At 34.9% G+C, this 144,179-nt stretch overlaps 5 protein-coding genes across 6 annotated transcripts; 2 read left to right on the top strand and 3 right to left on the bottom strand.

Moving 5' to 3' along the window:
- The first annotated feature begins 17,825 nt into the window (after positions 1-17,825).
- LOC138332808 (fibrinogen-like protein 1) lies at positions 17,826-34,062 on the top strand. Its single transcript, XM_069280765.1, has 2 exons — positions 17,826-18,888; positions 32,606-34,062. The coding sequence occupies exons 1-2, from the start codon at positions 17,931-17,933 to the stop codon at positions 33,250-33,252; spliced, it is 1,605 nt and encodes a 534-aa protein (XP_069136866.1). The 5' UTR covers positions 17,826-17,930; the 3' UTR covers positions 33,253-34,062.
- A 13,679-nt stretch (positions 34,063-47,741) lies between these two features.
- LOC138332668 (ski-like protein) lies at positions 47,742-49,094 on the bottom strand. Its single transcript, XM_069280662.1, has one exon. The coding sequence runs from the start codon at positions 49,092-49,094 to the stop codon at positions 47,742-47,744; it is 1,353 nt and encodes a 450-aa protein (XP_069136763.1).
- A 17,636-nt stretch (positions 49,095-66,730) lies between these two features.
- Positions 66,731-77,933, bottom strand: LOC138333724 (arrestin domain-containing protein 4-like). Its single transcript, XM_069282281.1, has 7 exons — positions 77,665-77,933; positions 75,694-75,813; positions 74,718-74,938; positions 73,392-73,574; positions 70,205-70,390; positions 69,022-69,112; positions 66,731-68,569 (listed from the first exon to the last, which is right to left on the bottom strand). Exons 1-7 carry the CDS (start codon positions 77,813-77,815, stop codon positions 68,553-68,555), a joined length of 969 nt encoding a protein of 322 aa, XP_069138382.1. The 5' UTR covers positions 77,816-77,933; the 3' UTR covers positions 66,731-68,552.
- Positions 77,934-80,801: 2,868 nt separating this feature from the next.
- LOC138333723 (arrestin domain-containing protein 17-like) lies at positions 80,802-89,913 on the bottom strand. Its single transcript, XM_069282280.1, has 6 exons — positions 89,185-89,913; positions 88,601-88,723; positions 87,555-87,781; positions 85,035-85,217; positions 83,607-83,792; positions 80,802-83,294 (listed from the first exon to the last, which is right to left on the bottom strand). The coding sequence occupies exons 1-6, from the start codon at positions 89,423-89,425 to the stop codon at positions 83,133-83,135; spliced, it is 1,122 nt and encodes a 373-aa protein (XP_069138381.1). The 5' UTR covers positions 89,426-89,913; the 3' UTR covers positions 80,802-83,132.
- A 12,275-nt stretch (positions 89,914-102,188) lies between these two features.
- Positions 102,189-141,267, top strand: LOC138333722 (uncharacterized). 2 transcript variants are annotated; one of them, XM_069282279.1, is made up of 10 exons: positions 102,189-102,349; positions 102,438-102,536; positions 121,563-121,658; positions 121,952-121,995; positions 123,961-124,031; positions 124,137-124,251; positions 133,158-133,328; positions 137,365-137,465; positions 139,131-139,207; positions 141,108-141,267. In XM_069282279.1, exons 2-10 carry the CDS (start codon positions 102,523-102,525, stop codon positions 141,250-141,252), a joined length of 834 nt encoding a protein of 277 aa, XP_069138380.1. In that variant the 5' UTR covers positions 102,189-102,349; positions 102,438-102,522; the 3' UTR covers positions 141,253-141,267. The 2 variants fall into 2 exon arrangements, with proteins under 2 accessions (XP_069138380.1, XP_069138379.1); XM_069282278.1 differs by having other exon boundaries at positions 141,066-141,267.
- The last annotated feature ends 2,912 nt before the right edge of the window (positions 141,268-144,179 follow it).

Raw genomic sequence — 144,179 nt, 5'->3', positions numbered from 1 at the left:
CCACTTAACTAATGTGACCAGTTGAATGGTGTGCCCACTTAACTAATGTGAACCAGTTGAATGGTGTGCCACTTAAACTAATGTGACCAGTTGAATGGTGTGCCCACTTTCACTAATGTGACCAGTTGAATGGTGTGCCCACATTAACTAATGTGACCAGTTGAATGAATGGTGTACCCACTAATAACTAATGTGACCAGTTGAATGGTGTGCCCACTTAACTAATGTGACCAGTTGAATGGTGTGCCCACTTAACTAATGTGGACCAGTTGAATGGTGTGCAAACACTTAAATAATTATGTGACCAGTTGAATGGTGTGCCCACTTAACTAATGTGAGACCAGTTTGAATGGTGTGCCACTTAACTAATGTGAAGTCTGAATGCGTGCCCACTTAACTAATGAGACCAGTTTTGAATGGTGTGCCCACTTAACTAATGTGACCAGTTGAATGGTGTGCCCACTTAACTAATGTGACCAGTTGAATGGTGTGCCCACTTAACTAATGTGACCAGTTGAATGGTGTGCCCACTTAACTAATGTGACCAGTTGAATGGTGTGCCCACTTAACTAATGTGACCAGTTGAATGGTGTGCCCACTTAACTAATGTGACCAGATGAATGGTGTGCCCACTTAACTAATGAGACCAGTTGAATGGTGTGCCCACTTAACTAATGTGACCAGTTGAATGGTGTGCCCACTTAACTAATGTGACCAGTTGAATGGTGTGCCCACTTAACTAATGTGACCAGTTGAATGGTGTGCCCACTTAACTAATGTGACCAGTTGAATGGTGTGCCCACTTAACTAATGTGACCAGTTGAATGGTGTGCCCACTTAACTAATGTGACCAGTTGAATGGTGTGCCCACTTAACTAATGTGACCAGTTGAATGGTGTGCCCACTTAACTAATGTGACCAGTTGATGGTGTGCCCACTTAACTAATGTGACCAGTTGATGGTGTGCCCACTTAACTAATAGACCATTTGAATGGTGTGCCCACTTAACTAATGTGACCAGTTGAATGGTGTGTCCCACTTAACTAATGTGACCAGTTGAATGGTGTGCCCACTTAACTAATGTGACCAGTTGAATGGTGTGCCCACTTAACTAATGTGACCAGTTGAATGGTGTGCCCACTTAACTAATGTGACCAGTTGAATGGTGTGCCCACTTCACTAATGTGACCAGTTGAATGGTGTACCCACTTAACTAATGTGACCAGTTGAATGGTGGCCCACTTAACTAATGTGTTGAATGGTGTGCCCACTTAACTAATGTGACCAGATGAATGGTGTGCAAGTTACTTATACTATTGGACCAGTATGAATGGTGTGCCCATTTAACTAATGGACCAGTTGAATGCTGGTGTGCACTTAACTAATGAAGACCAGTTTGAATGGTGTGCCCACTTAAATAATAAGACCAGTTGAATGGTGTACCCACTTAACTAATGTGACCAGTTGAATGGTGTGCCCACTTAACTAATGTGACCAGTTGAATGGTGTGCCCACTTAACTAATGTGACCAGTTGAATGGTGTGCCCACTTAACTAATGTGACCAGTTGAATGGTGTGCCCACTTAACTAATGTGACCAGTTGAATGGTGTGCCCACTTTAACTAATGTGACCAGTTGAATGGTGTGCCCACTTAACTAATGTGACCAGTGTGACCTATGACCATTGAATGGTGTGCCCACTTAACTAATGTGACCAGTTGAATGGTGTGCCCACTTAACTAATGTGACCAGATGAATGGTGTGCCCACTTTACTAATGTGACCAGTTGAATGGTGTGCCCACTTAACTAATGTGAACAGTTGATGGTGTGCCCACTTAACTAATGTGACCAGTTGAATGGTGTGCCCACTTAACTAATGTGAACAGTTGATGGTGTGCCCACTTAACTAATTTGTGAACAGTTGAATGGTGTGCCCACTTAACTAAGTGAACAGTTGAATGGTGTGCCCACTTAACTAATGTGACCAGTTGAATGGTGTGCCCACTTAACTTATGTGACCAGTTGAATGGTGTGCCACACTTAACTAATGTGAACCAGTTGAATGGTGTGCCCACTTAACTAATGTGACCAGTTGAATGGTGTGCCCACTTTACTAATGTGACCAGTTGAATGGTGTGCCCACTTAACTAATGAGACCCAGTTGAATGGTGTGCCCACTTTACTAATGTGACCACTTGAATGGTGTGCCCACTTAACTATGTGACCAGTTGAATGGTATGCCCACTTAACTAATGTGACCAGTTGAATGGTGTGCCCACTTAACTAATGTGAACAGTTGATGGTGTGCCCACTTAACTAATGTGACCAGTTGATGGTGTGCCCACTTAACTAATGTGTGAACAGTTGATGGTGTGCCCACTTAACTAATGAGACCAGTTGAATGGTGTGCCCACTAAACTAATGTGAACAATTGAATGGTGTGCCCACTTAACTAATGTGAAACAGTTGATGGTGTGCCCACTTAACTAATGAGACAGTTGAATGGTGTGCCCACTTAACTAATGTGACCAGTTGAATGGTGTGCCCACTTAACTAATGTGAATAGTTGATGGTGTGCCCACTAAACTAATGTGAACAGTTGAATGGTGTGCCCACTTAAACTATAATGTGACCAGTTGAATGGTGTGCCCACTTAACTAATGTGACCAGTTGAATGGTGTGCCCACTTAACTAATGTGAACAGTTGATGGTGTGCCCACTTAACTAATGTGACCAGATGAATGGTGTGCCCACTTTACTAATGTGACCAGATGAATGGTGTGCCCACTTTAACTAATGTGACCAGTGATGAATGGTGTGCCCACTTAACTAATGTGACCAGTTGAATGGTGTGCCCACTTAACTAATGTTACCAGTTGATGGTTGTGCCCACTTAACTAATGTGACCAGTTGAATGGTGTGCCCACTTAACTAATGTGACCAGTTGAATGGTGTGCCCACTAAACTAATGTGAACAGTTGAATGGTTGTGCCCACTAAACTAATGTGAACAGTTGAATGGTGTGCCCACTTAACTAATAATGTGAACAGTTGATGGTGTGCCCACTTAACTAATGAGACCAGTTGAATGGTGTGCCCACTAAACTAATGTGACCAGTTGAATGGTGTGCCCACTTAACTAATGTGAACAGTTGATGGTGTGCCCACTAAACTAATGTGAACAGTTGAATGGTGTGCCCACTTAACTAATGTGACCAGTTGAATGGTGTGCCCACTTAACTTATGTGACTTGATGAATGGTTTGTTCACTTTACCTTTACTGATGTGACTTGATGAATTGTGTGCCCACTTGACTAATGTGACCAGATGAATGGTGTGCCCACTTTACTAATGTGACCAGATGGAATGGTGTGTCCACTTGATTAATGTGACTTGATGAATGGTGTGCCCACTTAACTAATGTGACCAGTTGAATGGTGTGCCCACTTTACTAATGTGACCAGTTAAATGGTGTGCCCACCTAGCTAGTGTGACCAGTTGAATGGGGGTGCTCTCTTAGCTAGTCTAATTAGTTGAATGGGATGTCCACCTAACTAATATGACCAGTTGAATGGTGTACCCACCTAGCTAGTGTGACCAGTTGAATGGGGGTGCTCTCTTAGCTAGTCTAATTAGTTGAATGGGGATGTCAGTCCACTTAACTAATATGACCAGTTGAATGGTGTACCCACCTAGCTAGCTTGACCAGTTGAATGGGGGTGCTCTCTTAGCTAGTCTAATTAGTTGAATGGGATGTCCACTTAGCTAGTGTGATCAGTTGAACAGACTATCTATTTAGCTAGTGAGACATGTTGAATGGTGTACCCATGCACTACCCATAGCTAGTCTAACCAATGAATAGCTTGCCTGTTTAGCTATTTCGACGAGTGAATGGCGTGCCTACTTAGCTAGTTTGATCTGTTGAATTGAGTGCCCACTTGGCTAATCTGATCAGTTTAATGACGTGCTGCTTATATTTAGCTTATTTGACCAGTTGAATGGTGTACCCACCTAAGCTAGTGTGATCAGTTGAATCCGACAAATTGAATTGCATGACCGAAAATGTCACCAGATTGGTGGCGCGCCCACAAAATAGTCTGGTTAAGTTGAAAATCATGGTCTTCATATTTTTGTTGTCAAGTGGCGTATTCATTTTGTATATTAGCTGAATAAACTTTGAATGCCATTCACATTACATCACAGTAACCTTGACCTCTTTCTACTCGTCATGCCGTCTATGATTTCAGTTTAATGGTATGCATGTTGTATAAACACAAAACAGCATTTTTTCAACTCAGTCTCGGCAAACGTATTTATGTGATACTTCCCATCTTCTGAAATCAATTCTAAGAAACATTAATTAAACACATTTGTTTCTAAAAGCACTTATATTTTTAAACCGCCTAATGACAGTTTACACGTTCACATGCTATAGATTCACGACGTGTTCTGATTTTTTTTAAAGTTGAAAATGGCGATATACATCTAGTTGGCGTGATTAGTCTCATCTAAAAGAACCTTTAAGGGTACATAGTGCCTTATTTGGGCACTCACTTTGTCATCAGGTTAATTTGCGAAGATTACCGGAAATTACCGGAGATTTCCGGATATTACAGACATTACCTCACAATGGCTATTTCTAAATTCTGAGTAAGTTTACTTCAGCCTTGTCAACTTAATACACAACTATATATACTTTCAATAATTTTTTTTTATTTGTTTATGTTTTCGAGTGACACAAAAGCGTCACAGTTCTATGAAAGTATGCATATGTGCTCACTAAAAACTTTGATTTTGACATAAATCGCATCCATAATGTTGGACATTTATTCTTTTACATTTGTATTTCAGTTTTCAATCTGACAAATCTTTCATAGTGACGATCATAAAGACAATATTTATCTCGTAGTTCCTTTCTAAATGGACCCGTCTCGTGAAGTTGGATGCCGCACCTATATATAATGGTTCGCAATAAAGACACATTCGTCTGCGAAGATACGAGCTGATTGTGAATTATACACATTAGTCTGTGATTAATGTTTCTGGGGTGTGCAGAACTTCCGGAACATCGATACATTCTCTCAATGTCGTACATCTGTAACAATGCTACACTGTTCACGAAACAGTTCTAGGAAATATCGAACCACAAGTTTCCTAATCAGTTTCAAAAACGTCTTCATAATCATTCACACGGATTCTGTGTATGTCTCCACAGTGTAGGGTCGAAATTATATAGTAATGGCGAAATGGTCAATTATCAGAGCGAAATATAGGTTTCCGGTCAAGCAAGTGAGATTGGAATGACTACTGGTCAGAATTTGACCATCCTTTGTCAAAATTAAAAGACCTCAATTGGGGTTTTCATAAAACCTTAGCTATTTGTATATGATTAGTAATACATACATTTTGATTTTGACGCGAATATTATGATATATATGTCATTACGTTCAATAACAAAGATGTTTACAAAACAATAAAAATGAATGCTAAGATAATGCTTTGTTTTGGCTTGGTTCACCACAAAATAATAAAAAAAGAAAATCACCTACTAGATAAACATTACCAATGCACACCTCGGTCAAAGCAATCTAATTCAAAGGATTGGATGCCTTCAGAATAATTTCAACAAGCTAATTTTAGCCAAATTATTAGCGAATCATTTTACCACCACTTATTTTAGGTATGAAGATGCCGAAAAAATAAAATTGCCGTTTTCCTGAAGAATTCATGTTTAGAATATTTAAATGGGGTAAGTGTAACCATTTGAATGGGGTGCGCATTTTGCTTAAACTGAGTTTTACCATTGGATTAAAGAAGATTAAAGAAATGAAGAAGCCGTTTGTAACGTCGCATCTGATTGGCTGACGATATCGCATACCTGAAATCTTGTTTAAATTTACTGACGCCTCTCTGATTCCTCATATGAATGTCTAGTGATAAATCAGAAAGCAGAGCCCCACAAGAAACTAGTAATTTTACTGAATAAGATTGAAAAAAAACCTATAAAAGATTGAATTATAATGTTGGATGATCGAGCTGTTATACAAAAATATGTAAAGCACAATAGCGATACTGTAGAGAGTATTGTTATATCGTGGATTGTTAACTATTTATTATATTGGTTAACTCTCAATATGACTGAAAAACTGAAGATAATGACGAAAAAAATTGCTAGAAAAGAGAACACTTGCCATAGTTTGTGGTATAATTATAGCTAGATGAACATTACCTACATAGGCTAACACTAGAAAATTGTTTCAGGTTCAGAAAACAAATATAATTGAGATAAATAAGGCGAGCTATCAAGTTTCAATCTTCATAATGTAACAAGACCTTAACGCATTTCAGGCTATGGATTAAGTGTTCTACTTTCGTTTTCCCTACCAGTGTCATAGCCTGGAGGCCCTACCCATAATTCCCAGCGGTGGGTTACAGCTTGGAATTATAGGTAGGGCCGCCAGGCTACCAGTGTCAATGAACCTCATTCAGTTTTCCACATGCTGTTATCAGCTGTATACTGTAAACCAAATTTCTTTCACGAATGTTAAATTTCGCGGATTTTATTTAATTGTGTAATAATTCTCCAAGAAATCAATTCGCGGAGATAAACTTTCGCGAATTTACCTTGAATCGCGAAATTCGCGAAATTACGCAAACAAATTATTAACATGCAGAATATTTGGCAATTGTGTAGCATAATTCTCCAGCGCGCATACGGAGCATAGAAATCAAAATTTGTCGCGGAAATAACAATAGACTCAGTATAGCAACGACTCCGTCCGAGTACTTTCGCGAATTTACCTTGATCGCGAAATTCGCGAAAATAAATCGCACGCTAAAGAAAAGATGGTTTACAGTATCGCGAAGTCTCTTGGCATAAGATTTCAGGAGCATCATTTCCGAAACATGTTAAACAATTGAATTTTAACAAAGATATCCACAGTAATAAAGAGAGAGAGGGAGGGAGGACAGAGGGAGGGAGAGAGAGGGGGGAGAGAGGGAGGGAGACAGAGAGTGGGTTGGGGAGAGAAGCAAGAGAGAGAGAAAGGGGTGCGGGGGTGGGGGAAAGGAACGAGGGAGAGAGAGAGAGGAATACCAAACTAAGACTTTTCCTCATCTTGTTTTGGTGTATTGTAGAGGCTCTTGGTATCAGATTTTAGGAGCACCATTTCCATAACATGTAAAACAATTGATATTTTAACAATATACACGGTTTATTGACAATGTCCATATGCTTTGCACTGAAGTATAGGCATATTATTACATATGAGATAACGCTATCATCATCCTTAAATTATAAAGTGACTTTAGATTCTCTAAGTTAGCAAATACTATTAGGTTAGTGTCTAATGTACTGAAACATAGGCGAATAATGTTTTAAGGCTAGATTATATAAGCATCACATTGTTCCATTGAAAAGTACAATGAATGGGAATAATCTTGTCAACCCACAGAACTCTCAGAATCTGAACAGAAAAAATAGAAAGGAAATTGCTTGAATTATCTAATCTCGTTATCACATTCTGTTACGTACAATCTGCTCTGTGTTGTGTGCATGATTCCTGTTGCTGAAATGTAATATACATGCCAAATGAGCTACTAATGGTTGGCAAATGTTTTAAATTATTAAAATAGCGAACTTTTGTTTTAAAAAATACATGAACAGTAATGTTTGCGTCATACACCTCATGAAAAATACAGTTTAAGCTAAAATAATAGGTTTCATCGTAGTATGTAGAACATTATCTGATAATTGGCAATTGAAAACAGATCTAAAAAGATTTAAATATGCACATGTTACGCCCACTCCTAGGTTCGGTGTTTTTTCTCCCTTTATTTAATTTCTTTTGAAAAAAAAATCAATTGTTTGACATGTTTTAGGGATGCTGCTCTTTAAGTCTGATGCCTATAGTCTCTGAAACACCAATTACAACATGAAAAAAGCTCTTAGTTTGGTGTTCCTTTCTCTTTCTAACTACATACACTGTATATGATTTTAAATATTTTTTATGAAAACGGATGCTACTGAAGCATCTTCACTCCTTCGATGGCTTCAATCAATTCTTTATAGATTAAAACCATTAAGGTCAGTACACCGCAGTAAGCCAAAGTAGAAAAACACAACAACAACAACACCCCCCCCCCCCCCCCAAAAAAAAAAAAACCCAAAAAACCCCAACAACTAAAAAAAAAAAAAAAAAAAAAAAAAAAAACCCAGCTTGAGCAATACAAATCTCTTAGACGTCGGTTACTCAATTCCTTCCAGCTCTTTTTCTGGAGACCGAAGTTTATATTCCAAATAATTATACCGAATTTTAAATAATTACATTCTTTGACTGAAAGAACCATAATACACGCATTGAAATGGCAAAAATACGCTGTAGCTGATTACATTTACATATGTGGCTCTATTTGGTCCGTATTTCACGTATTCAACCAACGATGTCTCAACATCTGCCCGTAATTAAATTTCCCTTTCCGACTACATTTACCGAACGGTCGATTTCATTGACTCTGTTTTGTTCTTTAAGTATTTCATGTAACGACATTTTGGAATAATCATGTCACTGATGATCTAGAATCGATTTTGGATTAAACTTGATGACGTCATAACCGTGTATTCTACTTTAAAGAAAGTAAGAAAACCAATTTCTGAACCATGTGTAGTAATTTCATTGAACACTACAATATATGAATCGGCTTTTAAATGGTAGCTTTCATTTGCTTCTTTGTTGGTTTGGTGCCAATTCTAAAAAAGCCACTGTCATTTAATTAGACACGTTTTTTTCTGTATTTATTTCTGCTGAAATTTTCTTCTAACTTCTCAAATATTTATTGTCGTTGTACACGGGATATGTTTTCAGAAATGCTCTACACTCATGAACAAACCTTCGATAGGTTACGACTTTGATAGTATATCACATAAACCGCATGATATCCCGAGATTTTACTAAGGTTTACAAGAAATAAAACATTTCTAAAGACTCGTTTTATAACATCTCATATGAAATGAACACTCATTAAGATCCTATATATAAATGCATCAGTTCTCATATACTGCAAACTAACTTTCTTTCGCGTGAGAATTATTTTATTTTTAATTTTTTTATCAGTTAATACGTGAACGTTTATCTCCGCTAATTGGTATCTTCCACAATTCTCGCACCACTAAATTCAAAGATATTTCCATTCTATTTTAAATCTGCAAAACTCGGTCTCCGCAAAAATGGTTTGAAACGAAAATCTTGAAAGCCGCGAAAGAAGGTTGGTCTACAGTAGGTTTTTATTGTAGACACCCTTGATTCTCCAGGAGTTACCATTCACTCTTGAGTGAAAAAAAAACCCAAACACAAACATTTTTTTCCGAACTGGCAATAAAACCCAAAGTATGGTTTGAAGCTCTGGCGTCACTCTCTATTGATATATCAACAGTGGTTGTATTCAAGGCGTAGAATATATGAGCGTTTTTTTATAATAGCAAGTTATGTGAATGAAAACCTGATGTAGTTATACTATATCATAAATATTATTTTAACAAAATCTGCGCAGCGGATTCTCACAACAGTTTGCAAACAATTTTTTTTTTCATACCCCCGATAAAATTTAAAAATAATGACATCAATACTTGTAATTAATTTTATACTCTATTTGATAAAATCAAGTATGTTTTAAAATGTACTATTATAATGGTTTTTCAGGGATTCTTTTTTTCCGAATCAATTACGTTAACGTCAATGTCTCTATTGTGACACGTCACGATAACGTCGGGGTTTCGCGCCATTCTCGGATTTTTTTTTTTTTTTGTCATAGTGGTATGCAAAAAAAATATTGGCCAATCAGAAAGCCAGATTTGGTATGAAATCAAAGTATATCTTCTCGCTCCTGTTAAGGCGTAATTAGGCCATAGTTGTGTCTTTTTCTGTTTTTCTTCCGCGTGCTGGTAGGTTTTAGGTCTCTTGAGTGAAAAAAAACCCCAAACACAAACATTTTTTTCCGAACTGGCAATAAAAGAGGTGTGAAAACAGGGTAAGTAATGTTACCTACAATTTCCATAGATATAAAATCTATAAAAAGAAAACTCTTTTCTAAATTTGATCAGTTGAAATGAAAAACTTATTTTTGTAGAAAAATGCACAAAATCAGTATCAATTTGAACCCCAAAAAAACTTTAATTCCATAGCAAAACATTGTGTTTATTTTCAAAATGACGCAAAAACAGCAAAAAAAAAAAAAAAAAAAAAAAACCCAACTATGGCCTTAGTTCAAAGGTGCTACACCACTGACAAATGATATTGAAAAAAAAAAAAAAAAAACGGAAGCAGAAGACTTACTATTTTCTCCAGTTAAAAAGTTACTTACTTTACATCATTACTAGAGCTTCTTATTTTATTTTAAGATAAAAAGATATTAAAAATAATTAATTCCGTTCCGAAAAAAGTCCTTGGCACTATGTCCTATATGGAATTAGGCACTGAAAAGCAAAATAAATAATTTCATATGCATTTTGTTGTTAATTACACACATATTAACATGATTATACACAAGTTTTTGTTTAATCAATTAATTATCAATAGGCTAGTGTAGTGTTAATTTTCACCTACTTCAAAACGTCGACCGGCTTTCCGTGACAATCGGCAAAAGGAAACTTAAGACTACGATGGATATTGGTCACAAAAACTGCTAGTATACTTTAAAATCAATTCAATTTTGCGTGTGATTTAATTTTGAGCATTTCGCAGTCGGTTAAAAAACCACAAAGATAAATCGACGCGAAAAAGTACTAAGCACAGGTTATTTTGAACCATAAGACTCCATATCGCATTTTTAATTTTTTAATTGCCGTTTGCAGTTTGTCAAAATATTTTTTTTTCTAGATTTCCATATGATAAATTTGAAATATGAAATGTGAGTTCCTGGGATGATGAAATATTTGAATTTTGTTTCTCTATAATTTTTATGTGCAGTATAAAAATATTTCTAGAAAAAGACAATACTATACCAGAGCTCAGGTTTGCCTATCTCTTTAAAGTTTCGAATTTCCTCCACAACTATCGACATTTTGATTACAAGGTTTGGTGTCATGGAATGTAAACGCAATGGGGTAAGAAAGAATACTTGGTGTTTACTTCCCGTGCCTAAACCTCTCTGTGTAACCCTAGTAATTGTACTGAATGGCGCGGTAGAGGAAATATACCTATACGACTCTATGTATAATTCATCAGGAAAGAGTTTCAGCTACAATGTCGCAAAGAATTAGTCGATAACACATCTGGTACATCAGCCCCTTCATCAACTATCTTAACGATGAACATGAAGACCGGCAAGCTTAATATCTCTGAATTCTTGTTGAATTACGTAACATACATAGAAATTCATCAATTAAATATTCATGCTTTTGTAAATATATACATAAATAATTTCAAAACATTAGTACTGAACTGGAATATATTGACTTATTGTATGTTTCAAGTCAGTTAAATTGGAGTGACATGTCGTCGATAAGATGGTGAGATGTATTGGATCGATGGTACTAATTATCATGGGTCATGCGTAGGTTTATTGTGATTATTCGCGTTTCTCACAATTATTTCCTAATTAAATGGTAATTTAAGTGTAAAAAGGTAGCATTAACGAGCAGATCACCCACTGAACTTTCGAGTTCTTTAAGGAAAAAAGTGTTTCCCTTTCTTATGACCTTACTACCATTGTGTTAATTGTGTTGTCTTCAACGAAGAAGAGAAACTCTCCTCCGAACAACCTTGTACTATTTCTATTGTCGTTTGATGTTGTTTTTTGTTCTTTTTTATTTTTTTTATCTAATTTCACCATCTATCATATATATCTTTGAATGCTATTTTCCATTTTACTTGCATCCAAGATATTCCAGGAATTACTATCACTGTTTTCCATATATATCCCTTTAATATTTCATAGTTAACCTGAAAGCAGCTGAGAAAAAAAAATAAACCAAAAAAGAATTATAGGCCTGCAGTGGTTTCTTTTGAAGATTAAAGAGAGGGCGTCGCCCAACTGCAAAACCAATCACAATGTACCATTATCAATTTTTTTTATGTCGATTCAAGGACCAAACTACACTGCTACTATCTCATCTGTGACCGCACTCAGTTTTGTTATGAACTGTTCAAGAGTGGCTGTGACGGAAGTGATAGTAACCACTGTAATATCTAGGATGCTTAAGTTGAAGCATCAGGTCGGCATCAATACATTACATCCATTGGTTATTTTTTATATAATTTGTTGATGATGATAAAGCGAAAGTCTACTGTGTAACTATTGCCACGAGTATTCATTATTACAGCTCACTTGTTGCGAGACATGTACATGTAAAAATGAAATAGTGAATAAAAATATTAGAAGCTATAACTTGTTCATCTCTGTTTAGGTAAACAGAATTCAGTCGTATCTCCGTGCAATTACGTAAATAGGCCAGCTCCATTTAGAAAATTGATTCATTAATTCTTGTCCACTTTCGGTGATGATACATTTACAGTTATGATTTCCACTAGTCTCAGATTGATTTTTGTTATCTTGTGCTAATCAGCGACTATATTATCTTATTACTTGATTAAAAGCATTGGTGCATATCGGTTTATTCATAGATAGAGGGTGCGACTGTATGATTGTTAATATTAGCGGGGTCTTCATTTTGCTAAATTTGCGGGTTCATCAAGATTCAGACGCAACTGGCAGTCATTGTACCTTGTGATTCGACGATGTCCCACTTGGTACCAGAATCACCTTTTGGAAAATAAACCTTACTAGTGCAACTCCGAAAGTTTAAATTTCAACACTAGCTATTTTAAAATGTCCCAACTGATCATTCGACCACCTGCATATAGCACACTGACATATTATCGTCTTCAAGACCAGGATATGACAATACATTTGCATTAATGGCAGAATCTGACATAATACTGACATTTACGGGTAATATGATAAATATTGATATCACAAAAATTGCAATATTTTAAAGTATAAACATTGTATTTATATTCATGACACTTTCAAACGTATTAAACGGGACTGGAAATAGAATGACATTGACAATTGTGACAGGAAATATCAACCTAGTTTGAATAAACATCACCATCTCAATGGTTTATTTGTACATTTTATCAAAATTCTGAAGCGGTCATTTCCTCAATTGACATTTTCTCGTGATTTCGTTGGAAAATTATACGCCTGTGATTATTTCAAGAATATATGATATTTCGTTAATACAATTTTCAACACAAATTAATTTGAAAAAAAGGTTTAATTTTGGAAATTGTTAGAAGTTAACGTAAATATCACCTTCTCTTAAATTTCCATGTTCACTGAAAAAGAGCAGGGAGTAATCACATAGACATATTATTGATTTTTGAGATGGTTATGTATCGAACTGCTTTATTCTGTATTGTTTACTCAAATGAATTAATTAATTAGATACATAGAAAACGGAATTAATTGGAATGTAAATGTTGACTTTATGGTCTATTACACAAATAAGCGATATCTATTCTAATTCTAAAATTGCTCATAGTTTTCGCTTCCATATGTATGTCTACATTAGTAAAAGAAATCATTATGAATTATATGTGTATATAAAAATTTGGTTATACTTTATTACTATATTGACACGTATGAGACATTTTAAAACATTCATGGTGGAATAAAGAATTCTGACTTTCAAGAAAATCAGTATCTTTTTATAACTAATATGTTTTTTTGAAACTATGCACAGAAATATAAATTCTCGAAGTTGCTATGGAAAATGAATAACATTTTATTTTGAGAAAGAAAAACCACGCACTGCAATGCTCCTCAATCTATAACGACGTCGTCATTCACCTTGCGTCGCAACTTAATCATAGATAAAGGTTTGTCTTTCAGTCTAATTCTTGTACGTGGATCGACATCTCTATTTCCATAGAGCAGAGTCATGCTTCTTTCATTTACTTGCCCTTTCCAGCAATATACAAAGGTTGAGGTATATCTTTTCAGAGAACTGATCTGTATTTGATTATTCGTCACTTAACCTTAATAAAATATTCGTTTCTTGAAATGCATTGTTTTGCATTCCACTGCACTTTAGGAAATACACAAAGAAATTGATATTACTCATTGAAAACATAATTCTAGTTCAGATGTAAATATTTTTCGTCCCTGCCCTATTTGAGTATTGTTTTCTTTATCAACAACGGAGATCCTTTGAAATCGCCTTCCATGGAATAGACCACAGAAAGATTATATTAATCCATTTTAAACCCTACACATCAACGTAATAATGTAAGAATTTTATTGCCGAAAGACTATTAACTGAAGAACAGAAAGAGTTCTGAAACGCAATTCATGAATCTTATTTCTGGTAAGCTATTTTGTTTACCAAGAGAGTAAAACTCAAGCAGACAAATAAACTTGGCACACTGCAAGAATCCCCCATTATTTCTAAGATGAATACACACTTGTCGATTTCCCATGGTGCAGCTGTCAATTTTCTGGGCCATCCTTTATGTCTTCTCCGCTCACTATAAAGCAAACCACTAAACACTTTGTTAATGTTCGCTCCTTGTTCTTCTACCGCAAATGACACAATCATTTTGATAATGGCACAACACACTCTGTTCTCACCGATCTTGTCAAATACGAAATGTCTTAGGCGAAAATAGGATATCACTGAAGTCGCGTTGATTGATTTTGTGATGTTCTAAGGGTAACACATTTCTAATTAAGCCCCATTGATTCCTTCCAAATTCCGTCAGCGACGTATGAAACAAGCAAGTACCAATTATGTTTGGTTCAGATAGCAGGTTAGGTCTAAAGGGGAGGGTGTTTTGTAACATTAGCTGTGATGAATAATTGCTTTGTCCTGTGTTTAGGCATCATTATCCGATGTTACTCTACACAAGTCATAACAATTTGATGTGGAACACTCCCTCTAGGAAAAAATATTTTGCTCTGTATTTGATGTTTGTGTCTTAAGACATTTTGTTGTTCAAATAAGGGTACTTTCTTTATTTATAAGAACGTAACATTGGCCAACTATCAAATGATAGTTCAAACAAATTTTCCTTGCAGCGACGCCGTTAACAATGTAACGCATAATCATTCTATTGGATAAACCTTAGAATACGAATCATAAATCAACAGCGCCCTTGTATTCCGTAGCTTACACGAAGTATGTTTAGTGGCACATGTTCAATACCTTTTGCTACGGTTGCAGAACAGCAGTGGTAAGTCCGATTACCAAGCTATACAACGTGTCTGTTTACGGCTTAACTACTTGTTTATGCGGTTTAAGAGTCTGCGTAAATTGATAAGGAAACAATACGGTTTGGTTGCGGACATTGTAACGACCACAAAACACGATACTAGTTTTCGCCTCTGCTTATCAGGCATAGGTATGAATAATACTAGGAAAATCCGTGAAATTAAATCCGTAGTGGCGCCGTCGAGATGATCCGTGAATGTGTGACCGGGGTTAGCAGTAACAGGCACCAAGTATAGCTCTAAAGACGACACGATTTTCTGTCTTAAAATCTTTTGAGCTACAATATTGCAGCTTACTGCGTACACGTTAGACATTTTGTGGATAATTGTCGTTATGTCTTCTGATGAATTTGGAAACCGTTGGTTTCTTCTAATACTTCACTAAAACATACAGGCAAAGACAACTTACAAATCATGTTTCTTTCTTTTTACACAGGAACTGTACCATTGCCATCAATCGCAACATCTCGGAGAAAGTTCCGCAAATCATCGGAAATAGATTTCCAAAGACTGCCAAAAATTCCTCCGAAATGTTGCGATTTGGATTGGCATGCCGTACTGCTTTCAGTATACAAATTAATACAGCTACACACAAAAGGAATTATATTTAAATACCACTTTATATCAGCTGTCAATTGTAATTTCAATTTATTTCCAACAAATATAGCACAAATAAATCTAGAATATACTAGACTGTATGTTTTATTTGTATGCATTTTTCCTCTATGTGTGCTGTTTTATATTAAACCTCTGACAAATTTTCTAGCATAAAAAGTAACCGTTTACTTATCATGCAGTGGCGTAGGAAGATGAAACGTCATGGGGGGGGGGGGGGGGGGGGGGGCAAAGGTCCTCAATATCTTGTAAACCCCCCCCCCCCCCCCCCGCCACACACCTACAGGAGGAGATTAATTCAACTCCCAACCATATAATATATGCTTTATGTACATTTTTCATATATCACTAAATTTAATCCTTGTACACATTTATAGACAGTGGGGTCGCTAAAAGGAAATTAACGAATGCGCAAATTGGCCTAATTAGCGTGTGAGCGTCGAAGGCGCAAGATTTTGGTGTTTTATTAGGGGTCTGAGGGTGACCCCTGGGATGAGTTTTATGTATTTTGATGATTTTGCGATCGCCCGAAAGCGCGAGAAATTTCGTGTTTAGGGGGTCTGGGGGTCTCCCCCGGGAAAAAATTACAAGTAAGAATGGCTTAGATGAGTTTTACGATGCATTTTGATGAATTTGCAAGAGCGCTAGGCGCGAGAATTTGGTGTTAGGGGGGTCCGGGGGGTTTCCCCCGGGAAAAAAAATTACGATTTAGAATGGCTGAGATGAGTTTTACGATAAAGTTTAATGATTATAAAGCGTTCTTAACATGGTAATTTTTCGATTTAAAGCTACCTGCATTTAGAAATGATAATTGTGTCGTCATAACATTATGGAACCCTACTCGATCTGAATATACCGGCTTCACACCATCGGCACATTGTTGTGTAACAGAAAAAAATGAATTAATTGTCTCGCTAAGACATATAAACAAATTGATCTTTTAGAGACATTTTTTAAATAGTACATAGAATCCCTTGATGGACATTTTAGTCTAGTTTGTGTATATTGAATTTTTACAATTTAAGGTTTGACATTATGTGCTTGAACCTTTTAGGAAATGCGCCGCGCAGCGGAAAATTTTCTAGAATGAAGTACGAACAATGTGCAGGAGGACCCTTTTTTCTTTCAAATAAACTTTTTTAGAAAATTTCAGTCGGCGAAAATGGGGGGGCAAAAAGACATGTTTGCCCCCCCGTCCTGGGGAACAGGGGGGGGGGGGGGGGGCCCCCCCCCGCTTCCTACGCCCCTGATCATGAAACAAAAACAATCCGTATATTTAAATTGAACCAATTCTATGTAATATTATAGATATTCAACGCCAAAATTATTAAAGCGCAAACAGTTCCAAAGCTGACTTAGCTAAAATGTCAACACACAAAAATATCCACGCCTGCAGTATGTTTGCAGATAGAGTCCCTTGGTTGTGATAACACACTGTAGCTCCACGCCATAGAGAGTAGTGATTATACAGAACGCCAGACTTGATTGGTTAACACTGACGAACTCTATGCGGATTGCTCATTACAGTATGGGTTAAACCATTGTTTTCCCTCTAACTCCTAGACCGGTAATTGGGAGTTCCTTCTATCGAATCAAAAAATTCGTTTGAGACTGTGTGTGGCTACAGGCACTGCCGGCGTCGAATGTACGTTGTGGGACAATCCATATAGTTAATGGTACATATGCCAGCGGGGATTACACGCCAATGTTTTACATATAATCGAAAAACTCTTCCAGAGATCGTGGAGACTTAAATACTTGCTGCAATTGTGTATCTTTCTTGAGGGATATAACACGTTACAACCGGGCAAATTAAGTCTTGAAAGAAATCCCCCGAGCACATTGTGCACCTGAATATGTTAGCTCTTAAGATGTTATCATATGCAGTCTACAGCAGTCAATTTCTACACTACATTTGACGTGACTCTGCTTAGGAATGAATAGCCGTGTTTCATAGGGTTTTATATATTTTTTTCTTACTTCAAAACGACTCTATGTTTTTTCTTAAAATTTATTTTTGTATTTGATGTAGCCTCTGCTAAGAAATGGGGCGATTTATCGTGTTTTGTGGTATTTGTATATATATGATGAGTTATTATTCGGTACAAGTCAGTTCTCATGACCTGACTTCGGATACTTGTTCTTACACGTTTCAAGTTTGGAGACCAGATGAAAACATTGAACATAAGGTGAGGTATTTAGAATTAGAATTTTCAAACATGTCTTCATTCTTGGACAAAACATTGTTGCAATTCCGACACGAAATGTATACAGAGATGAGCTTATGTCACAAGAACAGAACATCCAGAGGGGGCAGACGATCGGGGCCAAAGGTCAAAGAACGCGCTTTAAATTCTGGATATTCTGGTTTCCGAAGGGAATTGAATGAAATGGAAAGACGCCTTGACCATCTTACAACTGACTATGTTGGATTAAAGAACAGACTTGCTACGTCACCAGCTCCCCAAAGAGCTGGACAAATGTATCCAAATAATGTGCAAACAGAACAAGTCTCGACTTCAGCTTTAGAAAACGGCGTCAATGACTTAAAAGCGGAATGGATTCTTATGAAACGAGAACTTATAGATTTATCATCAGAAAATTCCCACATCAAACATGCTCAGAACCGCATCCAAAAAGAGGCAGTTTCGCTCAACAAATCTATAAATTCGTTAGGTACAAAACTTAAAGTCTTGGAAGTGGAAATGAACGCTGGATTACCTAACCTGAGAAGTCGGCATGATCAAGCAGATTCCGGGTTATTAGATACCAGTAGCCTTGATATCCATAGAAGAATGGAGATGGACATTGCAAATCTTAACGACGGGCTTCAAGATTTACGTACATCGCTCAAGAAAGTCAAGAATGGCATGAATCTTCTAAGAAATGATAACGTCAATCTTAAACGAATGATAGTGGACGCAGTCAAAGGAAAGAAGTTAAATGGCGGCAGAACTAACGTCGCTGAACTCATGGATCGTACTTTAGGATCAATCCCCACAGGTAAGAGCTATAGTAGAATATTCTGTATTTGCTTTTTACATCGTATAAAAAAGTTATCTACCCTTGCGCTTGGGCGTTGATTGTGACGTAATTTGTTTGTAAGCGGAACGTCATACTTTTCAGAGAAAATGGCGTGAATTTCAGTCAAAAAATAATGACATCATAATCTGTAATGCGCAAACCGGAATAGACCAGAAAAAATATTATACTTGATATAGTGAAATTTGCATTATGATGTACTGTAAAAACAATACCTGTTAAATAAGACCACTTCATTAGCTGCCAGACAGACGATTTCCACACAATATGAATTAAGGATAAAGATCGCTAGACTATATTTGCGTATTCACCGCAAACTTACAATCTAACCTTTTCCAAAGACAGTTGGCGTCCACCATTGTATGAACTGCCACCAGCATATTTTAATGTCATTTTTATTGTGACGTCACAATTGTCGTGCCAGCGATCACAGAAAAGGCTAATGTTGAAATGGCTGCTTCATTCTTAACGATAATGCTATTTCTTTCTTATAGACGTAAAATATTTTGAAATTTTATCAAAATTTTGTTATCTAATGTAAATATAAACACTGAACTTAATTTAATGATTATTTGCGCATACCACGTTGGTATTCATCATAGTCAGGTTTGGCTATATTACGATGTAATGTCACATGTATACATAGATCGGTCGTATGTAGGTTGCAGACGAGAACATCCCCAAGAACATTCACGCAACTAACTAACTAAACTACGTTTATAAGCGGTAACAAAGTCAAGTTTGCTGTAATCCATTCCTTTTAAACGTATGATTCTCTCTTTTGTGATAACATTCACATTAACAATCAATATTGGTCGGTTTTAACGAACACTAGGCATACATGCGGTGCACTAATGTAAAAAACGACTTTCGATCGATTAAATCCGGATCGTGATGATCGGTATTCGGTTCACTTCTCCAAACCGAACCCTCTCTAAACCGACCGAAATTATATGCACCGACCATGATCGGTTTCGGGAGGTTCCACTGTAGTAAAGGCAAACCAGGATACAGAGTTCATAAGAGGATCAGGCTAATTGCAGCTTCACAACAATTCTTAAATCAAGATGAATTCATATCTGTTAATTTTTTTAAGGAAATCAATTCAGTACATCTTTAGAAAAGATATAATTACAGGTTTTGCGACATAACCGTATAATTAAGCTAATCGCTTAATGGAACAAACAGGTCCAGGTTGCACCAAAAAAGTATGTCTTCATACAAAAATATATGCTGAAGAATTGCTTGTATCTTTCTGTTCATGCTTAGGCTTTTCATAGAACCAGCTACAGTCACCTCAAGTTAGCAATGTTTTGACCAGTTCTTGAAGGTTGTTTGGGTTGCGTTGCTTACTTCCTCTCAACAACTAGGATCATGTAAGGATGTGCCAGGTTTGATGGTGGCAACTGCCCCACATGGGATTCGAACTCGTGTCCCAGAGGTGGGATATACTTGTTTTGTGTCTCTGGACAAGTTCCAGTATAACATAGAGACACAACACGAACGTACGGCAGTCTCCCAAAACACGCATTCACTTTACATAAGCATCTCACTGCATACACGGAAGGCCGTCCTTAAACAACTACATGTATGGCTGTTAATAGGACTTAAATATGATCAAACAGTCAATAGTCTTATCAAGACATTTTCTTCTTTGTTTTTTTTCCAGACAGACATACTCCAAAAATGCAAATTAAAATGTTTTACATAAATATAAGAAAACTATGTCAACTAATCACAACCATTACCAATACAACTACCACTGATAAACATATTTGAGCAATCGTTCAATGCTATTGACATTTGCGATCAGGATGGCGCTAGTTGATAACCAAAGGGCGACCGCTTGATGAATCTTTAAGATTACATAAGGAAAAAAACAGGAATCTCAAAGGACATCCTGTGGGAATCAATGTAATTACCAAAAGAAAGGCTGATGACACAACAAAAAGGAAACATCTGTCTCTATCAGTAGTTTACTTTCAGTGTCACATCGACGTTTCACTCTGTCAGTCGTTTTTATGTAGATAATTCGGCCCTTCGTTTTAACCTAATCCATTTATATTAAAAATCCATTGCATGTTTCGGATCGCGCTCTATGTACTTGAGTTAATTAAATTTCGAAAGGTTCCAGCATTACTGGTATCTCTCGGTAGTACATTGTCTGAGTTTATTGCATTTCGATTTAATCTCATTTTATCCTAAGAAACGTTAGATTCTTTTTAATGAAAGACCATTGGTAGTTAGAAAAGTGTAATTTTACATCTAAGGAGAGCAGATTTAATCATGAGATTGGATTAAAAGACCAAAACGTCTAAGTCATGCAAAAGAATTTCTTTTTTTGTTCTGTTTCGATTTAACAGTTCGATAGTAACCAAAACCCTGTACAACATACTAGAATATTACTCCTTTCTTGGTCTTTCCTCATTTACATATAACACAATTTTCAACCGAGTATTTTTGTTCTAAATTGCTCATGTCTTAATTATGCTCCACATACCCATGTCCTTTATACTGTAAATTGACCCTTGTTCCCCTTAACCCTTCCCTTTACAATATGAATATTGACCGCTGTTATTCATACCTACTTTCTTCATAATATGAATATTGACCGCTGTTATTCATACCTGTTTCCTTAAATATGTGAATATTGACCGCTGTAATTCATACATGTTTCCTTTATAATGTGAATTGACCGCTGTTATTCATACCTGTTTCCTTAAATATGTGAATATTGAATTCCTGTTATATATGTGAATATTGACCGCTGTTATTCATAGTTGTTTTCTTTAAATGTGAATTGACCGCTGTTATTCATAGTTGTTTTCTTTATAATGTGAATATTGACCGCTGTTATTCATAGTTGTTTTCTTAATAATGTGAATATTGACCGCTGTTATTCATAGTTGTTTTCTTTATAATGTGAATTGGCTGCTGTTATTCATAGCTGTTTTCTTTATAATGTGAATTGGCTGCTGTTATTCATAGTTGTTTTCTTTATAATGTGAATTTGAGCTGTTGTTTTTCATAGCTGTTTTTCATAGCTGTTTTCTTATAATGTGAATTGGCTGCTGTTTTTCATAGCTGTTTTCTTTATAATGTGAATTGGCTGCTGTTATTCATAGCTGTTTTCTTTATAATGTGAATTGGCTGCTGTTATTCATAGCTGTTTTCTTTATAATGTGAATTTGCTGTTGTTATTCATAGCTGTTTTCTTTATAATGTGAATTTGCTGTTGTTTTTCATAGCTGTTTTCTTTATAATGTGAATTGGCTGCTGTTATTCATAGCTGTTTTCTTAATTATATGAATTGGCTGCTGTTAACTATAACTGTTTCCTTTGTATGTCAACTGATCCTTGTTATTCATACCAGATACCTTAATGTCAATTGAAAAGGTTAAAAACGTCTCTAAGTATATCCTTTTGTAAATTCGAGCCCGTTCAAACAAGCGCTCATTTTACTTGCTATAGACACTATTATACATAATAACATGGTTGTTTGGTGACAAAAATATGTACCATTGTGGACTTTTTTTCCTAAATGTGCAAAGTTTTGCATATTTCACCAAACTTTACAACCTACACACAAAATTAAGAGTCAACAGTAATGCCTAAGGTTAGGCCCGATGCATACAAACTATGTTAGGTTCAGGTACACCTCGTAAGTACGATGGCCGAAAGCAGCCTGACACAAATCTCTAGTAAAGTAAATGTGTTCCGATAATTTGTACAGTAAACAGCAGGACACACAAATCTCTAGTAAAGTAAATGTGTACCGATAATTTATACAGTAAACAGCAGGACACAAAAATCTCTAGTAAAGTAAATGTGTACCGATAATTTGAACAGTAAACAGCATGACACACAAATCTCTAGTAAAGTAAATGTGTACCGATAATTTGTACAGTAAACACGCATGACACAAAAATCTCTAGTAAAGTAAATGTGTACGTATAATTTGTACAGTAAGCATGACACAAAAATCTCTAGTAAAGTAAATGTGTACCGATAATTTGTACAGTAAACAGCATGACACAAAAATCTCTAGTAAAGTAAATGTGTACCGATAATTTGTACAGTAAACAGCATGACACAAAAATCTCTAGTAAAGTAAATGTGTACCGATAATTTGTACAGTAAACAGCATGACACAAAAAATCTCTAGTAAAGTAAATGTGTACCGATAATTTGTACAGTAAACAGCATGAAAATCAGTTAATTGTACCTATTGTCAGTAAACAGCATGACACAAAAATCTCTAGTAAAGTAAATGTGTACCGATAATTTGTACAGTAAACAGCATGACACAAAAATCTCTAGTAAAGTAAATGTGTACCGATAATTTGTACAGTAAACAGCATGACACAAAAATCTCTAGTAAAGTAAATGTGTACCGATAATTTGTACAGTAAACAGCATGACACAAAAATCTCTAGTAAAGTAAATGTGTACCGATAATTTGTACAGTAAACAGCATGACACAAAAATCTCTAGTAAAGTAAATGTGTACCGATAATTTGTACAGTAAACAGCATGACACAAAAATCTCTAGTAAAGTAAATGTGTACCGATAATTTGTACAGTAAACAGCATGACACAAAAATCTCTAGTAAAGTAAATGTGTACCGATAATTTGTACAGTAAACAGCATGACACAAAAATCTCTAGTAAAGTAAATGTGTACCGATAATTTGTACAGTAAACAGCATGACATCTCTAGTAAGTAAATGTGTACCGATAATTGTACAGTAAACAGCATGACACAAAAATTCTAGTAAGTAAATGTGTACCGATAATTTGTACAGTAAACACATGACACAAAAATCTCTAGTAAAGTAAATGTGTACCGATAATTTGTACAGTAAACAGCATGACACAAAAATCTCTAGTAAAGTAAATGTGTACCGATAATTTGTACAGTAAACAGCATGACACAAAAATCTCTAGTAAAGTAAATGTGTACCGATAATTTGTACAGTAAACAGCATGACACAAAAATCTCTAGTAAAGTAAATGTGTACCGATAATTTGTACAGTAAACAGCATGACACAAAAATCTCTAGTAAAGTAAATGTGTCACGATATTTTGTACATAACATAATGACACAAAAATCTCTCCAAATGAAAATGTGTCACGCTGTTTTACGTTACAGCATGGCACAAAAATCTCTCTTGTTAAAGGAAACCGGAATGTGTAGGTAATCAAGCATGTCATTTGGGGCGAAGTGTCTGGTAGGTCTGGTATTCCAGAGTGACAGACAACTAATGGGATGTTATGATGACTTAATCTACAACACGACGATAGCAGTTTTTGTGTTCTAATAAAGCTGAAGGAATTCTACATACTTTTTGATAGGTCATTATAAATGCACACTTTCAAAATAGTTAAAAACAGCATTCCTAACTTTCACATCCTATCCTATCTATTAAGATATTTGAACATTAAGATATATGCTATAACATATTTGATTAAAACAATCACGCATTGACAGATTTAATTACATGTGTATATAATGTATTTATAAATATGCTCACGCGTAATACATTATTTCCTGACATATTTCCGCGAAAAGACACTTCGTCCCAAAATGACATGCTTGATTACCTACACATTCCGGTCTTCTATTACACGAGTGATTTTTGTGCCATGCTGTAAAGTAAAACAGCGTGAGAAATTTTCATTTGGAGAGATTTTTGTGTCATTATCTTTTGTACAAAATATCGTGACACATTTACTTACTAGAGATTTTTGTGTCATGCTGTTTACTGTACAAATTATCGGTACACATTTACTTTACTAGAGATTTTTGTGTCATGCTGTTTACTGTACAAATTATCGGTACACATTTACTTTACTAGAGATTTTTGTGTCATGCTGTTTACTGTACAAATTATCGGTACACATTTACTTTACTAGAGATTTTTGTGTCATGCTGTTTACTGTAACAGCGTGACACATTAACTTTACTATATTTTTGTGCCAGGCTGCTATCGGCCATCATACGTAAGAGATGATATATACAAATGTATGCATACAAAATGAAACTAATTTTAACAGGTACTAACACCTTTAAATCCTGTATATAATGCGAATAGATTCATTACTAATAAAAACATGTTGCCATTAACATTATTTACACTCGTCACCTAAGAACTATTGCAAACCTCTCCCACATCCCAGTTGGCCAATAACCCACCTCATACACACTGTTCTTGAAGCTATCCACATCTGTTCCGATATAGATCACAGCACCATCATATTCTTAACTCATTGACCCCTCGATATTTATAATGAACTCTTCTGGCCTTTGTGTCAGAAGATTCCAAATGTGTCTTTAGGGATGAATAAGTGTAAGAATTGTTGGAAATGTGATAGAGTAGTTTATTATGTAGCACTATGGCTGAAGGTAAGGATAAAACTATTCGGCGAAAATTCCCTATCAACCATAATTGAGAATATTGAGTACATTGCGTGTGGTAACTGTGATAGGTTCTTTTTTTCATACAAATTGCATTTTTCAGGTGATTTCACAAAGGTGTTAAATTTCTTTTGTATTCTCTTCCATACAAAAACCTCATATTATTTCTAATGGAGCGGCAAAAGAGACATAGTTAAACTGATGGGGGCGTTGTGCTCACGTAGACTTCGCGATGATAACTGTCATTTAAATGAAAACGTTAACAAATCGTACTGATTAAACTATTAATAGAGACAGTACTAGTGTCTACACGTTGTAAGCATGTGTGTAGCTATTTGAAAGAAAACATTGTTATGTAAAAATATTATAACAAAATTCTCACTATTGGTCTAACATGTCATATGGGTGCATTTTCTTGTCATGAGTAGATATTCTGTATTTGTATATTACAGAATTATCTGCTCTTGTGGGTAGGTATTGATTGTGAAGTCACGCGTTTTCGAGCATTACGTCATACTTTTCAGTAGGGTAACTCTAATATACTAAGATGGAATGCTACAATCGGAACTCCTCGGATGTAAAACACAATGTACGACTGTTACATCCGAGGGGTTCCGAGTGTGGGATTCTAGGCAGATATTCGAATGAGCTTATACAGACATATGATCCTCATTATCATTGTCAGGTTTATCATGTCTTAAAGATGCCCCACCCTTGACAAATGTTTTTTTTCTCTATCAAAAAACAGGAGCAGACGAATTAGAATTTTTCTTTAGCTACAAAAGTTACTTACTTTACACCATTACCATCATTGAAAGGTTTCAGCTTCTTATTTTACTTCGTGATAAAAATATTAAAAATGAATAATTGCGTCCCGAAAAATATCTGGCAAAAAATATGGCACTATGTCCAATATGAAATGAAGCACTGGTTACGCATGTTCCAAAACCATTATAAATTGTACATATTCATACACGATTAAACACATGTCATTGTTCAAATAATAATTATCGTTTATGCTTTGTCGGCGGTGGAGCATGTTTAATATCTGAATGAAATGAGTTTTGGTGTTTGGGAGTATTTTTAACAATAAAAGGTAGACCTAAGGACTGACATATAGACACACAAAATATCTATAATTCAAACAGGGGCAAATGATATCTGAATGAAATGAGCATTGGCGTTTAAGATTATTAGGTAAATATATCCTATTACTATAAGACCCAGTTCACCAACATTCTTTTAACTTTAAGAAACTTCGGATATTCTAATCATTTCGGGATTTTAAGTTTACCGTTATTTTGTTCAAATATGATCAGTTAGTAATTAAAATTTTCTTACATTTCTATAGCAGTTTTATTACATATGAAACGAAAGACGCTCGTTCTTTTAGAACACATTGTCCTTTCCTTATAGTCCTTTTTATGACCTGTGAAATGCTTTGAAAAGCCAATTATTAAATAGTGAAATTAAATTTTAGATGTATTTGTCATATGAATTTACGGGTGTCAAACGTAATTTTACACATTGAGGAGACATAGCCAAGAAACATATTTCAAGCCCAATAATTCAGTATTACACCTTGTACTTGTTGCGCCCGCACAGTTTTGCTGAAATTCAATTCTCTATCAGCGATCGTAAAATCGTAAAAAACGCAGCAAATGTTTTATTGCACGCAATCATCTCAGAATCACAGGAAAGTGCTGATTATTGAATGTGCGAGACTATCCTCCCAGTCTTTCGTCGTTCGACCGACTTGTTCTATTTAGTAAATGCATTTGAAATATGATCAACCGATAACGTTTTTCAGGCTAAGCTAGTGTGTTCTTCAGCGTTTTTTCATTTTCTTATAAGAAAATTATGTGCCACACTCAACTGCCATAGCCCTAGGAAGTATCATCGATCACTCTCTCGGGGAACTCGCGAACAGTTGATGGGAAAAATAATTGTCTGACACCTTCTTGTCGGAAACAGAAAAAACAGTGTTATCAAATTGATTGAAAAAGTTAATTGACTAAACGTTTGGAGCACAGAGATAATTACTATGGTGTTACATTAAATGGCAGATTTCTTAAGAAAACTGTTGCGAGTATTACAGAAGTGTAATTCGTTTGTTTAGTTTAAGTCCCATTATGCTTTCACCAAACTTGGCTAAAATATACATTAAAATCCCTTATGAAAGGTTCTTCATTTGGTTTCTTTCCAATGAAGCTAATTACACAATAATCAATTAGTAAATAATTCTTAAAATAGAACAGGTTGATTTGCATAGTCAAAAATACCTCGTGTATATGTATATGTTCGATACCCGTAAAGTAAACAAAACAAGCATGGCCGAGAGAGGGGGCAGTTTTAAGCAAACAAGCAAAAGTTTTCAATAATGATAGATTAGGCCCTATAGGCATCTATAAATCTTTATTACAAAATACATAAGATCAGCAAATACCCCTTGTAATTATAATTTTGTTAATTGCTTGCTTTCCATTCAAGAACAAAAACTTTTTGAATAGTTTTAGTATAGTTTTATATAGAAACTCCTTATAATGTAGGTCCACGCGTAGAATGCGTTGCTTCGCAACGTGAAGTCGATCGCGATCGAGCAACTTGACCGCGAAATTGTCGTTGTTTGAAGAATTGGTCTCATTCTTCACCATGTTCCAACGGACATATGCGTGTTCGCTGACACGTATTTGGCGAGTCTTTAATGCGTTCGCCATGCATGATGTTGAAATTTGTTAGTAAAATTCCACTTTTTATGTGCCTACGCATGAATATTAGATTGTTTTGGCTCTGGGGCGGAACTACGGATTCCCCTCCCCCCTCTCCGAAGAGAGATTTTCTATTGTTTTTGAAAAACATGGTTATGTTGGGCATTTTTTATTAGTGGATATTTTCATAAGGATATATATGCTCTACTATTCAGCAAACTTTGGTACTTTATGACGATATTTTTTCACCCCAAACATAATGGGATTTAATGTAATTAAGGAAACGTATATGATTGAGACACCCCTCATCACCAGCAATATACCTTGTCTTTTAAGATGAGCATTTACTGACACTTGACCGGTGATCAAGTGGTTAAGATGTCCCAAAATATTGTCTTTTTATGCTTTAATCTTGAAATGAAATAAGACGCTCAAACTTTTCAATGATGGTAATGGTGTAAAGTAAATAACTTTTGTAACTGAAGAAAAAGACTGATTCGTCTGATCCTGTTTTTGATAGAAAAACGAATTACCATTCGTCAGTGTTGGAGCATCTTCAACAATCCCCGATAGCGCATTCCATTGATATTGATGAATTGTTTTGAGAAAGGTAAATGTGTTGCTGTAACATTTATATATTTATTGGAAGGTTTGTCTTTGTTTTATCGGTAATACAATGCCTATTTTATTATTTTGTAAACTGAACAGCAAATCCAGCATGGCTAATATATTTTTTTCATCTTAAAATAATTCCATTATTTATGCAGCATAGGAGGCATTGTATCGATTTCTGGGATTAAATTCGTCATAAAAGCATGGTTGAATCCGTGTGTGTCTTTTAATGGTTGGATATCTGTTCATTGGGAGAATAATTATTGCAAATCGATATTCAAACAGTCAAAACACAACGAAGAGTAATAAAATTAAAGAAACAAAATAGATGCTAGCGGAGAATGAAAGGGCAGTTGGAACAGCAAATTATGTGACAAGAGAGAATAAATTTCACAAACAGTTGTTACAGAAAGAAACAAGTTTCTGTAGAAATTCCAAGGTGAAATGTAATTCTAAGGCAAATATCGTTTTAGGATATTTACGTAAATCGAGATAACAAAAGATCAAAACCACTGAGAAATACAAGGGATTACTAGGGTCACGTTTTTAGCTCTATGTTGCTTTTGATTTGCTTGATATTATTTTGCAAAGTTTTGAAGTTTTCCATGGTAACAGTTTGGTTTTAGGAAAGTTTAAAGACATTTGGTTTCGACACAATCGCTGAAGGAACTGAAGTGGTTTTATAGACGGAGACGGGTGTATTCTGCTTAGTCTATTGTAACTGGTTAGTATATTACATAACAAAAACATAGTGCACTGATTCCTAACAGAAATGCTGTAATTTACTGTAAATTCTTGATTTTTTTTGCGTAGCGATAAAACACCTCGAAATTTAATCGTCGCGAAATTGTTTTGATCGCGAGTGAAGTACAATAGGAACACCTCGGATGTAACTGTCATATTTTGGTCTCGAATGTGACACAAGGGCATCCATTTTGAAACTAAGAGACTATTTTCATATTTTAGCCATCGAGGCCATTATCCCTCGAAAAAGTATCAGTTCATCGATGTTGTGACATGTCCGTCTCCACGGAGAAATGGTTACATTCAATTTCTTAAAATACAACCATGGTAGTTCAACATTTCAACAACTTTCATTTTCTAATGCATACTTAGGGCGTAATTGATTTTCTTACACATTCTTACACTTATTCGAGGTAATGTTTTACATCCGAGGAATTCCAATTAAAAAAAGTATAACCAAATAACTGCAAAAATTAAATCGCCATTAAAAGTCATTTGGTGTGAAAACGCGAAATTAAGTCGCCTTGAAAATAATATTTACAGATTATGATGATAATGATGATAATGGTGATGATGATGATGATGATGATGATGACGATGATGGTGGTAATAATGATGATGATGATGATGATGATGATGATGATGATGATGATGATGATGTTGATTGTGTGATGTGGTGGTGTGTGATGATGATGTGGTGGTGATGATGGATAATGATGATGATGATATGATGATGATGATGATGATGATGATTGATATTGATGATGATGATGATGATGATATTAACTGTAATTAAAGAAACTTAAATTATCACAAATAACATTGATATACGTGCAAAGCATTTGTTTACTATATGTACCAAAATTAAAGCCTTTGAAGAACTGTAGAAAACGTGTTGGAAAATGAATGGGATTCAATGGACTGAAAAAGAACCGATATCATAGCCAGTGTAGTGAAAGGCAAAAGTTGTACACCGTTCCCTTAATTATGCTTGGTAGTTTATTAAGTGAATATAAATAGCAACTGGTGATTTTAGCAAATTTGGTGGAATGAACGATGTGAGTGGCCATCACAACTTGAAACGTTTAATCTTCTCTTGCTTTTAATTAGTCCTTATTTGTTTAAAGATTTAAAAACTATGCCATAATGTTAAAAAACCACTGGTGGACAGATAGTGTAACGATGCACTTAATTGCTTTTCAACTACATCTGAGAACGCTATTCCCAATGGGAATTGGCGATCAGTCACCAAGTGCTTTAATTAATGAAGTTTGTTTGTTAAACGAAATTAAAAATAAAACGGCAATACCGCCAGCAAAATACCAAACCGGTCGACTTCATACCATGGTTGTTGTAGTTTCGTCGTGTTCTAGACTACATTACAGATGTTATTGAATGTTTTCCGTCATTAATTGATACAAACCAGGAATAACTATGGCAGACGGCTTTAATCACTCTGGCTAACGACAAATGGCTCACGGCTTTATCGATTATTTATCATTTGTCTCGTGCTTTCGTTCCATCTGATGACGTTCATATTGATGATCAGGTCAAAGGTCAAAGAATTGTAGAGATCAGTTACGAGGTCAGTGCGTCTGATCTCGGTTGTTTTGGTTGCGGTTAAAGGTGAAAGGTTAATCAAGGGCATTTTTTAAATATGTCAGTATGTTTGATAATGGTAATTGTGGAACAGTGTTTATTTTAGTGCAAAAGTCAACGGGACAAAGTTCAACAAATTTGTTTTTCGCTATGGGAATATTGATATAATCCAATTACAGACACTGTCTCTGGTACATACATGTATAACAAACGAACTCAATTATAGGGATTTTATTGACGAGATAAGTATGTCTTATTTAAGTAGTCCATCACCTTTGCGAACTAGCGTGTTGATAAGGGATATATTGGCACCTAAGCAAGACGTCGTTCGAAGATATGCAAAAGAAAGCAAACTAGTCACAAAGTGTCGTCTGGTAATTGTGGTGGACTGTGAAATCTTTGTTTGAATGACACAGTAGATGAACAATAAATCTTTCAATTTGTTGTTCCCGCTTCGCACGGACACTCTTGATTAGAATAAATGTGTTTTACACGACTTCTAGCTGTTTGTATAATGCGAAAATATTGCTTAAAAAGACCCAGCTGTCTTAGTACACATATATTTTTAACCTTTTCAAGAACTGTAATTAATGTCGGTAGATATTTCAGCATTTTAAGACTCACCATGGATGTTTGCTTTTGAGGGACACAAATTATTGGAATAAATTGCTCGTACATGTATAACTTGTGGCATGTTTTTTGATTACATTTGAACTATAACTATACTAGCAGCCGTAACACAATTATCATTCTACAATTGTTACAACTGATGATAGTTTCAGAGTTACGACTTGTTTCATAGTGATGAAGTCATATGATGAATATATTCAACGAAGAATAAAAGTACTCCACTTCTCCGGAACTGGTTTATTTTCTTTTGCATGCAATTACTCCATGCTCTTTGGTTTTAGCTTCCGTTTTTATTTTTGTTTAAGTAGAACTATAATGACTGCGGCAAAACGCTGTTGTAAAGAAGGGCATATTTTGTTCATCCATCTTTTTCTTGCTAGTGATTTATTGATTAAGACTGGTATTTAGCTGAAATGTCGATATTCTCTTGTAGTATATTGTTATTTTATGATACACTCCGGTGATTAAATGATCGATGGTTTTTCTCCAATGATTCCCACCTTTTTCACTAAACCTGACGTCAAAGGATGAATTTATTAAAGTGAACAGTCGGGCAAGGATAGCTAAAGTCGGTAAAAATGGTGTGAATGTATCCAGTATAATTTCTTATGAAATAGAAAAATAAAATCTCTCCTCAAAAATTGTCTGCGTACGAAGAAATTAATTTAAAGTGTAGGAATCCTAAAACGTCCTCCCGGCTGACTATGTCCGTGGTTACATTTCCACGCAGCCTCGCTTTCAATGCTTTCAACTTTCTTTTTTCCAATGGTCAGAACTGGGAAACGTAAGCAGAACTTGACCGTCGTATTAATATGTGAGAACTTTTGGAAGGCCAATGAACGCATTTAGACTGGTTTTCTTTGCCCGACTATTCACTTTAATATGACATTACATAGGACAACTTGTTTTAAGATCTTGTTGGGAGTTTAATTTTTATTTTCAAATTTCATTTTCAATGTTTTGCAGATTGCCATGACCTCAAAGAACTTGGATATGACGTCAGCGGTGTGTATCAAATCAAACCACAAACTTCTGCTTTTCAGGACGATATTTACTGCCAATTTGTTAACAATACTGCCTACACTGTGATACAACGGCGGTCAGACGGACTTATCAACTTTAACCGCAGGTGGATAGAATACAAATATGGCTTTGGAAATCTTTACGACGAACATTGGATTGGGAACGAGGTGATTCACCGTCTTACGCAGCAACGGAACTATATTCTGCGGATTGATATGTGGGATTGGGAAGGTAAACAGGCGTTCGCGGAATACGAAGGATTTCGACTTGACGGACAGGAACGGGATTTCACATTACATGTCGGAGATTACTATGGAAACGCTGGAGATTCATTGAGCTACCACAATGGCATTAAATTCAGCACGGAGGATGTCGATAATGACCTGAACATGCGAAATTGTGCGGCTGAGAACAAGGCAGGTTGGTGGTTCAATACCTGTTACCTAAGTAACCTTAATGGTATATACCGTACGGGATGGTACTCTCACTCCCAATCCGCATTCAGTGATGGGATCGTCTGGTATACCCTAAAGGAATCCGAAGACTACTCCCTCCGCAAGGTCGAGATGAAGGTCAGAAGAGCGACTTGATTGGTCAACTATGCTGAATAAATCTGACTTCTCAAACTGTGTTCACAGCCCGTGCGTAATTTTCATCCGTATATTTTCAGTTGAAGGAGCTGCGGTTGCTACGTTTTTCTGAAAACGCGGGAAAATGGCAGGAGTATGATGCACACGAGATACCTGTTCTTGGTTTAATATGTGGCATGCACACAATTCGAACGCGGCATAAGTTATGCATGCATTCGAATTCTACGTAACATACTGCATACAGTAAAAATCCGAATGGAGGCAGTAGTTGTCACGTGCGTTATCCCTTTTTTGGTCTTTTAGTTTTTGCACTAGACAGCACATACAGCAGGGGTTGTGACCACGAGTTAACGGAGACGGAAGACTTACATTGTATCGCCTCAGAATAATAAAGCTGATAGTGCAGAGCAAAAGAAAAATGGCGGACGGACCCACTCCCCTGGATACGCCAGGGTGTGTCTCAGAAACGATTTTTGAAATATGACACTTCATTGTCAGCTTTACGACCAGGAGAGTGACCAGTCTAGCTGAACAAATTCGGTCTCACTTTTTCTCCCCTAAGGATACACTTGAACTCTTCTGATTCCAAGACTTGATTAGTTCATTATGGAATTTCAGGGGTGATTGAGCAAATATAAACCTTAGTGACTGGTCCATTGACGTTATTTCGGAATAATCAACAGCTGACAACAATAACAAAACACACGACGTTTACGGAAATAGCGAACGTAACAATACATTATTGTTAATTATTTATAATAGATTGTTGGCACTTGCGTACTTGCTGATGTGTGAACCTCAACCACTCTCTCCCCCTGTTTCTGTTAACATTTCACTAATAAATCAAACATTAAGAAGTAATTCGGTTTCCATTAATGACATGGTACTATACATTAACTCTTTTTTCGCGTGCGGTTAAATTTCGCGGATATCGATAGCAATTATAATTCCTGAAAATGATTACCCGCGAAGTTTAAAATTTGCTTAAAATTTCTGGTGCGTGAAATCATAACGACATGAAGACATCGCTAACCAAGGAAACTCGAAAAAATAAATCACCGCGAATTGCCAACTGGAAGTTAAACACCATTCATTGAATGGCAGATCTAAACAGGTATGATAGTAGTTTCAGCTACTACACAGTCGGGTCTGCATATGGGACTGTATCCAAAATCAATAGTATTAAGTATAGCCTATGTAGCATTCCGAAACTTTATCTGGCGATTAACATTCTGTTTAGTATTTTGTTGAAGCTGAACAGGAATGGTTGATCATTAAATTATATAGATGAATGAAATTCCTACACTAGCACAGCCAATCGTGTTCAAAATGCACCACAAAATTATAACTTTGTTTTCCATTCATGAACGGTATTCCATTTTGTTTTGAAAATATTATCTGCTTTCTTGAAAATTAGTTTTCTTCTTCTGTTATATACAGAAATATCAGCAAAACATTTACGAGAAGTTTTATTGTGTTATACACATTTAACCTATTAAAACATTTTTTCCCCTTTTATCGTTTGTTATAGCAATTCTGTTTCTTTTTAGTCATTTCATGATACCAAAGGGCCAAATTTCACACACATTCCTTCCTTATTATTCCTAAACTTCAAATTTCTCATAGGAAAGCATTACAAAAGTTAATAATAAAAATAATCTTACATTAAGGAGCCTTCCTGAAAATCTGTGATGTTTTATGTTAAGGAACGAGTCCCTGGCCAATTCAATTTGTTAATCAGTTTGACATCAGCTAATGAATTGAAATAAGTTCATTACATAGAATATATTTGTTTCATGTCTAATTGGCAATACTATTCGATATTCTTTATATATGTAACGTTTTGTATGTAATATTGTGTGTAGTTTGACCCTAAATGACCATGGCTGTCGATGGTCCGTAAAACTCAAATAAACAAACAAACAAGAAAAAGTATGTGTATGATATATTTCAAATTCTTTCTTTTATAATTGAGTTATTTTAGACTTTGATTTAGGGGTCACGTTCTGGTGACCTTTGGAATTGACCAATCAAATTACTACTACCAAAATCTTGGAAGTGAAATTTCATGGGGCAAACTAGTTTGAAAGAGCAACCAGACTTATGTTATACTTAATTTTCTCGCCAAAAGAGCACAACATTAATAAATGTGTATGTATAATGTGATAAAAAATCCTTTTCAATCGAAGTAACTAGACTAGGAAAAAAATTGATCTGAAGTACTGGTGATATAAAGGTCACCAGCATATGACCCCTTATTGGATGTTATCATATCCTCAATACAAAACAGAGTGATTCTAAGAAAAAGTATTTTAATGAGATTGTGATTGTGTTTATATAAAATCTTATGTATATATTATTAATCTTGTTTATTCTCTCATGCCACCAAAATGACAATGTGATGTTGTAAAATGTGCATTCATTCCTCATACCATACTACAAATTTTATTTTTGAGATAGAAAAAAATTGGCCCGTTGAAAGCACGTTCATTTACTCTTTCTTAATTTTAACAGATTTTGTTTTTAGCAATGAGGAAATGGGAGGTGTTATTGAGAAATTATCATCTGTATTATGACCAATTGTACTTACAGTATCATACCCTTTATACAATAACATGTAACACCTGCTGGAATTTATTTGCGTTTCAGAAACATGAATTTCATTCTCATGTAGATGACAGTAATTAGAACCAAGACATAAATCATAGCATTATGCTTATCATTGATATCTCATTTTCTTCTGTATACAAATCTCGAATCTGTTCCTTTCGAAGTATTCGATACCAATCAAATCTGAAGGTCACTTAAGTCAAATACTCTCATGACTCGAAATGTTACCACATTCTTACCAATGTTACGATAACGAGATCTAACTATGTTTAAATCGTGCTGGAATAAAATACTACCAACTTCGTTAACTCGAATTGGCGGAATGATGATAATACTTCAAGTTGTAGGAGTATTAAACGTATCTTTACTTTTATACTGTGAAATGTAAATGAAGTAATAAAATAATTCGAACTAAGTATGATATTCGAGATAAACTAGTTCGAGCTAACAAGACTAAGCTTTCTTTACATTTTTTGTTATATAATATACAGTATTAAAAACAAAAAGTGTGATTTAGAAAAAAATCCCTATGCTTAAGACCAGACTGCAGTTTTCATTATACATATGTAGCATCAGGTTTTGCTCAGCCAGAGAATGGAAATTGCTAGAGCTACAAAAGGACTAGAAGCATACCAACGAACTCTTAGGACTCTGCACCTAATCGGTAGTCCTGTATTCTCTCTGTATTTGGTAAAAAGGAAATACTTTCCACGATCAAACTAATACATTAATACAAGGAAGAGTAAATGCATTTCATATTTTACGCACGAATTCGCTATTGTTAAACGGATGAAGTTAATGAATTCCGAATGCAACATTTCTATTACCGAATATGTTTTCTTCGTTTGACTTTTTGGCATTTGTTATTTTCAGATATCCTTGAGGGAGAATTATATTATTTAATGACATTTTGTTCTGTCTGGAAAATTGCACAGCGCAATACATGAATGAATTATGAGTGTTGTGTATTACGGATTGTTCGAGGCAAATTAATAACGTGATGTTGGGTAATGCATAATTTACTCAACGATTTTATAGCTTTAAATGTGAATTGGTTTATAAACAGAATGGAACAAAACCTTGAGATGTGACTAAAATACAGGGTACGCACAAAGGTCTGATAATGTTTGAATTGATTGTGGTTATTTCATTCACTCTCCTGGAAATTGTTATGAAAAAACACCCAAACATATTCTAACTTGAGAGCGGATTGAATTGAAATCGCGACAGACGTTGGTTTAGTCATAGTAACGATATTGTCAATACAAGAACCCCGTTTACGGGAGATCGTGTAAAGCGATGGACCTATCATCCTCGATACTCCAGGGGTTCCGATCACATATGATCTCTACACCCCTGGACTATCTCATAGTAAAACTGAAGGCAACAGAACATAACAGGTAATTAGTCCTTTGATGTACATCAAAAGGGCCGTTTAACGGTACACTGTTGTTGACTGTGAGGCTTTGAAGCTTGGCGTTACTCTCTCTGTAGCCTTCAAAGGATTTTTTGCTGGCCTGTGATTGGTTAGGATTTTTTCCTCTAAGCTGCCTACCTGTTTTACTATGAGATGGTCCAGGGGAATGAATATGTTGTTCATTTTTCCGAGTCTGCATTATAATTACAGTAGCATAATTCGAATTCTCGGTTAATCAATTTTTAAACTTTTTCGAGTTAACGAGATTGACTGTACATCATATCAATACATTGCTTATTTCGACATTTTTCTCTACCTCTGTTTCCTTAATGTTATCTTTCCTTTCTAAATAAAAAACTGTATAGATAATAGTCTTGTTGAATGTGTTTGTTGGTTTAGAAATATCAGTGATTTAAAACCGACTATCAAATCCAACAACGATGTGAACGAAACAGCTCTCCACCTTGGTCGTGAGTTTGAATTCCATGTAGGACAGTGAGTTTTCTCTGGGCACTCAGTCTTTCCCCACCTACTTAACGTGTCACATCCTTTAATATCCCTGGCATTTAATGGGGCGTTACACTGTCCAAATCGATTAAATGGTGATCAGTGTCGCTAGTTATAAATAGGTTTTCACTGATTTTGTAACAGGGTATTGCAAAAAATCCTTTCTCAACCATTTCACGAAATCAAGAAAACCTCCATGAATTAATAACTGTCTATATTTAATTTATTAATGATGTTTTTTTTTTCTTCCATTACAATGCATTATTTCAGAAATGATCTAGTAATAAAAATTTAATTTTTGATAGATATTGAGATAGTCGCGAAATTTGGATCGGCAAAAAAATTAAAAAAAGAATGAATTAGAAAAGTAATTAATAAATTTTATCTCGTCTTAATAGATTAATCCCGATCTTTTTTATCCACAAACGTTATGAATATATTTTTGATAACAAAACTAGCAATACAAGTACAGTTTGCATTTGAGCTCAAAGTGACCATGGCCACTTCGGTAATTATGGCCACTTTGTTTTAGAGACAGCAGAAAGCAGAACCAAATGATTTTCCATAGAAGATAATATATACGTCTGACACTGTCCTGGTTAAATGACGTAATTTTGAAGAGGGTTATCTCACACATCTCGATGAAGATCTCGGGAAAGTATAATGATCGACAGATTGTATTCCAAGAAGACATACTGTAGGATAAAACGTGAGCCGAAAAAAATACCGTAACGCATAATACATTTGTGTAAATATGAAACGGTATTGCTAGACCTCAAAATCTATATTATGAAAAAAAAAAAAAAAAAAAGATACGAAGAGTTTATAGATATCATCTCGAAATTTCTTCGAGGGATTACTATCACTGTCGATATATGCATCCCTGGACTTTGTCATAACAAAACAGAAGACAGTTTAATTAAGAATATAACTGATCCATCGGTGGCAATAGAGAAGTCTTTTGAAGATTACAGAGGGTGACACACAACTCCAAAGCCACAGTGTACCGTTGTTCAAGTATTTTGTAGTTTATCAATGGACCAAACTATAGTTGCTCATATGTGATTTCACACACAGAACCTTCAGTTTTATTATGACATAAAGTCAATCGGTTGATATGACGACAGTTATATTAACACCTGGAGTGTGGAGTTTTATGAAGGAAAGAGAAGCCAGGTGGAAAGGGGACAGTGGAATAATGGCAGTTCCAAGTGAGTTGGGGGGAGGGTGGTGGTATTCAATCTCACAGTACACAGTAGAAGATATTCTGGGAAACCAAGCTCTAGACTCCACTACGATCCGTTTATACCAAACCACAACCTAGTGTGGGCTGCTTACATATGAACATGGATAGCCATAGATGAATAGAAGATAAAAACAAACAAAACATCACGGAATTTAATTATGATTTATTTAAAATTCACACAAATCCTTAAAGGTTTATTTCTGTATTTTGACTTACACAAGCACATTTCCACAACAACTACATAGAAGAAAAAATGTCTTCTCTAGGCTATATATAGTACACGTATTTTACGTATTTTAACATAAATATAGATAAAAAGTTCTATTGACGATCACTGTAATAGAATATATAGACTTTCCGCGAGAAATGCAAAAGATTCCTCGCACAAGATTATAGTAAATTACTTTAAAAAGCAATAAATAAAGTTGATTGAAGTATCTAAGTGCATTTGTCCCGGCTTTTCCTGATCGAGGAAATATTTCTGTTGTCCTTATTGGTGTGGCTGGAAACGTGCCTTTTAAGCCCGAAAGAGTTATCGCTCTTGTTTATTTATTTTTTAAGATTTACATTTTTACATAGCGAATATTGGTGATAAAATAATTTTTCATCTGTGATTAATTAGATGTTAATGTGTGTATGCGTTTCTTTAATTGCTTTAAAATCCTTTACTCACATGCTTTCGTGTGATTTTTATATAAAGATATACAGGCATGAAATGTACTTTCATTCAAAAATTGTTCTAACAATTATGATTATCACAGACGATTATTTACATTAAAGGAGAAACTGTGTAACAATGAAATTATTTTTTCCTTTTTTATTGTTGTGAAAAGTTTTAACAATAAATAGATGTTATCCCTGTTAGAACGAAATAGAAGAAAAATCAAAGTGTCTGAGGCAAAACAAACATCCTCTTCATCACATGTCTATGGAGGGGCGAAGGAACTCCTAACTATAATACCTGATGTCAGTGATCATCTATCATTTACCCCTAAAGATACATTTAGACTCTCCTGAATCAATGATTAGAATAGTCCATTATGAAATTTCGGGGGTAAAAGTATAACGTAATGTATCTACAAGTCTTCTGCTGGCGGAGATGGTGTGCTGTTTTCTTCCAAGTCGCCCAAGATTTCGACTGCAATTGATTACACTGAATGATTAATAAAATTAACATCGTTGATATTACAGCTAAGCAAGATGGCCACTATTCAACAAAACTAACAAGTACATGTGTTGATTTCTTCTTATACCTTTTGCTTACTATAAACGTACCTATTTTAGCGGAAGTTTTCTTTTAGCGCTTTTCGCAAGTCTTTGAATCGCTAATTCATATACAACGCTAAATTTTGTAAAAGGATATTTCCTTATTGAACCGTCGAATTGCGCTAATTTATATCCATTCTAAAAAATCATAATTTACATTTCATCGCATTCAATGGCTGATTGTTATCAAATATGCCGGGAATAATTTGAAAGAAGGAAATCTGATCAATTTGCTCATGAGTAACCTCCTTATCTACGTTAAGAAATTTATTTGAAACAAAAATGAAGAATAATAATAGAAGAAGAAATATATAAATCATAATGTTAAAAATCTGACTAATAAAAACTTCAATTAAGGGAACAAAAATAGAAAAATACTGTGACTTTTTTACCTAAGAATAGCATACCTTTCTTTTCGGGCGAAGCCTTTTTCCGCATATCCTGGGCATGAGTGAGAATTGACTGAAGTTGGTCTGTAAAGAAAAAATACAGAAACTGAATTGTATTAGGTATAACAGTTAAACTACCAAAATTAGAAATTTATCAAACTGGTAAAATTTCGAGTTTTCAGCGCGTTCGCATTAAATGTAATTGACCATATAGTTAAAAAGCTCAACCAGCCCAAAATACTCAAGTTCAAATTATCATAAAGTTCAAGATCTATAGTTAAACAATACTACATATAGCAAAATAGAAATATTGTCATCGTCTAAGTGTGATGTTACTATATTATAAGAATAATAATAAGATGTAATACTTAATATTGTACATTTAGATACGGAACAAAGAAAATATGATTCCAATAAACGATTAAGTCGAAGAGAAAATCAACAGGAGTTAGAAGATAATTATTTAACATACATGTATATGAAATGCGAGTCAAGTATTAATATAACCTCATTTCCTATTTTGCTTTTGTAAAACTTGTAAACAAAAGATGTAGTATTTCATACGGCAGCTATAATGTAATACTGTTTCTGTAACAATGCACTTATCGTTAGTTTCACTATCAAATGAATGCGCATATCAATGTATACTATATTACAAACATTTTCACTTTTGTTTTCTCCAGGTTTGGTACATGGTACAATCGTTCATTACCCAAGTTTTTGTGGACAACTTATAAATATCACTTTGTACTATTACTAATAACAATATAAGACGCTTTCATACGTCGATATGAAGAATAGGGATATTCTACCCGAGGGTAACGAAATGTTGTAAAACCCGAGGCTTGCCGAGGGTTTTGCAACATTTTGTGATCCCGAGGGTAGAATATCCCTATCCTTCATATCCATGTCTGAAAGCATTTTTTTCTCACATACCTCGACGTTTTATTTAAATTTAGTATTTTTGATCGTCCGCCATTTTGAAATAAAGTCGAAAAAAATGCGGCTGCAAGTCATTTCTTTAAACGCAAATTCCGCTGTTTGTATCTTTAAATATAAATTTAGCCTAGTTTCTGAGGAAAAATTGTTAAAATTGTACCTAGAAAATAGTGATTTTGTTAATGCTGTGACGTCAGGAGATTTTATTGCATGGGCAGCCATTTAATTCAGCCTCCGGTGACATAAGTGTATTGCCATTAACCAGTCAGTATTACTCGTTTAGGTACGAGAGAATAAAATGTAGTTACTGAGAATGAGCATACTAAGCCAACGTCTATAATCTACCGCATTTTCCTCTTGTTAAAAAAATAAATAAAAAATAAAAACACTGACATATTTATATGCCAATGTAGCATGATATGAAATGGTTTTAATACAATTTAGCAATATCATATCATAGGCATTGGAGATTATTCAAACTAAACTAATTTGTTTGAGTTTAAATATCAGAGGATTAAGACACACAGACAAACATACATGTAAATCTTAATGTGTATGTCTATATGATATAGAGTGTAAAACTTCTGTAAATAAAAGTTGAATGTAGCTAAATATCACTAAGACGGAAAAACCGTGCTCCCTAAGACTTACTTGTACTTACCCATGGTGAAAGAAACCTTTTCATCCAAAGATAAAACATCAATATCCTCCTCTAAAAAAACAGCGATATTAAAAATGACCATAATTAATGTATAGAATTGTCAATACTTTACATTCTACAGTTTGTTTAAGGAAGTATCGGTATGTGATTATATGACGGAGCATCTGGAAACGGATTAACCGCTTTCCAGATAGGAAAATCCTATGTGGATCTTCAACTCAAACCCCACTGGTAGAAGACAAGTGCAATACATGCATTATCATAGCATAGCAACATATCTTCTGTAGCCCCAAGTTAAATCCTGAGTATAGTGCCAATGATATAAATACTGATAAAAAATTATATATTTATTAATTAATGCTGCTTTAAGCTATTGATAAACATGTAATATTAAGACACACAATCGAATATAATCATAATTGATACCCACTGCATTTTACATATATTTAGAACTTAATTATTAGTCCATTATTTCTTACAATTCGTGAGATTCAATAACGATTGATTGAGTGATTATTAAAGAAAAGAAAATTTAGGAAAAAATATCATACTCATCTATAGATAGTGAATTATATACCATAGTGAAGTTGATGAAACAAGAACGAAAGAGTTACCTCCCTTGGATAGTATCACAAAGATACCAATTAAGCTGAATTTAGGTACCATGATTTGATCAACAACGCTTTTTACATTTCATTGTTTCTTTCAGTCAGTTTCAATAGAAAGGTTAAGATTACTTCAATAGGTTTAAATATCACAAAGTGCAGATTAGCATCTTTTCAATTAGAGCTTATTTTCCTATCATATTTAAAATGCTATTTCAAAAAAGTTTTTTTTTTATATTAAATAATAGATACAATACACATGTAAATTGAGTATCATTGAGTAATTTATAAAAATGATTATTATTAAGTAATGCATGAAAAATACAGATGAATTGAATATAATTACTTAGCAGAATTTAGGTAAGATGTTTCAATAAAATATGGATTATTTTGCAAATCATAATATCCAGTATTTTCTTTATGCCATGTAGAGTGAAATGTAATTTGAGAATTACTACATGAATGAATGAGAGACAGAAATGCGTATTTCAAAAAGATTTCATAAATATAAAATATTGTAGTGAGCCTAATTCATGGATGTTTAGATTGTGATGAAAGATATGCCCCCTCACGACCCCCTCCCCCTGAGGGGACAACATTCATTCTTGAAGGCTGATCACAAGGCCCCAACCTTGGCAGCTTTCAACTTAATATAAGCCTGAAATATAAATATAAGTGCTTTGTGAAAAAATATATTGTTATTTGAAATAAATTCAAGTGAAGCAGAGATAACATACCAACAATGTTTTTTGGAGATAAGAAGATATATATAGAGGATTTTGAGTGCAGATGCAATCTTTAAATGGGTAATTGACATAAAATTGTGTGCTGATATATGTAAGTCATATAATAGATACATACAGTCATATTCTTGTAAGAATTTTAAGTATTGATAAATAAATAAAACGTATTTATTTATCAATAAAAATAATGGGAAATCCTACTAGATGTAGCTTGATCGAATAACAGTTTTGTGTACACTCATTTATGTTGACAGTCTTGAATTGCACTGGAGATTGCCAGAAAATATTTGAGATTGGCCATAAATCCCGGATAGAATTACAGTCTAACCTTTCCTTTATATAAAGAACATTCAAGGTATAGGAGAAAAGTTATCGCTATCGCCAAGTGCTTTTTAAATACCATATGGGACTTTAAATAAATATGGGACTTTAAATAAATTGTCTTAGTAAGCAGGTGGTCATTATACAGAGGTCAAAATATGTTTTATAAATGACCTTTTGGTACCGTAAAAAGTGGTCTTATTAAGCAGGGTGTCTTTATACAAAGGTGGTCGCTAAGCCAGCTTTGAATGTTCCTCCTTAATCCGGTTTCACATCTCCCGAACACGTTTTCAGACTATTGGCTTGAGGAAGGGTGTTAATTTTGCTGTCAATGTTGTATTCAGACAATTTAATGGTATATATTACATATATGTTGGTTTAGTACACTTCCGGTAAATAGAATGATATTTAAAACAGAAAGAAGTGTAAAATATATAAAGAAACGTTTACAGTGTGGCTGAATATATGAGAGTCAATTACTCTAAATAATATCATATTGCATCAGACAAAACTATCTTACCTTTTCCATCGCTTGTCACTTCGGTTTCTGGGTCGGTAGTCTCAAAAAATGATAAAGAAATTACTAAGAATTTTTGTACATGTGAAAGAAAATTGATCTTTTTAAAATTCTTCATACATCTACAGGCTTCATAAATTTCGTTACCCCCAAACTTTTTAATGAAAATGTATAATAATGTTGATATGTATGAACGAGTAGATCGAAGCTTACATAGCATGTGTATATACATATCTATGAGTAATGACCAATTAAATTGAAATTGTTAATTTACACTTTTAATATTTTCATCATACTTTTACTTTTAAAAAAGAAGACAAAAGTTGTATTAATTATTAATATCATGATATATTATAAAATTCCCTATCAAACAATGGAACTTAATGAATAAATAAACAAAAAATAAATAAATGAATGAACAGATGAATAAATAAATAAGTAATAATTAAATAAATAATAAGAGAAACAAGAAAACAAACAAAACCCCGAAACCTTTAAACAAATCATACCGACGCTCAAAAGGAAACCCTGAAGATCAAATTTCATTTGATTCATAGTAACAGGGGGTCTAGTTTTGGTATTTTATTAAAATGTGTTTGGTCTTCTAGAGTGATAAAATAACAGAATATTGGTGTTTTCGATTACAACTTCCGAAAAATATTATACATGGAAAGTTCCATCAAGTTTTGTTTTATAAGAAACAACAAATACTAATTCTAACTTATATTTATTGAAAACATATTTACATTGCAACTCATAAAATGTGTGTAAGGTTAAGTTTAGTGATCTGAGTGAACTATCAAATCACATATTTATATTGCCAACCAAACAACCAAACATAATAAAAACGTTATACGTTTACCCTTTAAGCAAAAATGTTTCACATTTCGGTTATGTGACTGTATGGTGTACTCTAATGAAAAAAGTTGCTCCGGAAATTGCAGTTAATGATTCCAGTGATATTCTCAGTTTAGTTGGTACAATATTTTAGAGTGACTACTTTGTCATTTGAGTGCGTAGTGATATGATATTTGGTTATATTCCGATAGCACCAATGTAATTTCGTTGATTATCTTTCGTTAATATAAGAACTATATGTTCATTTACATAGCATGCCTATGGGGAAATTTCTCAATCTAATCTCGCGGCATGGTGTATATTTTATAGCCGTTTCGATGGTAATAGTAGTTCCCATTTCCAGTCTTTTAATCATTGATAATAATCGCTGTTAATATGAAAAACAACGATTGTTAGACGATTCCTTCACTTTTCATTACAATGCGAATAAAATGTCAAACCATTTAATCTAGTGGAATACGCAGACGGCGAAAATGTCACGCGCTAACGTTCTATGTATCGCACGCCGCAAATGACACCAGCTCCACGATTGGTTACTCTTGGGGATGATAATTATACGGTTGGAAATCCTTTTCGATACAATAGAACTAATGTTGCTGGAGCAATTCAATTAACTGACAGTAAAAGTGAGCGAAAGGCTGTACGTCTATTTACGCGCACGTGCGGATTAATTTCATTCCGATACTCCGTTCTTTTGTCGCTTGTGTTGCGTGTATTTACGACAAATTAGTTTAATTGTATAGCGGAAACCAAGCTTACAAAACATTTAGACATCTTTGATATGTAAGAATGAGCAACGGAAGTATATTTTATGCGTTAATCTCAATTCCGATAACTTATTTAGTTCATGTGGAAATGAATCTCCAAAGTTATTACCATTTTGTCGATCAATTTAATATATGAATATGATTTGGAGTGGAAGAGAACAATTATTAATTTCTTTGTATATAATTTGATATCCTATCACGAAAACGTGAAATCATTAACAAAATAATGCTTTTAGATCTAACCACATTTATGTCTGCAGAAAAAATACTAATTTTGTTCTTACGACTTTATTATTATGATTGGTAAAAAAAACAACAATGGCGATGAAGTTTCAATCGCACAATACATCTAAACATGATGACGTTTTTTTTAGAAATAGTAATGGTTATTCTAACCTTGATATTAGTCATGCAGAGGTGAGAGATTAATACTAAATCCACGATATTAAAGGCGTAAAAAGCAAACCGATATTTGTTATAATTATCATCTTTGAAATTCGCTTTCAAAACTGTGTATTATAGACCGGGCACTATTTATTGATGTACGCAAAATACTTGTTATATAGAAAATCTACTTTTTATATGCTTGTTAATATGTACATTATAAAAGATTTCTACGTTTAAAATTAGGATTGTTTGCAATGGTGAACCACATTTTTCAATGTTGCAAGTAAAAGTCTTCTCTTCTACAAAACAACGCCCACATTAACCGAGTTAAGTACTATAAAAAACGAGTAATCATAGGAAATTTCTAAGGATATGGCATGCCTATATACTTATGATATAGAAATATAACAAACAACCCAGAGTGTACTCTTATGATGGTAGTACATCAGTAATTAATCGTCTTATTTAGAGAAATTTGTGTTATATCTCCATAACGTATAAATATGATCAAGTTCATCAACATAATTCAAGCTTATTCTGGATACCGGAGTGTTCCTTAAAGATGCTCCACCGCCGACAGAGCGTAAATTGATATTCATCACTTGAACAATAATTGATGTTTAATCGTGTATATATATGTCTAATTAATACAAAAAATAATATAAAATAATTCATTTTGCCTTTGGTGCATGCACAATCAGTACTTCATTCAGTATAGGATATAGCGCCACGGAATTTTTTTCGGGATGTAATTAATTATATTTTGTAATTTTAATCTGAAATAAAATTAGAAGCTCACACTTTCAAATAGTGATAATGGTGTAAAGTAAGTAACTTTTGTAACTGAAGAAAAATACTAAATCGTCAGCTCCTGTTTTTTATGATTTGTCGGCGGTGAAGCATCTTTAATGAATCATTGCGTATGAAGTCAATGAAATCATTACGCCGCCATTTCAGCCAATCAGATGTGTCGTAACAAACAGTGATGTCGTAAGACAATGAAATACTCGTTTCAGTCAAAACTACATGTCAAAAGAATAACATTAACATCATTTATGGTTTGTAATATACTATGAAACTAAACTTCTGGATATTCTCTTTACTATATTCTTTGTTAAAATAATACTTTTTTCATGGCATCAATTAGGGCTATACTTACTAGCGATAGGATAATAGCTTTCTTTTTCAGATATCTTTTTATTTAATTTCATAATAAAATGCGTTTAAAAATATCCAACCAACCCGACCTACGTTAATCAAGAAATCATATTTACCTGTGAGGCTTTCTTTCTTGACTTTGCCCGTATGCGTTCGTCGATACCTCTCGACGTACTCCTCCGGTCGTTATCTATTTCCATTCGATGTGGATTATCTCCCTTCCTTTTCCGTTCCATTTTCTCATTTGCAGTGCAGGGCCTAACATCGCATGCAACTTCGTCTTCCGATCGAATGGTATACTGCCAACCATCGTAGCTAGAATCTGATTTCTTGTTTCCTATGATCGAGGCTATATTAAACCCCTCGGCGTGCGCCGATTTTTTCTCCGCAGCACACGTGTTAGCTGTCGTCAGTTCAACAGGGGGTGTTACTGACCTTTGCTTTCGATTTTTCGTTTCATCCATGTGATGGTAAGCATCTCCACGACTTTCCTGCATATTGAAGGGTAGCATAAAGTTGCTGTTTTCCACTGGTAGGACTTGATTGTTATGGAGATACCACGGCTTCCACCAGGGGTTATAATGCATACTGAAGGACCGTAGCATATCTCCGTAAGATCCAATGCTCCCCGAACCACTTTGGCCTAGATTGAAAGCAGGATGGGCTCTTTCAGGGACCTTCAAAGATCCAGCGCTGGTCCCTTCGTAGCGGACAATCGGTGACAAAGACGAAGAGTCGTAGTTTTGCTCCATTTTAAAAGGCTTCACTGTATGGCTTGGTATTTTTGTGGTACATGTAGACATTTTCTTTCGGCACCCACCGTTGAACATTGACTTGACATCTTCCCAAGAGTGCAGCAATTTCTCTGATGGATCCGGATCGGTCAGAAGCAAATGACGCCGCCAAGAATTAAAATTAGCAGCGTCAGGGTGCCTATAGGTGGAAGTTGGGGACTTATGGTAGTGAAAGATAAATTTGTTTGGAGAAAAGTAGGCATTGCAAAAAGCACACTTGATGCATTTTGCTCTGGAACTATTGTACCTTGACGGGATAAACTGGCCCTGACAGCCCCATCCGCACGTATGGTATACGTTAAAAGAAAAATTATCAGGGAGTCGTGGCGGTGGGATTTCTTCCAGAAAAGATTTTACTAATCGTTCTGCTTCTCGTTTGGTAATGAGTCCACATCGGCGGGATGATACAGGCATGGCTCCTGTTCGACGAAGAATTTCAAGTTGAACAGGAGTACACTGAAGGCATGTTATACCAAGCGCTACACGGCGGTTGTGGATCTCGTTGTAACTGAAGTCTCGTAACAGAGTATTCGAGATTTGTGCCAAACAGAGACGCTCTTTGTCATCTATGTGAAGACAAACAATCGGTACGCTGAACAACTCAACAGTGCCAATCTTGGCCTCTCGTGAATTATATTCAACTTCTTCTGGTGTCATGTCGGTCGAATTTCCAGAGATATCCGGCAGAGCTGCATCCTGATTGTTCCATATAGTCTCTGAAAAGTGAAAATGAAACAACTGACGAAATATGCGTTGTGTGAAACTGATACTATTTTTCAATAAAGTTAAATGTCACTATATTACAAATAATGTGTATAAATTGTATCCAGAGAAACACCATTGACCTACGACAAGTACCTGTAACTGCTTTTTGAGGGCCTCAAATTAAGAACCGATAGATAGGGGACTAATTACACCAAATGTCAAATATGGAGAGGTGAATTAATTATTTAGTTAATTTATTAAAAAATGGTCTCATCTATTGGAAAAAATAGATCATGTATGAATAGATCACTGAATTTCACTTCGTTGGTAGAGTTTCATCCTAACATTAAGTAATTAAACATTCTTAATTAAAGATGCTCCACCGCTGACAAATGGTATTTTTTCGCTATCAAAAACAGGAGCAGACGATTTCGTATTTTTCTTCAGTTACAAAAGTTACTTACTTTACACCATTACCACCATTGAAAAGTTTAAGCTTCTAATTTTACTTCAAGTTAAAAATATAATAAATAATTAATTGCATCCCGAAAAAATTCCGTGCCACTATATCCTATATGGAATGAAGTACTGATTGCGCATGCACCAAAGGCAAAATAAATTATTTTATAATATTTTTTGTGTTAATTAGACATATATATACACGATTAAACACCAATTCCTGTTCAAATAATGAATATCATTTATGCTCTGTCGGCGGTGGAGCATCTTTAAGGTTTCTGTACAATAATATATAATAAAATAGAGTACAAGTCGTTAAATATATTTGGTGATGATAATTTGGTGATCTTGTTGGACATCGATGTGGTCACAAACGTTTGACATTTCAACTAGTAGGACACTATTTAAATATGTGTCTCCCTATAGCTGGACTGTGAATTTTTATTTTTTTTTATTTTGGGATGGCAATATAGAGAGTATTCTATCCTGGAAATAACAAGGTATACGATAATAAAATGTTTTTAAATCGATATGTTTATTACGCTTACTTTTATTCTGAAAAATAGGTTTTCAGGTACTTATCTTTTATAGCATTAAGCTAGCAAGTCATACTAAATTTTCATTCCTGGGCTGTGACCTGAATACGTTTGCCACGATTGACAGGATTGTAGCAACCAAAAGGGTTGTGATACTAAGATACGTAAACTTAATTATACCTTTATATTTTCGACACAAGCTTTAAATGAAATACTTAAACAATAACACTTGTGAGTATATTGTATACTAAATTTCACGGTTGTAAAATTCCATGATTAAGAGTTTGGTACTTAAGCGTTGTTGGGTTTTTTTTTGCGAGTCATCTTAGAATCTTTTGAAAGTGTCATTCTTACGACAGGCTATAACACTATAAATTCATTATTTTGATTCATTTCGCGAGATATTAAATGTTGAGAATTTAAATGGATTCGCCAATTTATCGAAATTTAATCTCCCTTGAATATTAGCTATTATACATTACTACAGTATGTATATTTCATGACAAGATCCTAGTTTTGTTCGTTTCATCAAACAGAGATAACACAGGATTTTTAATCTATAATCATACATAACCAAACATTCGTGAAAGTTAAAAATTAGTTAATAAAAAAAAAAAAAAAAAAAAAAAAATCCAAAAGAGAATGAACCCGAGTTATATTAGGACTTCGATAAATTATAATTATGAACTATAATTTTGTATGTAAGATATGAAAATCAAGAAAGCACATTTATTTTGTTCAAGCTGACAAGCCTTTCCACACAACATTCGGATATGTTTACTTCCCGTACACATAGTTGATGTTGATGGACTGGAGATAAGGCTTTGTTGATGACGGCCATTAGGTGTTGAATACAGACGGTTGTATACACATGAAAAGAACATACAAAAATCTTGGACTCGCATGGCTCTCCATCATAAATATCTAACCGAGTGATTTTCTAAAAGCCACGGTTACAAATTAATTCCTTTATTTTGATGGTAATTGCAGCATTTCCAACATATGCTTTGGGTATTCTGTATCGAGATTGAAAAAACTAATTAAAGGAGAAGTCGCCATATATTTCATTTTCTTTATTCATGACAGACGCATAGTCAGTATTATAGAAAATTAAATAGAACTCTCTCGGGACGTGTCGTCTGCTTCTGCAGGACCGGGGAATGAAAAGGAGCCGAAACAGCCATAATCAAGAAAAATGATTGAACGTTTTTATTCATTCTGTTTAAACCAAGTCACTTGGGTTATTATGACCTTTTACAATATCTGTCTGAGGATCAATGTTCCTCAATTAAGTAAAACATATTTGAAATAGTCATTTATCTCCACTTATTTGTCATAAGCCATTTACTTTGTTTACAAGGTAAATGCATACTTATGCTGTAAATACTGTTACTCGCGAAAGAAAAGTATCATTAGTTATTTATTAACATGATACATTTCATATTGTTTCAGCTTCTTAGATAACAGTAGAATGATTATGAATTACACAAATAGTTACCATGTTCAAATTTTCTGATATTAAACGTTTTCCATGGGCGCAATTTTGACCAATCCCCAACATTAGAATGATATTTTGTAATGTTTTTGTCTTTCTTTAATATTTATATTACCATTACACAGTACATATTAGGCCATGGGCTAGGAAGGTCCTACATGCATCCCCCGAACCTCCGAACCAATATTTTTTCTGAACCCTTATGACCCACTGATCAAAAATCAAAAATGTTAACATTGCAAAAGGTGGGATGAACTTCCCGTTATGACGTCATCACGTTTGCTGCCAACTTGAATTTTACAAACCAGTGAAAAATAGTCATAACATTGATATTGTTCAACCTAATTAGACAAATGAGGAATCAAAATGACCACAAGAGAACAACAAATACATATCAGGACCAAATGATTCAATAAATGTAGGGATTTCAACGCAAAAAGTGAAAAATGGGACTTAAGCTAAAAAATTTTGTAGCAATTTTTTCATATAATGCTTGACCTGGCAAAAATATTTCCCTACAGCAAACAAGTAGTTTTAATCAGTTATATGACCTGTTATCAATAAGTTAAATCAACATCAGAAAAAAGTAAAGTGAACAGTAATTACAACAACAACAAAAATATATGAAGAAATATTGTTATAACATAATTTGGTTTTCAAAATATCAACCGGTGCGTATACTGGTCATATGATTGTTATTTTTGAACTCCAAAATTTCAAAACATAGTCCAATTTCATGATTGAAATTGTGTAGACAAGTAGCGTCCCAAAATGAATTATTACAGCACAAAGACAACTAATTGGGTATCAAATCAAAACTTAGGTTAGTCAGTGTTTTCGTTAATATCATGGCATTTTTCCGAAACATTTTGTGTCTTTTCGAATGAGCGCATCATTTGTTTATTTCCTGTGTATAACTTAAGGACATTTCATATTGTTACTTCAGTGTCACATATTTTTCTTTGGGGTCATAAATGAGGTCTGCAGTGAAGTTTCACTCTTTGCCAGGTTTGGAAGCACTGCAAAGATTTTTTTTCTGGAGAGTCTTCAAAGGTGTCAATGGACCAGTGAAGACTGTCCAGCAAATATCAAATAGTTCGTTGCAAGTGCTTTTCAGGCTTGGCGAAGAGTAACACATTTAACATTTAAGACTTCGAGGATATCACCTGTGCCATCTATGGTCGCACGAGGGTTCACGAGGTTGATAAATGATGCTTCAAACGAATTATGAAGCTGTGTGCTAAGAAGAACCAATTCCACCATTCGAAGAATGAGGTTCTGGTGTAATTTCCATTATGCCGGGGAAGTCAGCATATACGATATGTTAGAATCTGGAAAGAGCTCCCACATCCCTGAACCCGTTGTTCCTGATATGAACTTTGGCCATGTATTGGTCATGAAAGACGACAGCCGAGAACAACACTGGTAATGTAGTGTCACATCAGCTCATCGACATCAAAGACGACACCCTGGCTCTCGACCAATTGAGTACAGATATCTCGATTACTCTGATTCGGACTGCACGTACCAGCTACCAGACATGCCGAGTCCCTTCAGAAGATAGAGCAATGAGGGGAGAAAGCAAGCATAATGATAATGATTATCATTGAGAACCAGTGAAAGAAATATGTGACACTGTAGTATAAATATGACATTTTTCTTAAACTATACATAGAGAATAAATGGATGTGCTTATTTTCAAAGACCCAAACGTTTTGGAAACAGTCAATAATATAAACGGAAACACGTGCGTTGTTTAGGTACATTTGTTACGCTATCAGTATGAGTTGTGATGTAATAATTATTTTTATTGAGACGCTGCTGGTCTACAAAATTTCAAATATGAAAATGGATTGTGTTATCTGTTTCATTGCCTGTTATATTTGTCTATACACACGTAAACTATTTTTTGCATATTTTACCAAAATTTGCAAACAACATAACGATCTACGAGTCAGCAGTAATATCTAAGATTAAGACGGAAAAATACTAGTTTAAACAGGGTCTTAAGTCTTAAGTACATAGTCGTAACATCGAATTAGAAAAAAACTATATCAATATATCCATAGTTATTTTTTATAAATGCAGAATCGAATGAGATATAGCGAAGTAGTCATACCTGTATAAAACAATATTGTTAAATGAAATAAAACGATCTCTGAAAAAAAATACACGGGTTTTTCATTTTTAGGAATATTTACTTGACCGTGAATATAACGAAATTAAATTTTCTCAAAAAAAAAAAACCCATTTTTTTCCATTTTGTCCTTATCCGGTATTTTTGGTTTGCGTTTTATGAATTCCGTTTTCTATTTTAGTATTACTGCTGATGATAAACATTTCATTTTGTCTTTGATTACATGATCCATGATTTCTCCGATCCTATTTTACGTAAATGAATTGCTGGTTGGTACACAGCTTTACGATCCAATGTAATTATATATCTCATATAATTATATATTTTATATGAAATATTTAGACAGCGAACTACATTAATAGTGTGCAAATGATTAGACATTGATAGTGGATATGGATTGGTGGTCTATCTCGCCTTTGTCGTGTGGGATTATTGTCAAGAAATTACTCGCTGAATGTAAATGATATGTAAGGTATTTATAACGTTAAATCCGAATAGTTGAAGTTAACGGTCCTTTCCAAATACATGTATGTTCCCTTTCCAGAATAACAGTCATAAAGACCGAATCATGTATAAAACATGTTGATTAAGCCGGAGGAAAGATGTAATAAAATATGATCAAAATAATATTTACCGTAATTAAACGACAATATCTTTGCGGAAATACCTGATTTATCTTAGTGGTAATGTAAGTGATACGGCTGATACGAGTAGGAGCTAATTTGTCGGTAATTTCTGCTCCCATCTCTTGGTCATTATTATCGCTTTAACGTGTATCAGTTACCTTTATCGACACTAAAATGCTGCTCGCATTAAGCACAAAACAAAAATCTACGTAACTATCAAAGACATAAACCATCAGATAACGACCGAGTACTCCGAACATATTTTTATAAGAGTAGCTACAATTTATGGATAACTTCTAGAATAACGGTTGAAGATATAGCAATATTCGATACCAATGTATGACAAACATATAAATTCTTCACGGAAAGTTCAACAGTGAATTTTTTTTTATATATATTTATGAATCTATTGGCACATTTTTTTTCCTCTTTACTAATTCCAAATTCGATAACTTCATTAACTTAGCCTTGGTCACGTTTCACTAATTCTACTTACATAATCATTAGAATATATACAGTACTATTAGTATTGAATTATAAAAAATATTATTACTTAATATTATTACTTAATAATTACTTAATAATGGCTTATAACATGAATCAAAATTACATAAATTTATCTGAATGTGCATTTATCTTCTTATATGATTTTTTATCGCTTTGGTATTACTGGTTCTGAAGGCATATAAACACAAAGTTAACCAAGCGTGATATCAAAATGAAAAAAAATGAAATGGAAAATGAAAAGCGTCCAAGTCCTATATCAATTTCACAGAATGCGTATTTATATATATTTATTTGTTTCTTTTTTTAAATTTGTATTTACTTACTCGATTTAACTTGTTTTGAAAGTGTATTAAAGTTCAAAAAGCTAAGCAAGCGTGATATAATGTCTAAAAATTTACATTTGTGTATAAAAATCAGTAAAGTTATAATCTGCACGTAAAGTAGATCTAACTGGCAGGCAAAACCAATAAACAGAAATGATAAATTAATGTGAGGGTTTTAATGAAAACATAACAATTTATTTCCCTGTTTTTAATTGTTGTTTCTATGTCAACCACCTATCCATATCTGTGATAAAATCATTCGTTTTCAGCGTAAATACAATAAAACCGTTCATTTTTAGTCAACAAGAGTAAAACTCGACATCCAGTCAGAATTTGTTTCTTCACTTTTATATTTTTCGTTACAAAAATGATTAAAATGATAAAATAGTATCATGGATTTTCATATTCTTTCGTTATCAAAATTAATTAAATTGGATAGTTTACACACAATAAAAAGTATTATTATTTTTGTTTTCGCAAAAAATGTAATAAAACTGACACAAATTCAAATTTAAAATTGATCACATAACACTTCATGTATATTATTATGACAGGCATCGCGTGTTTATTGGGAAGTAATGTATTTCCGTTGTCTGAATATGGTGTGTTCATGACTTTCTGGTGGTCTTATTATTTCCGCACAACTAACATTTTGGCTATATATTTTTTCATTATACAAAAATATTTGTGATGTTTGATGTTCATCGTTGTGTAACTCAAATTGACAAACTGTGATAAAAGTTTTTTATGGACTCGAATTTAAAGGTTTTTATAACCAATAACCTACATAGATTTTGATAATACTAAGCATAATCATATATGTGTTATAAGGGCGAAGCACGAAAAACGAAGCTCTGTTCCAGTAAAATGTACGTAAGCAAAATTAAATATAGAGATCATCGACCTGCATGCATGGATGGTTAAAAGTTTTTTTTTTGTGCGTTGCTTTGGTACTGCTCTCCCCAGTAAATATATTTAAATAATGCAAATGCATTAATAGGTTTGATTAAACATTTTTTGATTTCTTTTTTTAAATAATAATAATAACCTTTTTGAAAATTAAAAGCTACGGACTACAGTCAAAATATCCACCAAACGAAAGGTGAGCACAAGAAATCATGACGTCACATCATGTCAACAAATGGCGCGAAATCTAAGGACTCGCATACGCGGCACCCAGGCTGTGTGGACATAGTAAACAAACGACCAAATTCGAATGTTTGAGTTCTGTTTAAAATTAAAAGTTTTATTATGCAAGAAAAATATTTATCATATACTATATAGGTCTACATTATAGTACGCCCTTTCTTTTTTAAATTATTTCTTGTACTTGAAATAGAAAAGAAATAAACAAGTAGAGCTTCGCTCTAACCATGCCATGCATGAGTCATATTAAGGGTTTATGTTATCGAATCGGTTCAAGTGTCTCATATTCTATCATCAGACATCCATTTTGCCGCCTTCATCTGTAGTACATCGGGCAATTATCAAGTATTATCATAACTTAATTTAATGTACATCGATTTCGAAAGAAATTTTTAAAAATTATATAACTATTTCTTTTAATCCAATGAAATTTTAAACAAGTGACATCATTTTAATATTTCGGATTACTTGAGGACTAAATAACTTTTAATGATGCAGATGTAAGTCCGCGAGGAATCTTAGATCGAGTGGTATTAATGAGGGAAAATCCATTCTTTGGTAAATGTGATAAAACCTTTTCACGTTAGTGTTAGGGATCGAATTTTGGTGAGAGACGAATTCCTTAACAACCGAATCATCGGATCACTTAAATGTCTGTTATTCTCGGTGCTTTTCACCGGGAACTCTTTGCTTCTTTCCCTCAAAAAAGAATGGGGTGTTTGTAAATGAAAACATATGTACATGTAGAATGTTAAAGCACAATCAAATCAATCCAAATATGTTGCTTTAACCATTTACATGGGATTTTGAAAAAAAAAAAAAAACCATCAACGCAATATCATATAACAATAACAAGGATAAAAGCATATCAAAGAAGGGTGGATGATCAGATGTTGCAGTGGTCAAGCCACCCACCATCCGGGCGGCCGTGATTAAAACCTAGGAACGGATGTTCAAAGGTCAGGTTCGGTCACTTTGGTTTTCTAAGGACACTACGCTTCCCTCGTACTCCAAAACTCCTAGCGTGCTTACATCCGTAAGGGAATTGGTTAGGGCCACCTCGCCATCTCGCAACCTCAACTTTCAAATATATTACCGTGAGGTTGCGAGGCGAGATAGTGAGATTGCCAGCCTACCTCACGGCCTCGCCTCGCAACCTAGCAGCCTCGCCTTGCAATCTCGCAGCCTCGCTCGCGACCTCGCAGCCTCAACTCGCGACTTTGCGGCCTCGCCTCGTAACTTCACGGCCTCCCCTCCCAGCCTCGGTATCTCGCCTCGCGAACTCGCGACAACGTCTCGCAACCTTACGATCTCGTGGTCTCGCCTCGAAACCTCGCGATCTTGCGGCCTCGCAATCTCGTGTAAGGAGAAACTTGTACATGCATTTTGACAAATAAACGTTTAGTTGATAGTTGATAGAGTTATAAGGGCGCAGCACTTCGAAGATAACACGTACATGAGAAAATAAGAAAAAACCCAATCTTCGAAATCCAATCCCACACACTGATAACTTCAGTTTGCGGCCGCCATTTTTTGTACTTTTTGAGGAGGGAAATCATGGGTTATCGGCATGGATATGATGCTTTGAAGTAAGCTCATTATATAATCGAGCGGTTCAAATGCCATATGATCTGACAAACGTAATGATTAAGTTATATTAAATTAAAATTGATCATTTGAATCAATACATACATGTATAATTTATGTTGATTTTGTTTTCTAAATCAATATGCAACGTCGACGTCTCTATTAATGTTACGTCATGATAACGTCGAGTTTTTGCGCCATTCTCGGAATTTTTTCTTCATAGTATCGGCTAATCAGAAAGGATTTAGTATGAAAACAAATAGAAATTAATTATAGCTTTATAATCTCACTCAACAATGTCATTTCACGATTTTTGCATATAATTTTAGTGTGATTGTGTTTTGAGCTGGGCTTAAACTTTCAATGCCGATGAAACCAGAAATGTTTGGTTCGTTTAAAGGAGGGATATCACCTTGTCACCTTTTAAAGTTATATGTGCCGTAACTGGGCGATAATTTTGACATGCTATTTTTTCATCATTAATTTATTAAAAACCATAAGGTTTGATGAATAAAGCAGTAAAAACCATTCAAATGGCTTCAGATGACTTACAAACGTTAGTTATAACAGAAATTTGGTACTGAAAAATTGTTGTTTTTATGACTTAAATATGTTTAAACGAAAACATAACTGCAGAAGTCACTTTATAATTACTAAAAACATTATAAAAATGTGAAATGAAATTGTAGATCACAATTTGGCTTCATGGTCTCACCGTTTGTACTCATTTCATTTCACTATTGACGTAAATAAATGATTTTTGGCAGTACTGCCCAAAATCATTTTCAGCTTTTATTTGTACATGTAAAAATAAAACCTATGCATTGAAAGCAGGGTTATTTTCAATTTTTTTTATATTGTATATTATGATATATATTATTTGATTTTTCTGGGCTGATGGTAATTTCAGAGATCAAAGGTCAAAGGTTGAAACTTCACATTTTCATTGTTGAAGTCCTAATTAATTAAATATTAGAATAGAAATATTTTTGCAGCTTTGCCTGTAAATCTAGGGTTTGTAAAATTCAGTTAAAAAAACAGATGTAAAATTTAAAAAGTAGGTCACAGTGACCTAGTTAACTATAAATTCCATGGTAACATTAAAAACCTTGATATTTTGGCTGAAAACAAAGACTTTTTTTAACGATTTTATGCTCTTAGTACTGCTAGTGGATCTTTACATGACCTGCCAAAAGATGATTACATCCTAGGGTTACATTGACTAGGTCACGTGAATAAATAAAGACATATTCAATTAATGATCTCTGAAATTACCATTAACCCAGAAAACATCGGATATTCTGAATAGCATACAATAGGCAGCTGACCCTAAGGTATCTACATGCAAAATATTTTGCTCATTACTGAATGGCCGTAAAATGGGCACAAAATGATATCCCTCCTTTGAAGGAACATATTCTTAATAATGTTTATTCCTTTGATTTAATTGATATCCAATTAATCACCAGGATCATTCAAGGACGGCATCCCAAGTCAAGAAATATTTTTTATACAAAGTTGTTATTTGATCAAGACAGTAATAAGTATCAGCTTTGAGCGCCTTCACAGAAGAAGACAATTGAACCAACTGAAGGCCAACTACGTTTCCGAAACGTATTTAAATTTTCAAATTCTACCTGCAAAACAAGTTAGATTGTGTAGTAGAGTTCCAAAAGGTTTTAGCTTCTTACCGTTAATACTACAAATATATCATTATTTTCTGAACAATTTTAAACATATTTTTTGTATGTTTTCATAACACGGATCGTCTTACGTTTCCCGGAGCTGCCCTAAATACTACGTAATCGTTGACTACAACTATGCCATTATCAAGACTTGCAGAGGGAACCTTGTATTTATTTGGAATTTTAGCTTCATCTTAGGTGACATAGATGTTATAATGACATTAATTAATTTTTCAAGGATGTTAAACGTAATGTTCATTTCTTTTTTGTTAATTGCATCCCTTACATTTTTGAATAGATTCACATGGAGACAAATAAGGACCCGGGGTATTGGTTCCAACTCCCCAGGCCGATATTTATGACGATTATAAACAAGTAAGCGCCTGCAACAGTCAGACTATTGACCGGTCAATAGTTTTTAAGTCTTTGTATATTTGTAACGAGTTTCGATCACTTTAATGTGAATACAGCCAAAACATTTTATTTATATAGAGAGTCGGATAACAAAAGTAGCTGTTTCCTCCTGCCACAAGATTCCCAAGAGATGATATAGTTATGTCTATGCGTAGTGCGATGATAATGAAAAGCAATATTAACTCAACAAAAAACCTGAATATGGAACCAAAATATTTAAACTATTCTGAACTACTCATATTTCCATATGAATATATGTTCATGAAACTGATATGTAGGAAATAATGTATGAATGGTTTAAAATTGACATTTAATCCTAAGGAGACGTTATCTGTTTCTTACATTTTACAAGATGAAATAGGACAATAAAATCGAGATATATCACAGATTATTATGATTCATAGGTAAACATAATCCTTAGACTTATATCAAACGCTATGATCAAAATGTTTTAAGTCTAACTATTCTATCTTGCTCTATCCATCGAATCCTAGCATGATCGCGCGATATAAAGTGATTTATTATCTCGAACAATAACATACAAATCAAACAACTATTTGTAAATACCAAATTTTCAAACGATAATGATATTTAAATACGATCTTAATCATAAAAGAAAAACTGCAAGACAGGCGTTTTAACATTAAGTTGAGAAAGACGCATAAATGTAAAATCACCTTTTAAAAAATGATAATCATCATAAGTCGATTTATCCCCTTACATAATTTTAATTTACAAACTAAAATTAGCTTGAATAATATTAACTTAAAACAATGTCGATATACAGGCCTTCCGCGAAATATCTTGAGCAGGTGCCCCGTGAAATTAAACCCCCGTGAATATGTTCCGTAAGCAAAAACGCGAAATATTAAGCCCTCGAATATCGAGCATTTTACAGTATACAGTAGTCATTGTCATTTTTAACAGTCTTCTGACTCATCTATATACTTTTTATCGGTTGAAAGAGAAATGAAAATGAATATGTATAATATATATATATTTTTTTGCAGAAAATCAAAATTTGTGTATTTTTAAAGAATGTGTATAGCGTATATAATTTAATACGATGTGCTTGTTTTATAAGAATAACTCTTTATGCAATTTAAATCTTATTGTAAAGTGTATCACAATACATGTACAATTTTAACAAACGGTTTCAGTGTGGTTTCATTGTTTGCCACAATCTTTCAACGATGATTAATTTTGTATTTCATTTTAATGGTTAAATTCTAAACAATGAAGATGTAATTTCTTTAACTGTTTACAAAACTATGCTCCTATGCTAATTTTAAAAGACACAAATAAATAAACTAGGATACCCTGAGCACGAACGTTAAAATTGATGTGTAGAAAGTCACAAATAACTTAATACACAACGAAACGATTGCCCAAGTAAATTGCCTTTTACAATCATGGTAACCAACAACAGATGTTTCATATACTTTGTATATAGAATATACGAAAATTTCCCTTTCATGAAAAATATCTCTTTTACATGTATACCTAGCTTCGATTTCTCGAAACAAAAGTACAGACTTAAGTCTAACTTAAGTTTTTTCTCCTTATGTATTTCATGTATATTAAATTGACTTAAGTCAGTTTTTGACTTAAGTTTGTTTCGAGACATTGGGGCTAGGGGAAATGACGAATTTCAGCAACAACCATTCATTGAATTGTTGTACTTTAACATCTTATATAAATTATTAAAACATGGCGTTTATTTAAAACTAAGAACCAGACATGAAACTTACACTATACCTAGAGGAAACAATTCAAACACATATTTTTTACTGCATTTTACATACAAATAAAAATCTTTCATCACCAATATAAGTTTCAGAATGATTCATTGAAGAAAAGCAACCGACGAAAAATCATGAATATGACAAAAAACAGATATCAAACCACATACTATTATAATATTCAGGATGTGAAGAGATTAAATCTTATTCATTTTTTTATTTTTGATACTATATACAGTGCGATCTACCACTTGTCTACGAACACGACTGTAGCCATTTTTTTATTTGCCATTCTATCGTTATCAAATCAAGAATAAAAAAATAAATATTTCAAAATTTAAAATATAAAACAAGCTTATGGTTTTTTTCAATCAACATATTCCCTTAAATTGTTTTACCTTTATCGTATTAATTTTCCAATACACAATGTATATTGCCCCCACCCCAAGGATGTTTGATGCAATTTGTTTTTCGTGTGTATAATGATGTTTGATATATTATAGGTTTAATAATCAGGGAAATGGTCGAATAAAATCAAATTATTTTGAAAAATTACATATACAATATTTAGATAATACCAAATGAAATTTCTTAACGGTTCTATCACGGATAAAGAATGTTAAGATATTCGATTTTTTCTCTCTTTTTTTCAGATTTTACTTAACCAAAATTTGGTGTAAACACACTGATTTATCATCGAACTCACCTTCTTTGTTGTCTCTCCTGATTTCTGTGACTTCTCTGTCGTCTGCCATTGTTTACTGACACTAACAGACGCACTCAACAAGGTGACGTAAATACCGGGAAACAGATAGTGAATATGATTTTATTTTACTTTGCCCTCTTGTTAACATGTACAACAGCAATGAAACAGTACTTGGAACATCCCACGTGCGTTTGTTTGACCCTATTTGACCTCAGATTAATCAAACAGCAGGCGTTCTTGGTGATAATTATTACTTCTCTCTGCGCGTGACATTTGACCGAGCGTATTGATACAGAGTGCGCATGCTTATAGAGTCGCTGCAAATCGAAGTTCGGTCATTGTAATAAGCCTGAATATTAATTTTGTGGTACGAGCATACATAGAAGGAATGCATCCCCACAAACCGAGAATTCTGATTGCCGTACGCTATGGGAGATTCTATTACTGAAATACTACCATCAGCATCATTGCATTGCCCTTTACAATGATACTCAAGTATGATCAATGCATTCATTATTTAGAATATTCCTTGATTCATTGTGATACATGCATGTCTCTTAATTGTATGATATTAAACAAAAATGACACATAACGTCCCTGATGGCTATTAATTTTTAAAAAGGTAATGCATAGTATTTTTTATAAATGTTATGTAGGTTATTTGGTTTTTCCTTTTTTTCCTTTTTTTTTTTACAAAAGTATATTTTTGCAGTATCAAACTAACACGAAAAAGGATGCCCATTTTTATATAAGTACTAAATGGTTTGTATACAAAGGTAGTTGTACAGTATTAAAGAAAAGTAATGTTGCTTTTTACGAAGGAAATGTAGGCTAATTTCACAAAAGTAATTTATGGTATGTTTACAAAGGTTATTTTGCAGTAGTAAACTTAAGTATTGAATGCCTTTTACGATTTTTACTTAGGAAACATGTGATAATTCTGCAAACATATTTTACTAAGGTAATTGCACAGCATTAAACTTACAGAATACACCCTGGTCAATCTTTACAAAGATAATTATGTTATTTACAAAGGTAATGTAGATATTACAAGGTAATGTATGATATTTACAAAGGTAATGTATGATATTTACAAAGGTAATGTGTGATATTTACAAAGGTAATGTATGATATTTACAAAGGTAATGTTGATATGTATATCAAAGGTAATGTATGATATTTACAAAAGTAATATATGATATTTACAAAGGTAATGTGTGATATTTACAAAGGTAATGTATGATATTTACAAAGGTAATGTATGATATTTACAAAAGTAATTGCATGATCAAAAACAACAAAATGATCACCCGACAAAATAAAGATGTTACGAGTAGTTCAACTCGTTCATGGGTAATTTGCGGTATTTGTACGTAGGTAATGTGCGGTATTTGTACGTAGGTAATATACGGTATTTCTACGCCGGTGAGGTAAAATAAAGCAACGACATTAGATAGGGATTGTATAGCCACTGTAACTAGAAAATCTTCTTTTAACATAAATAAAATGCCTTTGATCTAATTTTCCTTTTATATAAATTTTCTATTTAGTGATCAATAAGATAGATCATAATTTACCGGTAAATGGTTTAAACGTCATAGACTAATTTAATGAATATATAGCAAAACCACATTTTTAAGGAAAGCTACCAATGCATAGTGTTTATTGAAATTGACGCAGTTGTGGAGCAGTGGTTTATGAAGAATCTTTGAAAAGCATGTACAAAAATCAAACAATTTTTGTTATCGTTAGATTTAGAAAATTGGCATTCATCATCCATGTGTTGGCATTCATTCATCCCAAAACTGTAAAACAGAAACAGAATAATGCTTCAATACTGAATTCAATTTTTTCAACAAAATCATAGGAAGAAGTGTGCCCCTGTGATGAATGCACGTCATCATCGTTTTTAGTCACACAGAACTTTTATATTTAACGAATTAGTATTCTGTCAAACAGATACGAAAACTAATTGCTCTGAAAATCCTGAATCTGTAATACATGATATCTTTTCACGGCTATATGATTTCACAATATTCGATCATATAATTTTTTTTCACATACTGAAACTTCTTCGCGCAGGTTAATGTTCGCGAATGCTGATTGCCTTTTAATTTCAAGAAATTTAATTAGAACACAACAATATGATGATTTACAGAATGTAAAGTCACGTTCAGAATATGATTTTATGTTGTTGTGTCATGTAACGTTTTCATATAAATTTTGAAATAACATTAATATTTTCTTGAACAAAGAATAAAAAGTAATCAGACTTTAATTGCAATGAAATTATAATTAAATTCTGCGCATTTCTTTTTATGAACAAAATATAGCAACGAAACGCTAAGTCATTAAAAATGCTACACCAAACACGTTTCAGGAATAGAAATGTGTGATTTATGGTTTGAAGCATTTGGATTACCAATCATTTTCAACCGCAGATTAAGATAACTTCTGTGATGTCGTTTTGTGTTTCAGGGTTGACCAGGGATGATGCTATTTAATTTCCTAAAATCTGAGCACAACACAATTCTTCAAGTTTTTCTATGCACCTACGCATCATCTCCGTACTAAGTAACTTAACGCAAAGATAATCAAAAGACATAGAATCTTCTGCATCTGTTGATGTCTGTCTGTGTATGTAATAATGGTTCTTATTGTAATGGCTAAGGAAGAAAATCAATATACAAATAAAAATGTACTGTAAAAATCTTGATTTTCGCGAAGAGAACATTTCGAAACTCATCTTTGCAATCTAATTAATATTAGAAAAATAAAATAAATGATTCCCCTCCACTACGATGACTTACGTTACGCTCCAGTACAAGGTCTACCGATTCCCCGTTTGAGGTCCTATGAGCATGATTCCTGGCCTTAGATCGGAACATCTCGGGACAGCTAGTTTTTACTTCCGAGAGAATCAACTACACCGAAGATTTTGTAGGCGACAAGCTGATTGGCTAATCATAGGGTTCATGCCGAGGTGACCCCGAACGGGGAGATGTTAGATATTGTATTAGATCGTAACGTAGAGCATCGTAGAATAATCAGATTGTCATCTTTAATATTAGGATATAAATATTTGTTTTTTCTGCATTTGCCAATTTCTAGCAGTGCATTGTTCTCTCATTAATCTTTTTTTTTTATCTTATTCGCGGATATTTAAGTTCGAGGAGTTTAATTTGATCGCAAATATAGCGAAGTTAAACCCTTCGCCAATAAAAATTTCTATACAGTATTATCAATCCACGATCGATTAACGATGCTCAACAGCCGGTAGAGAATTAACGATCTTCGTCATTTGAACAATACTTGAAGTTTACTAATGTCTAATCAACAAAAAATAATACAAAATAATTAATTTTTCTTTTGGTGGATGCACATTCCGCACTTTATACCCTATATGACATAAGGCCATTGACGTTTTTTCTCGGGACGCAATTAATTATTTTTGATATTCTTATCATGAAGTAAGATAAGAAGCCTAAGCTTTTCAATGGTGGAAATGGTGTAAAGAAGGAAAAAATGTGACTGAATAAAAATACCAATTCGTCTTCTTTAATTTTTTATTGAGAAAACATACCATTTTTCAGCGGTGGAGCATCTTTAAACAATGAGATATATTAACATCTACTTTGACAAAATGATAAGAAAAATACACAGGTGCCCCGGAGGAATTATTCAATTGGTATACAAAAAGCTAATCAAAGCTAGTTAAATAGCAATTTCATACTATAGAAACACTTATATCGCAAAACCACGTTAGAGTTTTGACAATGAAAATTAAAAATTTTGATGTTATTGGTATAATCACATCATGATATTCCCGATGCTGAAATGAATCTTGAATATTTATCATGGTTGCTTATGATGTCATAAACACTAATGAATTAACTTTTTTTTGTGAATACATTGATATGTATATGGATATATAGGCATACAAAATACTGGCTTTGATAATTGCTTTGTCTTACTTCACGGTGTATGTATGCCGATCATTATATTCAATACATTGCTATGCTTTACTGCATTGAGTGGAATTGCAGAATCGAGGTAGGAGTAATATGATAAGCCTTTCTCGTGTCATTTTCACGAACGTATTACGAAGAGAGTGGTTGTGAAATATATATAACAATAATTTATATCCGATCAATTGATGTCAACAGTTTAAACATAAATATAATTATTATACAACAACTTAAACAGATTGAAAACAAACTTATGGTATTTCTAACAATTTATTTTATCAAACATAATAAAAACAAATTATTGGTATTTACAGCGAATACAATTAATTCCAATCCAAACAATTTTACTGACAAACAATTTTTACAAAAGGATCATGTAATGTCTTCTCCCATTCCAGTGATGCAAGTCGATTTAAACTACTGTATTCTTAAATCACAAATACCATGTTGGTGGCCATATAAGCAATTACCCTAGCTCCTGAACATAAATTCATTTTAAGACTGACATTCTAAACGAACGCAACTTATATATGTACCTTTTAGGGTTGTTCTGCACGTAAATGTGTTAGTTTACACGAACGCGCTTTATGTTTGTGCTTAGTTTATACGAATGCACCTTATGGTTGGGGGTACACTAGTCACTCATGGCCATATCATGAAGCAAATAAATTTCTCCCAGAGTTCATTGCGGTCCCACAGTCGTGAATGTGGGGACAGCAATGCACCCTGGGAGATATTGATCAAGAAGTACTCAAATAATGTAAAATTTTTAACAGAGAACAATTACAAAAAAATCACACAAAACAATAGCTTAAACAAACAAAATATATAACAATACTGAAACGAAATTGGAAAGCAAATAATGATTATGAAAAATGCGTTATACTTGAAAGTAAATATTTTCAAATGTTTTTCCTATGAATAAGTTCTGTTTGGAGATATAATTTTTAAATTTCAAATACGATTTTGTATTATATACAGTAGCAATAAAAGAATTATTTACTATATTTTTTGTATTTAAAAAAAAAAAAAATTATCTACATGTATAAAACATGACTAGAAATATAACCACGGCACAATATAATATTTAATCGAGATGCTATGGAAATGATTTGATATTTAAATGAGGTAGATTTCTGTGATGTGTTTGCGACCAAATCGGCTTCAGGATCATGAAATAATCTTAGAATTAATAAGATAATGGAAATGAAGTAATCTTATACGTAAAGTGCGATTGGCCATTCATAATTTCACGTAGTGCTTCATGCTATTTCCACCAGAGCCAGTTTAATTTATGGAAAAAGGTGTTCAAAATGTGGATTTACAAACAAAATTCATAATACGCATAACAAGTTCTAACAATACGTTTGGTTCATGTGAAGATCGAAGGTGTTTTTCCGAATGGTCGATTATTTTAGGTGTTAAAAAAGTTCCCAATATGGCTCTAAGTGTAGTTATAATTCATCTTTGTTTAAATATTTCGCTAATCAAAATTTTGCGACAATATAAACGATCCAGTGAAAAGAAGCCGACTATGAAGCATACAGATACAGTTTGGATATTTTATAAAAGAAGTACATTCGTTTGACACAGTCACTATATAAAGTAACCAAGCCAAAATGGAGTTTTCAGACAATAAATGACGTCTAAACAGCCATTATGACGTCACTAATGCCAGTACGAAAATGTCAACTTTTCAATGTCAAAATGGATGATCCATTTTCTGGATGGAATAATCGATATCAAACTGGTTTCATAGTTTAATATCAACAAAAAAAAAACCCCACTAAATGAGTAAATAATGAAACTATCAGCATACAACTTTGTATGACCTATATGGTCGATACAGATGCCAAAGCATGGTGACAATTTTCTAATTATCTACAAATCTTTGACATCATAATATAAAAAATGAATTGCACATATCACTCGCATATTGATTACGAATCTTTCAAAATCCATCCGTCAGTAATCATTCACTATAATATCAATTGCGCGATGGCAATATCATACTTCCTCTATAACAACCGGAAATGACATCATAGAGAATATCCGCATCAGGGCTCTGTACTGCTGACGTCACATCCTAAAAGGCACTAAGGAAGCAAATAAAAGACAATCATTAGAGTTCCATTCATTGAATTGACACATGAGCGATTAGTATGTATGTATAATTCAAGAATATCAACGTTACTGCTGCATTCTGTATACATGTATCCATCAGCGAAAGTTTATGTCTACCCACTTATTTATTCTGATATGACACCAAATGCTTTAATCATACTTTGATCATAACTAAATGAATTACAGATCTTCAATCATTGTACTGTAATTTTGATACAAATATAAGACATGCCTTTTCACTTTTTCTTCAAACACACGTGAAAGTTTTCTTAGGCAAAAGTTATACTGGTGATGTAATGAATCTCCGTTTTTAAATACTTACTTCTTGAGGCCTTGGTTGCACTTTTTCTTCAAACACACGTGAAAGTTTTCTTAGGCAAAAGTTATACTGGTGATGTAAGAATCTCCGTTTTTAAATACTTACTTCTTGAGGCCTTGGTTGCAGGAACATTTCCCATCCTCAAAACAACACTTAAAAGTTCATACGTTTTTGCAAATCTCACTTTGATCTCCAACTGAAACAAAAAATGAAAAGCAATATCTATCTCATATCTTACATCTTATTCAACTTAACTATTTATAACATTTAAAAATACACTCATATGGACTATATTCTGTCATTCAGGAACATCATGATATCTAATGTACACAATTTACCAGCTGAGCTGTACCCAATTGCATGATCGTAAAAGGAAACTATTTTCTTTCCTTTTTCTTAACATATTTTCTTCTTCATAATATCTCTTTTAACATCGCCGAACGTTTAGTGTTTGAGTAGAGCGCTCGCACACGTCAGAAAGGCTCTTGCTTCTGCCCCTTTATCGAGGCACATGACTGCAACTGGTTTTAAAGTAATGGTTTCGCAGCGAAAAGGACGACTTGTTCGCTCGTTGTCAATATAACATTTGCGAGTGTGGGTGATTTGTTCGGTGTCTTAGGAAATATTGCTCAGAAAAATAGTACTATGAATTGGGAAGCAGAAAATCGTGAAAATAAGTGGACATGAAATTGTTTATATAATTGTTAAATACTGTGAAAATATAGAATCGCGAAATTTATCAGTTGTAAAAAGCCGTCCGGCAGAAAAACGCCAAATTAAGCTGTCGTAAATAAGTTTGTTAGGAATAAAAAAAAAACGTGAAATTAAGTTGTCATGAAAAAGCTGAAAGAAAACATTCACAAAAGCAAAACTAAAAAAAAACCCGCAAGAAAAGTTCGTCGTGTATAATTCGTTCTACAGAAAAATGCGAAATTAAGTCGTCACGAAAATTAGTTTACAGTAATCAAAATGATCAATATTATCCCGAGTGATTTACTGAATGTAACATCCCACAATATAGCTTAGTGGTTTAAGAATGGTTATAGCACTCCAGAAAATAGCTTAGTGATTTAAGAATGGCTATATCACCACAGAATACATCTTAGTGGTTTAAGAATGGCTTTATCACCCCCAATATATCTTAGTGGTTTAAGAATGGTTATAGCGCCCTAGAATACATCTTAGTGGTTTAAGAATCGCTATTGCACCCAGAATATAGCTTAGTGGTTTAAGAATGGCTATAACACCCATAATAAAATATTAAGAATGGTCAGAAACAACTGTTTACCTTCAGAGTGTATTTGACCTGTATCAGTCTACAGTGATCAAGGTTAGTGGTAACATCATTGGGGATCTTCAGCTCCTCTCCGTTCCAAGAATCGGTGGAGCCAGGGAAGGTAGAGTCATGTTTAATGCTGACTATAGTCTTCTTTTCCTTGTGATCATGCCATTTGTCCTGAAGGTATCTAATCCTCTTTTTGGAAAAATAAAATCTCATTGTTATAATTACACAGCAAGATTATTGATAAACCACTAATATTAGAGGTCTATAAGTCTGGGAGATTTTACAATAGGAATTTTTTATTTTGAAAATGTACTAAAAATAAATACTTAAGTAAATCACAAAATAGAAAAATTAAACAATGTTAGTAGTATGGTTCAGAATTTGTAGAATAATTGTGACGTCAAGGGCGGGAAAAAGAAATATATGTTAATGTTGCATGAATTTATATCGTTAAGCCGCTTAATATGATGTATGAAATTCAACGGTAGATCATTTCATTATATAAAGTCCATCCCATATAACATAATTACTTATGAAATAATTCCGTGTCAGCGAGTAAGTAGAGTCATTTAAGTAATGTAAATTATGAATCCAAGAAAATAACACTATTTCAAACATCCACCTCTGTAACGCATTGTAAAGCTGGTATAAGCCAATTTAAACACCTACTGCAGCAATAACGATACACAAACAAGATATAAATAGTTTGATGTGAAGACAATTTCAAAGTCCGATCAACAAAATAATAATGATTCATTATTTTTTCTCAAATAGGAACAATATATCGATAATTATATATAATTTAAGTTTATGGCTTACAATACATATAGTGAGCTAGATAGAATAAGTGATTTTTACCTTTAAAATGTTACAATTTGCTATGATTATGTTGGAGCAATTGATGATGTTGTACATTTTTAAACGCATTTTCTTCAATAACGAATAGCAGCCAAATTTATATAACGATATCAAGAATAAATATAGTTATAATAGTTATAATAGTTATTTTAGTCTTTAATCCATCTTATTTGGTTTGGAATTCGGAAACGTATTAATCTAAAATAGCAATTACCGCCGTCATAATGTTCTTATTAACTTATTTGTACAACAAGCTCTCACCGTATTCTGAATGTGATATATGCTGTATGATAATATACAAATATAGCATTTTGATGAGGTCGATACATGGTTATATCGGCCAAAGAAAAAACATTGACCGAGGACGTAGTCCGAGGTCGATATTTTTTCTGTGGTCGATATAACCATGTATTGACCGAAATCAAAATGCTATAATTGTTTTCTTATTTTTCTGGATTTTTTACATTTTGAAATGAGTGTGAAACTAGACCTAAATAAGCACGCATTGTAAATTCTGCTTCGTGAAGACAGTTAGAATCTTATAATTTTGTAACAAGTTTAGTTTTAAAAAAACATATGAAAACAGTATCAATTGATGCACATCACGCTTTTATTGCATGCGCCTGGTGCATGCGTGCTTGTAAATTGCATCCATGTACATATACTCCATTATACCTGTAGCTCCATGTCGGACACAGTCAATTAAATGTATAGTTTGTTCTCCGTTGAAATAATCCACTTCGACGCCATACATATGTTAAAAGATTCAGATTGACATGAAGATACATTCTCTTATACTTAGTACTCCATTCCGTAAAATAAAAATCGTATAAATACAGTAGGATTAGCCTAGGCCTAATGTTGTTACTAGTGTAGGTGGAATTTTTAAGATAAATATCAAACATATTCACTATTCAATGGCTCCAGATGCTTAATGAATGTTATTCGATTATTTCCTACTCTCCTACCGTGTTTATGTTGAAAATTTAAAAGTTTAAACTGCAGTTATCAGCTGGGAGTCATCATCATCTTTGATAGAAACCGAAACAATCAATGTCGTCTGTCACATTTTGTGGTTACGCTTCAAACTCAGGTATTCAAAGCGTTTGTTTCAAAGCGCCAGGAACACCAAGCGTTTTGGTAACGTAGATGAAAACGTTATCAAAAAATAACCGTGCAATATACTTTTTCTATAAACTACTTCCGGAAAAATCGTGCAATATAGTTTTTTATCGGTGATCACATGACGTGTTTTTGACCAATGAGAAGTGACAAAAAATCCAGAAAAATAATAAATGATAATATATGATATATAATAAATAATTTAAAACATATGATATATCATATATGGTATATGATACATAATATGTGATAAACGATATACATTCTATGATATATAATATATCATATAAAATATATGATACATAATATATGATTTATAATATATGATATATAATATATGATTTATAATATATGATATATAATATATATTTTATGTATATGATATATAATTTATGATGTATGATATATATTTTTATGTCATATAATAAATGTTATATGATATAAGTAGAAAAGTCGTGAAGATTATGCTTTCTGAACAATAAAATCGCATGAAGAATCAAAAGGAATAACAAGAGATCTTAGAAATAATCACTCACCAATGACAGATATTCAAATAGAAAAAAGGTTTTCTGGGATGATGACGTTTATAAATACTGACCGCAATGGTCGAAATTCAGGATATGTCTACATTTTCACTTTAACATAAGTCTAGCGAAAATAAGGTATAACTACGGATCATAGATAATTTGAAATTGAAACAAGATATATACAAGATAATTAACGGTAAGAATGGATTATCCACATCAATTGCCCATCCGTGCACCATGACAGCCCCCTCCCATCAGTAATTGCGCATATCATCAATAACTCACTATCATGTACAGCTCACTATTATGTACAGCTCATGATCACCATCATCTATTGCTCACTATCTTCTACAACTCACCATCATATGCAGTCCACCATCACATATAGGTCAATATCATTAATTGCTTACATCATTTATTGCTCACTATCTTCTACAACTCACTATCATATTCAGCTCACTATCATCTACAGCTCACTATCATATATATATCAACATCATATACAGACTACCATCATGTATAGCTCATAATCATCAAAGCTCGGCGTCATCAATTGCCCACAACTATCGATTGCTCACCACCGTGTATTGCCTACCGCCATCAATTGCCCTCTGCCATCATTAATTGCCCACTACTATCATCAATAGCACAACATCATTAAAAGCACACCATAACTCACTCACCTGTACTACGGAACACTTGCTATAGGAGATCACCATTCTGGAGTTGTTGTGAATCTGTCCAAACAGCGAAATTGTCTCCCCTGGACAGAAACCCCTCTTGTCGACCTGAAACGTCATACTAACTTTCCCTGCTATGCAAGGAAACAATCCGACATCTCGACTCTCTGATCGATTCCAAGGCATCTACAACCAAGTAAAACAGACTATGCTGTTTCAATTTATATTTAAGTCATTTGATCAATGTACTGCTACTGTGAAAGTAAACAAACGTATTTTCGTGCGATTTATGGCTTATTTCGTGGACAATAAACCATCGCGAAAATAAGTCATCACGAAAATGTCTCACGTAAATCAGAATTCAAGAAGTCAACATCGCGAAATGAAGTCGACGCGAGTTTATAGTACATGTCTTTTAAAACAATGCGACAGGGCTACAGTGACAAAGTAAGCTAATACTAGTATAAGTAGACTGACCACCAGACCCTAAGTTGTTGATAAGACTTTCTCAGCAGAGTTCTTAACTAGATTATCTCCCCCTAGAATAGCCACCAGACCCTAAGTTGTTGATAAGACTTTCTCAGCAGAGTTCTTAACTAGATTATCTCCCCCTAGAATAGCCAACAGAACCTAAGTTGTTGATAAGACTTTCTCAGCAGAGTTCTTTATTAGATTATCTTACCATAGTATGAAACATGTAGTAGAGACAAAATAATCAAGCCAAATTTTAATGGTTTTTTGTCTTCAACATTTTAGAGACTTGGGGCAAGTCTATAGCATAAGCTTCATTGTACATGTTATTTTCCTTGACCATTACCGCTAGGTTGAACGTTAGCTCCGATTACTCTGACATATTTCACATTAAAAGGCTTTGTTGTCTTTTTTTAATGTCTAAAGCTGTTTACAAAATAGTGTGAATTCAAATGTTTTTTCACTTGAATATTTAACAGACTGTAAAACAAGTCAACATTTATGAAATCAGCATGTATCACTAAAGATATTTCTAAAAGATAATATAAAAGAAGAATAAGTGCAGGTATTGCGGAATGGACATATTTGTAAAAACCTCAAAGTAACCACTTCATTTTGAAAAAAAATGATATGACTGTTTGTTGTATTGATTTGTGTAATGCGGAAAAGGAAAAAATTACATATTCACAAATATTCACTGACAAACGAAATCTGACTGTTTTTGATCTTGTTTCGTGCAATGTGTAAAAAGACAAAAAAATAGTTCACTTATTTACGAACTTTTCACTGGCGAACAAAATCTGACTTAAACATACGAAATCTTATAATAAAGGAAAAACTCTCGTGTATTTTACTTACCCCGTTGATAGGGTCAAAGTTCAGATCTAAAGGACATATGACATGGACATTTGTTGGATCTAACATCTCCGTCTTTTGGTCCGTGACAGCCAGAGCGTACAGGATGTACCTGATGAACCCATTCGACCCTTCAAAGGATGACGGGACGTTCTGTGGAAGGTCGAATCTAACACGGAACTCGTGCGGACCGATTCCGTACGTTTTAACACCAGACGACATGGCTGTGAATGAAAACATTATAAATACTGTAAATGTTGAAGTTTTCGCGGTGTAAAATTTAATCTTATTTTGTTTTTATTAAATCTCCACGAGTTATCCGTGTTACATGTGAATATTTTTTTCTGAAGATGCGACATGTGTCACACAGTGAAACACTGAGATAGCTGACAAAAACCCACATGCGAAAATGACCAAGTTTAGTAAAATATTCAGTAACACATTAAAGATGCTACACAGCTGACAAATGATATGTTTTCGTTATAAAAATAGGAGCAGATGAATCAGTAACATTTTTCTTCAGATACAAAATTTTTGAATTGAAACCATTACCACCATTGAAAAGTTTTAGTTTCTCATTTTACTTCACGATAAAAATATATATAAAATCATTGAGTTCTGAAAAAAAGTCCAAGCTACTATGATCTATAGTGCATGAAGTACTGATTGCGCATCCACCAAAAGCAAAATGAAACAAGTTACATTTGTATTTTGTATTATTTTTGTGAAAATACATCTAAATGAGAAAACTACAATTTATGTTCAAATGGATGAACACCTTTTATGCTCTGTCGGCGGTGGAGCACATTTAATTAGTTTTGTTAAGTTCCAAAATGTTGACAAGTTTGGTAGGTGTTTAGCTCATCCAGCTACAATGATCTATATTTCGTTACACTTGAGTGTAGCGGTTATCTCCCTTTATTTGTTCCCATTCATGGACAATTCAGGTGTTGGTAAACGTTTTTCAATTGGGACTCACCTTTAAACAATTTCGTTTCTAAGTTGACGATTTCCTGTCGGCCTCCTCGTCTAAAGCTGTTCGGTCCCACAGAATCATTCCAGTCTGTTTTTGCATAGCCATGGAGTTTGATAATCAAAGCTAATAAATTCAGAACGTGATGAAATGTTTCAGTTTTAACATTTTAACGTATGGAATGTAAAAAATAAATAGTAAATACAACATAAATAATTATGTTATTTCTGATATCCAAACACTACAAAAACTAAGCGTCTAATTGTCTACATACTAAGATTAACTGTTCATATATATACATAATCGGTTTAATGAGTAATGAATTATGTGTGGTTGTCCATCAGGAAAGTTACATTATGATTTTAGTCCTTTTTACCAAACCATAGTGAAATATTTGACATCTTTAAACCTAAGATGAATGGTTGCATTAAAATAATATTCATCTCCAATTATATGTAAGGCCATAGTTGTGTTTTGCGTCCGCATGCTGGTAGGGTTTAGGTATCTTGAGTAAAAAACTAAACACAATAATTTTTTTCCCGAACATGGCAATAAAAGAGGTTTGCAACAGGGCAAGTAATGTTTCCTACAATTTCCAACAAAATCTATAAAAATTTGATCAGTTGAAATGAAAATACTTATTTTTGTAGAAAAATGTACTAAATCAGCATCAATTTGACCCAAAGACTTAAAGCATTCGTGAGCTTTTCATTACATAACGCGAGCAAATATGAATAATAATGTTCGACATTTATACGAAACTATGACAGAATAGTGACATATCCAAAATGTAAGTTTGAATTCCATCGAACCCCTTCTTACCGACGACCGCGTTAAACAAATGCATACATAATTGAGGAGTTGAATTTTTGTAAAGAACAAAATGACTTGTAAGAGTGTTTTGAGTAGTTCTAGACAAAAAATTCTTTATTACACAGGCAAGGGTCAGGGTTCGGCATACAAGGCTATGTGTAATGGCGATTGAACATTTCACATACAATTGACTACAGTGGGCTTTTCTGGCATATCACAGTAAAACCAACTAATCTAATTTCCATTAGAACTGGTTTGTTTCCGAAATATGTGCAAGTTTTAATGTACTCTTTGACCGAATTGTCCCTTTAATTCTTAGCAAATATTGTGTTTATTTCCTTGTGTGTGTGTTTTCGCCTTGCTGGCTGGTAGGTTTAAAGTTGCTCCACCGCCGACAGACCATAAATGATACTCATCATTTGAACAACAATTGGAGTTTAATCGTGTATATATATGTCTAATTAACACAAAAAATAACATGAAATAATTTATTTCGCTATTGATGCATGCGCAGTCGGAACTTCATTCTATATAGAACATAGTGCCACGGAATTTTTTCGGGATGCAATAAATTATTTCTAATATTTTTATTTTGAAGTAAAATTAAAAGCTCAAACTTTCCAATGGTGGTAATGGTGTAAAGTAAGTAACTTTTGTAACTGAAAAAAATACAAAATCGGCTGATCCTGTTTTTCATAGTGAAAAAATACCATTTGTCAGCGGTGGAGCATCTTTAAGAAAAATTAAAATGACGCAAAACAGAAAAAAACACAAGTATGGCCTAAAAGTAAAACAAATGGTAATCTAGTATAATTAATAGATTAATATCTTATATACCTAGAATCAATAGCTAATACAACATATTACATAAATTAAGATATTAATTTTAATGCAATAAAAACCCAACTAACAAACCTCTCCGCCCCCCCCCCCCCCCCAAAAAAAAAAATAAAAAAAATCCCCAGAACAAAAACAAAAACTTCGTGCAATTACAACACTATGCACTAAAAACTGAAAAACTGTTATCTTAAGAAATGAAACATAGACACATATGTTAAAAACATAAGATTCATCTAATTGACTATATACTTCAGTATCCTTGAATATTTACATTAAAGATATCAATATTACAGTTTCGATTTAAATGGGAAATGTCAGACTTACCTCGAACTGACAGTGGCTCCTCTAGCTTCAGTCTCACAATTGCGTCTACTTTTCCTCCAGCATTAAACGACCCATCTTCTCGCTTACTTAGCAGCTGAATTTTACATTCGCCGTTCTTCAGAATAGATCGAACGGTTTCAGCCTTTTTCATGATTATACTGGTGAAGACATTAGAGACTCAGCCAGGAGAATAGTTCGCCATTTTGTATTTCGTCTGTAATCTTGGCCGGTTAACCCAATATTGTTATGATATTGACGTCAAAATATAATACGAATGGGTCTTGGGACCAAATTAGAACCATTTTATATTCTGTAAAGCACGTTTGTTTTGATCAGATGTGTTGATAATAAAGACGCGAACCTACCGAGACTGGCTTGTGTGTATGTTACAAAAGGATCGGTCACACGGATAATGACCTTCTTTAAAACTGTCATTATCTGTCCTATGCATCTATTTAACTCCATTTAAACGCCACATGTAACAATAGACGGATGATTGTGACCGCAGATCTACCTTGTGAAGAACCAGATCATATGATTTATTATAAATACTGTATTTGCACACAGACCCTATAGTATATCCAAATGCAAAGTTACATGACTGTTGTTCATTTCATATCATAAGACTGTTTCAAATGTTGATACTTATGAAGGATAGGGATATTCAACTCGAGACTTGCTAGGAGTTTTACAAAAAAATTGTTCCTGAGAGTACCACATTTCCTTCATATACAAATATGAAAGAGTGTTTCCCTATCCTACTTCAACGTTTTTTCATTTTACAGTAATATATGATATCCAGCGAATTTGAGAAAAAGTTAGATGAACCGGCGACTTTAAGTCATTTCCTATACATAATATTTTCTTGATATTTTAGATACAAATCACGTTGTTTTCTTCATAGTATACCCAGTCTAGTCTGTGAAACTGAACGCCACAATTTACAGAGAAAATGATAATTTTGTTGAAGTAGTGAAGTCATGAGGTTGTATTACATTGGTAACCATGTAATACAGCCTCAGGCGACATGAGTGTACTACATGGGAGAAACCAATATTACACCCGTAGGCATGGGGTGAACCTATTACACCGTAGGCATGAAACCAATCGGGAACCATAGCATACACCCGTAGGCATGGGGGAGAAACATAAACCAGTATTATACACATGTGGATATAAAAAAAAAATATTACACCCGTAGGTATATGTGCATCCTCGATACTCCAGGGGTTCCTATCACTTACGATCTCTTCACCTATGTTCTATCGCATAGCAAAATTGAAGGCAGCTCAATCACAGACCTGCATTTTTTTTTGAAGACTATAGAGAGAGCGACGCCCTACTTCAAAGTCACACTGCCGACCAGTATACCGTTATACAGATCTTTTGATGTACATCAAAGGGCTAAATTTTTTATTATGTTTCATCCAGTTTTACTATGAGATAGTCCAGGGGTGAAGAGATCGTAAGTGATCGGAACCCCTTGAGTATCGAGGATGGTATAAGTGAGAAAACATCCTTATACACTACCTGTTTTGATTACATATCAGTCATAGAACATATATCGTATACATAATAAATCTACTCAGATAAAAATCGAAAGTGTTGTACTTAGGTATTTTTTTCTCAAAATATTGCATTGCAAGGTAAAATATGAGGGAGGCATAAAATCAAATTATTCAATTCAAGTTTGAACCTTCAGAATACGTCACATCAGAGAGAATTTTACATGATATAAGTACCAGTTTGAAATAATTTTCTCCATATAAAGTGCGTTTTAATATCGTTTCTTAAAGTTATATGTGCCGTAACTGGGCGAAATTTTTGACATATTAATTTTTCGTCATTAATTTGTATCTAAAACCATATAAGGTATGATGAATTAAGCCGTTAAAATCATTCAAATGGCTTCAAATGCCTTATAAACTTTAGTTATAACACAGAAATTATGTACTGTAAAATTGGTGTTTTTATGCCTTATATATGTTTATATGAAAACTATCTTGCAGAAATCACTTTACAATTACTAATAACACTGTAAAAATGTGAAATGAAATTGTAGACAACAATATATGGCTTCATGGTCTGACCGTAGGTACTCATTTCGCTTCGCTATAGATGTACATATAATGATTTTTGGCAGCATTGGTAAAAATCATGTTCTGCTTTTATTTATATTTGTAAAATTAAAAGCATAGCATTGAAAGTACTGTAATTTTCAAAATGTTAGTAACTTTTGGTGATGATAAACATATTAAAAGCTTATTTTGATTTGTGGGTATGAAAAATACGACACATGTAGCTTTAATGATATCAAATCTGTATGTTTCTCATACAGGTTGTTCATCAGGTGAGTATTATAAAACTAAAAACTATTTACCTGTTATTCTAATGGAATTGTAAACTGAAACAATTTTGGAATATTGTCATTTGGAATGCAATTTTAAATAAAATTTTGCTTTGTCTGTCTATATCTCAGGATCATATCACTCACTCGCATTCTATCTTATATGTAAATAATAAAAATTCAGGTATCTGTCAAATCAATCATCATCCCCACAATAATAAACATTCGCCGCATGACCCATGAGATTCACTCTTGTGGTTGATGTTTTAGTAAAATAAGACATTTTCATGGAGGAATTTCCGTGTATTTCGGCTAAATTTTTATTCCCCACTAACATGTTTATAAAGTGGCTTGCAGCGAGCATATGAACTGTCTATCAATTATCCTGTAATACTTATGGATTTAAATAAATCTGAGAGAAAGTTGCATCTTTCAACATTGGGCTTCACTAGTCCTATTGGCACCCATGGGTAATTTAAGAATGTGCTAGGTTTACTGGTGGAGGAAAGCCGGAGTAGCCGGAAAAAAACCGCTTTTAATAACTTTTACATTGAGTAAATTGATTTATATAGCATTATTGAAAACCTTATCATTTATACAAACAAGATAAAACAATATGTTTGCGAGATATATAGGAATACAAAATTATGTACATGTATTTAATAGTAAGTTTATCATTTTAATTGATATTGGTCCTCCAACCATCGTTTTATGTTTTACCGTATGAAGAATTTGAAGACATCAAAAGGCGTTGTAATGAACAATCTTGGATTAAAGTAAAATTGATGGTCTAAGAGCTCTTTGACTATACATTCCATTTGTTTTCATTTTCATTCTTATTCGTTTTCATTCAACGAATTTTATTTTCATTTGATTTGTGATGAAATAATGAAAAGAAATGTCACGGTAGCATTGTTTCACTTTATTTGCATAATGAATGAATAAAATTGACATTGAGAAGTAAAAAGTACATGGGAAATTATCATAAGAATGCAAGCACACAAAAACATGAAACATTATGTTATGAAAAAATGTGGAAAAATCATAATTACTCAAAGATACTCGAAAGCCACAGAGCATAAACGATTATCATTTCAATAATAACTTGTGTTTAATCGTGTAAAACAAAAAAATGTTATAAAATAATTCATTATTCTTTTAGGTACATCCGCAACCAGTACTTCATTTCATATAGGATATAGTGCCACAGATTTTTTTTTCGGGACGTAATTATTTATTTTTAATATTTCTATCTTGAAGTAAAATGAGAAGCTCAAACTTTCAATAGTGATAATGGTGTAAAGTAAGTAACTTTTGCAGCTGAAGAAAATTACTAATACGTCTGCCCCTGTTTTTCATAGAGAAAATATACCATTGTTAGCGGTATAGCAACTTTAAAGCAAATGATCGACACAAACAACACTGGGAGGAACATAACTGAATACACAAATACCGGCATTAAACATTTATCCGTAATTAATTGTAACATAAATATAGGAATTTGAATGATTGTTCATTTCATATGAGATTACTTTGATAAGAGTCGATGAAGGTTTTTTTTTGCGAGGCTTGGCGAGTAAAAAATTAAAACTTAGAGTCAAGTTTCATAAAATATAACATTTATAACATTATCTAATAATGCTTTCACATAGCTACAACAACCTAACTTCCGAAAAATCTTAATCCAGGTCATATCACATTAGTGATATAAGTAAAAAAAAAAAAAAAACGTACGAAGCCACTGGATATCAGGATTGATTTTCATTTACATTTAACTGGTAAACCAATACATATATATATTTATATATATATAACCATTGGTTTGGAACTCGTACAAGTCCCTGTATATCAATGTATTTGTATAACATTCTGAAAACGTTTATAAACAACTTGAGACAGTGTGAAGTTTAAACATTATAATATGACGAAGGCCTATGAAAATACACGCATTAAAATCATTATGATTAAATGAAGATATATACATATATGTGCAATTTAGACTTGAAGTAATTCAAGATCAATTGCGACAGAACACAATAAAGACGGGAGAAGCGTATTGTTGGTGAAGGCTGATGAATGTATTATGGCATCACTACCATTCCATATCTTGTCTATTTTTAGAATAAATTTGTCGATATTTCATACTCTGTATCTTGATTACAGACAACATAAGTACGGTAAAGTAAGAAAGTCCTTGATCTCGCTATCACAAAGAGACACAATAATACAATACCCTTAGTTTTCATTACTCGTACGACGAATAGTAATGGTTGATAAAACATTATTTCGCCGGGAAATGAAGTCGGTTGACATTAATTGTTTTATATGGATGTGATGAAATGTTATACTTTTTCTTAACTTAGGCTAGGATTTGTCATTTTAATGAGAATCTTCATTTACATATCTCAGTGGCGACTTTATCATTAGTCAATGATAATGTTCCTTGACAACTTTGACGTCATCTAAGATAATTTGGTTTTGACGGATGTAAAATCTACCGGTCATTTAAAAAAATTGCAATCTACTTAAAATGCAGATCCTTACAGAATATCATTAGGGGCCACGTTTTGGTGATCTTTATACTAAATGTACTTCAGATTAAATCGTTTTCCTACAACATGCTACATCAAATTAAAAAAGACGATTCGTCCCAGTATACATTTGCATTTCTGCTATTTGGGCGAGATGACTTCACACACTCAAATAATTCTGAGAGCTCTTTTAAACTATTTCGTCCCCCTGAAATTCACTTCTAATATTCTAGAAGCAGCAATATGATTGGTCAATTCGAAAGGTCACCACAACGTGACCCCTAATTTAATGTTGTTAGGTCATTTATCAAATGAAGTGATTATAAAGATTAGTATTTTAGACAAAAAGAGTTTGTTCGTCAAAGGTGCTGGATAACCTAATACCGTAGAGCCGGTTATTTTCACGGACAAAAATTTTCGCGATTTGTTCTAAAACCGAGAAAATCATATGTAAGCGATATGGATTTAAGGGTAGATATAATTAAACCATTTTTTTTCAATATTTCGCGGATCAAATTTTCGCGATCATAGCTATGTCTAACGAAATCGCGAAAAAATGATCCCGCGAAGAATACCCAGCTATACTGTAGCTAAACTTCAAGTTCAATCAGTTTAATATCCGCATCTTCTTTTTCTTTTTCCTCCTCTCCTTCATTTTCGTCTGGCACTTTCGCTGAGATGTGCCCGGTAGGAAGAACAACGTTAAAAAGCGTATGTTTGGACGGAAATGACCACGCCATTTCTGCTTCAAGCTGAAAGAAAAGAAAGACATTTTTCAGAAGATTATTACATATTGGCCCCTCACATAGTGCACTAGAACGTTATTAATTGGTGTTTACATTTGGTCACCTAATGATAAATCACATATCCATCTTTTACGAAAGGACGAAACCCACTCAATATGGCGGAAGTTATGATAGTAATTTAAATGTAATAAACCGGGTATATTTTTCGGCAAGTCGCCAGCCAATTGATCAGTTTAAGGAAGTTTGTAACCAGCTATTTACTTTCACTGAGACAAGGAGATGTTCGATACAATAGTGTAATTTTAAAGAAACAATTACCTTCAATATGTATTTCACTTCAATGTATTTGCAGTTCGCCAGTGCTGCTGGCATGTGACTTGGGATTTTTAGTTTCGTTTCCTCCCAATAATCTACTTCGCCGGCCTTGGTCGGTCCATGCTTTACGGATGCCAACAGTGTCTTCTTGCACTTCTGAGTCCAGTTGTCTTTTATGTATGTGATTTTCTGTTGATAAATTGGAAGTATAAAATATATGCGGTATCATTTTGAACAAAAATCAATTATATCAGTTTATTTTATTTCGCTGATCTTTGTTAAACTTTTGTTTCATTATCTACTCTTTCAGGTTGGTACTGTAGCCTCACTTATTTCCGTGTGCAATTTATTTTTCACTTCTTTTACAGGTGTTAAGGATTCGAGAAAAGAGATTGTTGCGAAAAAACTCCACTATAATTAAAGACCAATTTACATGTTAATGGCGCATTCAAATCGCCATAAAAAGTCATTGGTCATGAAAACGACAAATCGAGTCACTGCGAAGAGACGTTTAATTACGGTATTCATTGTTATATCGTGATTTAATGAACGTCATATTTTCCATTTCTATATTTGGTCACCAACGTTTAACGTTAAAATAAATACATACCGCCAAGGGTAGATATGACAATGATATGTAAATATGAAAGTCTAAAAAACTTTTTTTTCTTAATCTAGGTCTCGTGATGCAGAGTTTTCGCCCTTTATTAGCCGTGTTTGATTACCTGGCCACGTACATCTGAGGAATACGTCATCAGATTTGCTTCATCAGAATTCGACGAGCTTTATTTTGTATTTGCATATTACAGAGTTATATCACTTTCGGGAAGGCATCGATTGTGACGTCATGTATTTGCGAGCGTGACGTCATACTTTTAGGAGAAAAGGACATGCATTGCGCCCTTAAAATAATGACACAATGGAAACCTACTCGCAAGGGAGTTAACTTTGTATTATGCAAAGAGGAAATACACAAAGTAATGGCGTGAGAAGCAAGTGTACTTAAAGGACAAACTACATATACATTTCATAAGTACGCCGACAGTGAAAACAATTGATTGAACGATTGAACATTATTATAAAAAGGTCAGTGCATTTAAAGTTATGAGAATGGATGTCTCCTCTACGGCTATTATGATTTACCATGTCAAACCAACAACAATGACGGAGAAAATTCTGAAGATATAGATGGCGAACATTAGGTGAACTTAATTCCATTGCGTAGTTTTCCGCTCTTCTGAGTGAAAGTTAAATGCTACAGGACTTATTCTTAAGAATACGTAATAAATTTTTCGATTCATGAGAAAACTATTTTTTTTATTTCTTAACAGCCTTACTAGTTCCAAAGAAACACGCGATTTCTTTTGCCGACACAAACATTTTTGTTGCTGTGCAACCAACAATGACTGAGAAAATCTTGTCAATATTTACCAAAGTCAGCGAAGATTTGGTGAACTTCATTTTCTTTTTCGTGTGATTCGTAATCATCCCCTTGACTTCGATATGCTCTCCTGGGATGTAGGCTCTTCTATCAATCTCCAGCCTCCCCAGTAGTTTTCCGGCAGAGCAGCAACAAGCAACGACATCTTGATGTTCAATGAACCGTAGAGGTACCTGCATGGACAAGAAACACCACTCTCAGACAAAGACTACAGCCAAACTATCCAACTCTGATATTATTTCTCAGGATTATATGACACTTAAAGATTCTCCATCGCTGACAAATGGTATTTTTTCACTATCAAAGACAGGAGCAGACGATTAAGTATTTTTCTTAAGTTACAAAAGTTACTTACTTTACACCATTACCACCATTGAAAAGTTTGGGCTTCTAATTTTACTTCAAGTAAAAAAAAAATTAATTACATCCCGAAAATATTCCGTGACACTCAATCCTATATGAAATGATGTATTCATTTCGCTTGCACCAAACGCAAAATAAATTAGTTTATAATATTTTTTATGTTAATTAGACATACATATACACCAATTGTTGTTCAGATGATGAGTATCGTTTATATTCTGTCGGCGTAGGAGCATCGTTCATAGTCAAGAATACAAAGCATATATCAACCTCCTTTGAAGCGTATTGTACATCGTAACATGAAATAATTGACTTGACGTTTTTATCAAATTTCTGGCATGTAAACTATTTAAATCAATCACCATCCCAGTAACATAATGTCTATGTATTTATCAAAATTTTATTATTTTCCACTTATGTTTTCGGGATAAAACTACTCGAGAACATTCTTGAAGGTTGAAAGTTATTCGGGACTGGATATTGGTGAAATAATATGGTATTTCTCCGGAGACTCGACAATTCTGTATCGCAAAAATCATACACATTCTTAAAGCTGTTTGTAGGAGTACCTGCTGTACTTTCAAGTACGTGCTGAAACCTAGGATAACTTAACTTGGACATCCCTACGTAGGGACAGCGAATACGTACCGCGGGATGTGGGCAAGTTCCGTTTGTATAAACTATTTTTAAAATGAGTGAAAATATCCTGAACTATACCAGTTTAACCCTGAATTTTCTATTTACACTGTATTGCGCGAGATTTTGCTCATCTTAAGATGCTTTTATGTGGACGTCCCATTCCTGTCCATTAAAAGAACGGATAGTCAAATTAAAATGAAAGTAACATATTGTTTTGTATGTCTTGTAAGAAGCTTTGAAAATGAATACATTTTTTTTTTAAGTGCGTTTTCACTATGGTTTAAATTCAGCTGAATTAAGAAATAGATGTCATTAACATTGTTGAACGGAATGTATATGTTCAAATACACACCATAGTCTGTATCCAGCAGCTGAGTGTCCAGCATAAATGGGAGTGGGACGACTGGTTTGCCTGTTGTCAGTATAATGTTACCTGGTGGGGTTTGTTGCTTGGAGTCTTCATTGTCATGATTCAGAGATATAGCATAATAAAAAGGACAGTTCGACTAAACAAGAAGACACAACAAGAATACCACCGTCTCCCCAAAACATACTACATCCACACATGCACACAAGTTTTTACATGACAAAACTGTTAATAGGATATTAATCTAATAATCCGAACCAAAGATACAAAATTGCTGGTTACAACGTATCAATTTAAGACTGGAGTTTTTCATGTCATATCATTTATAACATACCTGCTGAGCCTACTCTTTCAGAAATCAAGGGAATGTTAGGTCAAACGTCCTATTTACCGACGGGGTCATTGAAAACTGTGCCAGATTTAAATGGTAGAGGAAAGCCGGAGTACCAGAAAAAAAACCCACCGACAGCAGTCAGTATCAGGTAACTACCACACACATGATTCGAAGTCGCGATTAAGAGGTATAGGGCTTGTGGTAATACTTCGCGGGACAACTTAACCACTCGGCCATCGGAGCTCCCCCAAAGAAATGTGTCATTTTGATTTATTTGGAGGCATGTACTTGATGCTCATGAATTTGTTGATAATTAAATATGTATTCTACCCGGATAGCTTCAGGATTAAGAGGAATATTTTTTTTGATGTATTGAATAATGTCTATTACTAGGTATCTGTTGTAATGGTGAATACCGTCGTGATCAAAAGTCACAAAGACGCCTATTAGAATATACATGACGTCCAAAACCTGACCATTATGACGTCACTAATGTCAACATGGTAACGTCAACTGATCACTGTCGAAATGGATGTTCCACCGAATGAAGTATGATTAATATCGTAAATAACTGTTTTTTCTAATCTTAAAACCTTTAGAAAATTGAACCGAAAATGAGAAAATAATGTAAATATGAAAAGTCGACTGTCTTTTTTGGCATCTACATGTATTAACAATATAGATGCTGGAACTTTGCATATTGCGTTCGCGCGCATTATGGAGATTAGCTGCAAAGCTTTGGCATCTATATTAACCATTATATTCCAAAAAAATAGTGTTATGCTTAAATGATTCACACCACCCTACCATGTTCTCTGGATCTTTGCTTAAGTCTATTGGCACGACAATTTTAATCTTCTGTAGAAATAAAATGATAGGCTTCTCATCAACGATGCCTCTGACAGACAGATAATAACGAATAAATCCTCTGTTGCTCTCGAATGAAGGCATGATGTCGGTCGGAATATTGAATTTGACATTCAGCGCGTAAACACCAATTCCAAAAGATACTGATCCATCCTGTGATGGCTTGGCTGCAATTTGTGAAAAAAATATATATATATATATATATTTGTACAAGTTTAACAGGAGTTTTAAAAGTACTTCTGCAAATAAATCAAAGTCAAAGGAATACCACACTTTGTGATAAAAGCATGGCATTTGGCATATAAGGCCATTGAATTAAAATCATAATAAGGTATAAGGGCAAACATTAAAAAAACTCATAACGTCATAAACATGATAATGTGTAAGTCCTTGATTTAATATGAGAATTTGTAAGTCCTTAAAATGCAATAAAAGATGAAAAAAAACCGCGTAATAAAATTTCTCGATCTCGTACGAAAGATCATCCTCGATACTCCAGAGGTTCCGATCACTTTCGATCTATACACCCCTGGACTATCTCATAGTAAAACTGGAGGCAACAGAATAGAACAGGTAATTTAGTCATTTGATGTACATCAAAAGAGCCGTATAACGGTACACTGTGGTTGACTGTGTGGCTTAGATGTTAGGCGTCGCTCTCTCTGTAGTCTTCAAAGGAAATCTTTGCTAGCCTGTGATTGGTCAAATGTTTTCCGCTGAGCTGCCTTCAATTTCACTATGAGATAGTCCAGGGGTGTAGAGATCGTAAGTGATCGAAAGCCCTGTAGTATCGAGGATGACGAAAGATTGAAATATTAATTTATGAAATACGTGATTTCCTCAATAAAACTATTGTTTGAGAAAATAGATGAGCCATCTGTTATATAACAACATTAAAACTAATAATTAACTTAACATATTAAGGCTTGCATGTATATTATAAGAGTGTCCACTTAAAAGCAGATGTATCATCTATTTTGACTTACAGCATTTGATTTCTTCCTCCAATTTCAAAATGTCTTTGTGGACTCCATAGGTCAGTTTCTTCTTTGGCCCGACAGTATCTGTCCACTGTGTTTTTATGTAGCCTCGGAGTTGAACCCTGAAATCTAAGATCAAGTTATTAATTAATCATTTATGGATTTGTGAGTGACACAATATGTCAATTTATATAAGGTATTACAGATCATGATCCTCGGTCGCAGGTCAAATCACAGTCCTTTATTTTCTCATCGGTGTATAGGACACAAATTGCTTACATTTCTCTTATTTAGGAATATCCAGAAGTTCACGCGAACGAAGAAAATGTCCATGCATGAAGTTCAATGTTCAGCATATATGTACCCGATTAAAAGAAAACCGGCAAGTTCGAAACCCAATTGAAGAAGTTGCCTTGTACTGGTTTTTTTCCGGGTACTCCGGCTTTTCTCCACCAACAAACCCGGCACGTCCTTAAAAGACATTGGCTGTTAAGAGACTTTAAGCTGTTTTAAATCTTATATACATTACAGACCTACCAACATTTAGTTTGAATAATGGTCGTCTCAACGTAAACAAAATTTTGACCTACTTTTCACTGAAATGCTTTTCATTAAGTCCATTTGCATCATACACTTGACTAAATCTCCAGCGAAGAACGTCCCATCCTTTCGTAAAGTGGTTAGTTCCAATCTCATACTTCCCTCCCTTATTAAAGACCGAAACACATTAAATTCCTTCTCCTCCTCTTTTTCGTCGTCTTTGTCATTCTTTTCGACTTTCGTCTTTGGCTCTTGAACAGACTTTTGTGCATTTTCAGTTTGCTTCTTCATTTTGAAACAAAGACGACGTCGGGATTTTGAACAATACACAGTCTGTGTTCAAAGTTAACATGTATCTAATAAGGAGGTATATACTGGCAGTCTTCGTGTGTTTATATGGGTCGAGTCTAATTTGATCTATTGTTTGTGCTCAACGTGCGTATAGCGGATATATTTGTCGTTTGTCGATATGTACGGTGCAGTCTGATTGTATATTTTCACCATCCTTCTTAAGCATGGGCATATTAGTTACCATCCTCGATACTCCAGGGCTTCCGATCACTTACGATCTCTACACCCCTGGACTATCTCATAGTGAAATTGAAGGCAGCTCAGCGGAAAACATTTGACCAATCACAGGCTAGCAAAGATTTCCTTTGAAGACTACAGAGAGAGCGACGCCTAACATCTAAGCCACACAGTCAACCACAGTGTACCGTTATACGGCTCTTTTGATGTACATCAAATGACTAAATTACCTGTTCTATTCTGTTGTCTCCAGTTTTACTATGAGATAGTTCAGGGGTGTAGAGATCGAAAGTGATCGGAACCCCTGGAGTATCGAGGATGATTAGTATGAATGGGTAAAATTACTTACAGATAGCACGTATGAAAGTGTTTATATGTGAATGTAAGTGTACGGATAGGTAAAATTATATATTTACCACGTACGAAAGTGTTTGTGTGTGAATTTAAGTGTATGGATGAATTCATTTATAAATACAAATCTAGGAAATGTGAAAATACTATATGCGAAGTTAAGTGTTTGGATGAATAAATTATATTAAACAGGTAAGGATGATCTTATATTATATTAATGAAATGAATAAAATGTAAACTATAAAAGAAAAAAAAAATGCGTCATATATATACATGTGAGGTGGATAGTTAATTCTATATTAATTTAATATGAATATATTAGTACCGTATTACAAGGCCATATTGTAGAAGTTAATGATGTATATCTATACATGCGAATGTAACAAAAAATAACTTTACAAAAACATAATTAGAAGAAATAAGAAGTAAATGAAAATATAATAAATAAATGTAAGTTGAAGAAAATAGATTTATTCAAATAAATCTCTAAGCTCATCATTTTTGTAGAATCTATAATTTCTAAACACCTTTAACATTATATATGATCTATACCTAATGTCGTTTGTAATCTACTTCTGCATTGTGATATATATGGAAAAAAGCAAATAAAAATTGTTTCAAAAGAAGAAAATATACACGAAAATGTTAATAGAATGAAATATTCGTGTAAGACCGTACGAGTTATTCCCCTTATTTTTAAATTTAAGTTTTATTATATCAAGTATGAATGACTTATATAATATTTAATAATTTAATTTCAATTATCCGTAACATCATTTACATTGTGCAAATATGTTATACAGCATAAAAACCCAACCAGATCTCTTTTTAATAATTGTAATAATTCAATTCGGGTACACTAGGTCTGACCAATCAAAACGCCCCATGTCGTCATGCGTGAGTAAGTTTGTTTGTATGTTTACCTGTTACAGTCGGAGAGCAGGGAATATCCCCAGACTCATACGACACTGGTCTCCTCAACTGGCCTTTACCGATTAATTCCAATTGATTGATTGATTGACTGAATACACAGGTAAATATATGTAAATATATTTCGTTTTTCTCCACAACATTAACATTTCCTATTTTTAGATCACACTTATAATATGATTTAAGGTGGTAGTCTCACATTCCCCAAAATTTTCCTGTAGTTCAATATTTTTCATATTTGATTTATGAAGTAAATATGTTGTTATGCATCTTCTGTCAAAGTTTCGAAGAAATTGAACCATCTATTTTTTCTGAATAAATATTCAAATTTGCCATTTTTGAGTAGATTTGCACATGAAAAAACAGCATTAGTCTGTACTAAATCCGCCCCGTAAATGAAAATAATTAACAAAATGTTCGCATTGGTTCTTACCAGGAAGTTAAATGTAAACCTACCCGCTGACAGTTGATCACAAAGGAATAGTGCCAGCAACATGCAATCAACAAGGTAAGATCGATTTAAAAACAAATGTTGCTACCGTCATAAGGCAAAATATTTCATTTATTTCAATTAAACTACTTAAAGGCGTTGGCTCTATAGACATTTTTCTCTCTCTATATATATGTAATACGTATATAATTTGTCAAGGTTTATAACTCGGCGGGCCATATAACACTACCCGATTTCAGAAAAAGTATGATTATTAACAAAGTCTATAAGATGTGACAATGGGAATACTTTCAATTGACAGACAGATAAGTTGTCTTTAATTTGGTATGTAACTATAAATGAAGTTTTGTAACCATTTTTTATGGTATTTGATTACATGCATTTTGACAATATGTCAAAGACCTCTGTATTTACTAATTACACCTCTGTCTGGTAATACACTGATTACACCTGTCTGGTCAGACACTGATGACACCTGTCTGGTCATTCACTGATTACACCTGTCCTTGAACTTGATATGATACATTTGGTCATACACTGATTACACCTCTGTCTGCATATGTGTGAAGTCTCAAATTTAAGTGATGTTACTTTTAAATAATTTGAATACATGTTAGATAGACTACAATTAATATTTAATGAATAGTGAATACATATCGTTACGTAGTACTGTAAATGCCGACCAGGACACATTGCGCGCGGCTTCGAGAATCCTAAATAACTCAAAGTTTTGTTTAAAAATTACGATAAAAAATAACTATAATCTGACTCATTTGTATGTCATAAACTAAATTTCCAAATTTCTGACGAAAAAAGTTATCCAGAATACGTAATTCTAGATGACTCTGAAAAAGGACGAAATTCGGTATCTCGACAGTACTGTTACGTAATGGCTGTCGTGCGCTTGAGGTGATCTACGAAAGCAAATTTTAATTTGGTCATAATCACACATCGTAGGTGTTTTACCAAGTAAAAGTTAGAAAACAGTAATCGCTTATTAAAATGTCAGTATGATATTTTGAGGAACAACTTTGAATTTAATTTGTAATTTCAAGTTGATATTCGCAATATGTCTGTCAATGTTTATACGTAATGGCGACCGTTGTTTCTCGTGGCGGTCGTAAATGGAGTATAAACAGGGTAAAATATATGAATACCATATGTTTAAATATATATATTATTGTTAAATATTTTTATTTACACTTTTTGAAATTAAAATAACGCATTTGTTCTCGGATTGCCGTACTATTTATTACTATAAAATGTAAACAAACATCGCAAGCGGCTGTGTTCCCACTATGTTTACGTGTACAGATATACGGAGTTGTACCTTTGACCGCCCGGATGTACCTTTGTGTGACGTCATCGCCATCTTTTCTGAAATCTCCTATAGTGATATATCATTGTTGGATACCGCAGATGACACCAAGCAACACATCACACTCGGTCACATCATACACAACGGGCGAACCAGTCGTCTCACTGTTAATGCCGAACACTTAACAGCAGCTGAAAGGAACTACCACTTTTATAGACTCTGGTGTGTCTCGGCGAGGGGACAGACCCCAGAGCCTACCTCACAGGGGTGCTCAAATGAAGGCCAAAAGGGAGATAGTGTCAAGGATGACATTTTTTGAAGAAGAAAGTACATCAGGTGAATTTTAAGAATGGAATATTCCTTAATTTGAGATAAATTGTCATGATTAAATCAGGATCATGTACGTCCAAAACGAATCGCAACACCCCTCTCAACAAAACGATCCCCCTTTTAACATATTATTTGGAGATCTATTTCGGCATTTTCAGTCTTTAAATGATTCAGCCGGGCATGGAAGGTTTTATACGATGCCCCATCATATTTTCCGATCTGTGTCAATGCAACAAATGCTTCTGGACTTGGGGTGGGAAATGATCATGGATAAGCGCAATGTTACCGTACCGCACATGTTTTTTAATAACAAGTTATCTCAAATTAAGGGAAAATCTCAAAACACATAACCGAAACATTCTTAAAATGGTGTAGAATATATTCCCAGCGGTACTACCTGGCAACCGGTCAGGAAGAAAATATAAGATGCTATATCTATTCGTATTTTACGATCATGCAATAGGGACAGCAGGTACAGTTCTAACCCCTACCTGCAGGGCAAATTAAAATAATGTCTATGTAATTATAAAAAGGCAACATTATATAGAAAACCAACAAAAATACAACGCGGGCAATTATCTGGCCGCCTACTTATAACAATACTACTACACCAATTAAATAAAAATAACCAATGCCTATTAAGTTATTTGTAATATTCGTTTGATTGATTAATTAATTAATCAATTGTGTAGTGTGCGGTGCGTGTTTTAGAAGACTGCAGTATATTTGTGTTATGTCTTCTTGATTAGAACAACTATTATCCTATTTTTGTTGTTTGATTAATTAATGTCCTATTAACAGCCAGGGTCATGTAAGGACGGCCTCCCATGTATGCGGTGTGTAAGCATGTATGGTTCATGAAGAGACTGGTTCAGCAGGAAGGTGAACACAAGTTGTTGTCTGACCTAGAATTGTGACCATGACTATTGTTATTTTCGGTCATCCCAGGTAATGTCACCATCCTAAAATATCTGGCGAGATTTTAAGAAAAAAAAAAGTTTAAAGATGATGATCGTATTGGAAGTGAAATTTGAATTTTAAGTACTTGTTTTTTTGGTTGATTAAAAGAGAAAACCCAATAATTTTACTGTAAGAACAATGAAAATGAAGTTAGTTTATTAGAGATAAGATGAAGTAATTGTGTAATTGGTAGTTGACATACATTGACAGATTAACTTGTTGATTTGAAGTGTTAGTGGTTTGATAGTGTGTGTATGGTGAAGGGGGTCAGAAAATCAATTTCCAGATTTCATTGGGGTGTATTGTGCTAGTTGTTCCATCTATTTAAGTATGGGGTATATATGTGCCATGCAGTGTCAATGTTTAGTTTAGGGTTCCATATCTCGAACGTTCTGAGTTATATTAAGTGACGAAATAATAAATCATAGAGAAAAATATCCAGAATTGATATGGGATAAAGAATAAATATACAAGATCACAAGTTGTATTTCATTTTTTTTTTTTTTTTTTTTGAAATTTTTATTTCATGGCTAAATACTGTCTTAATAATTTAATTCTTACTCACTTCAATATAATTTTCCATAAATTACCATCTTTTTCATCAACACTCTATTTATCACTAGTATGCTTATATTGTTATAATACTAATACTTTCACTTATACTTAATGCTTTCATCTTATACCTTGGGGTGTGTTGCTTGGTGTCTTCGGCGGCATGCTTCAGTGATATAGCACTATAAAAAGGGCAACAGTTCCACTGTACAAGAAGACACAACATAAATATACCTCAGTCTCCCAAAACACGCACCTCGCACAACATACACGCAACACACATTTTTTGGGCTTAATCGACTTCTCTTTTTGGAAACAAGCTCTCCTGCTAAACTGAAATCTCTTTCCGAGGACACAGAACTCCCTTGCACACACAGAACTTTTTTAGCAACTACTGGGAGTCTTGGAAAAAAAATATGCCCTGCAGGTAGGGCGTTAGAATTGTACCTGCTGCCCCTATTGCATGATCGTAAAAGGCGATTAAATTTAGGATCTTATCTTTTCTCTTCTTCCTAACTGACTTTCTCTATCCTAATGTTTGTTTGTTTGTTTGATTGATTAAAGTCCTATTAACAGCTATGGTCATGTAAGGACGGCCTCCCATGTATATGGTGTTTTGCGTGTATGTTGTGCGAGGTGCGTGTTTGGGAAGACTGTGGCATATTCGTGTAGTGTCTTCTTGTATAGTGGAACTGTTGCCCTTTTTATAGTGCTATATCACTGAAGCATGCCGCCGAAGACACCAAGCAACACACCCCACCCGGTCACATTATACTGACAACGGGCGAACCAGTCGTCCCACTCCCAGTATGCTGAGCGCTGGTAGGGCGTTAGAATTGTACCTGCTGCCCCTATTGCATGATCAAGAGGCGACTAAATTTAGGATATTTTCTTTTCTCTTCTTCCTAACTGACTTTATCTTTCCTAATGCCTCCCTTGGCACCGCCTCACTTTTGGCCCTGAGTTGAGCGTTCGCCCTTGTGAGGAAGGCTCTGGGTTCTGTCCCCTGGCCGAGACACACCAAAGTCTATAAAAGTGGTAGTTTCTTCTTCTCCTGTCCTAATGCCTCCCTTGGCACCGCCTCACTTTTGGCCTTGAGTTGAGCGTTCACCCCTGTGAGGAAGGCTCTGGGTTCTGTCTCCTGGCCGAGACACACCAAGTCTATAAAAGTGGTAGTTTCTGCTCCTGCTTAGCGCTCAGCAAACAGGGAGTGAGACGACTGGTCCGCCCGTTGTCAGTATAATGTGACCGGGTGGGGTGTGTTTACTTGGTGTCTTCGGAAGCATACTTCAGTAATATAGCATTATAAAAAGGGCAACAGTTCCACTATACAAGAAGACACAACATATATATCCCAAAACACGCACCTCGCACAACAAACTCGCATCACACCGCATACATGGGAGGCCGTCCTTGCATGACCGTAGCTGTTAATTGGACGTTAATTAATCAAACAAACAAAGGTTTATTACATGTATATTGACGTCCTGTTAGAAGCCAGGGTCATGTAAGGACGACCACCCATGTATAGAATAAATTGCGTGTATGGAGTGCACGGTGCGTGTTTCGGGACACTGCGGTACATTTATGTTTTGTCTTCTTATATAGTGGAACCTGTGGCCGTGCGGAAGATAGGGTGTAAGAATTGTTCTTACTGTCCCTATGACATGATCGTTAAAGGCGACTAAATTTATGGTCTTATCTTTTCTTTCTTCCTAGCGCCTCCTTACCTCACTGGCCTGTCACTGAAGCATGCATTTATACAAAAAGACATAATACGAATACACCGCAGTCTCCCAAAACTTTGTTTGATTAATCAACGGTCTGAGGGTCAACACGCACCTCGCACTACATAACCCTTCAGACCGCATACATGGGATACCGTCCTTATATGACCCTGGCTATTCATAGGACGTTAAACAAACAAAATAAAACCTGTTCTAATAATTAGCTTAACATGTATTCGAAAAAGTACATAAAAGAACATGTAGAAAAACAAGGGGTAAAAAGAAGCACCCTGTAGGACACAAGCGGTGAAATTAATATAAGCAATGACAATATGATATTTTGTCTGTTTGAATAATTAAGGTCCTTTTAACAGCTATGGTCATGTACATGTAGATGATGAGCTTTCCTCCAACTATCAAACCTAACAGACCCAGATATACGATGTAGAATGAGACATAGATGATGAGCTTTCCTCCAACTATCAAACCTAACAGACCCAGATATACGATGTAGAATGAGACATAGATGATGAGCTTTCCTCCAACTATCAAACCTAACAGACCCAAATATACGATGTAGAATGAGACATAGATGATGAGCTTTCCACCAACTATCAAACCTAACAAACCCAGATATACGATGTAGAATGATACATAGATGATGAGCTTTCCACCAACTATCAAACCTAACAAACCAAGATATACGATGTAGAATGATACATAGATGATGAGCTTTCCACCAACTATCAAACCTGACAAACACAGATATACGATGTAGAATGAAACATAGATGATGAGCTTTCCTCAAAACTATCAAACCTAACAGACCCAAATATACGATGTATAATGATACATAGATGATGAGCTTTCCTCAAACTATCAAACCTAACAGACCCAAATATACGATGTATAATGATACATAGATGATGAGCTTTCCACCAACTATCAAACCTGACAAACACAGATATACGATGTAGAATGATACATAGATGATGAACTTTCCTCCAACTATCAAACCTAACAGACCCAAATATACGATGTATAATGATACATAGATGATGAGCTTTCCTCAAACTATCAAACCTAACAAAACCAAATATACGATGTAGAATGAGACATAGATGATGAGCTTTCCTCCAACTATCAAACCTAACAAACCCAAATATACGATGTAGAATGAGACATAGATGATGAACTTTCCACCAACTATCAAACCTAACAGACCCAGATATACGATGTATAATGATACATAGATGATGAGCTTTCCTCCAACTATCAAACCTAACAGACCCAGATATACGATGTAGAATGAGACATAGATAATGAGCTTTCCACCAACTATCAAACCTAACAGACCCAGATTTACGATGTATAATGATACATAGATGATGAGCTTTCCTCCAACTATCAAACCTAACAGACCCAGATATACGATGTAGAATGAGACATAGATGATGAGCTTTCCTCCAACTATCAAACCTAACAAACCCAAATATACGATGTAGAATGAGACATAGATGATGAACTTTCCACCAACTATCAAACCTAACAGACCCAGATATACGATGTATAATGATACATAGATGATGAGCTTTCCTCCAACTATCAAACCTAACAGACCCAGATATACGATGTAGAATGAGACATAGATAATGAGATTTCCACCAACTATCAAACCTAACAAACCCAGAATATACGATGTAGAATGAGACATAGATGATGAACTTTCCACCAACTATCAAACCTAACAGACCCAGATATACGATGTAGAATGAGACATAGATGATGAGCTTTCCTCAACTATCAAACCTAACAAACCCAGATATACGATGTAGAATGAGACATAGATGATGAACTTTCCACCAACTCCCAAAACTAACAAAACCCAGATATAGGATGTAGAATGATACATAGATGATGAACTTTCCACCAACTATCAAACCTAACAGACCCAGATATACGATGTATAATGAGACATAGATGATGAGCTTTCCTCCAACTCCCAAACCTAACAGACCCAGATATACGATGTAGAATGAGACATAGATGATGAACTTTCCACCAACTATCCAAAACTAACAAACCAGATATACGATGTATAATGAGACATAGATGATGAACTTTCCACCAACTATCAAACCTAACAGACCCAGATATACGATGTAGAATGATACATAGATGATGAGCTTTCCTCCAAACTATCAAACCTAACAAACCCAGATATACGATGTAGAATGAGACATAGATGATGAACTTTCCTCCAACTATCAAACCTAACAACCCAGATATACGATGTAGAATGAGACATAGATGATGAACTTTCCACCAACTATCAAAACCTAACAGACCCAGATATACGATGTATAATGATACATAGATGATGAGCTTTCCTCCAACTATCAAACCTAACAAACCCAGATATACGATGTAGAATGAGACATAGATGATGAACTTTCCACCAACTCCCAAAACTAACAAACACAGATATACGATGTAGAATGAGACATAGATGATGAACTTTCCACCAACTATCAAACCTAACAGACCCAGATATACGATGTAGAATGATACATAGATGATGAACTTTCCTCCAACTATCAAACCTAACAGACCCAAATATACGATGTATAATGAGACATAGATGATGAGCTTTCCTCCAACTCCCAAACCTAACAAACCCAGATATACGATGTAGAATGAGACATAGATGATGAGCTTTCCTCCAACTATCAAACCTAACAAACACAGATATACGATGTAGAATGAGACATAGATGATGAGCTTTCCTCCAACTATCAAACCTAACAGACCCAGATATACGATGTAGAATGATACATAGATGATGAGCTTTCCACCAACTATCAAACCTAACAGACCCAGATATACGATGTAGAATGAGACATAGATGATGAGCTTTCCTCCAACTATCAAACCTGACAGACCCAGATATACGATGTAGAATGATACATAGGTGATGAGCTTTCCTCCAACTATCAAACCTAGCAAACCCAGGTATACGATGTAGAATGATGCATAGATAATGAGCTTTCATCCAACTCTCAAAGCTGTCAAACCCATATAAGTATATATATATATGAATGTAAGTGTATGAATGGGCAAAATTACATGCAGTTAGCACATACGAAAGTGCTTATATATGAATGTAAGTGTACGGAAAGATAAAATTATATATTTAGCACGTACGAAATTGTTTTTTGTGTGAATTTAAGTGTTTGAATAAATTCATTTATAAATTCAAATCTAGGAAATATGAAAATACAATGTGCGAAGTTAAGTGTTTGGATGAATAAAATATATTAATCAGGTAAGGATGATCTTATATTATATTAATGAAATGAATAAAATGTAAACTATAAAAGAAAAAAAACCAAATGCGTGATATATATACGTGTGAGGTGGATAGTTAATATATATGAATTCAATATAAATATATGAATACCGTAATATAAAGCCATATTGTAGAAGTTAATGATTTATATCTATACGAGCAAATTTAACAAGAAATAACTTTACAAAAAAATAATTAAAAGAAATAAGAAGTGAATGAAAATATAATCAATAAATGTAAGTTGAAGAAAATAAATTTATACAAATAAATATCTATATATAAAGCTCATCATTTTTGCAGAATCTATAATTTCCAAACACCTTTAACACTATATATCATCTATACCTAATGGCGTTTGTAATCTATTTATATTTGTGGAAAAAGCAAATTAAGATCGAATAGGTTAATAGAATTAAGACCGTACGAGTTATTCCCCTTATTTTTAAATTTAAGTTTTATTATCTCAAGTATGAATGACTTATATAATATTTAATAATTCAATTTCAGTTATCCGTAACATCATTTACATTGTGGAAATATGTTATATATTTCATAAAAACCTAACAGGATATCTTTTTAATAATTGTAATAATGGCTGAACTTGATACATCTACCACCTCAGTTAAGGTTCACTGATCTGGACCTGGACCATCCAAAAAAATACAATCATTTTATTTCAATAAAAAGAATAGTGATGATGCATTTGTGTTTCTTCAGATGTGAACAGGTAACAAGGCATTCAAACCTAATACAGGTGAAGATCTGATTTAATGTAAAGTATATACATGTAACATGTGTATATACAAAAAAGTCTGGAGTTATTCTTGTTTTATTGCACTGTTTAAATATTAGAGTTAAATTCTATCTTTTTTACCTCATTTAATAAATATGTTATTCACAAATAAATTTTGTTATAGGTTGACTGCTTTGCAATCATAAGATTTAGTGGTAACTATTTTATCAAACAGCTGCAATGATATCAAAAGTCAAGTTCTGACATCTTATTCTTAATCTCTGTTAAATCTTAAATCTTTGAAAAGAGAGTATGAAATTGCACAAAATATTAAATAAATGAAAAGCCTGAATGTAACTAGAATGACTGTTTGTTTCAATGTTAGCATATTAAAGCTTTGATCATACTCTATTGCTTTCTTATCAAAATTCAAAAAGGAAGAGATTGATCATTACATGTATTTTGCCTTATGTTTGTTTACAGATTTACATGGAGAAAACTGAATATACAGTATATTATTTGGTTTGTTAATAAAATTGAATATTTAGTCTCAAATAAATCCATCAGTATTTCAAATTCAATAAATGTTATTGACTCATAGATATTAGACATTGGCCTATGGCTGTCAAGAAAAAGCTTTATCCTCTCCAATTTGTATAATTGTGGTTTTCTTTTTCATTGCTGCTCACAAGAAACATTTGAATGGATCATCAAATAGACAACCAGAAGACTGATTTCTCTTCTTAAAAACATTTGAAGTGTCATCATAATTGTCCCAAGTAAACCAAATAAGATTCATGTATATTTACATGTACATACATTCTATATACATGGTACATGTATAAATATTTAATGTTTCATAAAATGAAAGGAAGACAAGTAGGTTTCTTTAAATATCTGCTGAAGTAATACTCCCTCTCATTCTACAGAGTACTCCCTTAATGCACAGGGCCTTGTTACTATTGATGATATATATAAGATAGGACACGTCTATTTACATACATTACACGTGTCCTATCTTATATATATCATCAATAGTAACGAGGCCCTGTGCTTAATGTGAAGCTCATGTGTAACTCACCAGTACACTTTACTTATACTGACTAAAGTAGACCTAGTGCATTAGCAATCTGTTTCTATTTGCAAAGAAATGTTCATCATATTTAAATTGACTGTGTTGTAAAACATGTACTTAATGTTTCTGGTGTTAAATAGGTATTAAATATACCGGACATGTACATTATGTATAATTTTAATGTGCATATGTATACATGTACATTGCCTCCCGTAATGTAGAGGGGCCTACAAGTGTACGTGTTGTACATGTACTTTTGATCAATGAATTTATTATTTTTATTTCAATGGCGGTAACTACAGACACAGAGATTGGTCCACAATTATTTCTCAATAATCTTTCATATATAAACTGTCAGTTTAATCAGGTTTCGTGATTCATATGGAAAATTGAGGATTTTTAACATTTTTCAATCTGCGTTCCGTACCAACAGCTGACATGGATGAGTGTGTAATATAACATTGCATTGAAGCGACGAGTTACCCTTATATTTCATCTGTGACTGTTTTAGAAATAAGAAAATAGTATAAAAATACCTTATTCAAGCACTTATTATCTTATCATGAGTTGTCACGCCGATATTTACACCAAAAACAACGCGTTTCGTCGTGTTGACATCGGTAACAAATGTGTCAGGTAATAGACCGGAAGTGCCGTTTTTGTCAGGTGTTCCTTACGTCATTACAAAATATGCCGCTTGCATCACTGAGAAATGCAAATGGTTTATTCGGGTACACTAGGTCTGACCAATCAAAACGCCCCATGTCGTCATGCGTCAGTAAGTTTGTTTGTATGTTTACCTGTTACAGTCGGAGAGCAGGGAATATCCCACAGACTCATACGACACTGGTCTCCTCAACTGGCCTTTACCGATTAATTCCAATTGATTGATTGATTGACTGAATACACAGGTATGTATATGTAAATATATTTCGTTTTTCTCCACAACATTAACATTGTCTATTTATAGATCACACTTATGATATGATTTAATTGCAGACGTTCGCCTTGGTTCGTACTCACCAGGAAGTTAAATGTAAACCTACCCGCTGACAGTTGATCACAAAGGAATAGTGCCAGCAACATGCAATCAACAAGGTAAGATCGATTTAAAAACAAATATTGCCACCGTCATAAGGCAAAATATTTCAGTTATTTCAATTAAACTACTCAAAGGCGTTGGCTCTATAGACCTTTTTCTCACTCATTGTATGTAATAAGGGTGAAAGAAGTAATAGCAACAGGATTTTCCAGATGACACGGGATCCAATCAAACGTAAGTCTGTTGGATACGAATTACTTCAAATGGTAAATATGGGACAAGGAAGTAATTCCAACCGTGTGGACAAAACAAAATTGTCAAATATTCGAGGCGATCTGCCCCTTTATCAATACGTATGTAGCTTGTCAAGGTCTATAACTCGGCCGGCCATATAACACTACCAAATTTCAGAAAAAAGTATGATTATTAACAAAATGTATAAGATGTGACAATGGGAATACTTTCAATTGACAGAAACATAATTTGTCTTTAATTTGGTATAAAACTATCAATGGAATTTTGCAACCAAATTTTTTGATGGTATTTGATTACATATATATTGACAATATGTCAAAGACCTCTGTATTTACTGATGACACCTCTGTCTGGTCATACACTGATTACACCTGTCTGGTCATACACTGATTACACCTGTCTGGTCATGCACTGATTACATCTCTCTGGTCATACAATGATTACATCTGTCTGGTCATACACTGATTACACCTGTCTGGTCATACACTGATTACATCTGTCTGGTCATAAACTGATTTCACCTTTCTGGTCATACACTGATTACACCTGTCTGGTCATACACTGATTTTATCTGTCTGGTCATACACTGATTACACCTGTCTGGTCATACACTGATTACACCTGTCTGGTCATACACTGATTATACCTGTCTGGTCATACACTGATTACACCTGTCTGGTCATACACTGATTACACCTGTCTGGTAATACACTGATTACACCTGTCTGGTCATACACTGATTACACCTGTCTGGTCGTACACTGATTATACCTGTCTCTGGTCATACACTGATTACACCTGTCTGGTCATACACTGATTACACCTGTCTGGTCATACACTGATTACATCTGTCTGGTCAAACATTGATTACATCTGTCTGGTAATACACTGATTACACCTGTTTGGTCATACACTGATTACACCCGTCTGTTCATACACTGATTACACTTGTCTGGTCATACACTGATTACATCTGTCCGGTCATACACTGATTACACCTGTCTGGTCATACACTGATTACACCTGTCTAGTCATACACTGATTACACCTGTCTGGTCATGCACTGATTACACCTGTCTGGTCATACACTGATTACACCTGTCTGGTAATACACTGATTACACCTGTCTGGTCATACACTGATTACACCTGTCTGGTAATACACTGATTACACCTGTCTGGTCATGCACTGATTACATCTGTCTGGTCATACACTGATTACATCTGTCTGGTCATACACTGATTACATCTGTCTGGTCATACACTGATTACATCTGTCTGGCCATACACTGATTACACCTGTCTGGTAATACACTGATTACATCTGTCTGGCACATATGACATGATTACACCTGTCTGGCCATACACTGATTACACCTGTCTGGTCATGCACTGATTACACCTGTCTGGTCATGCACTGATTACACCTGTCTGGTCATGCACTGATTACACCTGTCTGGTCATACACTGATTACATCTGTCTGGTCATACACTGATTACACCTGTCTGGTGATACACTGATTACACCTGTCTGGTCATACACTTATTACACCTGTCTGGTCATGCACTGATTACACCTGTCTGGTCATACACTGATTACATCTGTCTGGTCATACACTGATTACACCTGTCTGGTCATACACTGATTACATCTGTCTGGTAATACACTGATTACACCTGTCTGGTAATACACTGATTACATCTGTCTGGTCATACACTGATTACATCTGTCTGGTCATACACTGATTACATCTCTGTCTGGTCATACACTGATTACACCTCTCTCTGGTCATAAACTGATTACACCTGTCTGGTAATACACTGATTACATCTGTCTGGTCATACACTGATAACATCTCTGTCTGGTCATACACTGATTACACCTCTCTCTGGTCATAAACTGATTATATCTGTCTGGTCATACACTGATAACATCTCTGTCTGGTCATACACTGATTACACCTCTCTCTGGTCATAAACTGATTATACCTGTCTGGTCATACACTGATGACACCTGTCTGGTCATGCACTGATTATACCTGTCTCTGGTCATACACTGATTACACCTGTCTGGTTATACACTGATTACACCTGTCTGGTCATACACTGATTACACCTGTCTGGTAATACACTGATTACACCTGTCTGGTCATACACTGATTACACCTGTCTGGTCATACACTGATTACACCTGTCTGGTCATACACTGATTACACCTGTCTGGTCATACACTGATTACACCTGTCTGGTCATACACTGATTACACCTGTCTGGTCATACACTGATTACACCTGTCTGGTCATACACTGATTACACCTGTCTGGTCATACACTGATTATATCTGTCTGGTCATACACTGATTACACCTGTCTGGTCATACACTGATTACATCTGTCTGGTCATACACTGATTACACCTGTCTGGTCATACACTGATTACACCTGTCTGGCCATACACTGATTACACCTGTCTGGTCATACACTGATTACACCTGTCTGGTCATACACTGATTACACCTGTCTGGTCATACACTGATTACACCTGTCTGGTCATACACTGATTACACCTGTCTGGTAATACACTGATTACATCTGTCTGGTCATACACTGATTACATCTCTGTCTGGTCATACACTGATTACACCTGTCTGGTCATACACTGATTACACCTGTCAGGTCATACACTGATTACAGATGTCTGGTCATACACTGATTACAGATGTCTGGTCATACACTGATTACAGATGTCCTGGTCATACACTGGTCATACACTGATTACACCTGTCTGGTCATACACTGATTACACCTGTCTGGTCATACACTGATTACACCTGTCTGGTCATACACTGATTACACCTGTCTGGTCATACACTGATTTTATCTGTCTGGTCATACACTGATTATACCTGTCTGGTAATACACTGATTACACCTGTCTGGTCATACACTGATTACAGATGTCTGGTCATTAACTGATTACACCTGTCTGGTCATACACTGATTACACCCGTCTGGTCATACACTGATTACACTTGTCTGGTCATACACTGATTACATCTCTGTCTGGTCATGCACTGATTACACCTGTCTGGTCATAAACTGATTACACCTGTCTGGTCATACACTGATTACACCTGTCTGGTCATACACTGATTACACCTCTCTCTCTCCATACACTGATTACACCTGTGTAGCCATACACTGATTACACCTGTCTGGTCATACACTGATTACGCCTCTCTGATCATACACTGATTACATCTCTGTCTGATCATACACTGATATATGAAAAATTATAGAGAAACAAAAACAAATTTAAAAATGGTAATGGTGCTGCAAATTATTTTTATTTCTATTTTTCTTCCAAAAACAGAAGGAAAATATCTTGTGAAATAGAATTGGAAATATTTATTAAATAATTTTAAAGTTTTTTATTTTCAATTTTCTAGTTAGCACAGTACTGCAATAAAAAATTGATATTTTTGGGGGCCAGTTGAATGTAATTTCGGGAAAGTGAATTTTTGGGCTCTACTTGCCCGGGGCAATTGACTTTGTTTTTTTTTCACCCCTGATTTTCCCCAATATCTTCCGAATTCCGAGTTATTTTCCCCAATTGAAAAGGCATGTGCTGTTGAAAATATTAATTGCAAAAACCACTGTAGGTATAGAGAGGTGGTAGATATGGACATATGGTAGGTATAGAAAGGTGGTAGGTAAAGACAGGTGGTAGGTTTAGACAGGTGGTAGGTACAGACAGGTGGTAGGTTTAGACAGGTGGTAGGTATAGGCAGATGGTAGGTATAGATAGGTGGTAGTTATAGACAGGTGATAGGTATAGACAGGTGCTAGGTATAGACGGGTGGTAAGTACAGACAGGTGGTATTTATAGACAGGTGGTAGTTAAAGACAGGTGGTAGGTATAGACAGATGGTAGTTATAGACAGATGGTAGGTATAGACAGGTGGTAGTTATAGACAGGTGGCAGTTATAGACAGGTGGCAGTTATAGACAGATGGTTGGTATAGACAGGTGGTAGTTATAGACATAAGGTAGGTATAGACAGGTGGAAGTTATAGACAGGTGGTAGGTATAGACAGGTGGTAGGTATAGACAGGTGGCAGTTATAGACAGATGGTAGGTATAGACAGGTGGTAGTTATAGACAGGTGACAGTTATAGACAGATGGTAGTTATAGACAAATGGTAGGTATAGACAGGTGGTAGTTATAGACAGGTGGCAGTTATAGACAGGTGGTAGGTATAGACATATGGTAGGCATAGACAGGTGATAGTTATAGACAATTGGTAGTTATAGACAGTTGGCAGCTATAGACAGGTGGTAGTTGTAGAAAGGTGGTAGGTATAGACAGGTGATAGTTATAGACAGGTGGTAGGTATAGACAGGTGGTAGTTATAGACAGGTGGTAGTTATAGACAGGTGGTAGTTATAGACAGGTGGTAGGTATATACAGGTGGTAGGTATAGACAGGTGGTAGGTATAGACAGGTGGTAGTTAAAGACAGGTGGTAGGTATAGACAGGTTGTAGTTATAGACAGTTGGTAGGTATAGACAGATGGTAGTTTTAGACAGGTGGTAGTTATAGAAAGCTGGTAGGTATAGACAGGTGGTAGTTATAGACAGGTGGTAGTTATAGACAGGTGGTAGTTATAGACAGGTGGTAGTTATAGACAGCTGGTAGGTATAGACAGGACGCAGATATAAATAAATGGTAGTTATAAACAGGTGGTAGGTATAGATTAATTGAAGGTTTAGACAGGTAGTAGTTATAGACAGGTGGTAGGTATAGACATATGGTAGGTATAGACAAGTGGTAGTTATAGACAGGTGCTAGTTATAGACAGCTGGTAGGTATCGACAGGTCGTAGATATAAATAAATGGTAGTTATAGACAGGTGGTAGGTATAGACTAATTGTAGGTATAGTCAGGTGGTAGGTATAGACATATGGTATGAATAGACAGGTGGTAGTTATAGACAGATGGTAATTATAGACATGTGGTAGTAATAGACATATTGTAGGTTTAGACAGCTGATAGCTATAGACATACGTTAGGTATAGATAGATGGTAGTTTTATACATTTGGTAGTTATAGACAATTGAAAGGTATAGACAGATGGTAGTTATAAACAGGTGGTAGGTATAGACAGATGGTAGTTATAGAAAAGCGGTAGGTAAAGACAGGTGGTAGGTATAGACAGGTCGTAGATTTAGATAGGTGGTAGGTATAGACAGATGGTAGTTTTAGACAGGTGGTAGTTTTAGGCAGGTGGTAGGTATAGACAGAATTATTTATAGACAAGCGGTAGGTATAGACAGGTGGTAGGTATAGTCTGGTGGTAGGTATCGACAGGTGGTAGTTATAGACAGATAGTAGGTATAGATAGGGGGTAGATATAAACAGGTGGTAGATATAGACAGGTGGTAGGTATAAAAAGATGGTAGGTGAAGACAAGCGGTAGGTTTAGGCAGGTGGTAGATATAGATTTATGGTAGGTATACACAGATGGTACATGTAGGTTTCGACAGGTGGTATATATAGACAGGGGTTAGTTATAGACAGATGGTAATTATAGACAGGTGGTAGTTATAGACAAGTGGTCAGTATAGAAAGGTGGTAATTATAGACAGGTAGTAGTTATAGACAAGTGTTAGGTATATACAGGTGGTAGTTATAGACAGGTGGTAGTTATAAACAAGTGGTAGGTATAGACAGGTGTTAGGTATAGACAGGTGGTAGTTATAGACAGGTGGTAGTTATAGACAGGTAGTATGTATAGGCAGGTGGTAGGTATAGACAGGTGGTAGTTATAGACAGGTAGTAGGTATAGACAGGTGGTAGTTATCGACATATTGTAGGTATAGACAGGTGGAAGTTATAGACAGGTGGTAGTCATAGACAGATGGTAGATATATACAAGCGGTAGGTATAGACTGGTGGTAGTTATAGACCTGTGGTAGGTAAAGACAGGTGGTAGTTATAGACGGGTGGTAGGTATAGACAGGTGGTAGTCATACACGGGTGGTAGGTATAGACGGATGGTAGATATAGACAAGCGGTAGGTATATATTGGTGGTAGGTATAGACAGGTGGTAGATATAGACGGGTGGTAAGTATATACAGGTGGTAGGTATAGACAGGTGGTAGGTATGGACGGGTGGTAGAAATAGATTGATGGTAGGTATATACAGGTGGTAGGAATATAGACAGGTGGTAGTTATAGACAGGTGGTAGTTATAGACAGATGGTAGTTATAGACATGTGGTAGTTATAGACATGTGGTAGGTATAGACATGTGATAGTAATAGACATATGGTAGGTTTAGACAGCTGATAGCTATAGACATACGTTAGGTATAGATAGATGGTAGTTTTATACATTTGGTAGTTATAGACAATTGATAGGTGTACAGATGGTAGTTATAAACGGGTGGTAGGTATAGACAGATGGTAGTTATAGAAAAGCGGTAGGTAAAGACAGGTGGTAGGTATAGACAGGTCGTAGATTTAGACAGGTGGTAGGTATAGACAGTTGGTAGTTTTAGACAGGTGGTAGTTTTAGGCAGGTGGTAGGTATAGACAGAATGTAGTTATAGACAAGCGGTAGGCATAGACAGGTGGTAGGTATAGTCTGGTGGTAGGTATCGACAGGTGGCAGTTATAGACAGATAGTAGGTATAGATAGGGGGTAGATATATACAGGTGATAGATATAGACAGGTGGTAGGTATAGTCTGGTGGTAGGTATCGACAGGTGGTAGTTATAGACAGATAGTAGGTATAGATAGGGGGTAGATATAAACAGGTGGTAGATATAGACAGGTGGTAGGTATAGTTTGGTGGTAGGTATCGACAGGTGGTAGTTATAGACAGATAGTAGGTATAGACAGGTGGTAGTTATAGACAGGTGCTAGTTATAGACAGGTCGTAGATTTAGACAGGTGGTAGGTATAGACAGTTGGTAGTTTTAGACAGGTGGTAGTTTTAGGCAGGTGGTAGGTATAGACATAATGTAGTTATAGACAAGCGGTAGGCATAGACAGGTGGTAGGTATAGTCTGGTGGTAGGTATCGACAGGTGGCAGTGATAGACAGATAGTAGGTATAGATAGGGGGTAGATATACACAGGTGGTAGATATAGACAGGTGGTAGGTATAGACAGGTGGTAGGTATAGTCTGGTGGTAGGTATCGACAGGTGGTAGTTATAGACAGATAGTAGGTATAGATAGGGGGTAGATATAAACCGGTGGTAGATATAGACAGGTGGTAGGTATAGTCTGGTGGTAGGTATCGACAGGTGGCAGTTATAGACAGGTGGTAGTTATAGACAGGTAGTATGTATAGGCAGGTGGTAGGTATAGACAGATGGTAGTTTTAGACAGGTAGTAGGTATAGACAGGTGGTAGTTATCGACATATTGTAGGTATAGACAGGTGGAAGTTATAGACAGGTGGTAGTCATAGACAGATGGTAGATATAACAAGGGTAGGTATAGACTGGTGGTAGTTATAGACCTGTGGTAGGTAAAGACAGGTGGTAGGTATAGACTGGTGGTAGGTATAGACAGGTGGTAGTCATACACGGGTGGTAGGTATAGACGGATGGTAGATATAGACAGGTGCTAGTTATAGACAAGTGGTAGTTATAGACAGGTGGTAGGCAGGTGATAGGTATAGACAGGTGGTAGGTATAGACAGGTGGCAGTTATAGACATGTGCTAGTTATAGACAGCTGGTAGGTATAGACAGGTCGTATATATAAATAAATGGTACTTATAGACAGGTGGTAGGTATAGATTAATTGTAGGTTTAGTCCGGTGGTAGGTATACACATGTGGTATGTATAGACAGGCGGTAGTTATAGACAGATGGTAGTTATAAACAGGTGGTAGGTATAGACATGTGGTAGTAATAGACATATGGTAGGTTTAGACAGCTGATAGCTATAGACATACGTTAGGTATAGATAGATGGTAGTTTTATACCTTTGGTAGTTATAGATAAATTGATAGGTGTACAGAATAGTTATAAACAGGTGGTAGGTATAGACAGATGGTAGTTATAGAAAAGCGGTAGGTAAAGACAGGTGGTAGGTATAGACATGTCGTAGATTTAGACAGGTGGTAGGTATAGACAGTTGGTAGTTTTAGACAGGTGGTAGTTTTAGGCAGGTGTGTAGGTATAGACAGAATGTAGTTATAGACAAGCGGTAGGCATAGACAGGTGGTAGGTATAGTCTGGTGGTAGGTATCGACAGGTGGCAATTATAGACAGATAGTAAGTATAGATAGGGGGTAGATATAAACAGGTGGTAGATATAGACAGGTGGTAGGTATAAAAAGATGGTAGGTGAAGACAAGCGGTAGGTTTAGGCAGGTGGTAGATATAGATTTATGGTAGGTATACACAGATGGTACATGTAGGTTTCGACAGGTGGTATATATAGACAGGGGTTAGTTATAGACAGATGGTAATTATATACAGATGGTAGTTATAGACAAGTGGTCAGTATAGAAAGGTGGTAATTATAGACAGGTAGTAGTTATAGACAAGTGTTAGGTATATACAGGTGGTAGTTATGGACAGGTGGTAGTTATAAACAAGTGGTAGGTATAGACAGGTGTTAGGTATAGACAGGTGGTAGTTATAGACATGTGGTAGTTATAGACAGGTACTAAGTATAGGCAGGTGGTAGGTATAGACAGGTGGTAGTTTTAGACAGGTAGTAGGTATAGACAGGTGGTAGTTATCGACAGGTGGTAGGTATAGACAGGTGGTAGGTATAGACAGGTGGTAGTTATGTACAGGTGGTAATGAAAAACAGGTGGTAGTTATAGACAGGTGGTAGTTATAGACAGGTGGTAGGTATAGACAGGTGGTAGTTTTAGACAGGTGGTAGTTATAGACAGGTGGTAGGTATAGACAAGGTGGTAGGTATAGGTGGTAGATGACGGTGGTAGATATAGACAAGCGGTAGGTATATACAGGTGGTAGGTATATGACAGGTGGTAGATATAGACGGGTGGTAGAGTATATACAGGTGGTAGGTATAGACAGGTGGTAGTATGGACGGGTGGTAGTATAGATTGGTGGTAGGTATTTACAGGTGGTAGGCATATAGACAGGTGGTAGGTATAGACAGGTGGTAGGTATAGACAGGTGGTAGGTATAGACAGGTGGTAGTTATAGACAGGTGTAGTTATAGACAGGTCGTAGATTAGACAGGTGGTAGGTATAGACAGGTGGTAGGTATAGACAGGTGGTAGGTATAGACAGGTGGTAGTTATAGACAGGTGCTAGTTATAGACAGGTCGTAGATTTAGACAGGTGGTAGGTATAGACAGTTGGTAGTTTTAGACAGGTGGTAGTTTTAGGCAGGTGGTAGGTATAGACATAATGTAGTTATAGACAGGTGGTAGATATAGACAGGTGGTAGGTATAGTCTGGTGGTAGGTATCGACAGGTGGTAGTTATAGACAGATAGTAGGTATAGATAGGGGGTAGATATAAACAGGTGGTAGATATAGACAGGTGGTAGGTATAGTCTGGTGGTAGGTATCGACAGGTGGCAGTTATAGACAGATAGTAGGTATAGATAGGGGGTAGATATAAACAGGTGGTAGATATAGACAGGTGGTAGGTATAGTCTGGTGGTAGGTATCGACAGGTGGTAGTTATAGACAGATAGTAGGTATAGATAGGGGGTAGATATAAACAGGTGGTAGATATAGACAGATGGTAGGTATAGTCTGGTGGTAGGTATCGACAGGTGGCAGTTATAGACAGATAGTAGGTATAGATAGGGGGTAGATATAAACAGGTGGTAGATATAGACAGGTGGTAGATATAGACAGGTGGTAGGTATAGTGTGGTGGTAGGTATCGACAGGTGGTAGTTATAGACAGATAGTAGGTATAGATAGGGGGGTAGATATAAACAGGTGGTAGATATAGACAGTGGTAGGTATAGTATAGTGGTGTGGTAGGTATCGACAGGTGGTAGTTATAGACAGATAGTAGGTATAGATAGGGGGTAGATATAAACAGGTGGTAGATATAGACAGGTGGTAGTATAGACAGGTGGTAGTTATAGACAGTGGTAGGTTATAGGCAGGTGGTAGGTATAGATTGGGTAGTTATAGACAGGATGGTAACAGGTAGGTATAGACAGGTGGTAGTATATAGACAGGTGGTAGTTATAGACAGATGGTAGGTTTAGACAGGTGGTAGTTATAGACAATGGTAGGTATAGACAGGTGGTAATTATAGACAGGTAGGTAGTTTATAGACAGGTGGTTAGTATATAGACAGGTGGTAGTTATAGACAGGTGGTAGTTATAGACAGGTGGTAGGTATAGACAGGTGGTAGTTATAGACAGGTATAGAGTAGTTATAGACAGGTGGTAGTATAGACGGGTATTATAGACAGGTGGTAGTTATAGACAGGTGGTAGGTATAGACAGGGTGGTAGTTATATAGACAGGTGGTAGTTATAGACAGGTGGTAGTTATAGACAGGTGGTAGGTATAGACAGGTGGTAGTCGGTGGAGTATAGACAGGTAGTAGGTATAGACAGGTGGTAGTATAGACAAGTAGGTATAGACAGGTGGAAGTTATAGACAGGTGGTAGTAAAGACAGATGGTAGTTATATACAAGTGGTAGGTATAGAAGGTGGTAGTTATAGACTGGTGGTAGGTATAGACAGGTGGTAGTATAGACAGGTGGTAGGTATAGAGGTGGTAGTATAGACAGGTGGTAGGTATAGACAGGTGGTAGTATAGACAGTGGTAGGTATACGACGGTGGTAGGTATAGACGTGGTAGGTATAGACGGTGGTAGATATAGGGAGGTGGTAGGTATAGACAGGTGGTAGGTATAGACAGGTGGTAAGTATAGACAGGTGGTAGGTATATGACAGGTGGTAGGTATGACGGTGGTAGGTATATGGTAGGTATAGACTGGTGGTAGGCATATAGACAGGTGGTAGTTTTAGAAGGTGGTAGGTATAGACAGGTTGTAGGTTGGACAGGTGGTAGGTATAGACAGGTGGTAGGTAAGTAATATAGACAGTGTAGGTAGTTATATAGACAGGTGGTATGTAAAGACAGATGGTAGGTATAGATAGATGGTAGATTATAGACAGGTTGTAGGTGTAGATTGATGGTAGGTATAGACAGGTGGTAAGTATAGACAGGTTGTGTAAGTATAGACAGGTGGTAGGTTTAGACAGCTGGGAGGTATAGACAGGTGGTAGGTATAGACAGGTGGTAGTTATAGACAGGTGGTAGTAGGTGTAGATTGACAGGTGGTTAGGGTGGTATATAGACAGGTTGGTAAGTATAGACAGGTTGGGTAAGTATAGACAGGTGGTAGGTTTAGACAGGTGGTAGGTATAGACAGGTGGTAGTTATAGACAGGTGGTAGGTATAGACAGGTGGTAGATTATAGACAGGTGGAGTTATAGACAGTGGTAGGTATAGACAGTTGGTAGTTATAGACAGGTTGGTAGTTGTAGAAAGGTGGTAGTTATAGACAGTAGGTGAGTAGTTATATAGACAGGTGATAGTTATAGACAGTTGGTAGTTATAGACAGGTGGTAGTAGCTATAGACAGGTAGTAGTTTAGACAGGTGGTAGGTATAGACAGGTGGTAGGTTATAGACAGGTGGTAGGTATAGACAGGTGGTAGGTATAGACAGGTGGTAGTTATAGACAGGTGGTAGGTATAGACAGGTGGTAGGTATAGACAGGTGGTAGGTATAGACAGGTGGTAGGTATAGACAGGTGGTAGGTAAAGACAGGTGGTAGGTATAGACAGGTGGTATTTATAGACAGGTGGTAGGTATAGACAGGTGGTAGGTATAGACAGGTGGTAGTTATAGACAGGTGGTAGGTATAGACAGGTGGTAGGTAGGTAGTTATGACAGTGGTAGGTTATAGACAGGTGGTAGTATAATAAATGGGAGTTATAGACAGGTGGTAGGTATAGATTAATTGTAGGTATTAGACAGGTAGTAGTTATAGACAAATGGTAGGTATAGACAGGTGGTAGGTATAGACAGGTGGTAGGTATAGACAGGTGGTAGTTATAGACAGGTGCTAGTTATAGACAGTGGTAGGTATCGACAGGTCGTAGTTAATAAAGAGTATGAATGGTAGGACAGTGGTAGGTATAGATTAATTTAGGTTTAGTCAGGTGGTAGTTATAGACATATGGTATGTATAGACAGGTGGTAGTTATACACTGATGGTAGTTATAAACAGGTGGTAGGTATAGACATGTGGTAGGTATAGACATGTGGTAGTAATAGACATATTGTAGGTTTAGACAGCTGATAGCTATAGACATACGTTAGGTATAGATAGATGGTAGTTTTATACATTATGTAGTTATAGACAATTGAAAGGTATAGACAGATGGTAGTTATAAACAGGTGGTAGGTATAGACAGATGGTAGTTATAGAAAAGCGGTAGGTAAAGACAGGTGGTAGGTATAGACAGGTCGTAGATTTAGATAGGTGGTAGGTATAGACAGATGGTAGTTTTAGACAGGTGGTAGTTTTAGGCAGGTGGTAGGTATAGACAGAATTATTTATAGACAAGCGGTAGGTATAGACAGGTGGTAGGTATAATCTGGTGGTAGGTATCGACAGGTGGTAGTTATAGACAGGTGGTAGGTATAGACAGGTGGTAGGTATAGACAGGTGGTAGATATAGACAGGTGGTAGGTATAGACAGGTGGTAGTTATAGACAAAGCGGTAGGTTTAGGCAGGTGGTAGATATAGATAGATTTATGGTAGGTATACACAGATGGTGCATGTAGGTTTCGACAGGTGGTATATATAGACAGGGGTTAGTTATAGACAGATGGTAATTATAGACAGGTGGTAGTTATAGACAAGTGGTCAGTATAGAAAGGTGGTAATTATAGACAGGTAGTAGTTATAGACATGTGTTAGGTATATACAGGTGGTAGTTATAGACAGGTGGTAGTTATAAACAAGTGGTAGGTATAGACAGGTGTTAGGTATAGACAGGTGGTAGTTATAGACAGGTGGTAGTTATAGACAGGTAGTATGTATAAGCAGGTGGTAGGTATAGACAGGTTGTAGTTATAGACAGGTGGTAGGTATAGACAGATGGTAGTTATAGACAGGTGTTAGTTATAGACAGCTGGTAGGTATAGACAGGTGGTAGTTATAGTAGACAGGTGGTAGTTATAGACAGCTGGTAGTTATAGACAGATGGTAGTTATAGTATAGGTATAGACAGTGGTAGGTATATACAGGACGCAGATATAAATAAATGGTAGTTATAAACAGGTGGTAGGTATATATTAATTGTAGGTTTAGACAGGTAGGTAGTTATAGACAAATGGTAGTTATAACAGGTGGTAGGTATAGACAGGTGGTAGGTATAGACATGTGGTAGTAATAGACAATGTAGGTTATAGACAGCTGATAGCTATAGACATACGTAGGTATAGATAGATGGTAGTTTTATACATTTGGTAGTTATAGACATTGAAAGGTATAGACAGATGGTATTTATAAACAGGTGGTAGGTATAGACAGATGGTAGTTATAGAAAAGCGGTTGGTAAAGACAGGTGGTAGGTATAGACAGGTCGTAGATTTAGATAGGTGGTAGGTATAGACAGATGGTAGTTTTAGACAGGTGGTAGTTTTAGGCAGGTGGTAGGTATAGACAGGTGGTAGGTATAGACAGCTGGTAGGTATCGACAGGTCGTAGATATAAATAAATGGTAGTTATAGACAGGTGTGGTAGGTATAGATTAATTGCAGGTTTAGTCAGGTGGTAGGTATAGACATATGGTATGTTTAGACTGGTGGTAGTTATAGACAGATGGTAGTTATAAACAGGTGGTAGGTATAGACATGTGGTAGGTATATACAGGACGCAGATATAAATAAATGGTAGTTATAAACAGGTGGTAGGTATATATTAATTGTAGGTTTAGACAGGTAGTAGTTATAGACAAATGGTAGTTATAAACAGGTGGTAGGTATAGACATGTGGTAGGTATAGACATGTGGTAGTAATAGACATATGGTAGGTTTAGACAGCTGATAGCTATAGACATACGTTAGGTATAGATAGATGGTAGTTTTATACATTTGGTAGTTATAGACAGGTGATAGGTATAGACAGGTGCTAGGTATAGACGGGTGGTAAGTACAGACAGGTGGTATTTATAGACAGGTGGTAGTTAAAGACAGGTGGTAGGTATAGACAGATGGTATTTCAGACAGATGTAGGTATAGACAGGTGGTAGTTATAGACAGGTGGAGTTATAGACAGGTGGCAGTATAGACAGATGGTTGGTATAGACAGGTGGTAGTTATAGACATAAGGAGGTAGACAGGTGGAAGTTATAGACAGGTGGTAGGTATAGACAGGTGTAGTTATAGACAGATAGTAGGTATAGATAGGGGGTAGATATAAACAGGTGGTAGGTATAGACAGAATTATTTATAGACAAGCGGTAGGTATAGACAGGTTGTAGGTATAGTCTGGTGGTAGGTATCGACAGGTGGTAGTTATAGACAGATAGTAGGTATAGATAGGGAGTAGATATAAACAGGTGGTAGATATAAACAGGTGGTAGATATAGACAGGTGGTAGGTATAAAAAGATGGTAGTTGAAGACAAGCGGTAGGTTTAGGCAGGTGGTAGATATATAGATTTATGGTAGGTATACACAGATGGTACATGTAGGTTTCGACAGGTGGTATATATAGACAGGGGTTAGTTATAGACAGATGGTAATTATAGACAGGTGGTAGTTATAGACAAGTGGTCAGTATAGAAAGGTGGTAATTATCGACATATTGTAGGTATAGACAGGTGGAAGTTATAGACAGGTGGTAGTCATAGACAGATGGTAGATATATACAAGCGGTAGGTATAGACTGGTGGTAGTTATAGACCTGTGGTAGGTATAGACAGGTGGTAGTTATAGACGGGTGGTAGGTATAGACAGGTGGTAGTCATAGACGGGTGGTAGGTATAGACGGATGGTAGATATAAACAAGCGGTAGGTAGGTATAGACTGGTGGTAGGTATAGACAGGTGGTAGATATAGACAGGTGGTAAGTATATACAGGTGGTAGGTATAAACAGGTGGTAGGTATGGACGGGTGGTAGGAATAGATTGATGGTAGGTATATACAGGTGGTAGGCATATAGACAGGTGGTAGTTTTAGAAAGGTGGTAGGTATAGACAGGTGGTAGGTATAGACAGGTGGTAGTTATATAGACAGGTGGTATGTAAAGACAGGTGGAAGGTATACATAGATGGTAGTTAAAGACAGGTTGTAGGTGTAGATTGATGGTAGGTATAGACAGGTTGTGTAAGTATAGACAGGTGGTAGGTTTAGACAGCTGGTAGGTATAGACAGGTGGTAGGTATAGACAGGTGGTAGTTATAGACAGGTTGTAGGTGTAGATTGATGGTAGGTATAGACAGGTGGTAAGTATAGACGTTAGGTATAGATAGATGGTAGTTTTATACATTTGGTAGTTATAGACAATTGAAAGGTATAGACAGATGGTATTTATAAACAGGTGGTAGGTATAGACAGATGGTAGTTATAGAAAAGCGGTTGGTAAAGACAGGTGGTAGGTATAGACAGGTCGTAGATTTAGATAGGTGGTAGGTATAGACAGATGGTAGTTTTAGACAGGTGGTAGTTTTAGGCAGGTGGTAGGTATAGACAGGTGGTAGGTATAGACAGCTGGTAGGTATCGACAGGTCGTAGATATAAATAAATGGTAGTTATAGACAGGTGTGGTAGGTATAGATTAATTGCAGGTTTAGTCAGGTGGTAGGTATAGACATATGGTATGTTTAGACTGGTGGTAGTTATAGACAGATGGTAGTTATAAACAGGTGGTAGGTATAGACATGTGGAAGGTAAAGACAGGACGCAGATATAAATAAATGGTAGTTATAAACAGGTGGTAGGTATAGATTAATTGTAGGTTTAGACAGGTAGTAGTTATAGACAAATGGTAGTTATAAACAGGTGGTAGGTATAGACATGTGGTAGGTATAGACATGTGGTAGTAATAGACATATGGTAGGTTTAGACAGCTGATAGCTATAGACATACGTTAGGTATAGATAGATGGTAGTTTTATACATTTGGTAGTTATAGACAGGTGATAGGTATAGACAGGTGCTAGGTATAGACGGGTGGTAAGTACAGACAGGTGGTATTTATAGACAGGTGGTAGTTAAAGACAGGTGGTAGGTATAGACAGATGGTATTTTCAGACAGATGGTAGGTATAGACAGGTGGTAGTTATAGACAGGTGGCAGTTATAGACAGGTGGCAGTTATAGACAGATGGTTGGTATAGACAGGTGGTAGTTATAGACATAAGGTAGGTATAGACAGGTGGAAGTTATAGACAGGTGGTAGGTATAGACAGGTGGTAGTTATAGACAGATAGTAGGTATAGATAGGGGGTAGATATAAACAGGTGGTAGGTATAGACAGAATTATTTATAGACAAGCGGTAGGTATAGACAGGTTGTAGGTATAGTCTGGTGGTAGGTATCGACAGGTGGCAGTTATAGACAGATAGTAGGTATAGATAGGGGGTAGATATAAACAGGTGGTAGATATAAACAGGTGGTAGATATAGACAGGTGGTAGGTATAAAAAGATGGTAGTTGAAGACAAGCGGTAGGTTTAGGCAGGTGGTAGATATAGATTTATGGTAGGTATACACAGATGGTACATGTAGGTTTCGACAGGTGGTATATATAGACAGGGGTTAGTTATAGACAGATGGTAATTATAGACAGGTGGTAGTTATAGACAAGTGGTCAGTATAGAAAGGTGGTAATTATCGACATATTGTAGGTATAGACAGGTGGAAGTTATAGACAGGTGGTAGTCATAGACAGATGGTAGATATATACAAGCGGTAGGTATAGACTGGTGGTAGTTATAGACCTGTGGTAGGTAAAGACAGGTGGTAGTTATAGACGGGTGGTAGGTATAGACAGGTGGTAGTCATAGACGGGTGGTAGGTATAGACGGATGGTAGATATAAACAAGCGGTAGGTATAGACTGGTGGTAGGTATAGACAGGTGGTAGATATAGACAGGTGGTAAGTATATACAGGTGGTAGGTATAAACAGGTGGTAGGTATGGACGGGTGGTAGGAATAGATTGATGGTAGGTATATACAGGTGGTAGGCATATAGACAGGTGGTAGTTTTAGAAAGGTGGTAGGTATAGACAGGTGGTAGGTATAGACAGGTGGTAGTTATATAGACAGGTGGTATGTAAAGACAGGTGGAAGGTATACATAGATGGTAGTTAAAGACAGGTTGTAGGTGTAGATTGATGGTAGGTATAGACAGGTTGTGTAAGTATAGACAGGTGGTAGGTTTAGACAGCTGGTAGGTATAGACAGGTGGTAGGTATAGACAGGTGGTAGTTATAGACAGGTTGTAGGTGTAGATTGATGGTAGGTATAGACAGGTGGTAAGTATAGACAGGTTGTGTAAGTATAGACAGGTGGTAGGTTTAGACAGCTGGTAGGTATAGACAGGTGGTAGGTATAGACAGGTGGTAGGTATAGACAGGTGGTAGGTATAGACAGGTGGTAGTTATAGACTGGTGGTAGGTATAGCCAGGTGGTAGTTATAGACAGATGACAGTTATAGACAGATGGTAGTTATAGACAAATGGTAGGAAAGCCAGGTGGTAGTTATAGACAGGTGGCAGTTATAGACAGGTGGTAGGTATAGACATATGGTAGGTATAGACAGGTGATAGTTAGAGACAATTGGTAGTTATAGACAGGTGGTAGTTGTAGAAAGGTGGTAGGTATAGACAGGTGATAGTTATAGACAGGTGATAGGTATAGACAGGTGGTAGGTATAGACAGGTGGTAGTTATAGACAGGTGGTAGATATAGACAGGTGGTAGTTATAAACAGGTAGTAGGTATAGACGGGTGGTAGGTATAGATTGAAGGTGGTAGGTATAGACAGGTGGTAAGTATAGACAGGTGGTAAGTATAGACAGGTGGTAAGTATAGACAGGTGGTAAGTATAGACAGGTGGTAGTTATAGACAGGTGGTAGGTATAGACAGGTGGTAGGTATAGACAGGTGGTAAGTATAGACAGGTGGTAAGTATAGACAGGTGGTAAGTATAGACAGGTGGTAAGTATAGACAGGTGGTAAGTATAGACAGGTGGTAGGTATAGACAGGTGGTAAGTATAGACATGTGGTAGGTATAGACAGGTGGTAAGTATAGACAGGTGGTAAGTATAGACAGGTGGTAAGTATAGACAGGTGGTAGGTATAGACAGGTGGTAGGTATAGACAGGTGGTAAGTATAGACAGGTGGTAAGTATAGACAGGTGGTAAGTATAGACAGGTGGTAGGTATAGACAGGTGGTAAGTATAGACAGGTGGTAAGTATAGACAGGTGGTAAGTATAGACAGGTGGTAAGTATAGACAGGTGGAAGGTATAGACAGTTTTAATTGGTTTTAGGGTCACTTGTTTCCAACTGACATTTCGTGGAAATAGCTTTTCAAAAGTAAATCTTTGGTTAAAACAGAGGGATCTCATGTTGGAGCACTTTTAGAAAACGGTGTTCCTGTCCATTTCTAGCCAATTTCCATCGATAAATTGTAACGACAGAGAAATGTTCCCTACGCCTATCTTTACCTTCACAAAGTTGTTCATATATTTGCCAAATGTCAACACGATGGCGATGTAAGAATTTCCTAAATGCCTTACCCTAGCTATATTGTTTTAGTGATATGCAAATTGCCCTGAGCAAAGTTGCTGATATAGCAAAAGAGATAAAAGAGCTGAGCGGCAGCCTTGAGGAGACCTTGAAAAACCGGGACTTGTAAGTAAAAAAAATCAGGCTATACATAATTGATATCAGTTTTATATTTAATTCAAATACTACTTTTTCATTTTTGCATTCACCCCTGAAATTTAAAAATGAACTCGTCTAGGCCTTGATTTAAAAGAGTCTAACTGTGTCTTCAGGGGTGAATGAGTTAATGCCAAAAACTGATGATTCATGATTGATAAAGATATTATTAAAGATTATCTTAGCCATATTAAGAGAATATTCTTCACATGAAAAGTTAGTATAGCAAGAAATCTTACATTACACTTCAACTTATTTTACAGATCATTGGAAGATACAAGTGAAGGTATCCGAAATCTGATAAAAGGTACTGATGCTGGAACTATATTATACCCATTATAATTTTATCATTGGCATAAAAACCTCGCCGTTTATAACGTCAGATTTGATTGGTTGATACAACAGCGTGATAATTTCTAAAAGAAAAGAGTCCATTAAGAAAAGTAGAATTGGAAGTAAAGAGATAAAGTTATATGAATTAACTTGGATACATCTTTTGATGTTAAGGAGATATAACACGAAATAATCTATAAATAATAGATTTATAGATTATAAATCATAAATAATAGAAATAATAGAGTATACTCTAAATTCATAAATCATACATGACATCATATGTTTTTAATAACTGTTTGAGACCAGCAAAGTTTCCCTCTAGTAGCCTTTAAAGACCTAAGAGCGAAATCATAAAAGCATAATTTTTTTTTTGCCCATGGGGCCTCCTTGAATCATCAAAATCCCATATCCGTAACAACATATAATGTAATCATAAGCCCGCATATCAATGCAGAAATGTAAGGGAAAAGTATACTACAAATTAGGCTCTTTGGTATCCTACATTTAAATTTCTAGTGTTTCATGCTTATTATTTTTTCCATACCCACCACAATAGATAAATCAGGTTATTAATATAATGGTAGAAATCAAGGTCACATTTTTTACGGATAACAGTTATCAAACTTTGCACCACTGTTGGTTACAATCAATTGGCTTGCCATTTCCAGAATGGTATCCTTAAAATGATTGTTCATGCATGTACCCATCACAATACTTGTAATCTACATTAATTTAGAAATTAATGTCAGTTTTAACATATTACAGTATTTCAACACTGGCACCCAAACCTTAACGTGGTGATGTCGGCCTATTGGGCCTCATATAATTCTCAAAATCCAGCATTTTCTTCTTTAAAATGATTTATACCCGTCACAACACTTATAATGCTAAATTTTAAATGCAAAAATCAATGTCAATTGTAAATGTATACGGAAAACAATTTTCAACACTTGAGCCAAAACCTTAACCTGGTGATTTCGGCCGATTGGGCCTTTTGAATTAAAACGATAGTTCATACCAATAACAAAACTTGTGATTTCCAACGCCGATGCCGAATCCAGATCGATTCCATAAACCTCTTCTCTTTGACAGACGAGCTAAAATATATTCAAGATAATCCTTAGATTTGTTAATCATATGATCATGAAATATTTTTCGAAATATCAAGTTTACACAACAGAAAGTATGAAAGGTTTCTCAAGTATTAAAGATGCTCCACCGCTGACAAATGGTATTTTTGTCACTATCAAAAACAGAAGCAGACGATTTAGTATTTTTCTTCAGTTAAAAAAGTTACTTACGCTACACCATTATCACCATTAAAAAGTTTGAGCTTTTTTTGAGCTTAATTTTACTTCAAGTTAAAAATATGAAAAATAATTAATTGCATCCCTAAAAAAATTCCGTGGCACTATATCCTATATGGAATGAAGTACTGATTGCGCATGCACCAAAGGCAAATTAAATTATTTTATATTATTTTTGTGTTAATTAGGGATATAGATACACGATTAAACACAAAATTATTGTTCCAATGATGAAAATCATTTATGCTCTGTCGGCAGTGGAGCACCTTTAAGGCGCCTCTGAGATAGCAAAATAGCGTAGTTTAAGTACGATTAGTCACATCCTCGGTTAGTTGTAATGTACAAAACTCCTACCAAGATATGACTTCAAAACTAACCAGGAAATGGTCATGGAATTCATAGTACTCAAAGAAATAACTGTCAAAATATCCTTCTTTTATACTATACATGTCTAGAAATATATCCCATAGGTTATTCAAATGGCATATAATTATCATTTCAGTACAAAAACTATTATATAAGGTATTGAAAGTTGACAAGATATGTTTCGGTACTTCTCGACCATCAATTATTTAATTTGACCAATTTTGCTTATATTAAATATTTCATTACATGTCGTCTGCTTTCAGATTCTGGTAGTACTTTCATATCTATCATTGAAAAAAGCAGAACGGCTCAAGAGACCTTGAAGACGAAAACGGTAATCATGCTTTGTGTTATTGTTTTCGATGCATCTTTTGAAACAGGACAGCGTGACTTTGCTGTCATTCATGTTTTGACTTATATGTATTTCTGTTTGTTCCAGAAATCAAATGAATCTCCACTGCTTTCGTTAGGGACCCGAGTAAACGTAGGTCCTGATAGTGATTTCGAAGATAAATTCATCCGTACTGGTACGGTAGTCGGCCACAATGAGAATGGTCAGTATATTTATATGCTATCAGATTTGGAATCCCCCTCTCATTGTATATATATTAGACAAATACAATACTCTTATAGTTTAAGTAAAACGTATGTACATATATCAATCCACATTCATTCATTGCCATATGATTACTTTTAATTATGTCCCAAAGACGATGTGGGGGACATATTGTTTTGTTCGGGTTCTTATTATTATTATTACAAGCTAAGCCATATTTACATTTGATATGTTATTGGTTTCTTAGGCTAAATCTGTGTTGTTTGCTTATTAAGCTAAATCTGTGTTGTTTGCTTATTAGGCTAAATATGTGTTGTTTGCTTCTAAGGCTAAATCTGTGTTGTTTGCTTCTAAGGCTAAATCTGTGTTGTTTGCACACTCTCAACATTTGAATACTATAATTTACGGAGTTATTGCCCTTTGCCCGAATAATCATTATTGGACCTTGTGAGCGCGATAACTTGAGTAAATACGAACCGATCTTAATGAAACTTTGTGTATAGACTAACATTTGAAAGATCTCGGACGAGTATTTAGACTAAAATTAGAAATATCTCACACAAGTAAGATAATTGACCTAATTAGATAGTAACTTACGGAGTTATTGGTCTTTGCACTTATAATTATTGAATCTTGTGAACATGATAACTTGAGTAAATATGCACCGAACTTAATGAAACTTTGAATATAGACTAACATTGAAAAGATCTCGGACGAGCTTGAAAATCAGCCTGATTCAACAAACATTGACGGAGTGTTGCCCTTTGCAATGATAATTATTGAACCCTGTGGACACGGTAGTGTGAGTAAATATGCACGAAGCTTAAAGATGTTCCACCGCCGATAGAGCATAAATGATATTCATCATTTGAACAATAATTGTTGTCTAATCGTGTATATATGTGTCTAATTAACACAAAAAAATAATATATTCCATATACATGTACATGTAGCGCACAGTACACCTTATTTTCAACCTGATGTGCACTCCATAGTGAATGGCCAGCCTATAGCTAACAGGCCCCCGCCACCATTTCCGCAGTTTATCACATCGACGTCTCCACCCATACTGCCTCCTCCTTCTCGACCGCCTCCTACTCAGCCGTCGTCCACCCAGCCGCTTTCATCAACATCAATCGTGAATATGTAAATGATATTCACAAATATAAACTTGATGAACGGTAGACTGGACAAATTTGAAAAAGTCATTAATGAAATGCTTACTAAGCTTGATATCCTTGATGATATAAATACCAAGTTCGAAACCCTTGACACCAGTATGTGTTCATTGAAGGATGAACTCGCAGATATTGCCTCTAAAGTAAAGCGACATAACGACATTCTAGCGAAGGAAGAGGCCCATCACCATGAAATGAATGATCGTGTTTCATACATTGAATCGATGAATAGTGATCTCGAACGGGAGAACTACGAGCTCAGGGAGCAATTTCTGGGACTCCAAACTCACTCCATGAAATATAAGTTAATATTTTCGGGAATCGCATGTGAAGGCAATGTTGACGAGGAGAACACAGAGGAGGTTCTCAAAACCTTCATCGATCAGCAGCTGGAGGTAGTAAGTGCTAGAGACATAGCGTTCCAAAATGTGCACGGGATGGAAAACCACGCAACATCATAGCCAAGTTTGTAAACCAACACGACCTTGACCGCGTGTTAAAGGCTGCTCCCGAAAAACTTCGTAACAAACCGGAATATTCCATCCAGCTGCACTACCCGACGGAAATAAGTGACCGTCGATCGGCCCTTTACCCGGTTATGAAAGATTTTAGGCGAAAGGGGGACAGGGCCAAAATAGTGTTCGATACACTATATGTGAACGATAGACCTTACTACCCACCAGAACACCCTCGAAAACAACGAAATTACCGTCAAACCTCGGAAAGTCGTCACCCTAACCAGCATGCACCCCGGGGCTACAATTACGACCCCCTGGACATCAAAGCGCACCCCAGGCAACCACCGCGCATCCGGTGGACACTCTCAAGAAAATCGGCGGACACACGGAATCTCCGACGACCGCGCTTCTCGCGTCTCCGCGCCCCAATTCAGAAACGACTTTCAATCAGACCTCAACGCCGACACTCAGACCCAACGAGAGACTGTTCTGTAGGACAACACATCGGACACCCCAAACTTAGCCCCAGAGAAGTCTAATGATATTAACATGGGCTTTTTGAACACATGTGGAATTACTTCGAAATTAATTGACCCAGAATTTCGAAGCCTAATTACAAATTACGACATTTTGATATGTGTTGAAACAAAAATTGATGAACACGATGAATTAGACCTACCAAATGGCTATGTATCCTTTGCAAAATATAGAACCAAATTCAAAAGAAAATCTGGCGGTATCACTGTTATTTTAAGAGCCGCTTGTCAAAATATATACATTTTCATGATACAATGTGTGAATATGTTTTGTGGTTTGAAGTATCTAAAACTCTATCTGAATTAAATGAAAATTTACTTAAAGGCTGTATATATATTCCCCCTGAGAATTCTAGGTATTCCTCAGATAACGCATTTACAGAAATTGAAGACGAGTTGATAATGCTATCACAAGAAAACAAAAATATCATGCTTGTCGTCGATTTTAACTCAAGAACTTCTGACGCAATAGATTATATCATACCAGATGAAAAAGTGCATGATATACTAGATATATCTGATAATAACCATGCTACCGATAATATGAATTATTTTGAGCGATAAGCTCAATATGACATCCCTCTTGCTCGATCTTCTCAAGATAAAGGACGAAATTAATTATGGGTCAAAATTGATTGAAATGTGTAAACGGAGCTCTTTATTTATCGCGAATGGACGAGTCTCATGCGACAAGTATCTCGAAAAACTACATGTAAAGACTCAAGCGTTGTTGATTACCTTATATTGATGCTAGATTTATTTCCGTTCATAAAATAATTTGAAATAATTGATTTTAACCCATTGTTTTCAGATGTGCATAATCTAATAAATTTCTCATTCGCTTTTCCGAAAAAAAAGATGTCCGAGATGAAAAATGTTTTGCTGATAGAGATTATGTGAGATGGAATCCCTTGAAATCGTCAGATTTTGCACGAGCAGTTAAAAACAACTTGAATAATATTAATATGAATTTAAATAATGTATTACTTAGTGACACTATCACAAGTGATCAAGTGAATGGTCTAGTGACAGACATACATTGTATGTACAATACTAACAAATTGCGCTACAAACACGATAGGTGTGACTCACCACCATAAAACAAATAATAAAAATATAAACAAACCTTGGTTTAACAAGGATTGTAAATTTGCCAGGAACTCTTTTAATAAATATAAAATAAGGTACAAATTTAACAAATCAACAGAAACTAAGCACACGATGAATATTAAAGGGAGAGAATAAGAAAACAACTGAGAAAGAACTACAAAAAATATCAAGCGAAATGCACAAAAGAATTAAGGGAGAACGCAAAACGAAACCCAAAAGAGTTCTGGAAAACGCTTAATAAGTTTTCACAAAAGAAGAAAACAGAAACAAACATACCCATAGACGTTTTACATGATTATTTAAAAAAACTTAACACATCTGAAGAAGAAAATAATAATGTTATAAATGAAATTGACAACCTTGATATTAACGATGATGAGGTCAATAATACACTGAATCAACCGATTAACGAGATAGAAATACAGAAAGCTATTCAATTACTAAAAAATAACAAAGCGTCCGGCCCAGATCGTATTTTGAAGAAATAATTGAAAAATTCTCCGGAGATGCTCCCTGTTTATGGTAAATTGTTCAATATAATTTTAGACACGGGGATTATTCCGGATAGTTTGAGTGTCGGTATCATCAAACCTGTATTAAAAAATATAGGTAGTCCGGAAGTCACAGATAATTATAGAGCTATCACATTGATAAGTTGTCTTGGCAAATTATTCACTTCAATAATAAATAATCGCCTCAATGAATATGAAAAACAAATTAACTTAATATCTCGAAACCAGGTAGGCTTTAGGAAAGGTCATTCAACTGTAGATAACGTTTTCGTTTTGCATATTCTCATATCTATATATCTTTATAAGTGGAAAAAAAACTATACTGTACATCATAGACTTCAAAAAGGCATTTGATACCGTATGGAGAGCAGGCCTTTGGCAAAAATTACATAACAGTAATGTAAATGGTAAATGTTTCAAAGTTATTTTTAACATGTATAATAATATTCCAGAACGTCTGATTTCTTCCCGTGCTTAATTGGAGTCCGACAAGGAGAAAACCTATCTCCCTTTCTCTTTTCCGTGTTCCTTAATGACAAAGAAAGTCATTTTGCCTCTTTAGGTAGTCATCCACTTGAAACTGTAAGAGATAAGCTTTTTAACGAACTTCACATCTTTGTTAAAATCTTTGTTCTTTTATACGCCGATGATACTGTGTTATTCTCAGAAAGTCCAGAAGGTCTTCAAAGTGCTTTAAATGTATTTCAGCTTTTGTGAAACTTGGAAGCTTAAAATCAATGTAAATAAAACAGAGTTATGGTATTTTGTAAAAAAAAAAAGTAAACAGAATCATGTATTTATATTGCAAAACGAAACTTTAGAAAAGGTAGATAATTTTACTTATTTAGGAATTACTTTTAATTACAATGGCAACTTTGTCAACGCGAGACGTAGACTAATCGATCAGGCACAAAAGTCAATATTTTCTATATATAAAAAAATCAGGAATCTTTCTCTTCCGATAGTTTGATTCTTTAGTAGAGCCTATCCTATTGTATGGGTCAGAGGTATGGGGATTCGAAAATTTTTGCAAAAGAATCCTGAAAGTGAGGTCTACTACTCCAAATTTTATGATTTATGGTGTGCTAGGTCGTGTGCCATTAGAAATAAATGTTAAATTCAGATTAGTAGGTTTTTGGAATAGATTGCTAAGTAATGATAACAAACTAAGTAGCTTTTTATTACAATTGGCCTTACATTTGCAAAATGATGCTAATTTTTGTTTTAAATGGATTAAATGTTTACAAAGTATTTTTAACGAAACTGGATTTTCTTTTATATTCGATAATAAAATACTGATGCCTGAAAATTCTACAAAGATGTTTTGAAACAACGTCTGATTGATCAGTTTATACAAAGATGGTTTTCCGACTGTGCTAACTCATCTCGTGGACAATTATATTCTGTATTTAAAACAGAATTTTGTATGGAAAAATATTTATTAAATTTGTCAGAACATGCCAGAATACAAATAACAAAACTGCATACTTCCAATATTAAATTTACTATAGAAATGGGTAGATGGTATGGTATCCCAAAAGTGGATCGTTTATGTAATTTATGCGCCGAAAGCATTGGTGATGAATTTCATTATTTGTTTATATGCAACAATATTACTTTATCGACTCCAAGAAATAAATATATACCTCGCTATTATTATACAAACCCAAATATTGATAAGTTTAAAGGTTTTTTTTTATCAATATGCAACCAACAAGTTCTGACAGGTTTATCTATTTTGCTAACCAAAATGTCCCCTCTATTGCAATTAATTCCTGTGCAGTTGTTTATCTGTTTGTTCTGATTGAAATAAGAAGTTATTTTTATGTACACATTTATACATATAATGTGGATTTGCACGGTGCGTGTGCGAGCGCGTGACTAAATTGTATAACTACATGCTCATGTACATGTGTGAGAATAGTAGGTTTTTGATCGTATGAATTGTGTGTGTTTGGCAGGTTATATATGTACACACGTAAATGTATGAGGATATTATGGTTGAACGTATACATTGTATGTATGTGTGTGGCTGGTGTTATTATACACATATGTATGTATATATAACAGTTAATTACCAAATTTATCTGTACATTCTGTCAATTATATTTGTATGCCTCCTCATGTTACACACATCTTATGTGTCTGAGTGTTAAAAATAAAATCTTGAAAATCTTGAAATCTATTGACTATATACTACAATTTGGTAATTGTTCTTTGCCTAAATAAACGTTTAAAAAGATACAAAAGTATTAGAAAAGACAACTCCATGTACTTTGAATGTCAAATACAAGGTTAAAGTACTGCAATGACGGTTGTTTAATATATATATATATTAAGAGTAATCTCGGATACTTGCTAAATTCAAGATGGCGAATAAGAATGGCGGCAAAATTTTTTGTTCTCTACTGAATATAATCTAGTGGCATATATGTAAATTTATTATATATACAGATCCAGATGTGTGAAGCACACATTCCTGAGTATTTTCAAGCATTCAAGATGGCGTCTGGTGTCTAAGATGGCTACAGGAATCATACCATTGTGATAATGTCTTTATCATTCACACCAAAATACAAAAGATTAACTGTTTACATTTGTACTTTATCATAACTATGTAGAATATTAATTAACGTTCTTATTATTAAAAAAATCAAGATAGCGAACACAAATATGGCCGCCAGTAGCTGTCATATTCGTTCAAGATGGTTTCTATATTTTGGTAATGTTCATAGTTACTTAAAAAAGCAGATACAAGCAAAACTTTATTTATCTTAAATGAGTCTATTGGGGATTCAATTGTTAATTGCTAAAGTAATATGTAGTATATATTTATAATGGTACATCGATACAAATAAACAAGATGGCAGGTAAAATATCAAAATGGTCTAAAATGATTTAATAGTTATCCTTACTTATCTTCCAAATGGAAGTAATGCCATGCAGGTTGGATGTCAAATACAAAGTTTAAATAGTATAGGGACATAATTTTGGAAATAATCTTTGATAATTACTAATTGGAAAATAATGGATCAAAATGGTCTCCAAAATTTTAATAAATCATCAGTTTATAACCTGGACGCCAATTAGCGATTTTTGTCCTGACCAAAAATATCTCAAAGTTTTTTCTCTGCTGAATAATACATAATGGTATGTGTATAATAATATCCTGGTGGGTGTGGAGCTCACACCCTTTAACCTTTTGAAATATTAAAGATAGTGTTCAAGATGGCCACTGAAATAATAAAATTCTAATAATTTCTTTAACATTCACACCGTTTATAAAACACCGGGTAGTATTAAAATTTGTGCTTTATGGATTCATTATTTACATGTAAGATTTCCATTAACGTTTTTGTTATTAGAAATTCCAAGATAGTGGACACAATAGCTTAAAATATGTATTTATCTGTTTATCAAAATACAAAGATAGATATTTTTCATGTCACATTTCCTGAATCATCAATAGCTTAAAATATGTATTTATCTGTTTATCAAAATACAAAGATAGATATTTTTCATGTCACATTTCCTGAATCATCAATGTAGGGATCTCAAAAATGGAAAAAAAACATATCTTAAGGATATTTTACTCTGAGATGTCAAAAAAGAAATTTAACTTTTTTTCTCATATAGATTTTTGGAAATAGGAGTTCATACCATAAAAGAAAATGATACTTAGTTGACAAAATATTGGATTTTTATGGGAATTTTGCCATTTTGACCATATACATCAGAGATGAAAGCCATAATTTCCTAATGAGGTGTTTGATATAAATGGATGTTTGAAAAAGTCTTCTTTTAAAATATACCAGTTTTGATTAATAAGATTATATCTCTGCTCAGAATAACATCATATGCTACCCCTTTCCCTTAATTTTGAGCTACAAGCACACCATTTTCAGCCATTTTCGCCTTTAGCCCTTTATAGAAAAAGGTCTGGTATATAACTTTTATTAATATTTTGCATATCAGTAGGGAAAGGGTTATTCTTTCTAAATCAGGCAGAAAAATCGGGGGTCCGTCTGCTTACTTTTTTGACCCATTTGAATATTTGTTATTTTTCAGTATTTTAGAGTAAAAAACAAAAGTGCTCAAATTACCATTAAATGTAAAAATAAAGTGACAAAAGTGTTTCATTTCACATATTAGTGCTCAATATTGTAATTACCACGAACCTAGTAAAGATTTACAGCAAAAATTAGCTCGATACAGCTAAAATTGCTGGTGCAGTTATGATTTAAGTAAAAACAATTTCAGTAAGAATGGTAAAACTGTTGCTCAACTCAAAGCGAAAATAGACATAATTTCGAAATGGCCGTCAAATGGGTCATTTCTTAAAACCCCCGTATAAAAAATCGACTAAAAATAGAAATGGAATTTTTTGACAAAGGACCTGTTACACCAAGAATTCATTCTATTAATGAAAACATGTCATGTGACTAGAAACAAAATACTTTTTATCATCATATTGGCAATATAAGGATATATGATTTTTTTGAAAAAAAACTATCCCATGTTAATTTACCATTCAGTTGACAACTTTACCAGTCATGGATTTTTTTTTAATTTTGAACATAGGTTTCTTACATAATGTTCTAAATAGGTACTTAATATTTTTGATGTACAAGAACCGGAAATAGATAAACTACTTCCGTTAAAACTCTGTTTGGCTACAACTCATCAATAAAAGTACCCTATGTTTTGGGGTCCAGGATCAAATATTGTTTCTTAAATATCGTAATAGATTCCACACATCTGCGCGTGTTTATAGAATCCAGTAAGACTGATAAGTACCGAGATGGTGCTTGAATAGTGATTTCACGGATAGGGACCAAGTTGTGTGCAGTTGTTAATATTGAACGCTATTTTGAATGGCTTGGTGTGGATGGGAGTGATGATGTACATCTGTTGTATAATTTGAAAGAAGGTTATAAGCTAGGGAACGACAAAAAGTTATATTACTTTACGTAAATTGTTCATAGAAGCTTGCAAGCCCATGTCTTTTTGTGAGAGACTGCTTGTTTCTCAAAGTTTAGGTTTATATTGATTCATATTTTCCTATTTTCTATTGCCGACTTTAATAACTAGCAAACACTCTGTGTTGTAGATAGAGCCCATTATAAGTGGCCGACAGGGGACAGAAAAACTGTTGATGTGATATGGGACCACAACAACAGGCGCGATAAATACCATTGTAATAGACCTTGTGAGGTAATGACCTGGGCTGGAAATGAAAATACCATGGACGGTATAAAAAGAGGCTGTAAAGTTAAACGAGGTAAGAACCTTCCTTTCATCAATAATTAAGAGGTATGGTCACTTTTTACTAGTCACAGCCTCTTGTTCGAGCAAAAACTATGCTACAGGTGAAATGTAACGTAACATATCATGGATACACTAGGTCAACAAGAGGCCCATGTGCTTTAACGGTCATCTGACTACATTGGCAATAGTCTATAGGAAACGAATTAGATATGGTGTCACGGTGACCATCTTCGATCCAGAAATGTAACAACATTTTGTCGAGATCATATCAGGATAATTTCAAGCCAAGGTAGCAGAAAACAGTAGATTTGGACAATCTATGAAATTAAGGCGCATGCCTTAGAAATATAGATATAGTCATTTAACTGTAAAAAATACCTGTACAAAAGTATATATATAATTAATCAGCACAACTTTTGCAATTACAATTTGATATTTTGATACAGATTTGGCCATGTTCTGCGCTTATTCATGCATGTGAATACCATGGTAACAACAAAAAAATACCTGAAAAATTGCAAAATATCATGATTTTTAGCCCAAAATTGCAGAAAATTGTACTCAATTTTTTTCTTAAGACCTACCTTAAATTGAGCACTTCTATCACAATGGCAAAATAAGCCAATTTATTTCATAGGTCGATTAGGTGGATTTTTCAATATTTTTGCCTAAACCCGCGCCATGGATTTTCCTTCAAGTAAAGCTAGCATTTCCGGTCAAGACGCACTTCCGGAGGAGCCCAGAATTGTAATCTCTAACCCATTTTTGTTATGTTTATTTTTGAAAAAAATGAAACTTATATCAAACCCTCCATATTGGATGCACCAATTTCAGAATATATTTGATTTTTAATTGTTTATGCATTGCTCAAAACAGGGGCTCCCCACTTAATAAAAATATAGACCGTGGCCAGGCTGTTCTTCTCTGGTTTGCTACCTTATACACCAAGTTATAACTTTCTAAGCTTCTCGAAAACCCAAATATTGTCTTGAACATGATGCGACGAACAAAATGACATATCCGGTTAACGCGTATCTTTAATAGTCACCGAGTACTGCCAATTTCCCTGAATGGTACATTTTGATTGATTTTCCTCTCAAACAAGCAACAAGGGGAGGTAATTTTAAAAATTAAAAGTCCTATAACTCTGTCATTTACTGAAATAAAATGGATTTGAATATTGAATGTGTTATTTTGAGATTCTCTCTATGACATGCAGTGGAAAAAACAAGGATTTCATCAATATTGACCCTGCTGTATGACGTCATAATTACTATGACGTCATCAGTAACCATGGCATTATCAGTGTGTATCTATGACGTCATAAATATTCAATGACGTCACAAATAAGGTCAGAAACCCTACTTATACTGTTGCTCTGCAACAGATAAACTGATTCTGAAATCTAAATAATGACATGACATCAAGGATTTGGAAATTTCATGTATATGACATTATGGTTTTGTATTCTTACCCTGGAAATAAGCATTTTCATGAATAATCTGTAAAAGTCTCCGCCACCCCTATTTTATCAAAAATAGACTCTTTTTTCCTCATATAATTAAGAAATTGGTAATAATAGACAATACCGGCCTTGCCGCACACTCAATTTCTGACAAATACATGCATTTTTGAGATCAAGACAAGTTAAATAGTGTTTTTACAGAGAAAATCACAAAATAACACTATTGCTCTAAGTTTCCATGGATACCGGGCAATAAATCAAGTTAAAATAATCAGAATTCATGCAATATGGGTTGTATAACATCCAATAAGTTATAATGAGTTTGTTTTCAAACAAATGAAAGCAAAATGAATTTTAGCCAAATTATTTAACAATAAGCATGTATACATGCCATGAAAATGAGCAAATAAGCCAATTACCTCCCCTTACCCATCCCATGTGAAAATCATGATTTCTCCCTGTCTATGACCTGTTTTCTTGAGGTTCCCAGCTATAATGAACAGAGGCGCTGCTTATTTACAACCGACAATGCACTTCCTTCGAAAACCTCTTTTTCCATGCAGTATAAGGTAGCAGAAAACAGTAGATTTGGACAATCTATGAAATTAAGGCGCATGCTTTAGAAATATAGATATAGTCATTTAACTGTAAAAAATACCTGTACAAAAGTATATATATAATTAATCAGCACAACTTTTGCAATTACAATTTGATATTTTGATACAGATTTGGCCATGTTCTGCGCTTATTCATGCATGTGAATACCATGGTAACAACAAAAAAATACCTGAAAAATTGCAAAATATCATGATTTTTAGCCCAAAATTGCAGAAAATTGTACTCAATTTTTTTCTTAAGACCTACCTTAAATTGAGCACTTCTATCACAATGGCAAAATAAGCCAATTTATTTCATAGGTCGATTAGGTGGATTTTTCAATATTTTTGCCTAAACCCGCGCCATGGATTTTCCTTCAAGTAAAGCTAGCATTTCCGGTCAAGACGCACTTCCGGAGGAGCCCAGAATTGTAATCTCTAACCCATTTTTGTTATGTTTATTTTTGAAAAAAATGAAACTTATATCAAACCCTCCATATTGGATGCACCAATTTCAGAATATATTTGATTTTTAATTGTTTATGCATTGCTCAAAACAGGGGCTCCCCACTTAATAAAAATATAGACCGTGGCCAGGCTGTTCTTCTCTGGTTTGCTACCCAAACCACACTGCTAGAAGTTATGAAGACGTTTAAAAATGTGTTTTCAAGATGGCGGCTTTGGTGGCCATCTTGGATTTCGGATCCGGAAAATAACAACACTTTGTCGGGACCATATAAGATTATTTCAGGTAAATATTTTCATATAAACGATTAAGACAACAGCATTATACTGTAATAAGATATCTAATTCGTATCCGATTATGAGGGTAAATTAAAATGGATTTTTACTGCTTATCCTTTTATCTACAGGGATGAAAAATTACTGGTATTCATCAAGAAACAAGGAATATTATATTTATTACATTTGTTTTCTTGCTTCCATTTACCGAAGACTATCGCTACTCATTCCGCCAAAGGTTTTTCCGCCATTGTATTTTAGATTCATTTGCCCTAGCGATTATTACGTCGTTATTTGTGAACATAACGTAATATTTCTACACAAAATATGACGTCATTTCTGTGCACAAACTAATGACGTAACAATAAAAATGATTTTACACCGTCAATGCTGCATTCCGATTGGTTAAAAGCGAGTTAAGGTATCAAAAATGATATTTTCACTCTCATGAAAATATCACTGATATTTTCACCATAAAACATTATATTTCACTGCGGAAAATGTAATAAAATTTCATATTGATAGATACAAAAATGATATAACATTCATTTCACGACATTTTTTTTTTTTTGCTAAAATTAGCTCATTTTCACATTTTTAGCTCTCCTGGCCCGAAGGGCCGAGGAGCTTACGTCATGGCGCGGCGTTCGTCCGGCGTCCGTCCGTCAACATTTTCTTTCAATCGCTACTCATAGAGTTCTGCATAGATTCTAACCATATTTGGTCAGAAACATCCATGGAAGAAGGGAGCAGAGAAAAAATTGTAGCTCTGACACCCCGGGGCAGGAGGGGCGGGGCCCCAATAGGGAAAATACAGGTAGATCCTTTAAATCGCTACTATTTAGTCCTAGAGTTCTGCATGGATTGTAACCCAATTTGGTCTTAAACATCCTCTAGGGAATGGGAACAGAGTTTGTATAAATTTTGGCTCTGACCCCCTAGAGCAGAAGAGTAGGACCCAACAGGGAATTTAGAGGTAATTTTTTAAATGCCTTCAGAAAAGAAACAAATGATCCTGTATTTAGAACATTGCTTGGCTTTACAAACCAGGTGAGGGATACAGGCCCTCTGGAACTCTTGTTTAAGTGTAATTCACAAAATATAAATATAAAAATAAAAGACGCTATAGTGTCAAACCTCGAACCTTCTTATTACAGGGGATCAACCACGTACACATAGGGTTGTTCTGATTCAAAATTCAATAAATATCAAGTGCTTTAAAATCAATATATCCAATATTTTGACAGGTCGTGGATGGAAAAAGGAAAAAGGGGATGAAGACGGAGGCATAGACTCGATTGGAATCGTGTTTAAATTGAACAAGTCAAGGGACTTTACTGATGTTTATGTAAATCAGTTTCTGTTTCGAAAACATCATCATGAAGTTTCATGTACATCTAGTCACTTGTAATTTAAGGTAATCGGGTTGAGATCAACATACTGCTCTATTATTTCAGAAAATTATTGACAGCTTTCTAACCACATCATTTCCACATGTCTTCGAAACTGCATAGATTTAAGGATTGATTGTGCATTGAGTGATGACGTAAGCTAATTTCGTGCAAATGAAGTGAACTGTGGAGCAATTTATGTGCCAATTGCAACTGATTACCTTTCTTCATCAGTCAATGCAAGCAACAAAAGTGATAATCAATTCTAATACGCTATCCAATCTTATTTTTTCAATGGGAAATGAAGTGATCGTAGTTTGCTAGTTTCATTGAGGCGGAGCACAGTGAAAATGTAAATATTACAGAATTTGTAGAAAATGAAGAATCTATGGAATAGTTTTAAGAAGAAGTTCCGGGGAGTCAAAGCCAAGGATTTAGATTAAGAGTTATCGGGGCAAGATTGTGGCTACTTATAAAAAACACGTTACTAGTCAAAGAGATTTGAATTAATTGTAAGACAGTATGTTGACCTCAACCCTAAACATTGTTAGATAATTGGAGTTTTAACAGAGTTTTGAATAATCTTGTCTCTGACACCACCTATGGCAGGCAGGAGAGGAAAACTTAATGAGGTACGGTTCAATTCAGTTGGCATTTGCACTCCCATAATTGCCAGCTGGATAATAAAGTCATTATTATTGAATTGAAGATGCCCCACTGCCGACAGAGCAATAATTGGTGTTTACTCATGTAAATGTTACTCTAATTAACACATAATAATATAAAATAATTTGTTTTGCTTTTAGTACCTGCGCAATCATTACTTCATTCCATTCAGGGCATAGTGTCATAGACATTTTTCGAGACGCAATTAACTATTTTAAATATTTTGATCTTGAAGTAAAACAAGAAGCTCAAACTTTTGAATAATGGTAATGGTGCATTTAAGTATTTTTGTAGCTGAATAAAAGTACTAATTCATCTGGTCCTGTTTTTGATAGAGAAAAATTACCATTCGTTCATGATGAAGCATCTTTAAATATGTCGGTGTCCAGTTGGCAGTCATACTCCCATAATTGCCAACAGTTTATTTAAATTAACGTCCTGTGAACAGCCAGAGGCACTTATAATTGTAATCTTATAGTTGCCAGCTGACTAATAATTTTTGTTTAAATTTAAATTTGTACCATGGAAATAAAATAAGATATAATGTCTTCTACCACTATAGGCGGTGTTATTCAACTCTCAGTGTATCAAATAAACGATGCAGCTGTTGATTAACGATTTGTGTATACCACGTGGTATAAACTCTGTATGCATTCTGATTGATGAACTTTGACCGAACTACGTCTTTCTCAGTGTCGTGTCATCATTTGGCAACATCATCAATTATCGAGTGCATTATGCTATGCTGTGCTTGACGCAAAAATCGCTGTTTGGTAGTGTACTTAACCTCGTCGCATTGCTATTGGCTAAAAGCGGATATAATTGAGGTAGAAACAGGTCACACGACTCGTGGTTGTTGGATATGGAATTTATTCCACACTCGTGTAGAATAAATTCCATACCCATCAACCAATCGTTGTGTAACCCCTATTTATTTAAATATTGTTATATTTCAGGTTTGCTGGTCAGAAAATAAAAATATTGGATTATACAGATTCGAGGATGAAGTTGTGTTCGCGGATTCTCCAGTTGGGTAAATATTGTCGTACTGTATAGTTGTTAAATCTCGCGGTTGTGAAACCTTTTTGGATCTTATTCGCGTGAGTTAATTTTTGCGAATTATATTTATAGCCCTTGAAAGGACCATTCTCACGACAGACTACGATTTCATTAAATATCAAATGGATCATTTCGCGAAATCAGTGAACCTAAGATCCTTGCCAATATTACCATCTACACAATATAGGATTAAGATTTTGAAATACTGGACTTGCCCATTCATGTCAAGTAACCATACATTGTGTGTTGTAAAAGTATACTGGTGTCAGGTAGGAGTTTGTGGTGCCTTGAAATGTTCAATATCCATGTAGGGTTTTGAAAGCTATGGTCATTATTTTATATGTGTTGAGCTGTTAATAGGACGTTAATTAAACAAAGAAACAAACTAATTTTTGCAAGATGAAATAACTCCATCAGTTACAAGACAATAAGATCATTTTTCATACTTGATTTTTCTAATTTTAGTCTGCGTACTATGTTTCGCTAATTTTGGTGAATATTTATATTATGTTATCATGTTCACAATGAAGATCCAATGATAACTATTAGTGCTAAGGGCAATAACTCCGTAAGTTACAGTCAAATAAAGCTGACTTTCCAACTCTTTCCGAGATCTTTCCAATGCTAGTATACATTAAAAGTTTCATTAAACTCTGTGCCTGTTAACTCAAATTATCGTTTTCACAGTCATTATTATTGCAAAGTACAATAACTCTGTAAGTTACAGTCGAATAAGATCAGTTCATATTTACTTAATTTATCGTGCTCACAAGGAAATGATAACTGACGCCGCACGACGACGGATAAAAGGATATAGCAATAGGTCACCATGACCTATGGTCAGGTGACCTAAAACGCCAATTTGTCCCGGTATACATCTACAATTGGCGTTGTTGTGCTCTTTGGGAAGATGACTACGTATACAAAAATAAATCTGAGAGCTTTTTCAAACTGTCTCTTTCCCTGAAATTCACTTTGAATATTTTGGAGGCAGCAATTTGATTGCCAATTGTAACGTACAACCTCTTAATTTAAAACGGAGCTACCTACTCGAAATCCCCCGCCGACCAGGTCGAGCAGTTGAAAAATATTTACAAGATATCTATATACACAACTGGATACGTGCACAGGTCTGGACAGTGCCTCTGTTCCTATCGCTTTGTTTGTTTCGTCATTTTAACAACTATGTAAGGAAAGTCTCCCATTAATGCGGTGTACAGTGTCTATGAAGTGAATGGTGCGTGCTTTCGGAGGCTGCGGTATATTCATATTATACCTTTTTGTATAGTGGAACTCTTGCCCTTTTTATAGTATTGAATCACTGAAGCATGCCGCCGAAGACACCCACGCAACACATCCCATACGTTCACATCATACTGACAACGAGCAAAATAGTCGTCCCACTCCCTTAATGCTGAGCATTAAGCAGTAACAGAAACTTCCACTTTTTTAGATTTTGGTCCCTATCGGCTACCTAGCCACTTGTCGTACCGGGACCTGCGTTATGTCCGACGCTGCCTCAGTGTCGTGTTCTCTGGCTTCACAATTAGACATTGACGTGTACTCTGGGCTTACACTACTTCTCCGAGTCCCTATAGTAACCATTGTTGGTGTGCTGACATTGTCACAACCCTCTGTCCCTGTTTTACTCCGGGGATAACCACTCGCATGACTGCTAGCAAGAACCTGACGGACAGTGTCCGGCTGTGGGTAAAACTGTAATACCTCTGTCACTGCGGTGACTAACCTCCAGCACGACTGCCAATCATAGTGTTTGATTAAGTATGAAAACAAAACTAGTTCCTAAACTAGATATTTCTAAAAATTTCCAGATCAAAGCAAACAATACCAGCTTCTTCAATGATCTATTCAAGGCAAGAGGAAGAAGCGCGGTCTGATGACTACCAGGGTGATATTGAGTATGAACCAGAAATTAAACCGAAGTCTACCAACGACTCCAATCTTCCAACTCTTAAAAGGTCAAATCCATCAGGTAAGCACGAATATATGCTACGGTGAATCTATACTACGATAATATGTTGCATTGTATGTCAAAGTCTTCTATTCAAGAACTTGCCATGTTGATCAAAATAACGATAACACAATTCTTTTATATACATATATATTTCTTTCATACCTACACGTGTAATACTGGCTGGTCTAGGGCAATACACTCATGTCGCCTGAGGCTGTATTGCATGGCTACCCATGCAATAAAGCCTCGTGACGTCACGGCGTCAATAAAATCTCTATTTCCTCGGTAAAATTTTAACATTTTTTTCACAAAATTGACTGGTTTTACTATAAAAGATGCAAGCAACGGAATTTGTGTTGAAAATGTCACGTAATTTTTCATGTATGGAAATTGACTTCCAGTCGTGGATTTCTTCGAATTTATTTCAAAATGGCGGGATATTATGGTTGTAAAATTGCAGTAGAACGTCGTGGTATGAAAGAAAAATACTCTTTCATAAGTGGATATGAAGGATAGGGATATTCTACCCTCGGGATCACAAAATGTTGCAAAACCCTCGGCAAGCCTCGGGTTTTACTACATTTTGTGACCCTCGGGTAGAATATCCCTATCCTTCATATCCACATATGAAAGAGTCTTATAGTATATACCGACCATAAGCGCAGTCTCCCAAAACACACCGCACACAACATACGCTGCACATTGGTTGTATTGGAAGCCGTCCTTACATGACCGTGTCTGTTAATAGGACGTTAATTAATCATAAAAAACATATTTTACATCGGTAACATTCGACATGATGTTACTATAGTATTTTGTCATATATCATAGCAATATTATTCGGTTTTTAAGCAATAAATCGCCATTTAATTTGCATTAATTAATAGCTATTTATTTCAATTGCATATTAATAGATTTTATTGATTTTGATAAAAAATTGTTGGATTTTTAAAATTTCTTTACCCAACATATGTTGGGATATATAACTACTATTGAAAGAAATTGAAGATTGTTTTCTCTAACTTTATAGTTATTCATTTGGATTTAAAATGTTTAAGTATTTTCAACATCACTATTTGAATAATATTTGCTTTGACCCCTGGGGCATTACATGTGGGCCCAGTTGGGAATTAGAAGTTATACTTTCAAATACTTGAGGACATAAACATTTTACCAGTAAATATAACATTTATTGACTTAACATACCGGATGAGCAATGCAGGCCCTCTGGGCCTCTTGTTTTATGTAATCGGGTAACATATACAGTAAGATCTTGGGGTCAACAAATGAATAATCTATGGCATTTAAAAGGGGGGCCTTTGCACTGCTTTTCAAACTTTGACTACAAACTACAACTGCAATTTGAAAAAGATCCCTTCAACGCATGTCTGTCCAAGAAGGCGCCCTTTTGGCCATCTCGTTGACCGCTCAATTATAAAATATGCAATATACACTAAGGTCCTAGGGGAATCTACATATAAAATGTGAGATAAATTCCTTCAGTACTTTCTAAGAAAAAGCGGTAACAAATAAATTATCAAAATCAAAGATGGCGGCCTTTTGGTCGAGCCTACCTATCAAAGTTGAGACTGATCCCTTCAAAACGTTTTGAGAAATAGTGTAAACAAATTTTAACTTTCAAAATACAAGATGACACAACTATGGTCCGAATCAAGAATTAACAAGAATTGTTAACCATGTAGATGTAAAATATATTAAGAAATTTTAAAATTCTGTCAAATGTGTGTCTGACAGGGGGAGGTAATCAATCTTGGAATCTCATGAATATTTTGGTCTATTTTTGGTGCAGAATTCAACATAAGATGGCACCCCCACATTAAAAAATTTAGCAAGATGGTAGATCTTAATTTCTTTTCATTCACAGGTATGCGAGATGCCATTCTTCAAAATTAGTGACAGGTGACCAGACTTGAAAACTCCATTTAACCTGGACAGTGGCAAACGTTAATATATCGTATATAGCGAAATAATTTGGTTCTGCGGTCACTATATGCATGTGTAATTGATATTTCATATAGCCAGAGGGTTTGAGTCTTTCGGTCTGTTAATGATATTTAGCATACAAATATATACATATACCTGCATACTAAATAAAAAAAACTCATTTATACAGGTGATATTTATATATATTAATGCTATATATTATTGACAGAACGTCAAGCTATGCTCTTACTACTATCACCTTCAGCGAGAAGATGTGGCAGGACAAGAAGACTATTTACGAAAAAAATAGTTAAAATGTGGACTTTGAGGCTCTTTCCGGAAATTTGCATTTTTCGCCCCAAATAGATCGGTTGAATTTTTTTTTTCGTGAAGAGTCTTCTTGTCATGTTCAGAGTACCTTATGGTGTCTATAAGAGCATTTGTATCAATTGAGATGGCTTCTTATATGCGATATTTGTGATCCGCCATTTATAGCAGCCATTTGCATTTACTACAATAGGCTCCTGCGCTATTTGCTGGTCCGATTTTGCCAAACAAACTGTTGGAGTACCTGGCATATTCACAACTGAACACGATGGCATGATTATTTGGTTCCATCAATGCAATTCACACGATTCTATGTCTTCTCCAGAAATATACATTTTTCTCATATTTTACTTAATTTTACAAGCAGCTTCACAAATTACATATCAAGAGTAAGACTGACAGTTATCCAGGGTATATACCAACAATTAATGAAATTAGTTCTGTTCAATTGCAGCACAGTAATGAGTTTTAGGCTTGCAAAATATCACTGTTTTAAGCCTTTACATGAACCTTAAACTACCACACGTACAATGTATGCGATTGTCACACTAACGATGAAAGAGGGAAGCCGTTTTCCTCAGGAACTTGGAGGTTGCCGTCTTTTTTCGTTCGTAATCTTTCCACGTCTTGACCACTCTCCGTTGGGTTTTCTCAGCACGTTTCCTCTGAAATCTTCGTAGTTTTCCCTCAGTAACCATTC

This window comes from Argopecten irradians, chromosome 10 (assembly GCF_041381155.1).
Source record: "Argopecten irradians isolate NY chromosome 10, Ai_NY, whole genome shotgun sequence".
NCBI lineage: Eukaryota > Metazoa > Mollusca > Bivalvia > Pectinida > Pectinidae > Argopecten > Argopecten irradians.
Note: the sequence above shows the minus strand (reverse complement) of the source record. Positions and strands in the feature narration are given on the sequence as shown.

What these genes read in the sequence shown, in the direction of transcription:
- LOC138332808 (XM_069280765.1), top strand. Translation starts at nt 17,931, where the DNA reads ATGGGGCGATTTATCGTGTTTTGTGGTATTTGTATATATATGATGAGT. An exon ending in TTTAGGATCAATCCCCACAG is followed by an intron (nt 18,889 to 32,605) that starts GTAAGAGCTATA and finishes AATGTTTTGCAG; the next exon opens with ATTGCCATGACCTCAAAGAA.
- LOC138332668 (XM_069280662.1), bottom strand. Translation starts at nt 49,094, where the DNA reads ATGACACCAGAAGAAGTTGAATATAATTCACGAGAGGCCAAGATTGGC.
- LOC138333724 (XM_069282281.1), bottom strand. Translation starts at nt 77,815, where the DNA reads ATGAAAAAGGCTGAAACCGTTCGATCTATTCTGAAGAACGGCGAATGT. An exon ending in ACTTTGACCCTATCAACGGG is followed by an intron (nt 73,575 to 74,717) that starts GTAAGTAAAATA and finishes ACTTGGTTGTAG; the next exon opens with ATGCCTTGGAATCGATCAGA. An exon ending in AGGTCAAATACACTCTGAAG is followed by an intron (nt 69,113 to 70,204) that starts GTAAACAGTTGT and finishes TTTTTGTTTCAG; the next exon opens with TTGGAGATCAAAGTGAGATT.
- LOC138333723 (XM_069282280.1), bottom strand. Translation starts at nt 89,425, where the DNA reads ATGAAGAAGCAAACTGAAAATGCACAAAAGTCTGTTCAAGAGCCAAAG. An exon ending in GCAAAGATCCAGAGAACATG is followed by an intron (nt 85,218 to 87,554) that starts GTAGGGTGGTGT and finishes TTGTCCATGCAG; the next exon opens with GTACCTCTACGGTTCATTGA. An exon ending in CCAAATCTTCGCTGACTTTG is followed by an intron (nt 83,793 to 85,034) that starts GTAAATATTGAC and finishes ATTTATCAACAG; the next exon opens with AAAATCACATACATAAAAGA.
- LOC138333722 (XM_069282278.1), top strand. An exon ending in TATCCGAAATCTGATAAAAG is followed by an intron (nt 121,996 to 123,960) that starts GTACTGATGCTG and finishes GTCTGCTTTCAG; the next exon opens with ATTCTGGTAGTACTTTCATA. An exon ending in GGGACTTTACTGATGTTTAT is followed by an intron (nt 137,466 to 139,130) that starts GTAAATCAGTTT and finishes GTTATATTTCAG; the next exon opens with GTTTGCTGGTCAGAAAATAA.